Raw genomic sequence first — 144,179 nt, 5'->3', positions numbered from 1 at the left:
TCCAAAAATGAAAACACTTAAGCTCGATGTTCCAATGATGGTTCCCTGTTGTAACAATCCGTCTGTCGGTTAATTATCTAAGCTTGGTGTTGGACATTGGTACCATGACATGACTTTTCGTCAGTTGGTCAATTCAACACACAAGAAAAACCTAAGCTCAAACTCAGCACAAAATTACAACATCAAATCCTTGTTTTTTGCCTGAGAGAGACTCAAATTTATGGTTTAGAGATTTATGAGAAGAAGAAACGTGAGTTTGGATTAGGGAAAGAAGATAACTCAAAAAATACATATTTTTTTTACTATCAAAAGAAAAAAAATATATTTATTTTTATACATTAAAACGTTTTATGACTTGTTGACATCAACGTACATCAAAACTTCTAATCAAACAACTTACAAAATAAATGAACATTTTAACTCTAATGATTTGATCCATTGATAAATACTAACTCCGTTTCTAATTATAAGATCCTTTTGAGAATTATTTTTAGACTGGTGCTAGTCACACCCCAAAAAAAACAAGTTACACCTCAGAATGACTAATATACCCTTTAACTAAAATAAAAATTTCAAATTAACTAAATTTACATTAACGTAAATTGAAGTAAACTTAATTCACATTAACCTAAATTGAACATAAGTAAACTTAATTTACATTAACCTAGATTGAACGTAAGTAAACTGAAGTTACAAACTTAATTTACATTAACCTAGATTGAACGTAAGTAAATTGAATTTACATTAACCTAGATTGAACATAAGTAAACTTAATTTACATTAACCTAAATTGAACATAAGTAAACTTAATTTACATTAACCTAAATTGAACGTAAGTAAACTTAATTTACATTAACCTAGATTGAACGTAACTAAACTTAATTTACATTAACCTAGATTGAACGTAAGTAAACTTAATTTACATTAAGCTAGATTGAACGTAAGTAAACTGAATCTACACTAACCTCTTATATACATACGTAAACTAAATTTACATTAACCTAAATTGAACATAAGTAAACTTAATTTACATTAACCTAGATTGAACGTAAGTAAACTGAATTTACACTAACCTAAATTGAACATACGTAAACTTAAATTTACATTAACCTACATACGTAAACTACACTAACCCCTTTTATATACATACATGTAAACTTAATTTACACTAACCTCTCACTTAAAATCAAATTGACAGACATATCTCATACCAAAACAAATAATAAACAAATAGAAACTCATCGAAAATGAAATTCATGAAATTCACTAACCTTTATGAATATAGTACAGATCAATAACAAAAATGTTGATTCAGATATTTGTTGCACATCTATGGTGATTTGTGGATGAAAGGGGGTAAGGGTTCAGAATAATCATAAAAGATGGGTTTTTAAAAATTTACATGAAGAAGGCAATTTTGGTATTATTGTAAAATTTTAAATAAATTTGGGTGTAACTTATTTTTTTTTGTGTGACTAGCACCATTCATATTTTTATAAACGCTATTTGAAGTGAAATATTTTAACAAATTTGAAAAAATGAATTTGATATTTATTTAAGAGAAGAAGCGTGACGTGACGCAACGAGAAACTGGCATTTTTATGTAAGTAGTAGAAAGAAATAAGGAAGACGCAAAAAGCATTGATATTAATCAATCATGTCAACTTTGCTGTGGACGCCTTCTTTGTATTCTGTGAAACTCAATTTCAACGGTGGAAGACAATCATCTCAGAAGCTGCTTAACGCAAACTCCTCCTCCTCCTCCTCTGCTCATTTCCGACGCACGCACCGTCGCTTTACAATCTCTTGCAATTCTTCTTCTTCTAACGACGATGACTCAACAAAACCACAATCTCAATCCCAATCCCAATCCATTCAACTTTACTCCCAAATTGAAAGGTCCTTTCTCTTTTTACTTCCTTGTTTCATGTTTCATTCAATTTTCTTATTGCTTTGTTTCTTTCTTTGCAGATTAGTTACTACTTCTGCTAGTCAATCACAAGATGCATGGTGGGGTTCTTCTTCAGATTGGACTCAAGTCGAGGTTATTCACTTCTTTCACTTTATCTTCCTTCTAGCTTATCAAAACACCTTATAGCTTATACCTTATTTTATCTTGTTAAATAAATAGCTTATACATAACCACCTACAATAAGCGCTTCATTAATTTGTTTAGCTAACTAGTTAGTACTTATTCAATATGTGTCTATCATATGATATTCTATATCATAACCTATTTCAATTTCGATGTGGATGTCTTAGCTATTTGAATTATCAACATTTATTTTCAAAATAAATTTTCATGTTTTTTTCTCGAGTTATCTTGTACAACTTATTATTAAACCTAAGAGATATAATCATCAAATGTGCGATAATTCTCACTTTTATTTCTGAATCATGATAGACATAAATACAACACCAAAATTTGTATAAATATGCAGTTTCTGTAGTAGCCTAGGATTTCTATGCTGCTATTTGTTTTGATTGGCACCTCTTGAGTCTCGTGACATAAAATGGCATTATATATTCTGTAGTTTCTTTATTCTAAAACACCAAATGCAGCAATATGTATTATCTCCCTAGAAGTATTTAAAAAGTGAAATTTTTTATAATTTATAGTCTCTGAAAAAGTTATTCTTGAAAGTGCGATAATAGCAACGGACCCTTTTGGATACACTCTTCAGCACATTCATTATGATCAATCCCTTTTTAAAAAGTGAATATAGTAACCTCCTACATTGAACACTTTTTGTAAAATGTATTGCCGCCTTTAAAAATCAGACTAATCACAACGAGTGTGCTACTAGTTTTCATATTCACAAAAACTTGGTACATGCTTATTTCAGGGATCATGGATTCTCAAACCCAAAAGCTCCAAGCCCAATTTTGTTGTACATTTTGTGGGAGGTATATTTGTAGGAGCTGCCCCTCAGCTTACCTACCGTTGGTTTCTTGAGCGTCTATCAGAAAAGTAAGTCCCTGACTCCCTGTGTTCTTTTCCGCAATATCCCCAAATTACATTCTTGTCACACTATTTCATTGACGTAGGCTTATTACCTGTGTTCTTATTACTAGGGGTGTATTGATCATAGCAACTCCGTATGCTAGTGGGTTTGATCACTTCCTCATTGCAGATGAAGTGCAGTTCAAATTTGATCGGTGTTACCGCACACTAGATGAAACGGTAAGCCTCAACTCATTATCCAAGGGCTAGTTTCTTTGTGTTTCTAATTTTCAAGGAAATCATTGAAGGTACTCATTGTTTCAGGTCAAAGACCTTCCTATTTTTGGCGTTGGTCATTCTTTGGGATCGCTTGTCCACCTTCTGATTGGTATATTAAAAACCTTCTGCAAAACTTGATTGTAAAAAGTAACTTGATTTGTAGAGACTCAATTACTTTTGCTATTTAACCAGGGTCAAGATATGCAGTTCAAAGATCTGGAAATGTTCTCATGGCATTCAATAACAAGGTATTCATCCAGCAATTAACTTACATATAGGAAGAAGGATGAAATGTATACAACCGAAAATAAATTTTCCTATGTAAGAATCCTCTTTGTAATTTAATCATGATTGACTAAATTTCCTTTCATTTTTGCAGGAAGCAAGTTCGTCTATCCCCTTGTTCTCTCCGGTTCTTGTTCCAATGGCTCAAAACTTTGCTCCACTTCTATCAGATATTTTTTCTTCACCAACTCTACGAGCAGGGGTCAGTATTGCTACATAAAATACTGAAAATGGCAGAAGGCATCTATTATATTTTCTAGAAGAAATATGGGCAACCTCTCTTGAGGTATGCGAAATAGAATTTTGCTCCTTTTCTGTTTAATGTCATATTACAATAACCTTCCCTTCAGGTTAACTAAAATAAAATTAAGTAATATCCAGGTGTTCTTTTTTCTTTTCAAATATTTCTTGTATATTTGGATACACTTAGACATATCTCTTGCTTTGATTTTTCTTGCAAAATCCTGGGAAAGATAAATTATGAAAATTGCCGAATTGTACCATTAAATTGAAAGGTGAAAATAACTAGGATTTCATAAGGGAGGTTGTTGCTATATGACATTAAAGACTAAGGGAGGGAAGTGCTATGTCAAAAACATGAGTCTTTGTCATCTGACTATGTCTCAATAGAGCTGACTGTAATTTCCCTCAAGTGTAAATCAAGCAATGCAGAAATTGCATGAAATAAATTAAAAATGTTTCATGGCTGGGAAGGTTGTTGCAGTAAGATAGTCAATTACAGCATTGGAAACAATCTGGGAGGTCTGTTTCATTTGACCATATATAAGGAAAATACTTCAATTAGGAGAAAATCTGTTTTTGATTTAGATATTTTTTCCAGCACCGACAAGTACGAATACTACGTTACACGATACTTATTTTTACTTCTTTACATGACCAATCATAGACTCATGAAACACTTGCAGGCGGAGATGACTTTGAAACAGTTACAAAATGTTAGCCCTCCCATTATGAAACAGGTTCTTCCTTTAGTTGAGCAGCTGCCTCCCCTGTATATGGATTTGGCCAAGGGAAGAGAAGAATTTACTCCAAAGCCTGAAGAGACCCGTCGACTTGTATGTGACATCTCTGATTACTATTATTCCAGTAATTTTATCCTTGTAATCAGTGAAGGGTTTGTTTTATCATTCACATTGAATAATCTTATCAGCATTTCATTTCAATTCTATGTCAATGAGCATATTTATTTGTTTAGACTTAAGAATTACAGTATATCTTGTATATATTATATTCCTATATTCTAATCAACATGAATGTTGCAGCTAGTTTCTTTGATTGTATCAAATTTTTAGGATGGTTTGATGATGGCTAACATCTGTATCTAAACTTCATTTTAGTCTAGTTTCTTCAAAAAAAAATTATTCCTATGGTCAATCTATATACTTTATAATAAAAGGGGGTCGGGGTAGGAAGGGTGTTATATTTGCATGAAGGATTGGCAAAGGTGCATACAGAAAATACGGCCAATCATATCCAACTTGACTTTAACACTGTTGAGCTAAAAATATTACTTTGAATTTAGGGTCTATGTTATACTTAAAGCCTCTTATAAATCCGTGAAGCCATTTCTTTGCAAAAGGATTTGTAGACATGATTTGTATGCTCTAGCTTTAGGGAATGCTGGAAAGTATCTTCTATTCAGTGAAAGTATTTTCCATTTAGGGGCTGCAGATAACTATGATTTGACTTGTAATGTTTTTCTGTTCCTTATTTCTTTTATTTTCTTATACATCTAATTAATCATGATGATTTCCTAAAGCAATTCAGAAATCCTTTGATCTTCTCAACTCTATTTATTGAGTTTCATTCTTGATTTTGCGTACAACTTTCTCATTTATTGTTTTTGAATTCTTCAGATAAAATCATACTATGGCGTATCCAGAAATCTTCTCATAAAATTCAATGATGATTCAATAGACGACACCCCAACTCTAGCACAGGTGCTCAGTTCTGAATCAGCCATTAGCTCTGTACTAGACATGTCAATACGCAAGTTGCCAGGAGATCATGTTCTTCCATTGCAGCAGGTACTTTTAGTAAATTTAACTTCAATTCTAACGAGGCTGTTATTATCCATAATTTTTATCACACACCTTGCAGGCACTACCAGATGTTCCACCAGCAATGGCTGATGCGGTTAATCGTGGAAGCGAGCTTTTGTCGAATCTTACTGTAGGAACACCATGGGAGACTGTTGCCAAAGAAGTAGGGAACACACTAGGCATGGATTCAACAAATATCCTTCGTGCACAAGTATCAAAGGAGATGGATATCCTTGTGGATGTGATCTCGTCTTGGATAGCCTCCAATGTAGGGCCTAAAATTCTGAGGCCGTAAAGTCGTAATTCATATACATAAGCAAGCAGAAAGTGATGCTTTGTAGAAATATATAGAAGAAAAAAAATTGAAGTTGGCGTCAAAACTTTTTCATTCTCTCTTGTAGAATGTCATTGATGTTAATCCATACAAGTAAAGGCAAATAGATGTCATTGATGTTAATCCATACAAGTAAAGGCAAATAGAACTCTGTCAATCACCAGTTGCTGTAATTGTGACTTAGAAAATATTGGTTTCTGTATAAAGTCAAAAGACTCATATCAAAGGCACACTAGATGTTAATTTTTAATTGATTCTGTAATTTTTCAGCATCTACCGCTAACACAATTCCGAGCTAAGGGTGATGATGCCTCAGTTGATTTTGGAATCTTGATTATCTAATTGCACATAAAAATTGAGTTTTGTTAATTTACAACCAATCTTTTTTCAGTGAGCGTATGATTAATTTCTTTTTATAATATGCTTTCATCTACTAAACAATAAGTGGGTGAAGTTAGTTCCTAAAAGAATCACCTAGCCAAACTTTAAATTAGTAGGACCTCCTTTCTAACTGGAGAGTTAATGTATACTTGGTGAAGAGATAGTGAGACAGATACTGAATAATATTTATTATTAAAACAAGGGAAAAATATATATTTGGATCTGTATTTAAGATGTAAAAGTCTAAAATTTTATCATTTAATTATATATTTTTTTAAATAATTTGAATCCAAACACATCTTTAGAGATTTGATTACAATAGGCAGCCATCATTTGCATTATCACTTTTCAATTTTATTTGCAATAGGCTCAAATATGGTTTTGTTCCCTGCAAATATGCCTCGTTTTGATTTTAGTCCCTGTAAAAAAAAAATTGTTGTTTTTGGTCCCTGCAAATGTCTCATTTTGGTTTTGGTCCCTGACCCCACTTTTGTGATGATTTACACACGTGACACATGATGACTGAACCCATTTATTTAAAAAATAATCCCTGCAAAATCTTTTGATTTTTAAAAAGGTCCCTGCAAAATATTTAATTTTTGAAAATGGTCACTGTTTGTTTTTGAAAATAGTCCCTGGAGGGACTATTTTCAAAAACAATATTTTGTAAGGACCAAAAACAATAATTTTTTTTTACAGAGACTAAAACTAAAACGAGGCATATTTGCAGAGACCAAAACCATATTTTAACCTTTGCAATAAAAGAATAATAACATGGCCTTAACATAATAGTACTAGTTTATAGATCACTCTAGGATTCCATCTCACAATTTCCACATGATATAGTTATATTCCCTGAAGCCACGTTATTCGATTCGTATCAAGCAATTTTTTTTTTGGAGACTGAGATGTAATGCAAATATTCACCCAAAAATAGATGTAATGCTATCAAACAACTCCGGTAAAATACGTCCATAATATAAATATCATTTAATCAATAAATAATCACTCAGACCGATCCCTAAAAGTTTAAACTACAAGACATCTTGAAAACTCTTCTTTAACCTATATAGAGGAGTGTTATTTGAACAACCTTTAATTGACAACTTATGGGGACAACCAAAATTTGCAAAGAAAAAATAGGTATTGCACGAAAATCAAAGCAATAGAGAGATAAAGTAAAAAATGATGTGAGTATGAAAGAGAAAGTTGTAACAAAAGTTGTCACAAAATGGATGTTCAAATATCATTTCTCACCTATATAACTGAATTAACAGCCAGTAAAAATATTTTTGAAAAAAATGTCAGCCCAATATCTCAGAACCTTCTTGATTACAAAAGGGATTGTGCAGCATCATTCACTACTTCACAAAATTAACAAGATTTTATCTTAAAATTACATGAAGTTAAACTTATAGGGGTATCAAGGGCCAGATTCTCTTCAACATTTTCAAAGATTGTCTTTAGCAACACAATTTTCTGGCAGACATTTCATTTCTATCTTTTACCAAGATTCCCCCCTATGATGACAAAAAGCCAACTGTTCGAACTCTTACAAACCCGTCTGCAAACGGTTAAGGTTACAGATCTCTGGTGTGCATGTGAAATGCTATTTGGCGCGTCTTCTTCTGTCTCTGTCTCTGTCCCTGCCTCTATCCCTATCATGATCATCCCTCTCCCTGCTTCCACTCTTCTCCCTGAGCCTGTCTCTTCCTCTATCACTGTCAAAATCATAACTTTTATCTCTTTTTCTGTCTCGTTCTCTATCTCTGTCTTTGCTTGACGGTTTCTGTTGTGGACTACGACTTGGACTATGGCTGCGGTGCCGTTTCCTTGAGACATCATGCCTATCCCTCCTCTCTGAAGATGTTTTCCCTACAATTGTCAAATAACCAAAATCATTTGAAAGTTTCATCAAGAATAATAAGTTGTACCAAGTCATCAACACTAACAGAGATGTTCACATTTTAATGGTATTTTTGCAAGAAATTAAGTGCTAGGAAATGTAAGAAAACTTGCATCATATGCCATGACTTATCCTTAGATACATTTTGGATTTTCACCAGATGTCTCTCAATTCCTTCCAGTTTTACTCCTACCGAACACATTTTCAAGAATAGGTAGGTCATCCTCAGTTAAGATGCAAATAAGATTAGAATCACACAAGGTAAATTTGCCACAAAATTACATAGCAAAACAAAGTGAGAGTGAATAGACCAAAGAATATGGTGGCCGAAGAAAAACCACTATTGCATATTTTATTATCCGGTTCCAGTAACATATACCTTTCGAACCAAGGAAACCACCATGGTGCACAAGAAAAAGAATATTGCAGGTACCATGCAATGAAATAATCACCATCAAATCATATTTCAAGTGCAAATATCATCTCAATTTTTGTTACTCAAAATTTGCGGGAAGTCATCGAAGTCAAATAGACACTATTGAGTAAAAACCAGCCTTGGAATTGTAAATTTGTTTTTTAAGTTTCTAACAGGATTGCAGAATATGATGTGTAGCTTGAGATATATGACTGTAACATTTGTTTGAAAGAAAAAAAAAAAAAAAAGCAATATAAAATATAAACCAATGTGTGCAGGCCACTAGAGCTTTCATAATCGCCATCCTAATGTCAATTTAAAAAATGACTCTGTATGACTTTCAAGAGAGAAAGACAGGTGAAATAACTTACTACTGCCTTGACCATCTTCATTAGAATCTGATAACCCGTACTCCACTTGCAGCCGTTTCCGGTGCATCAGAACTTTCTTCTCAATTTCTTCCAAATTTTTAATCCCCCTTTCTTCAAGAGACTCGCGATATTCAATTAAAGCAACCTCCAAGCGTCTCAACTTTTGTCTGCATAACAGTTGATGCAAAACTCTATAAGTATAAGACAACGGATACAATATAAATAAAATCTTTTTGTTTAGTGTAACCAAAAAGACAAAGAAAGAATTTCCATTTGCATTTGAATTGCTTTTGTGGAAAGAAAGTTAAAAATACTGAACACTATTATCTAGAACAAAAGGGACAGCAATCAAGAAAGGAAATATAATGCAACCTCTGCTCTTCATTCATTCCACTGTCAGCATGAGCTGGAAAACTTGAATCAGCAGCAGCCTCTGATTCATCAGCTTTAATAAGGTCATCACCCACATTCTCACTACCAGAGGATGAGTAGCTTAACCCAAGATTTTTCCCACCTTTCCCTTGCTCATCATCACTCTCATCATCCTCCCGAGCCCATTTAGAGGCTGGCAGAACCAGATCATTCTTCTCTTTTTTTGCGAAGGCTTTAAGTTCAGGCTGTGGAATAGGAAGGGTTGGCGCTAAAGGTGCATAACCTTTGCCTTGCAACTGCAAATCTTCATCCCCATAATGATTCAATCCAGACAATCCCATTGGTTCAGGATCTGCACTTGTTTCTCGCTGACCACTTGAATTTTTCCCTGAACTTGTTTGGTTGCCGGGATATTTCAATCCATCATCTAGTTCATAACCTCTTTGCTTTTCTGCCTCTTCAAGACTTAGCAACCGTGCAACCATCATTTCTCTACCACCAACAAGTGACAATCCATTGTGTCGGCACCGCCTTTCCAGCTCAGCAAGAGGAAGACTCATTAGCTCTTTCGTTGCAGCTCCTCGACCCATTGCCAATGCAGCATCTTGGTCGGTCTTGCCACCAACAATAGCATCATCAGAAGTGATCTTCTGCTCAATATCAGGTGCGTCACCACATATGGAGTGGAATGGTATTACACCAGAGTTCCCAGGTCTAAGGAAAGTGGCTCTTAAGCCATTAACATAAGCATCTGAAAAGAGAAACCAATCGGCCCATACTTGCAAAACTTTCAGTACTCGCTCCTGCAACATTTCAGATAAAGATTGTAAACAGAATAAGAATAATAAGAAATTATAGCAAGGCAGTCTACTGGTTTTCAGCCTACCTTAAGGGCTTCAGCAGTAATACGCCCCATTACGCTACGATACAAGTCATTAAAACTCTCCATTACATCAGGTAATGTTGCTTCAAACTTGGTGCGATAAGCCGATGCATTTCTTACAGGAGCACTACTATTATGAAGAATATCAGAGACAAGCATAAGCCTTGCAATTTTAGTAGGAATAGGGGTTTCTTTAAGTGTCAAGGATTCCGTCAACACTTCAACTATCTGCAGTTAAGAAAAGATAGTGTATAATTAAGAAAGCCTCCTCCCAAAACACAATAAAAGATGATTCCAGAAGACCAATTAAATGATAGCACATGAGAGGAGCGGTAGGTGGTTTAGGAGAGGAACATAGGGGTTGGAGCGATAACGAAGTCATGGATTCAACTCCCTACACTAACAAAAATAACAGCTAACAACTAACATTTGTCATTTAAAAAAAAATGATAGCATGTAAGTAACATCAACACCAGACTATCGTCCTTTATATTTCTGAAGATAACCTATTTTTATGTTTAAGAGGTTTGCATAACTTGTAGGGTTAACAATGCATTCATAGCCTTCCGAAGTGATAATAATGGTATATAGTTATTTTGGCATATAAGCTAAAGCTTGTATGTACATTGTACAACAGCTGTGTATAGTACTTGTCCTTTTAGTAAACAACATATATATAGAATAAGAACGTATAGGGTAACCCTTACTTCTATGCTCCCCTAAGTCAATCTCTTATCTAGAAAATCTGTGCCAGAAAACTCAACTATCTAAGTGTCCATGATTTCAAATTTCTATATAAAATAGCATGTTATAGCCGAACTTGCTAATAACATGTTTGATAGGGAAATAAGCAGTACTTTCCTATTTATTCTAATATCTTCTCTCTGAATTAAATAGGTTATTGGCAGTTATTTCCTACTTATTTCCTGTTTATTATCCAGTATATTGAGAGCCGGCAACATAATATTCACAACAGAAAAGTGTTTTCATATACAATTTGAGCAGATAAATTCATCATTCACTCATTTACTTTTGTTCTGGTACAGAGTTGTGTCAATGGATTGATTATTTGGAAATGACAGGGATCAGGTTATTGGCCAGATATTGCCATAAGGTTTTCAAGTTCAATGCTTGGATTTCAGTTACAAAAAGCCGATTAACGATTCAACCCAAAGGTAAGACTAAGACCTAGCTTACTGGATGGAGCCATGGACCAATTAAACATGAACAGAGTTAACAGATGGGCTTAAATGGATAATCAAGCTTACGATAAGTTTTAACTATACTGAGGGGAATTGCAGTAATGGATGAGCATAGTGAGAGTACTACCTCGCCAGCTGCATCGGCGTTATCCAAAGAAAACCCCATAACCCCCTTTATCTGACTCCTCTCTAATGTTAAAGCACGCAGCATATCCTCAAACTCATCCCTCTGTGCATCAGTCAGGGTTCTTTCAGGTTCTGCACGCTGCAATACTCAATCAAAACAAGGAAAATTAAAAAATTGTGTTGGTCAAGAGACATTATTGAAGTTCAATACATCCTGATTAAAAAAACAATAGAAATTACCCTGCTCCTTCCAGCAGCATGTGTGGAGCCAGATTCTTTGTCATGTTCTGGACTTTTCGCTATCGGTAATGCAGGAGGAATCCATCTGTGAAAATATAAAAAAACTGTTTAGTACATACTTATTGCAACAGACTTATCCAGAGACAGCATAAAAAAACTCTACCAATACTCTTTTTCTTCCCCTTTTCTATCATAACTTTTGGCTATAAGCATTAATTAACAAGTCAAATACTCACTGAAAGGACAATTAGAGTACCTTCCACTACCCGTTATCATGATAAAAGGTTCAGTTCGCCATCTTTGAAGAGTATCACCCTGCATAGCAAGAAAAGTATATCAATCAACAAGTTACAAATATCTGTTACACCATTACATCAAAATTTTAGATATTTTCTTTCTTGGATACTTTAGTATTCTTAAAATATATAAAAATATCTTATAATATATTGATAGTTTGATAGTAACTTCTCTAATTTAGATTATCATAGATATAATCTATTAGTATTGGAATGCATACTTCTTTATATATCTTGATGTGTTTCCTTATTTAATCAAATTATGAGTCAAGCATTGTTATAAATAAGGATTAGTGCCTAGTCTTGTGAAATAAGATCACTCAACAAATTATTCATACAAATATCAACATAATTTATTATATTTCTTTTTCTGTCTATGCATAGAAAGACCTTATAAATTCAACATTGTATCAGAGTAGTATCATCCTCCATAAACTGTTCTCATCATTCCAATATCTAAAGCCCCAATCATGAACTCTCTTACACTTGTCTCAACCCAAATCTACACTTGTCTCTTTCTACTTCTTCACATTCTTCAATCATTCTACATTAAAAAAATGTGTAACTCTCTGTGATCCCAAAAAGTTTCAGAAAATTCAACTTCATCATGAATCAAAGAGAGTTGATACGTTTCAAGATTTGTGTAAGAGAGTTCACGATTGGGGTTTCAGAATTAACTGTAGTATCATCCCCCATAAGCTGTTCTCATCATTCCAATATCAAGTTCCCTAAAATTTGGAAAGCTATTGTCAAATTGTTAATATTTTTATAATTATTTTCTTCTTATTGGTCGTGCATATTCTGGTCACCTCTTCTCTCTCTCAAGTTAACTCACAGTTAGTGAGTTCTATCTACTTCTTGCCACTTCCAAAGCCTGTGTCAGGCTCGTATCCTTAGACCAGTTAGCTACTTAGCTTCACACTGCTGCCTCCAATTTTTAGTAGTCCCGGTAACCTTTTCAGGCAGTCTCACCTTGGCTTCTCAGAAGTCAGAAGCGATGTAGGCCTAGCTATCTCACAAAAGCAAAATTGCTCCAGGTTTTGTCGTAGCTGTAGTTTGTCCCAATGGAGTTGGGCCCCAACTTCTGTTCCAAATGCAATCTGTATCCCCATCTCCCGCTTCTTTTAGAATTTGGGTTTTGGACTAACTGAACCCCAAAGCTAGCACATGCGGTGAGGGTTACCTAGTGCCGACACTTCTAAATTTCTAATCGCTATTTAGGTCATATCACTATTGGAATATATCACTTCAACAGTCTCACGCACAAGATTGGAAGTATGGGGCATGAAACTTGTAGGACTAGACATCTGCAGGCGGCCCAACAGATTAGAATTTGGGTTTTGGCCAAACTCAACCCCAAAAGTTGGCTCATGTGGTGATGTTTTCCACTTTCCCCACACTTATAATCAGGGCCATAACACTATTCAATAAGGTAGTGTCAACAGTTCCTAATATGATCTTGCCCCATAAATCACAAATAGTATATATAATTAAAATCACGAGTCTCCAGTATTAGTATGAATAAGGATCGGTTCTTTGACTTTGGTCCTAAGATCATCCAACATTATTTTAACTAAAAGATATTCACATCAATATGAATATAATTTTATTCTGACCATTCCTTTTCTGCTCCGCTTAAAAAGACTAACCTTATAATTTCAAAAGATGTTACCAAATACCCACAGCACGTACACAATCTGTTGTAATCAATATATTCCTAGAAAGTAAATTTCATTTTCATAAAATTGATGTACCTGAGCAAATGAATAGAGCCTCCAAACATAATAGGTATGCTCCTTCGAGCCAAGAACAAACAAGAAATTGAAAAGAGGGTTGCCACGACCCCTCTCCATAATAGCCTGTTCAAAAGCACATCCTCCGTCCAATACATACAGAGCCATTGTATCAATTACATGCTTTAGATGTTCATCCTCAGGAGGTGTAACCATTATATCAGGAACATTAGGAGTAAGAACCTAGCAAAAGTTACAGCCGATAGATTAAGGGTAAGAACCACTATATAAGGAATGAGAGTAAGTATAAGCTTCACGTATTTTCACCCTCTGGTATTTTATGTAATTTTTTTATACTTATAAAAAAAATCTGCCATTAGGAAATTAGAGGATAGTTATCCATAAACAAACAACATTGCAAAAGACGAAAGTTTATATGAAAGATAAATAGATGTAAATTTAAGTATTTTAAAAAAAAACTAAGTGCATTGATACATATTAAATTTGTGTTTCACATAAATTTACCAGTTTAATGATTTCTGATCACGATATGACGATACAAGTAGGTATTAATTTAAACAAATTACGAGAAGCAAAAGCAAATAACTTACCAGTTCAGAGTTCTGACTAGGCACTGATGTTACTGGTGGACCTGATGGGCCAGACAAGATAACAGTGTTACCCTGCAAATAAAGTAAAACATTTTTATATGTAAATCAGAAAGGTAGGTCGATGACATAAAGCTCTTATTATGCATAGGTCCAAGGAAGAGTCGAACATCCTGTTTTGCAAGGTTTCCTTTATATTTAATATGTTGAAAAATACAATATGGAAATCATTTCTAGTAATCCTCATACTTGGGGGGAAATTCGGTAGATACGATGAACAATTTTTTTCCGTGTTTTTTTCTTTGGAGGGGGGTTATTGTTGTTTCAGAATATGAATTATTATAATGAGGGAAAAATAACTACTGAAGGGTAATTGTTCCCAAATTGTAATTATAATGCTCATAAGTTGTTTGGATCAACTCTTTAAAAATAAATAAAAAAATAATAATAATAGTAATAAACAATACCTCCTTACTCCTGATGGCCATATGCCCTGGTGGAGGTGCAGGTAATGCTTGTGATGGGAGGGCAACTGACTTTCCCCATCCAATTTTCAATTCGTACTCATAAACCACGACTCCTGCACAAAGCATAAACTCAGATTAATGTCCCACTTGGCTTAGATTCTTTGTATACAAATAGAGTGGATTAATGCACCTAAAGGAATAGAGTTATCACTTTGTAATTTTATCTAGAATTTATTGGCCTTGTAAACTTGATATATAAAATATGACATCTGAGTGATCAATCACTTCAGCATATTCAGAATCATTTCATCTTATACTTCTCAAAGATCTCAACTGATATCATTTGAAGATAAAAGTAATATTCATTTAAAATTAAAGTTTGAAGAAGTTAAGCATAGCATATTTCTGGTTTAAGATATAAAAGAAAACAGACCTTGCATTTCGTCTTTTGCAGCCTGTCCATCAGCTCTGTTCATGAATGCAACAAAACCACAGTTTCTTTGCCGCCTTCGCTCCTCCTCTGTTCGAGGCCACATTATCTTCACACTAGCAATAGGTCCAAATCTTCCAAAAGTGCGCAGAAGAAAGTTTTCATCAACCTAAAATTGTGATTATGGCAACATGAGATTACACGCCTTAATTCTCAAAGAACAACAAATCTTATTCATTGAGAAGACCGTCAAACCTGGGGTGAGAGATTTCCAACGTAAAGATTTGTAGTTTGTGGATCACCGTCATCAAATGATCCTGGAAGCTTTCCACTTGGATCAAAATCGTCAGGTAGTTCATCAAAACGACTGGACTGTTGATAAGAGGGAAAACTATCAGCAGAACTGCTTCATAAATTTATTGAATACAAAGGAATAAACCAAAATCAAGAATAGACATATACCAGTAATTATTTTTGCTATGTAGATTATAAAGTACGCCAAGTCATATTTGTAATGCACAAAATCAAAACAGGCAAAAGAGAGCAAATAAAAATGAAATTCTATGATACATTTACCACATAATAAAGTTTAGTCTTATCCAACAGCACTCTACATTGACTAAAAGAGAAACGTACAAGCAATAAACAAGTTTTGTGCATTTAAAGATAGAAGGACCAAAATCCAAAACCAAGCCACCTATAAGAAGCATGCAAACAAGTAAGAAAAGGTATCACTAACAATAGAATGCTCTCCAATACGCCCATCACGCCATTGTTCACGGTCTTGATTTCGTCTCTCCCTCATCTCTTGCTCTTGCTTTAGCTCCTCCATAAAATGATCAATGTTCCTTGACTTTCCTTTCTCTTTTTCCTTTGGCTTTTCTTCCTCTTTCTGAAATGTACAACGCACAAACATTAGATCTAGATACATCTCAACATTGAAAATAAAAACAGAGATCATAGCCTCAATTATGATACTGACTTTCTTTTCAGATTCTTTCCCCTTGGTTGCCAATGGAGGCGGTATAAAAGATGGTACATATCTGCAAATAAACATAAATGATGAACTTCCATACCAATTTACTAAAATACATTTGACTAACTAAAAGTACAAGAGTTATCTGTAGCATTTCCAAAGCAATCCCTTGACGTTTGTTCTTTATAGCTAATGTGTAACTTCAGGAATCACTACAGGATAATCCCAGAAAACTGCTTGACAAGATTCCAGTCTCAGCTAATAATCAGTCTATAAAACTTAACTACTTTACAAATTCACATTACTTAGTACTGACACCGAACATATATATGATTCACAGGAATAAGCTTTTGAAGGAGCACAACACAATACAGAAGGCCATTCGTAGAACCTTCAGACAAGGAACTATCCCCTTCTAACTCAGCAAAAAACTGCCACACCTTATTCCAACAATATGAATTATTCTTACAACTGGAAGAAGATTTATGAAAATACTAGTTTTTGATGGTTATGGTATAATGAAACAGAAATTTACATTATTCAATAGGACCAGAGATCACACACGACAAGATAGGATTAGGAATATTATTGCTAGCAAGAAAACTGAGTAGCTCACTGATAGAAACCCAATAACATATAGTATAAAATCGAAAACATTTTCTCCAATTAAACACACTCTGAATATGTCAATATGAAGTTGCTATGTATGTAACATATGTATTAGCTAATAATAACAACAAAACTATAAAAGAACACTTTTTTTATCAAGGAAGAAATGGAGTACAAAAGCATCACCGTGGGGTAGACAAATCACAACTATGACGGCACCACAAAAGAAAATGACATAAACTACTGGAAAGTCACTTTTATAGTTTTCAGGTATAATTGTTTTTCTATCAAACCAATTTCATCAGATGTCCCCCACAAGATGCAATGCAAGAATATTGATTTGTTATACCTAGATAAGGTATACCTTCAACGATTACAAATACATATGCCTAAACTATTTGAAGATTTACTCGAGCAATTGAAAATGTCTGTACAGCAAAATTCAAAAGATCATCTATATTTCACAGTTCTGACAATAAAATAAAAACTTTATTAAGTATTAACATCATCAGACAACCATCCAGAATAAGCTTTTTGTTTTGGATTTAAAAAAATGAGATGATCTTCAACAGAAGTAATTTCAAATGATCGCTCTAAACCAATGACTTCCCCTAAATAAACAGAACATGCTACATATTGAGGAGTTGAGAAACTATAGCTTATCTCTGAAAAACTACCAATGGCACAATTACACAAATATTTTTTCAAAGAGGTTAATCACACCACAGCATTAAATATTCTTATAGAAAAAATTACCATTAAATGAATCATAATTCATGAAAATTCAATTTTATTAAGGTTTAAGTACAAACCTACTAAAATAAAGCTATACCTGAAAGGCATGTGATTTTTCTACTTATGATGCCTGATTTAAAGAGAACATAAACATGGTCAATCAAAAGCATTTATTTACCTACTTCCCTTCTTTGGACCAGATACCCCCTCTTTGGACTTTTCACCTGTCATCCGCGAATGAATAAAAAAGGTCCATACTCTTATTAAACTTATTATAAAAAATAATAGCAAAAACTATGTATTTATCCACAACATGAAAAGCATATATAATCAAAACCTCCAAGAGATGAGGCAGAAACATTAAAATAAGGGCTGAGAAATATATAATTCATCACACTCATACTAACCCTCAGAATCGTCTTTCAATTTATCATTGGGATTAATTGTTCCTCCTCGAACAAAAGTCTTTGACCCGGGAGCATTATCCCCTTGAAATGACTCTACAAATTCAGCATACAGGCGAGCAGTCTCATCTTCCGCTCTCTGCAGGAAACAACTAAATCATGACAACCAGTATATGTCTTTTCAAAGTTCTAACAAGAACCAAATAAATCGGATACATCAACCCTACCTTCTTTTTTGCCTCCTCCTCTTCTCTATGCTTCTGAAATGGCGTCTTTTTCCTCGTAATGGAGAACGAACTCATCTTTGCATTAGCAAAGAAAGCCTGCCACAAATAAACAACACTCAACATATCGCTCGGCCTAAAATCGGAAAATTTCCAAGAAATTACACCTTCCAAAATGTCCCCTAATTTCACACGTCATCACTTCTCATTCTTTGAAACAAACTCTATTTTCAATTTTACACCATCTACAAATTCCACTCCTCGAAAAATTAAACTTTCTAGGCTATCAAAGATTGTATACGCTACCGATGGCTATGACTTGATTATGCGCCGCCGTGTGTGAGGGCGGCTATGTGCCGCCGTTATCAACAACATAGTTTCTAGCACAACAGGATTGAGGAATAACCTTGTCATCAATGTGAACTCTACCGTATCTAATATTCAAACCCATTCTCAAAGCATCAGAAGAAACAAAGACAAAAACATTTGACAAATGTCAGAAAATCCCTAAAATGCGGTGTTCCCATTCTCAATCTCAAGTGAGCCACAGAAACAAACATCAACCTAATAGATTATCCATCTAACCTAATCTTATAAAGTAAATCCAATAAAAAACTAAAAAACCCCAAGATTTGAAAAAAATCAATGAACACAAAATCTACACCAACATAGCCATAGTTATAGCAATCTAATAGCACCGAGACAGGGAAAAATGAAGAACAAAAGTAAGAAGGGAAATTCAAACCTCCTCAAAAAGTGAGCGAATGAGGAGAGGAGCAGCTAAGACTACAAGGAGTGAACGAAGAATATAATTGTGCAATGTGTACTAAAACGAAGGCAACAAAAAAATATGATTAATATGATAATAAAAATTAATTATAATAATAAAAAAAACACATTTATGCAAATAGAAAAGTCAGTAGGAATGCATTAATGAATTTGCGCCTTTCCTAATGTCCCCCCGAATTTCACACGTCATCGCTTCTCATTGGTTAAAACAATCTCTAAATGTCAATTGTAAGACACCTACAAACTCCACTCACTCCTCTACTGAATCAAATAATTAAAAACAGCCTCAAAACAACACAAAAAATAGACATTGAACAAATATTAAGTGATTTTGACATGTTTGGTTGGTCTCAAGTAGAATTGGTTTTGCCTCCAAAATGGATTTTTACACAAATTTATTGTTGAACTAACTTTTGGGCGGAAAGAATTCATTGCTGAACCAAACGCACACTAAGCAAATCATTGAAATGCAGTGTTCACATTCCCAATCTCAACTAAATCTAAAAACAATCTTAAAAAAACCCGAGAGAGTGAAAGGCACGAGAATCTAATGAGAAGTAAGAAAGGAAATCCAAACCTGTCTCTCCCGAAGAGTGGAGTAGCTTGAGGTACAAAAAATGCGATTGTGCAATGACTAATACTTGTCTGAAATCAAAAAATTAAAAAAAAAAATCATATAATTAGTATAATAATCGTGATTAAGTAATTAACGAAAATCGAAAGCTGTGTTTAAGGGTTTAATTAGTGAATGAAAGAAAGAGTGAAGGTAACCTCTAAATTGAGTAGTTCGTTAGTCGAACGGAACGGAAGAAGTCTCGTCGTCGGAAGGATGGGATGCGCAGTTGGTTGTGTCCAGTTCTGGTTTGGTTTCAATCAAGGGCAGGAAGAAGGAGAGGCTATTTCTTCAACTTTTTCTTTTCTTTTTTTTCTTATGAAAACAAAACAGGGTTTCTACATTTGACATATTGTTTACCACATCACTTTACTATTTCTATTTTTATTTTTCACAGAAATATTACTAAAATATAATAAATTATGTGTTGTTAATTTATTAAATGACGTATCAACACATCATATATAATAATATAAATCTTTCTCTCAAAAAATATATATAATATAAAACTTTGTTACATTTAAATTGGATTTCGAAAAGGCCTATGATTCGGTGAATTTAAAATATTTGGACACGGTTATGCAGAAGATGAATTTTCCGACTCCTTGGAAGAAGTAGATGTCTGAATGTGTCGGAATGACTACGGCTTCGGTGTTGGTCAATGGGTGCCCCATAGAGGAATTTCCTATGGAACATGGACTTCGTCAGGGTGATCATCTTTCTCCGTTCCTTTTCTTGTTTGATGCCTAGGGTTTTAATGTCCTCATGTTGTCGTTATTGGAGTCGGGGCTGTTTCGTGGCTATTGTGTGGGGTGTGACACTGACTTGTGTATGTCACATCTCCAATTGGTTGACGACACTTTGATAATTGGTGAAAAGAGTTGGTCGAATGTGCGCTCTATGCTGGTTATTTTGATGATTTTCGAACAAGTGTCTGGCTTGAAAGTTAATTTTCATAAAAGTATGATGACCTGGGTTAATGTCTCAGACTCTTGGTTGCAGGAGGCTGCTATGGTTTTGAATTGTCGCATGGGAGCCTTTCCCTTTGTGTATTTAGGGTTGCCTATAAGAGAGGATCCGCGGAGGCTAGACTTTTGGAGACCGATTTTGAACATTATTATTTCTAGATTGTCGAACTGGAAAAGCAAATTTCTTTCAATTGGTGGTCATCTGATTCTCCTGAAATATGTCATATCATCTCTTATGATTTACTTTCTTTTCTTCTTCAAGACACCCACATGTATAATTTCTTCTATTGAATCTTTATTTATTTTTTTAAAAGGGGGGGGGGGGGGGGGGGGGGGGATTTTAGAAAAATTGATTGGGTTGATTGGGATTGTGTTTGTTTATCGAAGGAGGGGATGGGTTAGGTGTTAAGAGGTTGAGGGAATTTAACGTAGCTTTGTTAGGGAAGTGGTGTTGTCGTATGCTGGTAGATAAGGAGGGTTTATGGTATCGTGTCTTAAAGACGAGATACAAAGAGGAGGGGGGACAGTTTGGTTTGGTGGAGGATGTTGTCTGGCATTCGTAATGGTGCTGGGTTGGGGGTGGGGAGTTGGTTTGAGGATAATGTTCGTAGGGTGGTTGGTGGAGGAAGTAACACATACTTTTGGTTGGATAATTGGGTGGGGGGAGTACCTTTACGGGTGCAATTTCCTCGCCTTTTTTATCTGGCTGAAAACAAAGGGGTGACGGTGCAGAAGATGGAGAGGAGAGGGTGGGTGGATGGAGGTGGTGCCTCGGTGTGGAGGAGGAGACTGTTGCAGAGTGTTCGACTTTGTTGCATAATATCGTTTTGCATGATCATGTTTTAGACAGGTGGTCGTGGGATAAAAAATGCTGACGAAAAAATTTAACATCGATTGAAATGCTGATGAAATTTTTTACAAAAACTAAAATCTTGATGGAAAATTTTACGAAGACTAAAATGTGTGATTTTATTTTTTAGAGATTAAAAACAAAATTCTGAATATTTTTTAGAGAAATAATTGATTATTTAATAGCAAGGAAAGCTTCATTCACAAGTTATTATATAAAGTTAAGTTGCATTCTTCTTGGTGGATAAAAGCTACTCATGTTGATATTGGTTTTCATGTTTGGTGTTCGAACTCGTTTGTTAGTTTGGGTATCGACTAAGTCATTTTTGTTTCACTCCTTTTGGTGACTTATTTCCATTTTAAATTTGAGGTCTTGTTTGACTCACCTTGTGCGAAAGGTTTTTAACATGAAAAAGATGAAAACATGAGAATATTGTGAAAAGAGTCTATGTTGAGAATATTGTGAAAGATAGTGTTTTATAATCATTTATTTTCAACGAGTCCTAAAAATTCATAAAATCTTGTGAAATCTTAAAAATCCATAAAATAATTTCAAATCCTTTAAAATCTTATGATGTAAATCTATTGAAATCCAAATTGTAAATCTTAACATTCTTTTAAAATAATGAAAGTCGTGCAAAATCTTTTAAAATTTTCAAGACTTTCTTATACAAAAATTGTTCTTTTTCTTTGTACAAATCAAAAAGAAAAAAAAAAATTACATTGCACAAATCACAACTTAGGCATTAAAATCTCATATCAACAAATCACAACCATAGACATTAAAATCTCATGAGCAATGATTCGAATCCTTGAACCCAAAATTGTGAGTGTTTCATCTCTAAGGTGGAGTGTGATGAATGGGCACATGAGCATCGTTCATCTAAAGTTGTTGAACACAAGTTGTGGTTTGCAAGATCATGAAATATAACATAAAAAACAACGGTGCAAGAGAAACATAATTTAAATGCTAATTGTGCAACAAAATGCAATATAAATGATCAATTCAAGGAAAAAAAAACTTCAATACCAACCCAAAATAAAGGCCAAACTTAAATAAAAAAACCGCGTGCATAATTTTGCCAAGAAAAAACTATATTTTAATATGATAGCGATTTTTTATGTAGGAAAAAAAAACTGACAAAACCTCGAGGCCTAACATAAGTAATGTCCAAAACATATTCTAAATTTAAGTGCCACATATCAGCAGGACAAATGTGCCAAACTTGCATTTGTTGATCCAAATGAGAACCTGTTTCAACGAGCCACAGTATAAAACTTTTCTTTCCCACAGTGCAGTGTTGATGAACAATAGACCAAGGTTCACTGGTTTAGCAAACCACTTGCAAATACAGTCAATGACTCAATGATAGGGGTATGAAGAGCATTAACAGTTAACTCTATAACAGACAAAGAATAAGATATAAGAATAACATATATATAGCCTATATTCCAATCAAGCTTATAGCTTTATAGTTAGATATAAGAAATATAGATAGATAAACTTATGGGAACTAGAGGGAGAGAGGAGAGAACAATAAAGAAGCCAATACAGATATAAGGTGGCATTTAACAGGTGAGTTTGACTGTATCTTCACTTCAACACTTGCTATTTACATCACGAATGATAATATTTCATATAAATAAAATTCAACGTGAAGCAACTTGTCCTTTATTACAAGTGAAAACTGGAATAGCCTTCTTGTTTTGGCTGAAGCACAATGCTACGGTCTCTATTAGCAGAAGATACAGCCAAAGACATTAAGATAGACATCATTCAGGCCTATGCATTTTCCTCATCCTCAAATTCATCAATTCCAACCCACCGTGTAAATGCGAAAAGAAACTCCTTAAAGTTCACCATTCCGTTTTTATCCCAGTCCATTTCTTCTGCATTTTCGCATAAAATATAAAAAATAACTGTTAATGAAAAAGTACAAAATTTGGAAGAAAACAATATAGACAAGATTGTTTCTGGTAGTTATATAGAAGTAGTTGCAATGGAGTTTTATGATGAGTGTGATGAAGGTTGGTAAATAGGACCCTGGGTTTGGGCCTTAGCCCAATAAGAGTTAGTTGGGAAATTCCCTTGATTTTAGGAAGCTTCTCTTATTAAAGAGAGCCAATGGTATTGTGTAACTCATTGATTAATATTGTTAAAAAGTTGTTAGGAGAGATTTCTCTTTGGAGCTATGGTCTGGATTAGGAGTCTGAGATTGGTTTATCTCTTCCATTTTCTACTATTCCACCATTGTAGAGCCTCTGAGCTCATCTTTCTCATTCAATAATGCACATATTTCACCGTTGATTTTATGGTTTCCACCGGTTGCTTATTCCTGTTTTACACCAAGTAAATAAAAAAAAACAATAAAACTTAGGCCCCAATATGTATATTATTGACCTTTTAATAGACAGTGAGCATCGTCAATACTAACATGTTTCTGTCTTAACCCTCCGTTTCTTAGAGAAAAGGGGCTTTGATAATCCAAAGTTTAGTCGGGTTGTAAGTAAATTCTGACTAGGAATTGTTCTAGACGGGGTTTAAACTCGGGTACCTCCTTTTGATTCGGCTTTAATTGAAGCTCATGAACCACTTGGTTAATTTCAACTGATGCTCGTTAACAGTAACAGATGATTGGACAACCTCTACGCAATATGAGGAATACACGATTCTCACCCTGCTATGTTCTGAGTTCCTTAAATGTTGCTTTTTGTTCGTTATTCAATTTAGTGGCAGTCAATTTTCTAGTGAAAACACATTAAAGCATATTTTTAAAACATTAGTATATAATGATGCACACTCCTAAGATGAGCACGTGTGTTCAAGCAAGCTTGAATGGCCACTTGAGTGCATATGTGTGGAATTTAAACAAGGGAGAGACAACTGACCAAATCTTTTCATGGCTATTCTTCCAGAAGAACGTTCCCCCGATGTAGTTTCGTTTATAGCTTGGACCATTTCATTTTTGCTGACATACCCGTCCTTATTCTTGTCTAAGAATACAAATGTATCAACCAATGTCTCAAATGTGGCCTCCAGATTTGGCATGCCAATTCGTGATTTCTAGACAAGTCATAGACAACAATTTGAAAGGATAGAGGAAATGGCTTATAAATTATCAACGAAAACAGGAAGACATGTATGAGATATGCTTTCCTTCCTACTACATTGCATTGCTTCAGAGTTCAAACTTCAAAGCTTGCATGACAACTTAAAATTTCAAAATTATAGGTTTTACTAAAAAAATGCATGATTAGAAAAGTAAAGCCATAACAGAAATACTTCTTAGAACAAATAAAACTGCAATGCTCATAATGTCCAAACATCTCCTGAATTAAATATGTAATTTTCTAAATAAAATGCAAAAGGACAAAAATAGTATGGATTTAAAGGATATGCATTGTCATCGCAAAATAATTTTACACTGACATCAATAAAAATCCACTATTTTCCCACATCATCCCACTTTTATAACTGCATTTTTAAATTGATGGTATGACATGAAAAAATGGAGGACTCTCATTGGATGTCAGTGTAAAACTAATTTACACCGACATTTTAGGCCCATTAAACTCAAATAATATTCCATTATCTGGAGTTAAATGTATAATAGCCCCAAATAATTCAAACATCAACCAGAGGTCAGAATGCACAAGACATGATATGCTTTTGAAAACAAATTATAGGATACTGCATGAAGTGCTGCAGGGTCATCTTTGAGAAGGTAGACAAGACAAAGAAGTACAATGAACTCACTGAACTTCATTCCCAAATCATCATTAATATCACATGCTTCAAAAAGATCATTGGTCTCTTCCTCAGAAAAAGAAATTTCCAGCTTACTGAAACACTTCTTCAACTCTTCTTGATCTATTGTCCCATTAGAATCTTCATCTGCAGCAAAAGAAATAAAAACACATCTCTTACCAATTACAACAAACATATATATGACAATTTGGCCATGCATGTGCCGCTGACAAACATAGGTTAATGACTTTTTTCCACTGCTGAAGCCTTTGAATGAGCTTGATAATTGCAGTTACAATCACATAAAAAAAAAGGAATAAAATGGAATAAAATCAAATTGAATTCTAATATATATATTTCAACTTCGAATAAACGCAGTGTTTCATGATCTAGGCATAATAAAAATGACTTATTTTAGCTTATTTACTGACATAAGCACTTGTTCGTGACATTGTTTGAGAGAGCTTATGGAAACAACTTACAACATGTCCAAAAGCTGGTTTTCAGTTTATTTCCATAAATTCTCAAGGATAGCTTGTGAAAACAACTTACGACATGTCCAAAAGCTGGTTTTCAGTTTATTTCCATAAACTCTCAAGGATAGCTTATGAAAACAACTTATAGCTTATGTGAAAATAGTTTGACTTTATTTTACCTTGTGTTAAAGAAATAGCTTATATATAAGCACTTACATCACATGGTAAGTGTTTATGCTATAAACACTCAATTAAGTTGTTTACTCAAACATGGCTAAATTCAGCCACTTCTTGCTTTTACTTTGGCATGACCCTAGTGTATAAATTCAGGCCAATAAACTATATTTATATCAGACTTCCGTTAGAAGATATATTAAAACAAAGTACCAATTTTACAGAACCATAAATTTGAAGTAGAAACCTACCAAACTGTTCAAAGATGGCCCTGCATTTTCTGAAGCTCTCATCAATTTTTGGGAATTTTAGGATTATGGTGTTGAATGATTTCATGGAACATCCTTGACATTCCCTCCGTTGCATTGCTTCAACCATTTTAGCCTCAAGCTTGGTTTCTGCTACCCAAAACTTTTTGGGTGAGTCACCCTTTCCCATTGCACCTCCCATCGCCAATCAATCAACCAAAGTGCGTCTCAGAAATGTTATCCTAGTAGTACTTCGTAAGCAACAATTGATTTTCAAATATTTTGCTAATCACACAGAGATATGGCAAAGCCTAATTGCCTAAGTTCATTTGCAAAAGTGAATAACAAAGACCTATGATCTATCTTGGATTCACGGTGAGTTTGACAGAATAAGATTTCGGCAAAAGCTAAACTTGTGAGCTTCAACAAAATCCACTGCCAGTGTAATTTTCTGAAACTCACAGTCTATCCAAACATGCACTAAGTGTAGCTTTTGCCAAAATAACGATGGTACAGAGCAATTTCTGCCAAATTCAAGGACAATCCAAAAATACATGCAAACAAATAAATCAAATTATATATAATGTTAATATTCAATAAAAAAAATTGAACACACTAATGATTGAGAATCTAAATCAACTTTATTCCACGAAAGATGACAAGAAATAGTATTAACAAAAAGAACATGTAAAATCCGTTGAGCAAAGAATGAATAATATAATTAAATTGGAAGTGAAAACATAAATAAATAAATAAAAATGAAATGGAAGAAAGAAAATAAAGAGAGTACAATACCAAAATATGTATGTATAAGTTGGTAGTGAAGAGTGGAGATCGTGGAAAGAAAGTAGAACTCAAAAGTGATTTGTGAGTGTTGAAGATTTCATAGTAATTAGGAGGTGGTGATGTGATGGTGTTTTAGTTTTGGAAGAAAGATGCAAAGAAAGGAAAAGTGACGTTTGTTTGTTTAGTTTAACTAAGTTTGGGTCTTGATCTCTGTCAGACTATGTTTGCGCTGCTCCCACCACGTATTCTCTTTATTCTCTATTTATGCGCATCTATGTTTCTTAATTAAAAATAATTTTCATTCATAAGGATCTTAATTCAGATCTTCGTAAATTTTGAATAAGTAAGATGCAATTGTAGAAAAGATAATTCTCATTTTAGAAACTACATCCAAGGCTCACAAGTGCGGGGAATGGTCACCGGTGCATAAGGCATGGCAATGAGTGGTTCCCGACAGTTTTTAGACGAACTGAATCACATCAGAATTGGAAGGATCCTGAGGCCGTGTAGGTATGAGACTACATGGTTGAAGGAAGATTTATAAGAATTGTTTGATACTATCTATATCAAATCATTCCATAAAAACTTCACAGTTAAACGTGTTTGACTTGGAATAGTCTTTGTATGGGTGACCTACTGAAATTTCTCAATAAACATGCAAGTGAGGACAAAACATGCTGAAAAAACTCGTGTTGGTCTATAAAGTCAGTCGACAAATGGTATCAGAGCAGTCTCTTAACGTCTCATATGTTTTAAACTAATCCATAACTTACTTTTTATTTTCTTAAATTTTGATGGAGTAGATGTAACCGTAGAAAAGATAATTGGTATATATGTTTCAAATTCCATCTTAATTGAGTCAAAAGAAAAATCCAACTTAATTTGAGATAGGAAGAAGTTTACCAATCGTAAAAGAGATAATTGCGATATGTTTTCAAAGATATACTCTATGTAAGGTCACTATATTAAAAACAAAAATGTATACCAAAAAAATTGACCAGACATTTCTTAATTCTTTTTTGATAATAGATATTAAACCTTGACATATGTGACCAAATTATTTTTAGCGTGTGTTTGGCTATGCGGTAGTAAAAATTGATTTTGATAGAATTGAATTTGTATAATTGATTTTAGTTAAAAGTGAGTTGAGTTTAAAGTGATTTATGTTTGGATACCTTTACAATAGAAATGATTTGTATGAAAAATGTTATTTGAATATTTTATGTTAAAATTGCTTTTGGGTGTGTTTAAGTAGATTTTAAACTAGATTTCATTTATTTTTTTTGCTACAAAATTGATTTCCAATTTTAGTTATTTAATTTTATGTTGCAATACTAACTTTTAATACAGTTGTGTAAAAATTATTTAAAAAAAGCATTTGGTAACTAAAATTCATTTTATTATCTTATAAAACATAAAAGTTAATTGGCCATTAATTAAGAAAGGCTTTGTGATGGGCCTGTACAGAGAAAGCGAAGAAAGAAAGAAAAAAATGTTACATGTCTTCTTCAACCTTCACATTTCTACAATAAGAACAAAATTCATAGCAACAAAAAATTACGCAACTTCAATCAAATCAACAGAAATATGGAGCAATGAATTTCTCAGTTACGTGAAGCGATTTTTCAAATATAAAATGGTATGTGAAAGGAACCGATGAGATATTAGGGCAAAATAGACAAATGTATGCTATATATTTCTGCGGTAAGGAGAATCGATTTCAAAAGGCTAGGAAGAGCAGCTTCATGAAAAATCGATTCTAAAGATTAAAAGCACGATGGCGGCATAGTCTTGATGGAGAACCAAACATGCCAAAATCACGTTTGATGATGCTGAACGTGCGTTTTACAACTCTCACCGCGTAACCAAATATGGGCTTAGTGAAAAATGTTAGTAGTTAGTTATTATATTAATATTTATGTTTATTCTTTTGTTAAAGTTTCAATTTAAGTTCTACAACTCCTTTAACCCTCAACTCAAGTTAGTTGAACTACCCAACTCTCCCACTTATGTGACCAACTAAAGGATGAGTATTATAATCATATATACAACTCTTTGACATATGTGACCACCTAAGATATAAATGATTAAAATAAATTATTTAAATGCACGATAATGATTGATTAAGATTTAAGAGATGAATATAAACAAAGTTATTAAATATAAATGATTCAAAGATAGACGGCTCTAATTTGTGACCACCTTGACCTAGAAAATACGTTTTCTAATTATTTTCGTCTTTTAGTTTGTAACACCATCCTATCTTGATTTAGAAAAATATGTTTGTTTCTTCTTTTACGTTTTTTAGTTGACAATGTCGGCCTATAAAAAAAATTACAACATCGGGGGTTGAAACTCTTAATTCGACAACATGGATTTCATTGATACAAGCTGTTAGGATAAAAAGTTTTCACATTGTCAATCAATCATAGCCGTCATGCTACTAGAAATATTTGATTTTTATCAAAATCACTTATGAAGTTAAAGACACAATTAATTGTGATGTATAAATAGGATAAAACTTTTTACATTATCAATGAAAAAAGTTAAAATCCTTTGAAAATCTTATTATTTAAAGATTTTATCAATTGCTCGTATATTTTATATTTGTTTTTCTTTTAGAGGTGTATATATACACACACAAAAAAAAATATTTAATTTTTCCTTCAAAATATAAAATAAACATAACAAAAATATTTTTATAATATATATCAAATAAATGATAAAATCATCAGATAATATTTGTTATAAACTATGAAGGTTGAGACCTACATTACCCCTTGATGAATTGTGGATAATTTACCCCTTAATGACAAGTAGAATTCGATTATGGAACGAAAGAGATGAATATCACATGTTGAATGAAGGGGAAGAAGAAGTTTGATGTTCTTGAAAAAAAATGGTAACTGATTGTAAGAAAAAAACTCTACAGGTGAAGTTTGATATGTGTTAATTTAATATGTATTTAGCCTTTGAATTAAATAAAATTGGTGGAATTTTAGTTTACTTTGGAGCTATTTTACTACAAAGTGTTAGTTTTTATTTTGAGGATCAAATAATAAAAAAGGAAGAATTTAGTTGAATTAAGAGTAATGATCAAAAGTGCAAGGACAGAAGAGCAAAAACAAGGTTTGTGCATGGGAAGCACGATCCAGTGCATGGCGAAGCACGATCCCTGTGCATAAGTAAATTTTTGACAAAAAGTAGCACACGACCCGTGCGTGGTGAAACATGATCGGTGCGTAGATGAGAGTTTTGGTCAGGCATAACTAGAAAGTAACACACGACCTATGCGCCCTGGGACCTGGGAGCTAGTCTGTGCACCATCATACAAAGAAGAATTTCAAAGGCCACCAACAAGCATGATTTGTGCGTTGAGGCACACGATCCGTGTGACTTGTGCAAAACCAAAATGACTCTTACACGCCTTTGCAATTATCTAGTTGATAGCTTGTAACTCGAATTTAATGTCTTGTTTATGATTCTAGGTTATAAATAGACATCATTTATGAGGCAAAAGATATCACTTCATACTTGTAATCTTACTCCAACGTTAAAATCAAGTTCCCATATTTTTCTTAAAGTTAAAGTGCACTTTTCCCCCTTAACTTTTAAAAACTTGCAATTTTGGCCCCCTAAGTACAAAAACTACAATTCTGGTCCCCTAAGATTTAGCCCCATTGCAACTTTAATCATTTTGGCCAATTTTGACCGGTCAATGCTGTAATTATTGAATTAAAAAAATTAAAAAAGCATATTATCATTTTTTAAATTAAATAAATGAAAATGAAATTAAAAAATAAAAAAAATCAGAAAAATTTGAAATTATAAGGTTTTTCTAAGATTATGACAAAATTAAGATTTCAATTGGACTTGCCATGTCATCACAAAGGCTCCACCTCATCAATTTTTCAACAATTTGTGAAAGGAAAAATGGCAAGTTGCATGCAGTTACAATTTTAGGAGTATTTGATTATTGAGTAAAAAACATATTATTTTTTTTTGTTGCAAAAAAATAAATAAATGTTGAATATTGCGAAATTGTGATGATGTAATATACTACGTTCCAATTGTATTGGGACAAATAGTGGCGGTGGCGGGTCAACTTTCACATTTTCTTTCCTAATTAACTTAACTCTATTTTGAGTTGAGCTGAGCTGAATAATTATGGCGATGCTATTGAGAAAACTATGCGATTCAGCATCATCATCGATTAAACGATCCACCAACACCACAAATTCTTCATCATCATCACGATCACACCAACATCATCATCATCATGCTCCGAGTCCTTTGGGTTTATTTGACTCACTCCCTCCTGACATACTCCTCAAAATCACAAGACTATTAGGCCCTAAACATGCTGCCAAACTCTGCCTCGTTTGCAAGTCATGGCGATCTCTCGTCTCCGATAACGAACTCTGGGCTCATTTTCTTCAGACTCACCAGCCTATACACTTTCACTCTATTCTCTTCTCAGAAACTAATTTAACCTCTGGTTACCCTCTTCCGTAAGTTATATATCATAAAGTAACGGTAACTAACTTGTGTTGTTTAATTGGAACTAATAATTTCATTTCATTTCAGAATCTTTGATACTCAGACGACACCACACGTTTCGTTTAAGCATGTTTTTGGTCACCGAGAGCAGCTTCCTCCCGCTATTATCATCGACGGTTAGTTAGTTGCTTACTTAGTTTATGTTTTTGGATTCACTCTGAGTTTGACGTGCTTCATAGGATAGGATGATGTTTTTTTAACTGCAGTTGGTTACTTACTTAGCTATATATGTTTGTTTTTGTATAGGTGGTTCTGGATATTGCAAATTTGGTTGGAGCAAAGAGGACCGTCCATTGGGACGAGTTGCTACCTTTTTGGTAAGATTATCTCCTTTGTCTAAAAGGTAGCTTTCTAATGATTTTAATAAAGGAGAGCTTTCTAAAAATATTTGATATTTGTTAAGAAGTGACAAGTTTATTTTATCTTGCTCAAACTATTTTTCTTCAACTTCAAAATAATACTATCTTTTTTCAAACAAATGTTATTTCTTTTGCTTTATTGGTTCCCTTTTAGTTATGTATTTGCTGGGGAATTTTATTTGCAGGAATTTGGTAATGTGGAAACGCCAATATATACTAGGCTTCGACATTTTTTTGCAACTGTCTATGGCAGGTGCGTGCGAGTCATTCTTGTTAATGAAACAATTTCTGATAATTTGTGCAAATATGAAAAGATGATCAATACTATACAGTAGCAATTGAGTTTTGGAAAGGGTCATTCTTTTCTACGATATGTTTGCGTATGTCGTGAGCAAATTCTATGTCTAATGGAAAGGATGAATTGATTGTTGTTTCTGCAGGATGAAGGTGAAACCAAGTTCTCAAGTGGTTGTTGTTTCATTGCCATTATGCCACTATGATGGTTAGTTAATGTTTTTTCCTCCATATTTGAAAATCACAATTACTTGCGTTAGTTGCGTATCAATACCGAGTTAAACCTTTCAGTCATACATAAGGACATATGTGGTACACTTGCGAAATTAGATCTTTAGGGACTAATTTGGTGACAAATTCTTTGGAGAAATAATGCCGTGACACTATTTTAGTTGATAAATATCCCAGTTGATAAATGAAAATGCTTGGCCTGTCTAAGGTCTACTTTCATAACAGTAAAATTGAAAATGTACCACGCAGTCACTGGCTTATAGTTGAAACTTATCAACCTATAACTGTATGCAATATGATTATCTGTGTAGATTGGTACACCAAGAAACCACATATCCATGTGCAAATTACACATTTCCATGCAGTTTTCTTCTTCAAGTAAAAGAAATATTAATGATTATATATGCTGTGCGCCTGCATATGTGGCACATATACATCGTTGAATTTAAAATTTGTATTAGGCAGATCAAGTCTACAAAATTTAATACAATTCAAGAGCTATTTGACATTTTAACTCACCATTTTGTTTTAAGTGTAATATGATACTTAGAATATTGGTAAATATTTAATATTAAATTACATCCATTGTCTAGACTCTAAAGTTTTGCATACATGATCATCAGGACTGTAGACAGTATAATATGATTCAGTGGTTGGTTAAATCTTCCATCTACAAAAAGTATTTGAAGGTGCTGCTGCCGATTTTGAGTTTTGACACATGGTGTCAACGAATCTTGATTTCGTGTGTCTGTATCTATGTTATTTCTATCCATTTAAAGATCTCTATCCTCCTTGCAGATACCGAATCAGCCAAAGCATCAAGACAGCAGCTTAAAGAAGCAATCTGTGCTGCTCTGTTTGACATGAATGTTCCTGCTGTTTGTGCTCTCAACCAGGTAGCATATTTTTGTGGGAACAAAGATATTACTTCCGCTTAACTTTTAACCTATGCTAAATAAGATTTCGATCTGAGTGTTGGACTTGGAGGGTCCATTCTTTTTGTTCTTTAATTTAGATAATTAGAAGAGACATAAATGGATTTAGGTCCTTGCACCTCTTTAAGGAGTATTCCCTGATCTTGATCCTTAACACAGTTCCGTATTCTCCTGAAATTGTTTAGTTCAAATCACTCTGCAAAGGTTAGTGAGCATATAATTTGTGAAGAATATCGTAGTTCAACAGTAAACAGAAAATAGCAAAGATAGAAAGGTAGATGAAGATGAAAATGTTGTAAATCAACGAGTAAATATCCAATTCTATTATTTTATTTAGTTTTGTGCTTCACTTGGTTTTACTATATTTACCTTAACTTATTTGTTTTCGATTTTGTGAAATTTTGTAAATGTAGGCAACTTTAGCTCTGTATGCTGCAAATCAAACTTCTGGAATAGCTGTTAATATAGGCTTTCAAGTTACATCTGTCGTTCCAAGTATGTTTTATGATTTTGCTGTCACATACAAATTCCTTATTATGCTTAATAATATATCTCTTGCATGAAATACTCCAATTGTTAGGAATGTGGAAACATTGAAAAGGACAATTGATATAAAGTATCGAAAGAAGAAAACAGTTCTGTTGAATACTGATATTAGGAGAGAGATCTCTCCTCGAAGGCTCAGAGCCATCGCTCTGGTCACTCAAATCATCAAAAGTTTACAAATCTTAATGACCCCCCTCTACCCGAACCCTCCTATTTATCATTTAACTAATTTCGCCTAACTAACAAGCTAACTACTCTAACTGTCCTGAACTAATTTCTCTTTTGAGAAAACAACCATTTTGTTCCTTGAAAGTGTGAGGTGATGTTGCGATAGTCTCTTAATATATCAAAATTAAAAAAAAATCCTCAATTGTGTATGTGGTCATCAAATGTGTCTTCTGTTAGTTGGTCTGGTCAGTTTGGTCTTTTTAAAAATAACAAATGAAAAACACACTCAATAATGATTTTGTAATTTTAATTCGTTTAGGGACTAGTGACATCTCATCACATGTTTTGGGACCAAAATAACTGTTTACTCTTTCTACTTTGTCCTAGACTCCTAGAAATACCCTATCATTAACATTCTGCATAATCGGGTTCAGAAGTTGTCAACACTAAAACACCGCCTCTTGTGTTATAATCAATGAGTTTATTGTTGATTTCTTCTGTTTCCTCCCCTGATTGAGCATATTTGCATTGTTGATTGACAGTTTTAAATGGTAAAGTGATGCGAAAGGTGGGTGTGGAGGTTGTTGGGCTTGGAGCACTAAAACTTACAGGATTTCTTAGAGAGAAAATGCAACAAAACAACCTATATTTTGAATCTTTATACACCGTTCGCACACTGAAAGAGGTATTTCTGTTGTCTTTTCTGTTTCGAAACACTTATCCGATGATTTTTTTTACTTATATTTTGATGCCACAAATGCACTTGGGAGCACAAAAGTGGACCCCTACACTGCTTATGAATTTAAGTCTAGCTGAAACATCTCTTAACCTAGTCACAATATTTGCCTTTTCCTAAGCTTTGTTAAGTTGAATGTGGTTGCCTGATACCTTGTTGGTTACATGAAAACAGAAGCTATGCTATGTTGCCTATGACTATGAAGCTGAGCTATCGAAGGATACACATGCATCATTTGAAGCCGCTGAAGGGAAGTTTACACTCTCAAAAGAGCGGTTTCAAACAGGAGAGATCTTATTCCAGCCACGTCTTGCTGGGGTGTAAGTTTTTGTACTTCTTTCAAACAACATATTAGTATTGCAGACTTGCTTCAGAGATTATATTCATGTCTGCTACTCTTTAGCAGCTTTGCTTGATAACTGACTGCACCTGTTACCTTTTCACTTCTGTTCTTTCTGATTTCAAACCATTTTCAATTATTAGTGGCATTTTTTTATATTTTGGAATAAGGTGATAATACCAATTTTAAACTCTATACAGTTTTTGTAATATTTTTCTGGAAGCATTTAACTAATTGGGAAACTAATGAACCTAAACCATACATTATTTATATGATATGGTGATATGTAATAATCGTCTATATCGTACAGTAGTAATTGACTCTGACCCCATTCCATCTTATTTGTTAATATTTTCCTAGCTTAACCATATTTATTACATTTTGTTATAGGCGAGCAATGAGTTTGCACCATGCCATAGCTCTCTGCATGGACCATTGTCATTCTGCAGAATTAGCAGGTGGCAGTGATTGGTTTAAGACCGTTGTCTTATCAGGAGGGTCTGCATGTTTACCAGGCTTAGCAGGTAAACTTCCCTTTTTATTTTGACAGTTTTCGTCTTTGCATCTGAGAGCATAAAGATAGAGTGGGAACCATGACACAGACTACCCATATATCATTGATTTTTAACTCTACTCTTGGGTTCATATACTTCAGAGAGGTTAGAGAAGGAACTTCATTCATTACTTCCACCGTATATGTCAAATGGAATCAGAGTCATCCCTCCTCCACACGGTGCAGATACTGCATGGTTTGGTGCAAAGCTTATCGGCAGTGTGAGCTATCCACTTAACTCTTAAACATTCACATTTTCCATGCTTTATAGGACTTCACTTTTATGTTGATCGAGTTCAAACATATTGAACCTTTGTATAAAACGGTTTGACTTGATTTGCATTAACGAATTTTGTGTCAGTTTATTTATGGTAGACATGATAAATAATTTGTGCCTCTGTAGAGCTGATTGTTTGTGAATTATGTTCAGTTGAGTACCTTTCCTGCCCCCTGGTGCATAACAAAGAAGCAATTCCGTCAGAAGTCTAAACTCAACCGGATATGGTGATTTGATCAAATCTTCTGTTCTTGATGATATAATTATTCTATAACAGCAATTCTGCTTAATACTTGTCCGTTAGTTACAAATGCTTTAAATACTTTATGCATAGCTTTGCTGATAAGAAGCCTTTATAGGCATCCAGTTTGTATAGAATGAAAAAGAGACAGATAATCTGTAATGTAAGTATTGTACCATGTTAATAATGTGTATTATTGGTTAATTGGTTATGTATGTCTAACCGTGAATATAAAAAAAAACAGGAAAAGATTGATGGAGAAACTAGGTAGTGTACCATGTTCCTGGCAAGGTTTGGGTGAATATGATCAGTGGTGCTGTGGGTATGGCCAATGGCAAGGAGTCACCACAGTGGTTATACTTCAACGGTGGAACCAGTGGCGAGGAAGGTTGCTGTGTGAAAAGGAGGAGATGCTTCGTAGAAAACGAGTGATAACCACATTTTTCAAAACTAGCAGCAATTTCAATGTAATACTTCAAAATTTAAAATTCTGAATCACATTAGTTATTTTAGACAGTTTAAAGACTAACTACATGTTTTTACTTCTCGTCTTGAACCAACAAAACGAAGATCAAAACAAGGACTTGAAAAAGAACACCCAAGAATTCTATAATGGTATGATAATAATACAAATAATCTTGGCTTATCCTCGAGCTAAACACATGAAATAGTCGGTAGAGTTGAAACTCGTCATGAAACATACGAAACTGTAGAGACTGATTGAGTTTGCGATGGCTAAAATTCCAAGAAACCAAACGAGTTCCAGAGAAAGGATGAAGATCAACTCATTGATGGACGATGATAATTGGCTCAGAATTTATTTTGGATCATAGGTTCACATTTTATGCAACTAAATGATATTAATAAACCATTTGTTAACCATGTCTTCACAGGATGGTTTAGGATGAGGTGCTGCATTAATTGTTTGTTGAGGAATCTGCTATTCTTGCCATATTTGTTGGAATCTGTTTTTCTTATTTTGGACAAATGTTGATCTGTTTTGTTGAGTTTTAGTGGCATGTACTTAAACATGTCAATCACATCTTAGATTAATTGCAAAACCCCACAGAAAGGACCATAATACACTTGTTCATGTAGCACACGAGGATGGCCAGACATGGTTCCATCACAATTTAGTTTCACCACACTACAAGGAGGAGGGGAAGACCCAACATGAGGCATATCAGTCAATTTAAATTCCTCCCCATAAGTTTCTTCAACTTTCAATTATATTCTAAATCCTCTGAATGTCAACAACCAAGAGCTGGACCCCTTCTAACCGTAATCAGGCACCTGTCAGTCTAACAATACATCCATTACATTCTCACTTGGACCACCTATTGATGAACACAAAAATTAATATGTTAAAATACCTATATCCATGGAGGCTTGTGCTGATTGAATGAATGAATATCTGTTGAATGAGGGTTGAGATCATAATACACGTCCTACACTCTACAGATACTAGTAGTAACTTAACATAGTTTTATGTTATAATATTATTTTTCTCTGTTAAATTCTAAATGTCTATAGATATATGTTATCCTCGTATGTTTATATCTATCTATATAAATACAAAAGGAGATGGATTCATGTGAACAAGTTAGTTATTCACACACATCTTCTCTTCTCAATTGTCTGTCATTCCTAGCTACTTCTAGTTGAAAAACTCCAATGAGACACTTACTTCCCCCAAGACTAGTTGTTAGAAACTGCTTTTGCCACCTAATCTTGCAATCCCTCAAAACATGCAACAAAGTTTCAAAATCGGCACAATAAAGTGGGACATCGACTGGGCTCAGTCATTCTTACATTATATCATAAAAAAAATCTATACAAATTTAATCAATAAATTCATTTGAAGTATTATTTCAGTCAAAATCATTAACCTAAATATCTAATTTCAATCAAAACCAAATAAAAAACAAAAATCAAAACTGTTCCCTTTTCACACTCTAATCTCATATTCTACAATTTTTCCAATTATATTAAATGTTTACTTCATTCAATTTCATAGTTTTTAAAAATATTTTATACATCCCAAATTTATAATAAATCCTCAAATATTTGAAATGAGCATCTAAAGATTTCAGATGAAAACTCCAGCGATACAATTAAATTGAAAATAACCAATGAATTGATACAAAAATGAGATATTTATATGACATATAATTTAAATTAAAAGAAAAATTCGGTTTTTTAAATAGTGTTTCTTCTTAGTCAAGGGATATAAGAACGACTTCACAGGTATAATATTTGTTTGGTCACAACCACAAATAAAAGTGATTTGAGCACATAGACATAAGTTAAAAAGAGAAAAAAAAATGAGGGTAGGTTCACCAACATTAAAAAAAAGTAAAAAGAAAAGGTAAAAGAAGAATATGAATTAAATGATATATATATGTGTGAAATTATTCTTTTAAAAAGAATATGAAATAATTAAATAATATGTATTTTTATGTGTATGTGTCCAAATCATTTTAATTTGGGGTTGCGACCATAATAGGTTATAGTTAGATTTTTCCATTCTCAACATAAACACTAACAATACTAATATCGAGATTTGCAGGGTTTCAAAGTTTCGGGATTGCGTCAGTCGTGCAAGAGAAGATGAGTCACACGTTGAAAGAGAAGGTTCAGTTTTGACATAATTTTGATCTTGTGTACTCTGTGGTTTTGTATCCTAGTCATCCTTCTGTTTGACATAGGACGGTGTGAACTCGAAAGAGTCGTTAATACTTGTTGTCGTACAAGGAGTTGATGGATCTTGAATTGTTTCTGTGTTGGCAGACGGCACATACGCCAGTTTAATAATATTGTCATTCACTTTGTTTAATTTGGATTGTGAGGCTCGAAAGGGTCGTTTATCTTGTTGCTATTGTTGCAGAAAGTTGATGGTACATGAACTGTCTCCGTATCGACCGAGGGTTCAATCACCGCAAGACATTGAGTTAGTTTTAGGATTAATTAGAGATTGATACACTTGTGTGTTGTTTTAATTTTTGTATCACCCGTTTGGGGCTGATTTACACTCCTGTGTGGTTTTACTGGGTTAGGTTTATGTCCCCCAATTTTTATGTATTTTTTTCCCTTTTTAAAAAAATATTTATGAGCATTTGACAAAAGATTAGAGTATGGTACCAACTTAATTGGGAGCCTATCTTTTTTATGTCATTTTGCTTTTGTCTTAAAAAAAACAATACTAATATTGATTATTTTAAAAAAGAGAGTTGTTTTTGTTTTTTAACAAAAAGAAAATAGTTTTTTTTTTAATTTTTTTTTTATGAAAAAAATAGTTTTATATAAAAAAATGGAAAAGTAATTTGTTCCTCCTCCTTTCTTTTCCCCCTTTCCACGGGTTAAAATTCCTCCCCCCTTGGTATGGTTGGTACCAAACATTGAGCTAAAATTAGGGTAGAAACTATGTTTTTTTATCCTTAACATGAGCATGGTGTTGTCCAAATATAGATCGTAAAACTAGTCATGTCAAATTCCTTGTACTCTCTTTCACGTGTGGGATCATTGAGAGTGAAATGTTATGTTTATCATGATGAAACCAAACATCAAGGCAAAACATTACACAAATTTGGATGAGTCACACGTGGTCTCTGTTTCACACGATAATAATACATGTTGACAGGCCTGTGATTGGTCGCTATTTCCCAAATGTCCGTTTTTTTTAACGTGGGAGTTCTCACAACCACACCATAATGTCTCCAAATTTAATTCACTTGTCATTTTTCAAAACTATTTAATTTCGATAGTGATATTTATCTTTCTCATTTACTTGACACGCCAAATATTTTCTAGCCTCACAATTTTGAATACCTTACCTCTTCCTTTCTTTTAACCATTTTCTCAATTCACTATTGTCAACTTTTTAACACCCTCTTGGTGGTCTCAATACTTTTTGTATTCAAGTTTTTATTGGTTCCATTTTAAGATTAGTTTTTATAGAAATATCTATTGAAAGATGTGGACATTTTAAATGGATAGTGAATAGTGCTTAGTATTTTCTTAAGTAATCGCATTTTGTTAATAATTGAATAAAATTAGCATTGAACTAAATTTCTTTGATAACAAACAAATATGAGAACTTGATTTAAACAAGTGACACTTGCATAACAATAGAGACAAACAAATTCCCCTAAAAAAATAGAGACAAAAATTTAGAGCCTCTTTAAAATAATTTTTGTTTTCAGTTTTTGAAATATACAAGTCATCTTATTACAATAGTTATCCTTTTACATGTTTTAGTTTTAATCCTCAAAACTAAAAAATTCAAAACAGTTTCCAAAATTGTAATTTTAAAAAATAGTTTAGCAAAATAGTTTTTAATTTTCAAGTTTTTAAAAACTAAAAAAGAGTTTTTGAGAAGTGTTTCAAAATAGTCTTTTTTGCTGGTATGTGTGGTCTTTCTTCTGATATAAAAACTAACAACATATTATTATTTTTTTACATATGATTTTGTCAAGACCCCTAATATTAAAGAAGATAAAATGATTCTAGAGGTGTATAATAGATTTTAATAATTTTGGATGTTCTCGAGTTAGATTGATTTTACTTCTTAGAATTAAACTTGAAGTTATAATATATGGTTTTTGTATTTACAATTGATTCAACCCACTTTTACAATAATGCATCCAAACATAATTAATAGTTTGCATCCCTATACTAGGGTTTTGGAAACGCGGTCTATGTTAGATATGTTGTGGAAATCTAGGATATATCTTCTCATAGCTTAACTTTTTTGTACACTTTATTTTTTTTTTTTTTATTTTCTAAAAATCTGTTACAACAAATTGGTTTTAAATAATAGGTACATATTCTTCAAAAAATATATATTTTTTTATCATAAATACTTTACATCCATAGATTTACTCATTTGTGCTAGTTTAATTTAGAGCAAAACTTACATGCATCTTCTTACGCATTTTTCGTATGATTTTTAACTATAAATTCACTTTTGGTTGCTAAAACAAACTTTAAGAAAAAATGAATTTGTGGTAATCATAAGTAGTTTAGTTAAGAATCTTAGAAAATGTATATAAGTTTTTTTTTTTAATTTATGGAAAGGAATTTATTTTAACATAAAAGAGAGAAAAGCATGATTGCTACATAAAAGGTATGTATATAAAAGGATAGAAAACATTTGATGTTGCCTCGTAAGAAGTAAATTTTTACCATATTAAGCGTCAAAGAAAGTACATAGACTTACACAGTGAGTTGTTGTAATGTATTTATGTGATCCTTGAACGTTATCCTTTTTGTCTAAAGCCTGTGCACTGAAATCAAAGCTAAAAGACATAATCACTAAAAGCTTACCTATCCAACTGCAGCCAAACACAGTACAGCCTTTGCTACATTCCTTATGAGTCTAACTCAGTTTTCAACTTCTATGAATTTTGGTTAATTTCATTTGTGTAAGATATTCTATTTTCAGTTAAAGATTTCTCATTTTTTGCAGATTTTATTGACTTTTTGTTAGTTTGATTCTTCATTTCATTAAATTTGCATGGCATGCCATTCCTTTACTTGGTTCACCATTCTCCAACATGTGATTTATTTCATAGGTTTATATTATAATATAATTATAATTAAATTAAATACATATACACACAGCTTTTATTTTTATTTTATTTTATTTTGTTGGTCACTCACCCTCCTCTCATGATAGTACTATCTACATTCATCTTTTGCATTTAATTATGTCTCTTTTGTGACTTGTCATGCTCAATGATCATTTCAATTTTCATCACTTAACATTCATATATAATTTTTTTTGATAGGTCATAGTTGATAGATATTAGACTAATTCATAGATGGAGAAAAAGGAATCATCAGCTAATTCTGGAACCAGTAAAGAATCTGTGAACAAATGGATGGCATTTGCTAACAAACCAGATGAAAACTCAACATCAACAAAGGCTCCTTCTGGTGATAATGATCAAATTCTAACCGAAGCAAGTATAGCCGAGAGAGCTGCGGAATGGGGACTAGTGGTAAACTCAGGCAATTTGGTAGCAGCAGTTGAGACAAGTTCTTCTTCATTGGATGGTGATAAGAGCAAAGGCATGTCAGATAGGTTTGCTGATTCGACAAGGACTTCAGGGGAATCGAATTATGGTTCGGAGGCTAAATTGTCGGGGCTGTTTCCAAGAGTTTCGCAAGAATTGAAGGACGCGTTGTCTACACTTCAACAAACATTTGTTGTCTCAGATGCAACTAAACCTGATTGTCCTATCTTGTATGCAAGCAGTGGTTTTTTTAGTATGACTGGTTACTCTTCTAAGGAGGTTATTGGAAGGAATTGGTGAGCATTTTTTCCCTTCGTTTTCATTCGTAGAAAGCAATGTTTTTAAATTGCAGTCGCAGATTCAATTCTCTCTGGTGCCAATTTGAGGGGGTTAGTTTAGCTTCTTCAAAAAAAAAAAAAATTGCAGTCGCAGATGCAGATGAGTCGGAGTCCATATATTGTGAGAAGTTATAGACCAATTCAGCTGATACGGTCGAAATTGCAGTTAACTTTGATAGCAAGATATATGCTGCTTTAGCATAGGAGAGTGAGTCTTTGTAGGTATAAATAGCTAGGAAATTATGTAGTGATTTAAATTGCGGTCAAGGATGTAGTTAGGTAAGAGTCCTTGATTTAGTGAAAAATTACAGAAATGTTCAGCTGATGCAGTCAAATTTGCAGTGAACCAAGAGAATTTCTAGGTATATAGGTAGAAAATGTGATTATTTTTTAATGAAAGAAGCCAATTTCTTGTTGCAGCCGATTTCTTCAAGGACCTGAAACTGACCAGAACGAAGTAGCAAAAATTCGGGATGCAACGAAGAATGGGAAAAGTTATTGTGGCAGGCTTTTAAACTACAAGAAAAATGGAACTCCGTTTTGGAATCTTCTCACTGTCACTCCAATTAAGGATGATCGTGGCAATACTATCAAATTCATTGGGTTAGTCCTGCTTTTCCTATCTGGGTTTTCTTGCCTTATCTTGTGTATAATGTGACTAGCGGAAAAGACATTATGTCTATGCCTCTATGGTGTAGTAGAAGTTTAGAACTGTAAGCATTATATCATTTGATCAAGATAATCATGCAGTCAAGGGTTCGTTGTATTTGGATGAAGATCACACGACCTGTAATCTGAGTTCACCTAATCTTCCTTGAAGTTAAAACTTGGAATATAAGCCGTTCGATTTTCATCCACTTGTCAAGTGTGACTGCAAAGAATCCAACTCCATCAGGGATATACCTTGAAAATTAGTTATGTATTAATGTAAACACGATGTAGATAAATATGTTAGCATACTATTAGTTAGTAATAGGTTTCATAGAATGTGATTAACAAAGCTGTTGCATATGACTACAGAATGCAGGTTGAGGTGAGCAAATACACAGAAGGTGTGAATGAGAAGGCACTAAGACCAAATGGATTACCAAAATCATTAATTCGCTATGACGGTAATACAAACAATTGAGCCATTTTTTGAGATATTGTGTGATGATGATTCCAACTTCACATGTAATCGTGTAATTTCTCATTTGCTAGCTCGTCAAAAGGAGGAAGCTATGGGTTCAATCACAGAGGTTGTTCAAACCGTTAGGAATCCAAAATCGATTATTCGCAGTAAGAACGATGACACTGCAACCATCATGCATGAAGAGCCGGAGAATCTCAATCATGATTTTGTTTTGCCAAAGTCTGTTGAACCTGTGAACGACACTACAACACCTGGTAGACAAACTCCACTGAAATTCCATGGCGATAATAATAATATGTCGCGCTTTAGTTCTTACGAGGAAAGGAACAACAAATCATCAAGAAAATCTGGAATTACTTCTTTGAAAGGGTACTTTGTTTATTATTTATTCTTTAAATTTGATCCATAATTCACTTCTAGTTTGTATAAAAAGGATTACTGTTTTGAAACTTTCAATAATACTTATATGTTTTCTATTTTGTTGCAGTGTTAAAGGGAAATCTATGAGTTCTGTAGGGAGAGATAAGGACAAGACTATTGTTGAACCTGAAGTTTTGATGACAAAGGAAATAGAGTGGTCCAAATATGAGCTAAGAGAGAGGGATATAAGACAAGGAATTGATCTAGCAACCACATTGGAGAGGATAGAAAAGAATTTTGTGATTTCTGATCCTAGACTTCCAGATTGTCCAATTGTAAGATTAATTAATGACATTTTTATTTTATTGAGAGCAATTGGTGCTTTCTTCCCTTGAAAATGAAAATTCTTTGTCTTAGAAGCATACTTTATTATATTTCACCTAATACATATTAAACTTCTAAGTTTAACATATATACATAAAAGATTATTATCATGTATATAGAGTATGAAACTTGTCAAGTGTGATGATATAATACCTCGAGTTATTATTCTTGGTTTCTTTGCAGATATTTGCATCAGACAGCTTTCTCGAGCTTACAGAATATACACGAGAAGAAATTTTGGGTCGAAACTGTCGGTATAAGTTATACTATATATTCATGCATTTTTTTTCCTTGTAGAATTTCTGATTATATACACTTGTGACTTGTAAATTGACCACTTTACAAAAAGTGTGTTCCCTTTCAAAAAAAAAAATCAGCAATCATAAAGAGTATATTCTAAAGAGTGTGTTGCAGTATTTCTCATTTTTAAAATTAATGTTGAAATTCTTTGGAGGATCAAAGTTATGATACTTGCATTATTGAGAAACAAAAGCAATGACTGGAATCTTTTGAGGACCAGTGATGATGCTTGTATCTTTGAGAACAAGCATAGTTGTTTTCTCATATTTTCTCTCTGTCTGTGGCTTTCTATTTTATGATGGATAGATAGTCTGTAAAGTTAAGCGTTTTTGGTTATTTATGGTAACGAATGGTAAATTTTTCATGGTTAAGATATAATGTCCTAAAAGTCCTGTCTCTTATTCACTTAGATTGACATCTACTTCACATAATTTATAGGTTTCTTCAAGGACCAGAAACAGACCAAGCAACTGTCAATAGGATTAGAGATGCTATCAAAGATCAGAGGGAAATCACAGTTCAGCTGATCAACTATACAAAAAGTGGTAAGTTATTGGTCAAACTAGAGTATCTACACTCGCAACTGCGATGTAAAACCGAGGATAAGTCAAACTATTGAGCATCAACACTTCTGACTCTATTTCCTCATTGGAGGATGAATTATCCTCTTCCAAAGTTTTAAATCGCGGTCGCAGAAAAATATTTTGTGACTAAATGTGGCCTCAATCACAGTTGTGTTTCAGTCGAAAAGACATTAAAAACCCTGATGTTGCAGCCCAAATCATGGTCGCTGTCCTTTTTCTTAAACACTGCTACCTTCTAATTATTCATCTCTTTTCTCCGATGTAAATTTCCAATTATCAAAATAAAGAAAAAATGTTGTACTTTCGACTAAGACTAAAAGGATGTAATAATGTGGCAACTATGGCTCTATCTGGATATTGTGTTTTTGGCTTTCAAATTGAGCATCATTTTGTTATTGATAAGATGAGCCCTTCTGATTTATAATTTGTAGGAAAGAAATTCTGGAATTTGTTTCACTTGCAACCTATGCGTGACCAAAAGGTGATTAAAATACTCTATTATTCTCCTAGAACAGAATTAACTTGAACCATTAAAAGTTAATATCTATTTATTTATTAATATAGAGTGTTAATTTTAATGATTTTATGCTTAGGGTGAACTTCAATACTTCATTGGTGTACAATTAGATGGAAGTGATCATTTAGAACCTTTAAGAAACCGCCTGTCCGAGGGTTCTGAGATACAAAGTGCTAAATTGGTAAGTGTTATGAATCTCTTTCTTATAAGTATTTATCTTTGAATTCACCTTGAGTTAGATATGTTGACTAATTTGAACTTATGTACGAACGTAAAAGCTTGGGAGAACTTATGAAAACAATGTATAACATGTTTAGAATACAATAATGTATCATGGCACTATTCACATAATTTATGTTACCAGGTGAAAGCCACTGCAGAAAATGTTGATGGAGCTGTTAGAGAACTTCCTGATGCCAATTTGGTAAGGTATTCCTTTTGGGTTATAAATAAAATAGTATATATTGTTTCATATTTTTATGTAAAAAAATAGATTATGATTGATTTTGTACTTATTTGGTTACAGAGACCAGAAGATTTGTGGGCAATTCATTCTCAAGCAGTTTCCCCAAGACCACACAAAAGGGACAATCCTTCTTGGGTAGCTATTCAAAAGGTACCAATTTATTTGTTTCACTTCCTTTGTGGTGAAGTTTATACAAATAATATATACTTCCTTTTTCTATATCTAGATTAAAAAAGTCATATATATTTTGTAATTAATATTCTTATACGTATGTTGCATACAATTTGTCAAAAAAAAAAAAGGTAAGTTATTTACATCAACATTGTGTGGAATAAATGTGCAAAATACTTTTCATCTACATAATTGTTATGTAAAATGTGTAAATAATCAATTTAATTAATTTGTTTAATGACATTCGTTTAGATAACTGCAAGAGGAGAGAAAATTGGGCTTCATCATTTTTCTCCCATAAGGCCCTTGGGTTGTGGAGATACTGGCAGGTAATTAATTAACTTGCCCATATGATTGTATTCAGAATCAAATTTCCTTCACTACTGTAATACATTTTTGTTCATAATATTTTCCTTTTCATTCAATGTGTTTGTTTAATCTTGAATCACAAACGTTTAACATGGTAATAGAAGATAGATTATTCAGTGGATCAAGGCAGTTTACGATGTACTTGCAAAATCGTTTGAAACCTTAATGATGATACAAGTCACTCCCTCATAAGTAGAACTTCACGGTGGTACTACTTGTTTTTATGGCTGAGATGGTGACTTGGTCGACAAGCGAAACAAATATAAGTTGAGTTTTGAAGCACACATTCGTTTTCCATGGTTTTTCTTGAACATACACTTATCAGATCATTGTATCAATCATGACGACGAAGAGTACCGTCAGCTTATATTTCTAGAGGGTGAAGTCAGTCATCGTTGGAGTTTCAGACGATTTTCAAGTACCTGTCTATGGTTGGCCACCTATCAAAATGTGTCTAACTTAGAAAATGCTTACGATGGAAAGTGTTGTTTATTGAGAGACTGTTAAGTTGGATAAAAAAACCACAAAGCGAGATGTTGTTCTGTTTTGTGTTGCAGTGTTCATTTAGTGGAACTCCAAGGTACTGGCGAACTATATGCAATGAAGGCAATGGAAAAGTCTGTAATGCTAAATCGTAATAAGGTATGATGAGCATTTCTAAGAAAGTTATTAGTTTTCATATTATTGTAATTCAAATATCTATTTATGAACAATTAGTGATCCCTGTTAGCAATTTGAGATATGATTACAGGTTTCGAAACACATGACTCTAGTGATATGATTTTACTAATATTCTCTGCTATGCCACTAGACAGTTCAACTATAATTTTTCAATTGGGATGAAGAGACATAGTTATTTTATCTCATTATTTTATTTACCTAAAATTTACTTGTCTGTTTTTTATTACAGGTTCATCGAGCGTGCATTGAAAGAGAGATTATATCATTACTGGATCATCCTTTTCTTCCAACACTATACACCTCATTTCAAGTAAGTCTCACTTGTGTAGTAGTATCTTGTGAATTATTACTCTTATCTTATTAAGACTAAATAAAATGCATGAAAATTTCAGTTTTGATTATTACTTAGCTGTATTATTGATTCAAGGAAGTCTTGAAAACTAATAATAGCAGTGCCTATTGAGTATTGGCTGCTAACCGTCTGTTCTGATATTTCCTTTGTTTTAACAGACAGACACACATGTATGTTTGATTACTGACTTCTGCCCTGGGGGCGAGTTGTTTGCATTACTCGACAGGCAACCCATGAAGATTTTAAAAGAAGATTCAGCAAGGTATTTTGGTTTTCCATTTTTCCTTACCTTAGGCCGTATATGATTGCTTGAAATTTTCTGCGTCGATAATATTGATGATTCTTGTATGCAATGTCATACTAGATGTTCGATAAGATATATGTGAAGTCATCACTTAATTACTATCATTGGAATCCATCATCTGATTTCCTTTATAAATTGATGTCTAGTAGATAAATCTATTTGTTAAGAGAGGGATATATAACCTTAACTAAGGTCCTAACCTGGTTTCTGGTTTTATGAATGAAAAGAAGTTAGGCATTGGGAGAGGTTTTTCCCTTTAACTGGACTCGGATTAGTCATGGACTAATGTGGTTTTTTTATACCGAGGACTAAGACAAAATGATTAATTTTCTGCATGTTTCCCTTATGTATAATTTGAAACCACACTTTCAATTTTGTTCTTTCACGTATTCATCCCCATTCACATGCATACCACCTTTCTAGCACAGCCTTTAGACTTCCAACCATAAATTTCATCTGAATCATTCCCTTGAAATATGTCAAGTAGCTGACAGCTTAATATGAGTGTAGAGCTGACATGGTTTATGAATGTTATAAGAAATTGAAAATACAGTAAAACTTGTTGGTGAATACATATTTAGTGTGAAGTTTATAATTAGTTTATAACAAGGTTTATGAAGGTTATAAGAAATTGAAAATGCAGTAGAATTAGATTTAGGGTTCTAATTATATGCTTTAAAGATGTTTGTATTATAAATTTATATTACAGGCCCTTACAGTTTATGTTAACTTTTACTGTTTCCAGGTTCTATGCAGCAGAGGTTGTTATTGGTTTGGAATATCTCCATTGTTTGGGTAAGCTGCTCATTCCCTATTAACATAATATGATACAATATGATATGCCTACACAATAATCCTAAACAATAAATACAAAGACTATAATATGTTTTCTTTTGCATAATTCAGTTGAACTTAGCTTTGAAGAATCACATTGTCCTTTACTATGTAATCTGAATATTGTTGTTGAATCTGTCTAGGTATAATTTATCGTGACTTAAAGCCTGAAAATCTCTTACTTCAGAAGGATGGCCATATTGTATTAACTGATTTTGATCTATCGTTTATAACATCCTGTAAACCCCAGGTACTTACCCTTGTTCTAGATAACCGTAGCTCATATAAATATATTCTTGACGCACAAGAAATTCCCCAGCATTCTCACCTTTTTATATTTATTGGTGCAGGTTGTGAAGCAGTCATTACCTGGTAATAGAAGAAGATCTCGAAGTCAGCCACCACCTATATTTGTTTCCGAGCCAGTAACACAATCAAACTCATTTGTTGGAACTGAAGAATACATTGCCCCGGTATGGTGAATTTCTTAGTCTCCTGTGTTTGCTTCTTATCTTACTCTAAACTGCATGGTCTATATTCCGGCTTGCAGTACAACATTTCACTTCAGCTATATACTAATAAATGAAGTACTCCCTCCGTCCCAAATTGTATGACGTTTTGGGCATTTCACACATATTAAGAAATGTAATTAATATTGTGTGGGAAAGAGATATTATGAGTTGTTTTACAAAATTGTCCTCAATAAATTGATATGGGAAAGATAAATGAAGGAATTGAAAGAAGAGAGAGTAATAAATAGTTAAGGATATAATAGGAAAAGTAACATTAATTTTTCACTGGTATTGTAAAACGACATACAATTTGGGACAAATATTTTTTCTAAAGTGATATACAATTTGGGACGGAGGGAGTATATAAATACTGTGCACACAGCTTATTGTGAATTGTATTTAAGATAGTCAACCAAATCGTGTAGTTTTGTAATTTAGATAATTTCAACAAAAGGTAGGCAGGCTTACGCATAATAGTCCATGCATTATGTACAAAAAGTAGTGTGTTAAAGATGTAATAACAGAGAAAATAGGGCAGATATTTGTAAGTTTGGAAAAAAAATGGTGATTGATTTCATATTATATTTTTCAAAATGAGGTATGTGAGTATGTCAGTACAGTTTCATCTAACCTAAGGTTTATTACTGTGATCTATTGAAAGTCATGATGAGCATAAATTATTTTATTGTTTATTTGTTATCATTATCATCATTCAAGGGTTTTAGGTTACTTGATATCAGGAAATCATAACCGGAGCGAGGCATACAAGTGCTATAGATTGGTGGACCCTTGGTGAGCATTTCCATCTTTTTGTCTGCATACTGAAAATGGAGCATGCCATTTTTCCTCTTATGTAAATAAACCAACTTGTTTGCATACAAAATATTCACAATCTTGTTTATGATGTCCTGAATATAGGAATCTTGTTGTATGAGATGCTATATGGTCGCACACCATTTAGAGGAAAGAATAGACAGAAGACATTTTCCAACATCTTACACAAGGATCTTACCTTTCCAAGCAGCATCCCGGTATATTAAAGATCTTACCGAGAGATATGTAAATGTATCACCTAAAAAGATTCGTAAAGTCATTACTTAGAACATGTATCAACAACTGCAATAAATTACCTGATATATGAATTGTGTATATAGATTGTTACCGTTTTCGGAGATATTGTCCTGATCATGCATCAACCGATACAATTTGACATATTTTGCAGGCTAGTCTTGCAGCCAGGCAGTTGATTAATGCACTATTGCAAAGAGACCCTGCCAGTCGTCTAGGTTCAGCAACAGGAAGCAATGAAATCAAACAACATCCTTTTTTCCGTGGAATCAATTGGCCTTTAATCCGCAACATGGTAGTATCCTTGTGATTTCCTTTAAATTTAGTGATTAGAAATAATATCTTCATCATAGCAAATGGTTTAGGTCTGGTTCAACTGGTGTTTAAAAGTAATTTTATCATTTAGAAAAGTTAGAAGCGATATTATTGCAATAACCACCACCACCTGTAATTATCTATTTCATGCAGAGTCCACCCCCATTAGATGTTCCTCTTCAATTCATAGGAAAAGATCCAACGGCCAAGGACAAGAAGTGGGAAGATGATGGTGTTCTCAATACCTCCATTGATATGGATATTTTTTGAAGTTCAACAGAAGATTCGTCAGTATGGGATGTTTTGTTATAGTGATTCATGTTTCAAAACAATCACTATAACTGAGATATTCAAGTGCAAGAACTTCGTCTATCGATCTGGTTGGTGTCCATTGCCATATTGCGTAGGGTCAGCATAAAAGTATCATGTACATTGAATAAAGCCAGAAGATGTTTTACTGTTTGAGACATGCTTCATAGTTTACGCTCATGGACGATACATCAATATTGTATTTTTGTAAATGGCTTAAAATCGTAACTGAGAGTAGCACGAAGAGAATTAAACATAGCATGTAAAATCATATGTTGTATCATTATCAAAGGTTGTTTGTGCATTTGTCAACCTAAACCAATGCAGATAGAGAAAAACTCGTCATTGATGTAAGTTTTTGTTTATATTGTATTTTTGTTGTTTGTTTTTCTTATGTAGTTTTAGGTATTTTGCTTAGCAATGTAGTCTAGGAATAAAACAAATTATTCTTCCTATAGCAAAGTGACACTAGAGTTATTAAAATAAGTCCAATCCGATGAATTACTTTTATTTTTTTGAGAAATCCGATGAACTACTTGTTGACTCGATATAATAAATTGGTTGAGCTATCAAAATAAAATATTGTTTTAGCGCCCCATCGAGTTGTTCAATCTATCGAAACATATCCTTCGATACGGTTTTTTCTTCTCACAGAACAGATTGGAAGCTATCTTCGAATGTGTTTTCACTAAATTTTAAGCAATCGGGGGCCTATGAAGCAAAGCTCATCAAAATATGAGACAGATTAGATCCAACTTTACACACCCACATACCTTAAGCATCATATGATTCTGGAAATACACTTTCATTTCATATGGGATTTTTTTTTTTATTTTTGTTTGAAAATACTCGTCCTGACAGAAAAATCAATTCTAGTTATGTATTTCTGAAAGAGAATTGCTTTATCAACCCCTCAAGTTGCTCAAAAGCCCCTTAGGATCATAACTTCCGAACACATCAATTTATCGAGAATGACGACACGGTCATTTTTTTTTTGGGTCATAACTTTCGATTGGCTTATTTTTAGGGGCCTATAGTGCAACTTCCCTTCTGAAATGCTAGGGGGCGAAAAAAGGTTGGCCCCCGTAATAAACTTCAGTACTCCATTACAAGTCGGCCTATAATAGACTTAGACGGGATCAACTCATTGTACAGTTTCTCAATCCGCCTCAATATATGCTCAAATCTACCAAAATACACAACCGAAAAACGTACTTCCGGTGGTATATTACATGTCAAAATACACGACTGAATTGGTAAGCCCCTGCGTTTTTGGAGATCGGATTGAGAAATTATCTAAATTTAATTGTGTATGTTTCATATTCCAAAGCATGTGTCCATATCTCGCAACTTGGGATCTGTTGTATTCTTGGATTACAGTTTGATTGATGTCAGGTGAATAGGTGATACATTACATATCCTTTTGAAGTTTAAACCATGGGGTACATCAGAAGTGGTTGATGCACGGGGTGTGAGTGTTGTGAACTTGAAAGTACTGAGTTCGATTCCTACTAATAAATTATATATCCTTTTACAAAAATGGATGGGTTTATAAACCAATTTAGTTCGCGAGTCAACGGAATCTGATTCGTTTACTTGCAGAGAAAGAATCAGATCTTTAAAATGAACATGGAAAAAAATAGTAGAGAAATTTTCTATAGACATAACCAGATCTTGGCAAAACCAAAGGAAGTACTATTGCACTAAAACATGAAGAGTTCCAAACTCAGAAACACTTAAAAAACTTAGTTAAAAGAGCTAGCCCCATTAAAAAGGCCGGGATCAATGCTCATCATCTCTGTCTGTATCATCCTTAAAACTCTATTCCTACCAACTTTCAGTTTTTGACTGTACAAACAACTTCTCTTAAGAAAGCCCTCAAACACCATATTTAACCAATTAACCTTGAAATTTCTAACACATCAAGTAAACACTAGTAGTAGTAGTTATATCATTTAGTAATGAAATCCATTTCCATTGATATTGCCATTTCCATTTCCATTGATATTGCCATTGCCATATACATGTTCTGGCCAATAAGCATGTGGCTTTGTTGCTGATCCATTCTGATATGTTTTGACTGCTCGGATATCACTTCCTACTCCTCTTGAAGAGTGTTGTAAGACAGCATCAAGTTTTCCGCATGCTGCTGCAATAAACCCTGTTGTGTTTTGACATTAACCAATCCAAAAGTTAACATCTCAATTCTAAAATTGTTTTACTAACTGACGAAAAGGTTTTACTAACTAATTGATCACAAGCAACTAACTTAGATCAGAAAAAGCCTTTGTTGTTCATTAGGGTATAAACTTGAAAATGGTTCCTCTACATGCACCCTATTTTTAGATGTCTTGTTTCTTGAAAATGCATGCAGTTCAATACGCAGATAACCAACACATAGAAGAGTTCGCATTTTTACAAAGGTTTATTACTTTGGAACGCTTAAGTTATGATTGAAGACACGCCAATGGTATTATATTATATTTCTATGAGCAAATATGTTGCCATTGAAAAATAAAAATAAGGAAATGCAATGAATTTTCTAATGAAGTCTAGCTAGAATCTAACCTATAAAAGTTGAAGATCATATATTGCAAAGATGATCAATTAAAGTTAACATGGAATTAAAACGTAGACATGTAGAATATAAATACCTAAGAACAAAGGAGAAGGTCTCGCTGGTCTTGATTTAAATTCAGGATGGAATTGGACACCAATAAAATAAGGATGATTAGGTATCTCAACAATCTGTCAAATGAAACAACAAAAATTTCAGCTACATATGTTAATACAAATTGAAAAAGCTACATGAGAATGTCTATAGTACCTCCATGCGTTGACCAGTTTCATCCTTTCCAGTAAATGAAAGACCGGAATTTTCAAGGCTAGTAACCAAATCAGGGTTCACCTGCATAATACTAGAGATCATTCTCTGTTTTATAGAAACATACAAGATAATTTTATGCATGACAATGCAAATGCAATACCTCATATCTATGCCGATGTCTCTCATCAATGAAGCTTTTGCAGCCATATCTAAGAGACAGGGTCTACGTGTTAGAAACCTAATAAATCTCATTCATTGAAAGCACATATTTATCTCTTTCATGCCACATAAAATATTGAGTCATCGGCATACTCACAATTTTGCAGATTTGCATTCCTTGGTCTGGAAATATGTCCTCCTTGATCCAAGACGCATGGTACCACCCATATGTGTTTTTGATCCCTACACAAAACAGTTCAAACAAGTTACAAAATAGGGAATAAAAAGATGCATGTTTGTAATCAATATTTTTGGCATTAGCATGAAATTAATAAACCAATGTACACACCTCAGGCATGAATATGACACATGGACTTTTAGTATTCGGATCAAATTCAGTACTATTAGCATCTTTTAAACCAAGCACAGATCGTGCAAACTCTATGACAGCAATTTGCATTCCAAGACAAATGCCAAGGTATGGAATTCTGTTTTCGCGTGCATATTTAGCTGCAATAATTTTCCCTTGCACTCCTCTATCACCAAAGCCTCCCGGAACAAGAACACCATCAGCACCCTTTAATAACTTCCACGCTGCCTTATAAGCATCAGGATTCTGCAACATTGAATAAGAATATATATATATAAGAAGTTGCTAGTGTGAAGAATAATTAATAAAAAAAAATTATATAATGATTCAAAATTCATGTAACCTCTTTTGCAGTTGCATCTTCGAGGTTGGTAGCTGAAATCCAATCCACGGTAAGTTTCTTTTGGCAACTAACAGAAGCATGAACCAAGGCCTGATATCAAATATTAAATGTATCAACATATGTAAGTAACAAAAAAACAAGCACATGTACTTCAGGAAGGAGACCGACATATGCAAGTAAGCATGTTAGGAAGTTAGGCTCAGAGAAAAGCCTAAAATATATATTTCACTCTTTAAAAAAAACTCAGGAAGCTATAAGATTAATGCAGCCATAAAGTTTAAGCTAACGTCACCTTTGTAACTGAGAGGTAGGAATCAGAAAGACATGTATATTTCCCGACTAACGCTATACGAACCTGCCATTTTCAAGGAATAAAAATATAAATATTTACAATAATCAAGTATAATAATAAAATTAAAATTGGATTTTGATCACTCACTGGTTCATGAAGCAAATCACAAGATTCAGCTCTACAAGTCCATTCCTCTAAATTAGGCTCTTGTGTCATACTGTAGATACAATAAAAAACCAGCCTTTCAGAAAAATAAGAGATAAAAAATTGTTGATATTCATCGAGTCCATGAAATAGAAAAAATTCAGGGAGTTAGTGAGACTAACCCTTTAATGTTCAGCACTTTAAATATAGCTTCATGAGCCTTCTGATCCTATAGACCAGAGGAAAATAATTTGTAAGAAAAGGTACCTACAGATAAGATGATTTTATAGTTCAGCAGTTTTGTAGGAAAACTTACTCTTAAAAGCAAAGGAATGTGCCATATGTTGGGAACATCATAAAGAGTAATTATATTTTCCCCCTGAAAACATAATGCAACTTTAGTAGAGAAAACTCTTGCAAATCACAAATCATTTGAACTTGTACATATATATCATTACGAAAACATACCGGAAGCAGGCAAAATTGAGAAAGTTTCGCCTTTGCATTCTCATCCAGTACCTGAGAAACAACTAAGTTTTAGAATCCTATACTAAAAAGTTCCAGTCAAGAATAGTATGATTGCATTGCAGCATGCATTTGTGTTCCTTTTGTGCATATACTATAATGCTATGAAGCACTGACAGAGACATGATACTGACACGTATACACTGATAATAATTGGAGAAAATAAAAGTGTATAAATGTAATCAAATGTGTCAGCGTTGTAATGGACACACGAACATTTTTCAATATGAAGTGTATGTGGTGCCTTGTGTGTTATATTCTGCACATTTGTTGACATATATATAATATATATATATATATATATATATATATATATATATATATATATAGAGAGAGAGAGAGAGTAACCATTGTGCTGCGGCAAGCCAAGATTTGTGGAGTCAGTCCTTGGCTTCTAAGTCCTCTCACACTATGCTGTGTTGGTTTTGTTTTCTGAACATGAAAAGGTTATTTTATATGTTAGATGAAATAAAAATCATTTTTTACATAGATCTCAAAGGCCATTTAGAGTTGTAAAACATTACTTGTTCACCAACAACATTTAAAACAGGAACAAGGCTGACATGAACCAAGCAAAAGTTGTTAGCACCTGCAAATGAACATATATCATGTAACAACTAGAAAAACAGCCTCTCCATAAAAAAAAAATAAAAAACTATAAAAAGGACATGTAAGTTTTTAATTGTGGTCCACAACTAAAATTGCAGCCACAATAACAGTTTTAGAAGTCTCTGCAAGGCCATCGCAATAAAAAGGCTTCCGTTGCAAACGCTGTTGCGGCTACAACAATTTAAAACCAAAGGGCAAACTTTGTAAATAAAAAAAGTATTCTCACCTACTCTATATGAGAAATGTCCTAATGCTTGAATAAAAGGCATGGACTCAATATCACCTGCATCCAGAAGAATTTAAATTCAAATTATAAAACAATAGAAACTAACAATCCATCTAATTCTAACCATGAAGAAGCCTGAGGAATGTTTTCAAGATTGTACCTATGGTTCCACCCAATTCTATGACACATACATCAGCTGGACCTTCTTTTCCATCCACTGGTATGTGGGCCACCCTTTCTATCCAATCTTGAATAGCATCAGTAATATGAGGGACAACCTAAAGTAGAAAATAACACCATAACATCAAAACCAAATACCATGAAGATCTTTGTTTATCACAACAAAAAATGAAAACATGTTTATTACTTCTTTATACTAAAGGTGAGTTTGACAAAATTACGGTAATTTTGACTAAAAAGCTTCAACAAAATTACAGTGTCAACGTGATTTTACGAAACTCGTGCCGATCTAAACATGCACTAAATTAATTAGGCAGTACCTGGACAGTTTTTCCTAAATAGTCTCCTCTTCTCTCCTTATCAATGACAGACTGTAAAATTATGTAAAAATCAAAGTTAGAGTCCTTAAGAGATGAAGGAGTTTGTTGTAAATTCCAAATTCCAAATAATGATCTTGAGAATCTGTCACAGGTGGGAAAAAAAGGACCATAATTCCATGAACATGACAAGGGAAACTTGCCTGGTAAATCTTTCCTGTAGTTATGTTATTATCACGGGTCAACTTGACATCCATAAAGCGCTCATAGTTTCCAAGATCCAGGTCCACCTTTCAACCAAAATAAAGAGTCAAGATTCTTCTTTTTTTGTTCTTACACAAAAACACAGCTTTTTAACAATTTATTACTGAGAAATTTTTTTTGCATAAAGTTGGTACAATATTTTTCTTTCATTTTTTTTCCTTGAAACAAGGTTCATTTGTTTGTTATGATTATTTTATAATTTATTTTTGGCCTTTTTAGGCATGTCCTTGAAATCAGAAAACATGTAATGTTTATTTGTACCTCACCACCATCATCTAACACATAAACTTCTCCATGTTCAATAGGTGACATTGTTCCAGCATCTGTGTTCAAGTAAGGATCTGAAAAAGTGTACCAAAATAACCAACTAGTAAGAAAAATGCAACATAACCCTTCAAAGGATTTGAATTAAAAATATTAAAAACCCTTCAAAGTTTCAAACTTTGAACAAAAACAATGGGTAGGGGTTATTTTTGTCAAATGAACAAGAAAAGACAAGAAGAGAAGAAAACTGCAAAAAAATAAAGAAAACAAAATGCATGTTTTTTTCTTTGCTGCAAAAGGTGGTGATAAAAATTGAAGAGAGAAAGATAAGATATACCAATTTTGATGGCAGTGACACGAAGTCCACAAGCTTTGAGAAGCAAACCAATACTACTAGCAGTAACTCCTTTGCCAAGTCCACTAACAACTCCACCAGTTACAAGAACATACTTCATTTTTTTCTTCAAAATTTGTTAACTTTTTCAAATTTTCAATGTCTTTGTCTTTGTTGTTATTGAGAATAAGAACACCCTTTTAGACACAGAACACAAACAAACACTAAAAAGTGTTTTTTTTTTTTGGTTAACAACTTTTGAGTTTGTGCAACAGACACAAGCAACAGAAAGAGGGTAGCTTAGGAAACAGAACAAAACAGAACAGAGCAGAGGAGTGAAATGAAATGAATATGAAGAAGAAGAATAGTTAGTTAGTATGAAGGGTGAAATATGAATATGAAGAAGAAGATGGCAATAGGTGGTTTATATAACATACACCATGCTGCTTCCATTTTCAGGGAATAGAGAGAGAGAAATTGACGGGTAAACTTTAAAGATATAATTAAATATAAAAATCATTAAATACTATGAATTTTATTTGCTATTATGTATTTATTACGTGTCAATTAGTCAGTTTTCATTCAAAGAAGTTAATTGAAAATATTTAATATTTGTTGCACAACATGTTAGAGACCTTAAAAAAAAAAGTTATAGACCTTGCCTAGAGCTGTCAAAACGGGTCGGGTCGTATGGGCCGGTCCGTTTAGCCCGATTAATTATAGAGATTGGGCCTTAAATATTGAGCCCGAATTTTAATAGGGCTTTTTAGCCCAGCCCTAAAAAGCCCGCTACCCGTTAGGGCTAGCCCGAGCGGGCCGAGGGTAGCCCGCTAGCCCGCATAATAAAAAAAATCCTATAAATTATATATATTTTGCAAATAATTCTTTACTTAGTTGATTATCAAAGTAATAAATATAAGTGAAAATTCAATGAATTAACACAAATATACATGTAATATAAAATTATATTTACTCGTTTCGTTATTTATAATTTTAAAGATCGAAAATATAAATATCTATAACCATAACGTATCGAATTTATTCAAAATTGTTTTCCTTGCCGTTTTAGTTTACGACGTTTGTACAAAAATGTTTACAATTTATTTTTGTTCTAGGCATTATTTAAATATATTAAAAATATTATTTATAAAAAGAAATATAATTTTTAATACGGGCCGGCCCGTGTAGGGCCGGGCTCGGGTAGTATATTTCAAGCCCGTTTTTCAACCGGGCTTTTTGGCCCGGGCCGCCTGTTTTGACAGCTCTAACCTTGCCTAAGAAAAAATATGTTTTTTTTTTTTTTTTTTTTTTACAAAAACAAAACATATTCATTTATTCAAATCGATATAGTACATCAGATACAATCATCGTTAAAAAACATAAAAGATGAATCTACGAACGAAGTCACAACATCTAAGTTAATATCATACAACGGCAAAATGACTACAAATAATATGATAAAACCTAAGTCACTGAAATACTCATGCTTATGGATATGCAACGTTAACGCCCAAATCATTGGTTGAATTAGTAATTGACTGAGATCGATCTTTCAATATAAATTAAACAAATATCGTTCAAAAACGTGAAATAAAACACCACACTTATAAGACGAAATCACAGAAAACACAAAAGGAAAAAGGCCCTGTTTTGATAAACAACTTATATAGATGCTTATAACATTAGGGCTTATAACATTAGAGCTTACATCATAAGCTCTTATACTTGATAAGCTATTTATGTTTTGATATGTACACTAAAAAGTACTTACATAAATTGAAGTGTTTGGATGTGACATTACATAAGCAATTATCGAAATTTTAAATATTTTTAATTTAACAAAAAAATCAGAGAATCGAATCACAATTATCAAGATTTTTTTTGATAAAATTAATCAAGATGTACAAAACAATGTTATAATATATTAATTATAATTATATATATATATATATATATATATATATATATATATATATATAGTATAATCAATATTCGTCCTTAAAAAAAATATCAAAGTACCTAATTGTATGCTGCGTAAACACTCTGCAAAAATAAATCTGAGAAATTATGATTGTAAACTTACCATATATATAGATATTAGTGTACAGTTTGTTACCAAAAAATGACAAGTTAAGTTTGTTTATTTTATTCAATTTCATTTTGTTACGTAACAAAAAAATAATAAAAATCTTCCTTAAAAAAAAAAATAATCTTAGTTACGTGTTACTTTAGTAAGATAAGTATATATCAATTTTGTTACTCATGCACCGCCAAAGATAACTAACATTATAATTAAAATATATGTTTTTTTTTTCTAAAAACAAAAAAAATATATACTCCCTCCGTCCCAAATTGTATGACGTTTTGGGCATTTCACACATATTAAGAAATGTAATTAATATTGTGTGGGAAAGAGATATTATGGGTTGTTTTACAAAATTGTCCTCAATAAATAATATAGGAAAGATAAATGAAGGAATTGAAAGAAGAGAGAGTAATAAATAGTTAAGGATATAATAGGAAAAGTAACATTAATTTTTCATTGGTATTGTAAAACGACATACAATTTGGGACAAATATTTTTTCTAAAGTGACATACAATTTGGGACGGAGGGAGTATATGTTTTGAAAAAGTGGATCCAGAGAGAATCGAAGGAGGTTACATAAATTCATAAGCTCCTTGTTAAACCGGAGGGTAAGCTGAAAATTTAGGCTTATTAAAATATGGCATAAGCAGCTTATGAAACTATGATAAGCTATTTTTACTTATTTACCCAAACACCTTTAAAAAGGCTTATGGGAGTATATAAGCCCACATAAGCTCAAAATAAGCCAATCCAAACGGGGCCAAACTTGATATATATGAAAACCACTTATTTAGGTTGAAAGAAAAGGCGAAAAAAGATGTAGAGGGGTGATTCTAGGTCAAAAATGATCTAAAACCACCCATCCTCAATGAACGAAGTAGAAAGAAAGTTTAAAGAGAAATTGGAGTTTCTCTCACATAAAACTAAGGTCGACTATTTTTTTTTTAAAATGTTACTGTATTTTCCTTTAAAAAAAAGAGTTAAATAATATTTTTTTAAACAAATTAAAATGAAATATATTAAACACCAAGAAAAGCCACCTCCCCATCAGAAGGTGTGTCGAAAAAAAAAACTAAGGATGTGTTTGGATGGAGGGTTTAAGAGTGGAGGGAAGGGAAGAACATACTTTTCTTTTTAAAATTATGGACATTATAAAATGATTTTTAGAAAATTGAATTAACAACATGATAAATGATCATATAATACTTAATCTATTTTAGAAAAACATTTGACATTGTTCATAAATTTAAAAAATAAAAATGATCTCTCCTCCATCTTTCCATCTTAAACCCTCAATTCAAACACACCCTAAGATTTCAAATAAAAAAAAAATTGACCAACACACATTAAAGAATAGGGCATTGATTAGAAAAGAAAATAAAACAATACAATCAACCAACACTCAAAGAATCAAAGAGACACCGCCACCAACCAGCAAAACTCAAGAGAAACATTTACAGTCTTATGCTTCAGCACACACAAAATCAATTTATTTATTTTTTTGGTCAGGTAGCCTAGTGGCTAGAATTCTCGAATAAGTGGGGTGTCTGAGGTTCGAACTCCGGCCCCTGCATATAACAATACATGTCCCTACCAACTGAGCTATGCTCACGGGGACATCAAATATTTAATTTTATCAAGTAAATAAGGCATCAATTTCTCCTTATAATTAAATAATATTTTTATCCCTCTATATATAGTAAATTTTGATTTTATTTTATTTTTTAAAAAAAATATCTTATCGTTCTCATAAAACTTTTGGTCTCTTTTCTTATCTCTAACAAACATAATATTGACATGTTTTTGATGTTTTTAATGTGGGGTTCGACACCTCTTGAATATAAAAGAGTTATAATATTGACATTAATACAAAAAAATAAACTGGTCATTAGATATCAAAAAACAAAACTGAAAATTTTAGAGTGCGGAAATATCCCATTTTATTTTTTAAAGACTAAAATTAAAATTCGATAAATAACTTATATAACCCAAAAAAAAAAAAACATGTTGTAGAAGTAACACAAAAAAATACAGCATATGTTTTGATTTTATTATGTTTGGACGATTTAAAGGAAAATTAATTTTCTTTGTAAAAATGATTTTACTTAATTTTATTTTAAAATTTATTGTTAAATTCACTTTTACAGAAATACATAAAAAAAAAATATTGACATTATAAATGGATCTAAATGTAAATCATTTTTATATTCAACTCTTTTTTATCAAAAATCAATTTTACATAATTGATTCACTCAAAATTGATTTAACTTTTAGAGAGCTTTTAATATTTCTTTATTGGGGAAGTGGTGTTGGATGATGTTGACTGATAAGGGGGGTTGTGGTATAGAGTTTTGAAAGCTAGATATGGTGAGGTAGGGGGCGGTTGCAGGAGGTGGGGAGGGGTGGGTGTTCGGTTTGGTAGCAGACGTTATGCAGGGTCCGTGAGGGTGTTGGCAACTGGTTTGAGGAGAATGTGAGGCGAGTGGTGGGTGATGGTCGGGATACGTTATTCTGGCATGACAATTGGGTGGGGGGTAGTCCTTTGAGACTTAAATTTCCTCGCTTATTTGACTTAACTGTGAATAAAGATTGCTCGGTGGAGGAGATGGGAAGGTTAGATTGGAAAGTTGGGGGGAGGGGGTGGGAGTGGAGACGTCGTCTGCTGGCGTGGGAGGAGGAGTGTGTGGGGAGTGTTCTGCCATGTTACATAATGTTGTTTTTCAAGTCACAATTCATGATACTTGGCGGTGGTTACTTGATCATGTACATGGTTACTCGGTCCGTGGAGCATACCACTTTATTACTACTCCAGGGGGCGGCTATTGACAGACATTCTGTCGATGACGTTTGGCACAAGGTTATTCCTTCAAAGGTGTCCTTGTTCGTGTGGCGTCTTCTTTGTGACAGATTGCCTACTAAAGACAATTTGCCAAGGCGGCAGGTCATTCAAGCAACTGACACGTCATGTTCGACAACGTGTGGTAATTTGGAAACAACAAAACATCTGTTTTTGAGTTGTGACATATTCTTAGTTCTATCTGGTCACTTGTGTTACAATGAATAGGTATTTCAGTGGTTATGCCTGGTGATATTAGACATCATTTTTTGCAGTTCATTCATATGACTCGTGTGCCTAGATTTACTCATCTTTACTTAAGGGTAATTTGGTTTTCTTCAGTTTGGTGGTTTGGAAGGAACGAAAGAACCGCGTATTCAACAATGCGGTTTCTAGCCCTTTTACTCTTCTAGAAAGAGTTAAGCTAAACTCATTCTTATGGTTAAAGTCAAAACAAGCAGCTTTCAGTTACAGTTATCATGACTGGTGGAAACAACCTCTGTTGTGTATGAGTGTTCACTAGCTTTTGTTTTTTGTTAGTGCTTATGTTGTTTTGGCACTTTCTCTTGTAAATATTTTTGGCTGATTCACCATCTGCACACCTTATGCGGGGTGTTTTATTGTTGATTAATATATATCATTTTAACTTGTTCAAACAAAATAAAACTTTTAGAGGGGTCAAAATTAATTCTAAAAGTGTAGAATTGATTTCAATATATTTTGTTCTTCTTATAATGATTTCACCTTAAGTTTAAAAAAAAATATGTTAACCCCAAGTTTTCATAAGATTGTGGTCTTGATAATCCGGTGTACAATGTGGTATGAGCCTTAGTAATCTGAAACTCAATTGTGACGTATGTATAGTCTGATCAATAATTATTTCACCTAAGAATCAAACTAGGGTTATGTCGAACAATTTATCTTTTGATGAAGTTCATTAACTACTTGTGCTCAAATGTTTGGTTGATGATAATAAACTTTCATATCAATAAGCTTTTTTTTTTTTTTTTGAAAGAATATCAATAAGCTTTTAGCCATGTGATTTATTCTATAACAAAGATGTATTTCTAGCAACCAGATCATAACTATTTCTTATGAGTTCAATTCCACCGTTCACTCGCGGGGTCTAATTTAAAGTTAGAGTAAAATTTTATATGGATTAAAACATTAAATTGACATTGGAAAAAATCGAATCAAATTTTATTTTTTTTGAACAAATCAAAATGGAATATATTGCTCAAAAGAGAGGTGATTCACCCCGCACAAGGTGTGCTAACGTGATGAATCGCCCAAGGTCTTATACAAACAACAGGCACCTATCAAGGATATCCGCTCCCAAGGAGAGAAAAAACTATAAAAAAAAATTACATGATACCCATACAAGGTAGTGGGTATCTCCACCAATCGTGGAAGCCAAACGAAAGAGGCACAACATTTGACGAAAGCCATAAAAAAGAATTCAACTTCACCTTTTCTACAATACTAAGAGGATCAATAACCTTATTGTTAAAGACACAATTATTTCTCTCCTTCCATATTGCCCAAATACACGCCTACCAAATAACTTTCAAATAAAAATGAGTAGATCGCGGCAAACCCGCCAAATGAATAAACTGAGAGAAATGTTCCTTAACCGAGCCTGGAAAAACACAAGGAACCCCAAGCCACTTACAAACAAGATACCAAGTTCTCCCAAAAAGATCACACGTAATGAAGAGATGGTCCACCGTTTCAGGGTCACCGCACCCGCCAACACAAACGTTGTCAGCTGGTTGAATAACATGACGACGCACCAAATTTGATCTCGTCGGAATTCTATCTTAAAGAAGACGCCAAGTTAACAAAGAAACTTTAGAATGAACCAATTTGTACCACACATCAAGACCTACTACATATATTTTAAAGTCTCATTCGAATATAAACCCAAGTGTGTGCATCCATGTCTACGGTAAATTAATATTGTTGTGAAAACACCCGTTATTCAAAAGTAAATGAGTGTGCTTGAAAAAAAAAAAAGGTAAATAAAACTGATCACACAATAAAATTCAAAATAATCGACCGCTTAATATAATGGGGCAGTTAATTTTTTTTATTTTTTTTAGCCTTTGTACCGGTTCCGACTCATCAAAGGGGTGCGACTAATCCGGCTCATACGTAGAGGCATGTACACTGGTCAAGTGTTGTTCTCCCTGGGAATCGAACCCGTATTCTCCGGATACATTCTTAGAAGGAGCTCCTTGCCACTGGAGTCCAAACAACTTGGTTATTCTAAAAGATATATATTTATAGCAATCATTGTTAGAGCTAGTCTTACTTACATATAATCATAAATAAAATTATTTGAGCATACACATCATAATGAAACAAATTAAAAGATAAAATAAATTAGTCATATTATTCATTAAACTATTTTTTTTTCTTTCAAAAATTAACATTTTTGCGAGTGTTCCTAAATTATTTTGATTTAGGAATTTCTCCCCTTGTTAATATGGTCCTGGTCCATACATGGGCCAAAGAATTTACTGATTACATGGGATTTTAATATTAATTAGTGGACCTCCAAATCAACTTATCTTAAATTGGCTCCGTGGCATGAAGGACGTGGAAGGTCTAGCATATAGAGTTGAGAGGAGCTATGAATAGATCATGACCATACACAAAGTTAGGGGAACTACATTGGTAGTTTGGTTGGTCTAGAAGAAGAAGATGGTGAGCCAACGTGGTGTAGTTTAGTGTTAAGAACGTAACTTTGTCATTTTAAGAAATATGTTGTTATGGTTTCATTTAATATGAGTATTATTTGAACAATTATTTGATTCACAACTTATGGGACAACCATAATTTATAAAGAAAATATAGATATTTGCACGATGCTATGAAACACGTAGATTTATATACCGGTGAAGTTTAATTGGAGGCCTCATTTGTCTGGGTATAAGAGGAAGATTTTTTATTTTTTTAAGAAAGTACACGAGGAAGATAGAAAGGGTTCAAGAAAAATTAAACAAAATAAAGAGAACTTTTCGAATGAAGCTTTTAAAGGAAGCGATGACCTAACGATTAGGAAGATAAATCAGTTAATTAGTCGAGGGAATTAAGGTTATCGTTGGAATAAGTGACTCAACAAGAAATAATTATACGGGCTTATCGTAAGTGGAATAAAAGGTTCTAACGACTAAATTTTTGTCTTTACAGTGCTATGATGACATTGTTCATGCACATCTCTGATAATTGTGTCCCAGCGTCTCATTTATCGAATGGAAACTAATGATATAACACAAGGGGCATTATTTACACCTAAAAATAATCATCATGTTAGCAGATCTCGATCGATAGGCAATTAGACCATTAGGAGATGAAGCCTTCCAGCCGATTGAAAGTTTGACGAGATTAAAGCAAACGGGAGAGGAAAACTAATTATTTCTTAAGGCTACTAACTTAGTATATGGGGTGTAAGAGCTTTAAGATTGAGTTGAAATATTGCGGAACTGGACAATGAAGCGAGATACCCATGTTCCATATTTGTAGCAATACTGACTACTTTGAGGAATGATGGAAGTGACACAATTGTCATGAAGTTGTACTCTTAAGAACATTATTGACGGACCACATCGTGTAGGAGGAGACTAAAGCCGAACGTGAGGTGCCATAGTCCCATTAGGAAGGGGTTTACCACACATAACCTGCGAAATTAGCCAAACAGAGATTTAACATTGTAGGTCACATCGTGTGGCTGGTAGATAATAATTTCACTGCAAACACTTTGTTCATACGCTGTAATCAAACTATTTTCATATCTTTATTCCTCTATTGTTTTGCGTTCATCTTTATTTTTATTACATTTCTTAGTGTAAATCTAAAACCAAAAAGAACTACACCAAACATTCTATCGGAGAAATTAGAGAATTCACAAGTGAAGGAAAGAGTTGTTCCCTTCTCTCAACACCAATTACTTGAAAAAAGAGAATCATATATTAGAAAAAATTCAGTTAAACCTCGATTAATTTTGCGCTTCCATCAACTGTTTGTTATCTTAAAAATTATGTTGTGTTTATGTGTTTTTTAATTTTAACCATTATATTTTTTCATTGTAGATTATGTACATTTTCTTTAAGGAAAGATTATGTGCATTTTTAATAGCATACAACTTGTAGATTTTATAAAATAAGTGTCTTGTCTTGTAAATACACAACAGTATATAAACTATATCAACATTTGATATGTTTGAAAACAAATTAGATGACCTCAATTCTTCACTTTTGTGCACGTGGTTTGTGTAAGTTTTGCCACCTGTGATTATTTGAAGGGTTGGTTGAGTCACATTGTCGTGTCAGCGTCGTGTTGGAAATTAGAAACAACAGGAAAGAAAATTGAACTTTTGAATCCTCCGACAAACTGACTGACCCGGTTGGCATGGGAGCGGCAGCAAGCAAACCAGCAAGGTTGGTTCGTAGGGCCAAATATACTATATATGCATTTTCTTTAACCAAATTATTAAACTAGAAACTTCATATTGGTATTTATTTTTAGAGTTTTGTTATCATTTATAAATTTATACTCTCTCAGTTTCAAAATGAGTGTCACTTTAGCAAAAAAAATTGTTTTAAAATAAATATCACTTTACATTTCCAATACAACTTTAATTTTTTTCTTCTAACTTTACTCTCTCAAACTTTTCTCTCACATAATTTTCAATGCAACTTTAATTTTTTCTTTCTCTTATAAAATAAAGGCAGTTTAATAAAAGTGTTATATTCAATGTTAAGAATTTATACTAACAAGTGCTCTTAGGGTACTTACTAAGGATTCAAAACAAGAAATAATTTAAGAATTTTATGTACAAAAAGTTTTTTTTTTTAAGTTTCAATGCATTGAATACACAATTTTCAAAAAAAAAAAAAAACTACATTTAACTTCTAAAGAAGTACCTCAAGGGCATTTGTTAGCATTTCTCAATTTAAAATAGTAAATTTGTTTTGCAACTTATGTTAGACAAACCTTATTTATATAATAGTTGAATTAAGGATTTATTGGATTAGGATTTTAAGGGATTTTAATAGGCTTTTTTTACATGAATATTTTTTGTGGTATTCAATCAAGATTATTTGTCATTTATAAAAAAATCTTGTATTATTCAATCAAAACTTTGTATGACTTAAGAAAAACTCATGATATTCAAATTTAAAATGAATGTTTAATAAAATCTTTAAAATGAATGTTTAATAAATTAGATTTTATGGGATTGTTAAATGAAATTTTAGCATGAATTTTTTTTCCATAAGATTTCTAAGAATTATTTTTTTTTAAAAGATTTTTCTATCCCTTTTCCCATCTCTTCCTTTCTCTCTCCGCTTTATCTCTCTCTCTTTCTATTCCTCCCTCTCTTCTCTCTTGTAAAAAAAAAAGAATTTGTATTAAAAATATTGTAAAAAAGTCTGTGTTATAATAATTTCTTTTCTCTGAGTCATTATAATTCATAAGATCTTTTGAAATCTTATAAATTCGTAAAATCTTTGAAAATCATTTAAAATCTTATGATGTAAATCCATTGAAATCCAAATAGTAAATCTTGATAGTCTTTTAAAATTACTAAAGTCGTTAAAATCCTACAAAATCTTTTAAAATCCAAATGACTTTTTTAAACAAAAATTATCCTTTAAAATCCTAATCCAGTACATCATCCACATGTGCCTATCAATGAGTTTAGCTTAGTTGTTAGGGACTATGCATAATATATGCAGAAGTTAGGGTTCGAATCCCGGATATTCCACTTATTCATCTAAAAGATTAATTTTTAGTCACTAGACTATTGATAAAAGATTATAATTCTCTTTTAAATTATAGGTATATCAGGCATAACATAGCTTGTATGAAGTAACTTTAACTATTCTTACAAATATTTAATTTTTGGTACTATATATTTATATTAGTTATTTAATATTGTAATATTGATCAAATCGGTAGCACAAGTCATTCCATTGTATTGCATGGATGCACTCCTTCTCCTCTCTTTGTGAGGAAATTAACGTATCATGAACTCCTTCTACCGGGGTTCTAATAAGAATGGTTGTCGTAGAATTAACTCGATGCAGTGGAATAAATTGACTTTATACAAAAGTCTTGGAGGCATAGGCTTTCGTGATATGGAATCTCTCAATATATCTATGCTAAGTAAGCAACGTTGGAAACTCTTGACAATCTCATCCTCACTTTTTACTCGTGTTCTCAAAGATAAATACTTCCCACGACGGGATTTCTTGGACGACCCTCTTGGTCATAATCCAAGCAACACTTGCAGGAGTCTTTGGAGTATCTAACACTTGCTTACTTTGGGTCATAGATGGAAGATAGGTAATGGTACCAAAATTAATGGGTGGAATATGTTGTGGGAGCGCAACCTCCCATCTCTTAAATCGTCGACTGCCCATCCACTTTCATATGAGGACCTAACAGTTAGTAACTTTATAAGTCTGGATCCATCTCATGGGACCACATTCTTGTACGCTCATTATTTAATCACTCAGATGCTACTATAATCCTTGCCACCCATGTGTATTCTCAGCCTACAGAGGATTCCCGTGTATGGAAGGCCACAATTGACGATTACTATACGGTTAAATCCGCATATAGAATATGTATTGATCTTCTCCATGAATTTGCGCCTTCAAATAATTCACATTGGAAGCTCCTTTGGAATCGCAAAATGCCCCCTCGTTTCGTGCTTTTATATGGTGAACAGTGCATCAATGCTTGCGCACGAGGGTTAATCTCTCCAGTCGTGGTATACCATGCAACGAATCTTGTAACTTTTGTGAACTCTGAGCGGAATCTCATATTCACATCTTCTTTGCTTCTTCAAAAACTATTGAGTGCTCAAACTGAATTGGAATTGGAAACATTATTTGAGACCTGCTCCTTAGGGCAAATAATTTCTTTGTTACGTTGTTTGACTTATTTCACATGTTAAAGGATCAAGATCGGCCTTCGGCTGCCATGATTCTTTGAAGTTTATGGAAGTGTCGTAACACGAAGCTTTGGAAAGCTAGTGACACTTCACCCACCTTCATTGTCTCTCATGCTCATGATGTGTTACATGAATGGATTTGCATGCAACAAGCTAAACATCTGACAAGCCCCCAAGATCAACAACCGGTGTAGATCAAAATGTTTGCGGCCAATTTCAATAATAACTTTATTATGGCTTACAATTTATGCTTTAGAGACTCAACATGATCTCTGTTATTTGATAAATGTGACTACTTGCACTTATCTTTATCTATCTTAGAAGCATAATTTATCGGTATTCTCCACTCTCTCTAAATGTCTATTTCAATAATAACTTTTTTTTATTTGTACCAGTATTACTAAAGAGCATGTGCCAAAATTCATCTTCAATAGATATACAAAAAATACAAGATGAATATTTATCACTAAAGAGCATTAATTAAGTTCAAATGCACCATTTTTATTCTTGTTTGTGTTATTTTAATCAATCACAGTATGCCATCAATATTTCATAAACCCAATATGGGTTGCAAAAATCGGTAGTCGATATGACGATATTGATATGAATCTAGAAGGGGTGAATACATTTCCTCTAAAAAAAACTTTGTGCGGAAACGTGGTTTGATTTTTTTCCGTATTCGATTGACTATTAGAAACGATACAATTGTAATAAGGATAAACTAAGTAAACAATATGAAAATATACTAATTCAATGTTGAGCAAGAGATTCACAATTAAATTATCATAGATCAATCAAACTTAATACACAAAACAATTACAAAACCAAAGTCAGACTCAAATCAAACCTAAACTTAAACAAATAATATACTAATAAATAAAACACAATCTTATCTAAGATGAAATTATAGACAAAGAAGTGATTGAATTACAGTTGTTCACTAATTAACCTAATCAATAAATATCATATATCAAACGGTAAATTGCAAAAATTAAAGAGAAAAGGAGAAGGAAACACTTGTGTTTATAGTGGTTTCCCCAATCGTCCTCGCTATGGGGTACCTTCACTCTTCGTAAAAAAAGTTGAATGGTCTTCCACTGTTATGTCAATGAAATTTCGTAGTCAATTACAAAGATTCCTTCAATTTACGAATCCAACCAATCCTAAATCTTATATGCTCAATAATCACTCCAAACCTCATATCTTTAAATCCACTTGAAATTGGATCTTCCAAGGTTTTAGAATCTCAAGCTTTCATGTAATCTTCTTGTCCAAGAAATTTCTTTGCTATGGATATTTGCTTCAATTCCCTTCAACCTTGATGTCTTGAGAAACAATGACCACAACTATCTTTGGAGGTGAAAAACACCCACTTTTGCTTTAGATCCTTGATTTCCTATCAAGATCCTTGAGAAAAACTAACTCTTATAAAATCCTATAGCACCCTATTAACCTAAATCTCAAATCCTACAAATGTTCCTTGAAAAAGTGTTTGATCAAGTGAGAGAGAGATTAGCCTTGAGAGAGTGTTTTTAAAATAATTATGTAGTGAGAAAGTGAGTAGAGGCAAGTAAATATAGCTGAGAGGGATAGAAACAAGTTTCGCCTAAAATAAATTTAAAAATGTGCATTTGATTTAAATGATGGTTTTAATGATACCCATGAACTCCGATTCAAATCATTGATCCCACATATATATATATATATATATATATATATATATATATATATATATATATATATATTGATTCGAATCACCATTATTTTAATTTGAATCATCAACGTCAGAGAAAATTTGGATCTAAATTATTCGAATCATTTTTCTCTTTGTGTAGATTGATTTGATCCATTTTCCTTTTTTAAAAAAATGATTCGATTCATGCATAACAAAGATATTTAGAAGGAAATTGATTTGAATCAGAATTTACATCGTAAATGTTGATTCGAATCAAACGAGTGAAAAATGATATTTTAAGGAGCATTTTTACATAATAGTAAGAACAAGTTCTTAAATTTACATGTGTTTCCAAATAGACTTTAACTATTAGTCATTCTCTCTAAGAACAAGTTTTAAACCTTAAGAAGGTCAACAACACACTTTTCAATACATTACTCCGTTTCTCAAATTAAGTGTCCTCTTTGCTGTATTTCTTTGTCTTGAATTATTTGTGTCTTTAATGATATCAATGCAAATATTTATTATTTTTTACCACCAACATATATTTATTTATTGTATTCCAAATTTCTAACTATTCAAATATCTATAATTAATAAGTGTAATTTAGTAAATGAAACATATTAGTATATCATTAAAATGAACATTACTTCTCAAAAAGTAAACCTAATTTAAAACGGATGTAATATTTTTTATTAATCAAAACTCACGCACAAGTCCCACAATTTTATATGAATGATACACGATTTGATGAGACTCATATAAATTTTAATAAATAAAAAAAATGTCGAAAAAGTGTGTCATACACCCTTCTTAAAATTAATGAGATGTAGATTTACAAAGTAGTTTTAGGAGGAGAAGTTCGTTAGTTTGGATAACTAGCTCTGATTGGTTTATAACTAACTCTCGTTGAGAGTAATTATAAACTTAACTGATTGTACAAAAAAAATAGTGGCACTAACCAAAGAAATCAAAGAGTAAGACAACTAGAGACCCGTGAGGTAGGAATTATTTCCTTATTTTCTAAAGTATTTAAGGTGATGTCACTTAGCTTGATGTAAACTTGTTCTCATCAAAGAATCTTATCTATATTTCGAAAGAAAGAAAGAAAAAACATTATCTTGCCAAAAATAAAATAACATTATCTAAAGAAATAATAAGCGACCCAAAAAAGAACTATGTTTCATGAATTGGTCAAAAGCCTTATATAATATAAGCTTGCTAGCAAATCTTCTATTTTCACAACTTCAAATAAAAGATATTTAGGTACATTTACATTAAATAAAAAAATAAAAATAAAAATAATTTAATCACATCAATAATTTTTTTTTTCTTTCTATTTCATATGAGTACACTCAAACAACCATTTACCCTTATTTTATGTTATTTTATTTTTGGGTCAAAAACAACACTTGTTTAAAAATATACCAGTATTATTTCTTTTGTTATTATCACACTCAATAGTATTAATTTTATATTTATTTTATCAAGAATCGCATGCTAATGAACAAAAAAAATAAATTAAGAAATGACTTTAGGTCTAGGTTTGAACAAAACAAACAACGGAAAAAAACAAAAATGCAGAGACAAAATAATGTAGAGTTGTGGCAAAAGGAAGTGAATCTCTCTCTTATGTGGCAAATGTGGTGTGGAGGAAAATGATATTCTATGTTCAAGCAAATGGATTCACAAAAAAAGAGGTGTGATTCATTTGGCTTCTTTTCGAAAAGTCATAGAAATATTTTTAAATAATGAAAAGGGTAAAATAAATAAATTATTGGGCAAAATGAATAGTGTAAAGTTTGGTCAAAACCTTTGAAAAGAAAAGGACCTTAGATTAGATATCGTTAAGTCAAGCAACCGACGAAACAAAGAATCCTTCAACCGAAAGCAAACCACCTAACGACCAACCAACTGCCTACAACATAAAATATATACAAACATCATGTTTTTCTATTTTTTTAATGTTTCATATAAAATTCTTTTTTTTTTTTGAAAGAATATAAAAATCATTTCAAAGACCTATAAAAAAATCATTTTAAAGATTATCCGCGTCCTTCCCGTGTCACTCTTATACTATTAATATCATAAAAAATTAAAAATTATCAAGTCGTTTTCATAATCCCTAAAAAATCTTTCAAAAAAATAATCCCTAAAAAAAAGTCGTTTTCTTAAATAAATTAATATACTTGCATAAACTATTTTGTTACACAAGCACTTTTTTTTATGGATAATTATATAACAATTTATTGGATAATATCATATTTAACTTCTTACATATGCAAATCATATCAACTTATCGATATATATTTCTTTTGTAATATCACACACAGTATATGATTAATTACTTCTTCTTTGTCCTCGTGAACTTAACTTAGTTGTTAAGAACAATGCATAATATATGCAAGGTTCGGGGTTTAAACCCCAGACACCACCAAAAAGGAATTACTTATTCTCTTTTTTTTTCTTTCATTTTTCTGTTAATAATTTTCTCATGTTCAGTTTTCTTGGTGTATTAAGATATCATCGCGCAATTATGAAGATTAGTCTTTGAATATGGTTGAGATTTATTTTTCCATATGCAACGTTAAAAATCAAATTTCTAACCAAATAATTAGAGGTCAAAGTCCTTAAAAAAAAATTAGAGGTCAAAGCATCTACCACTTTTATCATACTATATGATTTTTTTATCTTCTTTTTAATTATGCCTTTTGACTCTTTTGTAACTGTTTTTTTTTATTGTTGACTCTTTTACCATCTCGTTAGAAACTAAAGAAGCCAATTGTCATGACTACGTTTTTTACATAAAAATTATAATATATTTTATTAAAAATCAAGATATCAATGCACGTCGTCATAAAATGAAAAGGATCGATACATGCTAAAATATACAATAATATTGTCTTGTTACTGATCAATTTTATAATTGTCATGTATGTATAACTTAAATGATAAAAAAAATAACAGATACGTTGATTTGTTGGTTCTTTATAGTTAGTTTTAATGAGTTTTATCCATGGATTCTTTGAAATCAAAATAATTAATTGAACCTTGTAATTTAATTTGCACCAAAAGAATAAAAAAAAAATAACTTCATAATTGTGATATAATCGTGGTCACGTCAAATTATTTTCGGATAAACCTGTTACAATCGAGAAAATCAACTCACGCAAAGTGCCCCTGGCCTTTTGAGTTTAGATTGTTCTTTTGTGGTGTATATGAGTTATATGTATTCATATATTGTCTTTCAGAAGCTTTTAGAAAAACCATTGGGACGACTAGCCAACATATAGGGACAACTACCCTAATTTTAGGGCCACTATGTCTCATACAAAAACTGTAGAATTATTGTAAGGAACCCTTATTGTAAATTCATAAACTTATACACTTTCTCAACTACAATTGATAACTGGTTAAAAAAAAAAAAAAAACTACAATTGATAAGTATATACTGATACATGTACTCCCTCTATTTTCATTATAAGATTTATGTTCTATTTTGCAAGTCCCTTGGCATAAGGTCAATTTCAAAAAAAAAAATATCATAATCTAGATATACATTTGTTAATTTATATAAACATATAGGTCGACATTTCTTTATGATATTTGTTATAAGAATAATAAAGTCTCTATAATAGATGATTCAAGTAATGCAATATTATCCTTCAAAAAAAAAGTAATGCAATATTAAGTGTGACTTAATTGTAAGATTATGTTAATACATAGAACGTTATTCTTAAAGTATCATGACAATGATGGTGAGGTGATGTGTCATGTTGATGTGGTGTGTGTCAACCACGACGCAAGTGTATATTTATGTGGTGTGTCAACCCACATCACTTAAGTGATGTGCCACGTGTTATTTATATATTTTTTAAATATTTATTTTCAAGTTGGATTTAATAAACGGAAAAAAATATAAAAGAAAAAAGAGAAATTAGAAAGTCAGTCACGTGACTTTGATTCAGATGGTAAAATTAGGGTTATGCAGTTTTGGCCCCATTTCTTTCATCTTCTCACCATCTCTCTTCTCACAAATCGCTCTTCTCTCCATTATTCTCTCTTCACAAAATCGTTGAAATCAAATCTCTGTTGCTGTTGTTCGATTGTTTGAGTTACTAATTTTGGTGAAGATTGTTCGATTGTTTGAGTATTATGATTCTAGGGTTTCCGTTACTAATTTCGGAGAAGATGAAGTGGGTGGATAAAGGAGCAAACGGAAAGGAGGCCGATGAAAGTTCTGTTGCTCGACAAGACAAGAATGCCTCAGAGTAAGATTCTATTTTGTCTTCTTTTACTTTGTTTGTATATAACTTGCATATAATATTGTAACTTGCATATAGTTGGGTTAGATTGAACTTTGTTTGTTATTTGTCTTGTATAATAATGTAACTTGCATATAGTTGGTTTGTATTGTTTTACTTTGTAGAAACAATGTAACTTGCATATACCTTTGTAAAATATTAGACTTTGCATATGGTCGGTGAGGGTATTGAATACAATAATAATGTCCTTTAGGGGGTTATTTTAATTTAGTTAATATTATATTAGTTTTAGGGTTTTTGAGGAGCAATAGCTGAAGATAAGGTTCCACTACAATGGTTACTTTATTTGTGATCCTCATGTTGACTATAAAAGGGGTGAGACTTATGAGTATGGGGGCATGTGGGACATATATGAAGTTAACCTAATTGACTTGGACAAACTGGTGAGAGAATTAGGTGTAAAGGGGGACTATAAGATTTGGTATGTTGTGCCTGGAAGACAATTGAAAGATGTTCTTAGACTCCTTAAAACTGACAGAGATGTGGTAAGGTTCCAAAATGAGTATAAGGCTGAGGAAAGTGTTACTTTTTACTTAGAACATCTAGATATAACTGAACTTGACAACATATGTGAGGATGAGGTCCATAAATGGGTAGGTGATGAAAGTGAAAGTGGAACAGATTCTGAGTATGAAGGTGATGAATCTGAAAGTGAAAGTGTTGATGGGGTTTCTCTCAATGATAGTAACTATAATGAGGATTTTGACTGGACAACTGTGTTGCTTGACCAGCTGATCAATCCTAAACATGCAGAGACTTCAAGTGTTCAAACTTTTGTTGCTGGTGAAACTTCAAAGAATCTTGATGCAACAACTCTTTCAAATTTTGATGATGAGAATGGAGATTCAGATAATTTAGAAAGCATATGCTCCTCTGAAAAGGATACTGGTACTGGTAAGCAAAAAATTTCAAAGTTCAAGTTGTCTGATGTAATTACATATGTGGTAGGACAAATATTCACAAGTGTTGAATTACTTAGGACATCTGTAAGAGAGTTTGCCTTGCAAAAAAGGAAAAATGAGAGGAAGAGAATTGTGGTTAAGGGTCTGGATAATTGTCCATTCCACATGAGGTTTAGCAAATCTGAGCCCAAAACATACTTTGTTCTTGCTAGATATAACCCTGATCATAAGTGTCACAACACTGGAAAATCAGATTGATTAAAACTTCTTTGGTGTCTAAGTTGGTACCAATAATGAAACACACACTTCATATGAAACTTAAGGGATTGCAAGCATCTTGTAAAGATAAGTGGGGAGTGATGTTGAGAAGCTATCAGATATATAGGGCTAAGAAGAAGGCTTTAAAACTTATCCATGGTGCAATAGATGAGCAATATGCTCATCTCAGAAATTATGCTGAAGAATTGATGAGGAGTAATCCTAGTGTGAAGATAAAGTGTCCACTTGGTGTTGGTGGGCCAATATTTGAAAGGATGTATGCATGCAAGATGACATTTGCAACAACTTGTAGGCCATTAATTGGTCTAGATGGATGTTTTTTTTTTTAAGGGTACGTATGGAAGATACCTATTAGCAACAATTGGGAAAGATGAGAATAATCAAACGCTGCCAAATGCATTTGCAGTAGTAGAAGTTGAAACAAAGGAAGCATGAGACTGGTTTCTTGATCTTCTATTGACTAATTTGAATGGCATTCAAGCAAAAAAGTGGTCTTTCATATCAGACCAGCAAAAGGTATCTGAATGTTATTACCTTACATATTTTAAAAGTATATTAATTAATAATGTCTTGTTATTTAATTGTCTAATAATGATATGTTATTTAATTAAAGGGACTGGTAACACAACTATACATCAATTCCAGATGTTGTTGAGCACAAATTGTCTGTTAAACTGTTATGTGTTAAACTGTTCATACAAATAAAGTTGTTCGACAACCTCAAGGTGGAAAAGGGAAACAAGCTGCTAGCAAGAAGAATGGGTCAAACAAGAAGAATAGGTCAAATGCTGCTAACTCAAATGGACCATCATCTGCTGTCAACACTGGGCCACCAACTTCTAGCAACAAATATGCCAACTTCTGTTGTCACTAGGCCACCAGTTACTAGTTTGAACATTGTGAGCAATACACCAGATGCAAGCAACAATGTGCCAGTTACTATCAACATTGTGAATGTCACAAGGACTGTCACCAAAAATGTTACCAAAAAACTGTGACAAACATTGTGAATGTACCAAATGTTGGGCAAAGCAACTTTGTGCCAATTTCTGCTATTAAAGTTAGAATATGTATTGTGAGAGAAGACACAATATTGGAGCGTAAGAAGAGCATGACCACGAGTTTGAAAAGAAAGAGTGATGGGATGGAACACAACAATCAGTTAACAAGAACTAGTGGCAACAATGGAATATGACTTGAGACTTATTTTCTATTTTGAGCTGTAATGAAATTTAAGTACTCTTTTGGTGGCATTTATTTTGGGTTGTACTCCCACCGTTCCAAAATGTAAGCAAAAAATTCATTTTCTTTGTCCCTAAATATAAGCAAAAAACACAAACTTTTATCCTATTTAATCTTATTTTTTTAAAAAAATACATCTTTTCCAAGAAAACCTTTTGCTTATTCTCATGAAATTAAATACCAATTACATTCAATTTTCCCTCTCTTCTATTTTGTCCATAATCAATAGCCAATGAAAATTGTTTTTACATCTTCCCATGAAACTTATTCCAAAGATAACACAAAAAATTGTACTTCAAATTCTTATGTTTTAGTTTTCTTAATAAGTGTGATTTAATTTTTTTCTGCTTACAGTTTGGGACAAAGGAAGTAATGTTTAAGTCTTCAAACTTGATGTCATATTTTGGAACCTCTTAGTTTGAAATGGTTGGTTGTAACTTAAGTTCTCTTTTGGATGTAATGTTTTGGTACTTAATATCAAGTTTATGTTATGTGTTATATTATGGCTCCATATCTTGTTTTTATATCGGTAGCTTGCATATCTTCATAAACACAAACATTTTCATTAAATTGCCAAAAGCAAGGGTTACAACATAGTTCAACATCATTCAAATGCTTACAACAAAACATAACTTAACAACTTAAAAACATCATTCAACCTTATTTCATAGCTAACCCTAGAGCTAAAAGGACACACATGAACAACATAATTCCTAACAAACCTATGACAATTACAAGACTCCTTTCCTTCTTCTTCAATTCATCATTCTTCCTCAATAGTCCTCGAATTATTTTATTTTGCCTATCAGGCACCTCAGGATCATACCACCTAAAAAAATTGCATTTTCTTCTCACAAAATCTTTCCCACAATCGTGAAACCTCCTCCCTGGATTTTCATCGGTCCAAGCAGTCACCAATGGTGAATCAACACCATAATGACAAACCATTTTAAAATTATGCTTCAAGGATGACCCACTAACTGATGAAGATGAATACTCAACCATTTTTCGTTTACTGCAAAACTGAGCTTCTTCTATGTATGTATGCGAGAAAGATGAAGATGCAGAGGGAATTTTGATTAAGGAGAGGTAACCAAAAAATCAAATTCTAATTGAGATTCAGAAGGAAATCGAATTGATTGAAGGTTCAAGGTGAAGAATTGGTTGAAGAAGAAGGTGGATTGAGTTGATTTTGCATATTTGGAAAATTGAGGGTTTTTAAACCCTAACATTATGATTGTTGAAGAAGAAGCTCGCGTGAACTATTCTCCTAAGTTCTCTTCTTTTTTTTGTTCGTTTAGTAAATCCAGCTTGGAAATAAAATTTTAAAAAATATAAATATCATGTGGCACCTCACTTAAGTGATGTGGGTGCCACGTCTGCGTTGAATTGGTCAAAATTGGTATGGGGGAAAAATTGCAAAAGGGGCAATACTTAAAGGGTTATGTTGTAATTTATTTTGTTAGGGGCCAAAATCGCAAGATCGTGATACTTAGGGGGTCAAAACTGCTATTAAGTCTAAAAAAATTATATTCATATTTACTTATATATTCTTATAAATCAACACATATAACTACTTCGCTCCCTACAATTATTATAAGTGTTTTAGTAAATAAAAACCATTTTCAAATTAAAATTAATATAATTAATCATTTTTAAGAGTCGAATACCACTGAAATAATAATTTTATAATAAGAGAGACAAGGAGGAAAAAAATTCTCAAATAATACTAAGACACTTTCAGTGACATGCGTAGTGAAGTCTTGTGGTATTAAAAAGGAGAGAGAGGCAAAAGAATGTGTCGTGGTTAGGCATGACAACAATACCTATATCTATAAGTATTCGCCCGAACCAAATTCAAACTGACGAGTTTTTCCTGCTTTGACTGGTTTTGGGTATGAGTTTGAGTTTTTCCCGATTTCAAAACACATGTACAGAACGGGTAACAAAGATATATGTACCCACCCCGAAACCATACACAAACCCGTCCCAAATGTAAAAAATCAATTTATTACCTCTTTTATATAAATAGAAACTCAAACCCTAAATCATTTCACTCACACAGTTAGAGTCTCAATCTTTCAGATGACACTTAGTTATCATAGTTCTATCTTTTCGCCTTCCATATCTTACACTCTCGACCTCTCTTTTGTCCATCACCATATCTATTGTTCGCGACCATATCTTTGCTGAAAAATGCATTACAACATTGCACTTAGGACTGACAAATACTTTTATTTTTATTAAAAAACAAATATCGCCTGTAGGGACGGGATGAGATTTGATTTATCATCCCAGTTAGGTATGAGTAGGGTAACATGTAAATGTACGAGAGTAGGGTATGGGGACGAGGAAAGTAAAACCCGTCCCCACCCCCACTCAATTGCCATGCCTAGTGGTGGTAAGTTTTTTTCACCCGTTAGCGAGTGCTATAACACTTTTTAAGAATTTTAAATTAAAAAGTATCTTTTAAAAAATATCAATGTTTTAATTTTTAGTATATATGAGTTAAGATTCATCTAATAATGATAAATTAATGATATGATGTAATAAAATTTAAAAATAATTTATGATAATAAAATTTATTTAATGATAAAATTTCAACTACTTCATCCGTCCTGCAATAGATGATCCATTTAAAATGTGTAATTTTGACCTAACTTATTTTGACCATATTTTTCTACTAATATACAAAGATAAATAATATCATATAAGATATTGTTAGATTTATTTCAATGAGTATTTTCAAAATATCAAATTTTCATAATTTTTTCTAATATATTATTCAAGATATTTAAGATCAAAATTATGCACTCGCATGCGTAATAAGGTCGATTGTGTCAAGTATTAAGGGACGGAGAGAGTATTATGTATTATCTATATCAATTGAATTAAACTCACAAAAACTCTCAAAACAAATGTACAATCATTAATGAATAATTGTTTTTGAATATTTTTAAAAATAGGGTTAAATATGTTTTTGGTCCCTACATTTTGCACGATTTTGAGAATAGTCCTTACATTTCAATAAATGTTTTTAAAATCCCTACATTTTTTCTCCGTTAGCGTAAATAGTCCTTGCTGTCAAATTATTAACTTGATGCTGATGTTGGCGGTTCAATCTCGGCGGAGAACTTCTCTATGAGCTTCACCACGATCTTTCTCCTCAGCGTCGTAGACACGGATCGCTGGTGTTCGTCACGCTTCCGGTGAAAAATGTTGGTTTAGAGGGGAAGATTTGGAGGCCGAAAGCGATGATGTTGTCGTTGAAAGCGCTTGTTGTTGCGGGTGTGGAAGGTGTTGTGGTGGAGATTTGGTGGGGTGGGGTTGAACTTGTTATGATGGTTTGTGTTTCATCAACATGGCACTGATGGCAGGGACCAATTGCACTAACGGAGAAAAAATGTAGGGATTTTAAAAACATTTATTGAAATGTAGGGACTATTCTCAAAATCGCGCAAAACGTAGGGATCAAAAACATATTTAACCCTTAAAAATATACCCTTAAAAAAACTGTGAAGCATTAAATACACTCACTAATATTAAAAAAAGAAGTATTAAATGAGAGATAGAAATGTTTTTTAAGTAATAATTACATTTTAAAAGTTGTAACATTTTTTTATAAATAGGATCAATTATTTTCAAAAATTTCTTATAATAAGAACCGGAGGGAGTATATGATAAGTGTGGGGTTCAAAGGTTCAAACACTTGTTGGAAAAAATAATGAATGAGATGAGAGCAGAGGAAGCAACACGGAACTCAACAAACATAAGGAAGGAAAGTGAAAGACAAGGTCACGGTTATTGTCGGTTATGGTAGTTTGCTAAGTTTGCTATCCATGTGCCATTCTTTTCCTTTGTGGGTCCCCTTTTCCTCATTTTGACCTTCCACCGTTCTCTTTCTTTTCTATTTTTAGTACTCCCTCTAGTCTTATTTATAAGAGAAGATTGACTTTTTATATACATTGAATATTGTAGTATTTAGTCAAGAACTTAAACCAAATACATAAATTATTTAATGTATCTAAAAAAGTAAATTGTTTCTTGTAAATAGGACTAGAGGGAGTAGTTTTTAAGCTACCTCATATATCCGAGTCGAGATCTTCTCCATTTATAAAAATAAATAAAGATTGATATTAGGAAAGAAATAGACAAAAAAATAGATGGTAAGTTTTATTATTAAATGAGTCTCACCACATTAATTATTTTAATTTTTTTTTTTGTGTTTTTATCTCTCTGAATGAAAGAAATGAAGAAGAGTTTAAATGAAGATGGTCTTGACTCTTCTACCCTTACATCATATTAATGTTGTAAAAATGATCACTCGGTTGTTAATCATAGGTTAATTTTGATTTTTTAGATTCATTCAATTGATGATGTATATGATCTATATTATAGACTACATACATCATTAATTGAATATAGCTAAAAAGTCAAAATCTGCTTATAATTGACAATGAAGGAAGTAATTATTGTTTTGGTCTGTACAAAAAATGGTTATTATGCTTAAACTTACAAATGATATTAAAGTTACTTTTTTTTCCCATAAGTCTTGATATAACATTGAGAAATGTTAATTAATATCCTTAAAACATTATATCCATTTAGGTTGGCCTAGTTGTATAGATTTGGGATCTGGGAGTACGCTCCTCCTCAAGGTCTCATATTCGATTTTCTCTAGTGCCAATTTAAGGTGTTTAGTTTAGCTTCTTCAAAAAAAATATCCTTAAAACACAAGTTTTAAAACTTAATATATAAACTTTTTATTAGAAATTGTGTAAATATCATTAATCTTATTTTTTTTTTAATCTGTTTCGCTGGTAAAATAGTTCGGAGTATTTATTTTTATAATTATTAGTTTGACATTGCCGTAAAATTTTGACACTAGAAGAAATGAAGTCAAATATGAGTATAACTAAGAAATATAGTCACCATATATTCTTCTTATTCACCTATTCTAATTAATTACATTCCGATCTATCCACTTTGTTCCTTCAATTAATTAATTTCAAACCAATACAGATATAGATATTGTAAATTAAATTCGTACGCATAAAGTACCTATATTAGTGCTTCCTTTTGAGAAGTTTATTTCTTTTTTATTTATATTATATATATCTAAAATTTGACCAATAAACACCTGCATACGCATGCATAAAGATTTAGGGGAAATAACTGAATATAAGAAAAGTACATTGTAGTTGAAGAATAGCCCCATATATTTGAAGAAAGAATAAGAAATATATTGATATGATGGGTGGTTTGCCTAGTCAGATACAACACAGCATATTAGATGTAGTTTTCATTCCAACGTAGTGCCACGTGTTTACTGAGAAATTTTCAAAATTTGTATGAATGAATGAACGTGTTTTTTTTTCTTTCCTTCCTCATTTATTTTCTAGCACGTTACCCTGCCGGCAACCAAATCCAAACCCTACAACGACCCACTTCAAACAAATCTCACCATCATTCCTTTTTACTACTTTCTCATATTAGTCAATCTTTTTATGTAAGAAAATGGAGAGTGAGATTTGAATAATTATTCATTCAAAAGCATAATGGTGTATTATGAAGATTATTTAGTACGTACCATGATAATATACAATATACATGGCGGTATTATGATAAACTATGATTATTGTACAATTTAAGTATACTATTTGTGCATGATTATTAGGTTTTATTATGAGATGTTACTTTAAAAGAAAGAATGTACAAATATATTTTATACATTGGTTCATTGGAGTATGCAGTATAAAAAGACTAACACAATATAAGCAACTCAATTATATATAATATTATTTATTACTCTCTCTAAACAAAAGTATTTTACGGCCTTCAAAAAATTCATGAATTTTATTAAAGTTGGGGTATTTGTAGTGCAGTTTGGTTCGGTTTTGATGTTAAAAATCATCCAAACCACAAGATAAAAAAAATTCGGTTTGGTTGGTTTATTTGACTTTTAAAATGAAAACCAAATCAAATCAATGCAGTTTAGGGTGGTTCGATTGTTGCGATTTTTTGTGAGACAATACAATTTTTTGTTTCTAACATTAAGATCAAGTTAAAAGCTAAAAACAACTTATTTTCAACGTCTCAAATTTGATCTAACATTACAATTTTATTTCATCCATCAATGTTTCCATCAACATATACCAAATTAAAAACATGGATCAAAAAACAATTATCTTTGGTAAGAAATACAAATGACTAAAATTTTATCATTCTCTAAAAGTTCTTATTGGGTTTCTATGATTCAAGATATATCTAACATAAATATATATGCAAAAATGAAGTAGAATTAAATCAAAACACATAAATACATTTTTAAAATCAAAAGCATAGAAGAAACTTAATAAAAGCAAAAACATGTCTAAGTCAATAAAAACAAAGAGAAAGAAAAAACATGTTATTCTATAAAATTTCTAATTGAATTTCTTTTAGTATTAGGTTGATTGACAATTATTTAGTGTCTTTTTTATCTTACGGTTTGGTTCAATTGCAAAAATAAAAACCGCAAACCAAACTGAATTATACGATTGAGTCAAAAAATGATTTGAATACATCTAAATCAAATGAGATTTTTGATTTAAATTGGTTCAGTCTTAAACACCCTTAACCAACACAGTGAAAAAAAGTAAATGTATTTCCTAAACCGTGACTCATGCAAACTTGTTACACGAGGATAAAAATGCTATCGAAAAAAATGGATAATTATGTTATAAAAAAATGAAATATAAATTAATTGAAGTGTAAATTTAAGAACAACAACATTAAATATGATAGAAGTAGTCGATATTTTCTTATATCATAGAGCATTGAACATAATTTTTGGTTGCTTATATTTAAGATGAGAAGAGAGTAATGATATTTATACAATTATTTGATAAAAATCTCATTTTTCTCTCTTCTTATTAATAAAAAATAATAGAGAAAGAAAATGAAAAGAGATGATAACAACATCATATAAATATAAGAGAAAAAATTGTTTAAAAATTATCATAAAATAGTTGTACAAATATCATTTCTCGATATTAATTATTACTCCATATCCAGTCGACATAAGAAAGTAGATGACAAAATTAAGACTAGAGGATATCCGAGATAAGGAAAAAAAAATTGGATATCCTTTTCACTTTTTGACTATGTTTGTTGGAAAAAAGATTATAGCACAGGAGCAGATTTTAAAATTAGTTTGTTTTATTATTCGACAATAATTTCGTAAATAAATCATGAAATTTATGTATTTCAATTTTCACACCAAATGTATGAATCTCCTATTTTTCTTTTTTTATGGTATTTGTACCTTTGTATATATCACTTCCTTTTGACCACATTAAGTAGCTTTCTAATAAAAATATTCCATCCAACAAAACCTTGATTAGGATAATGTTTTGTTGTTGACAACATGAGGACATTTGTTAAACTCGATAAGAGCCACATGCTAATTGTCTTTTAGAGGATTCTAAATTTCTTAGATCCCCATGTGATTTGTAACGTGAAAATTTTACCAAACAAAAGAAATATTTTATAAACAGCTTATATAGATACTTAAAATAACACGGCTTATCCTATTATTTTAACTTAAAATAACAAAAATTCCAAAATAAGGAGAGTGAAGTAATTAATTCAAAGGAACTAGAAAATGAAAAGTGTGTTTTGAGAAGAAGTTGCAAAAGTAGTGTTGCTTTTGCTAATTTATTCCCTTTTATCCCGGATCTATAAAATAAAATAAAAAAGTAAAAGAAATATCATATTGTTTTTATGATATGGTCCCATTGAGTGATATTGGACTTTCTAACTACCATACCTAACCCTTATATCTTCACAGTTGAAGATCTTATACCCTATAAGCAAAACCATGTGGTTTTGTGGTCTATGCTACCCTACCTCGTGATTTCTGGTCTTATTCATTATATCTCTCTTGATAATCTTTGTCATCCACACGTAGGCATGGGGAGAGAACATAGGAAAATGTATTGAATATTTTGAGACTAGAAATTGATTTGTTCGTTTCTTGTTTTTTCATTACAACCTACCTCTTAATACCCCATATGCTATGCTATGGCCTACCAACATTTTGTTGGTCTTATGTGAAATAGAACTCTCGGGTCATTTATATTAGGTTTTAGATTCAAATCTTATGGATGAAAATGTGGGTAAGAAGATAATTCTATTGAGTGTATGTTTAGTTTTGTATCGACATAAATTTATTATGTTTAAAAATGAGTTTAAGAAAAAGTGGTTTATATTTATATACATTTACGTAGAAGTGAATATTGAATTAAAAAAAGTGAATGTTAAAATTAAGGATCTTGCTAACAAATGCCTTTAGGACACTTTAAGAATAAAAAAAATAGAAATAAATGATAACTTCCATGTAGATAAAGTTGCTTTTTGATGTTTCAATGAGTTGAATACACAAATTTTAAGATAAAATTTCTACTTTAAACTTCTTATCAAGTGCCCAGGGCACTTGTTAACATTTTCCTAAAATTAATTATTGAATCAAAAGTTCTAATTTTTAGTTTCAAATATGGAGACAAAATCAATTATCTTGAAAAACAACCAAACATGTTAAAATCAATTATACATGTATATAATCAATTTTAGACCCTCAGAAGTGAAATCACACATACATGTGGTACAAAAAAAGTGAAACCAAAATACATATAGTCGGTTAGGTTCTTTGATGAAGATTTGTTTTCAGCAAAATTCGTGTGTGTGTGTTTGGTTTTGAGGTGTCAAAAATCATTTTTGGAATAAATGATTTGTAAAATTGATTCTAGATAGTTTGTGGTTGATATGTGACGACTAAAGGGTGTCACTGTAGTTGTGATGTCTTGGTTTGTTGTTTATGCACACTTTTTTAGATTAAAAAAATAATTAAATGTAAGGTGATTTGTAGGATAAATAGTCATTTTCATCTCTGAATGTGTAACGAGTGGCCACAATAGTTGTTTAATGTATCAAAATTTTAAAATAGTTCATAAGTGTCCACTTCGTTAGTCAAAATAGTCTCTAACGTTAAAATAATTCCTCAATACTAGCAGTAACTTGTTTCCTGTTGGGATTAATATAACGGTAAGTAAATATTTATAGAGATTGACATGACAAAAAAATAAGTATACTGAGAGACTGTTATGAGAGCATTAAGATGTAATTTTAACAGCAGAGATTATTTTAACAAATATAATGTACAATCTGATACTATTTTTAAATTTTGATACATTGATAGATTATTATGGTTGCTCGTTACACATTCAAGGATGAAAGCACGTGAGTTATGTTTAGATATTTTCATATAAAAATGTGTTGCACAATAATTTCAAAGGCAAATGCTCCAAAATATAGCTTCAAGATAGAATTAATTTTCAAAACAAAATTAAGTTTAATGAACTGTATCAAAACACGTCAAAATCAACATTTCTACACTTTTGGAGTTAATTTTACCTCTTTTAAAATGGAATCAAACATACAGGAGTGTATGATGTATTAAAAATGAAAATGTCATTTTAACTAAACAATTGAACTTGTCAAAAAAAAAACTAAATAATTGAACTCAAGTGGTTAATAACTCTATCAAAAGATAATTGTTAAGAAAAACTTAAATTCGATTCTTAAATAAAATAATTCTTGATCATTTTTACTTACCTTCCGGCAAAATTCGAATCATCGGGGCTCATTCCTTTAGAAATGGAAGATTAAAAAAAAAATGCTACTTTTTTAATAAGCTAAAATGAAAATGGTATGGTATGACCTAGGGTTGATATGTTTGCTACAATATTCAAAATGCTTTTGCAAGCACATGGAGATGCAGATGGAGATATACCAAACAAAGTTCTAATAAATGCCACTTTTGTCTGCACTATTAAGCACAAGCTCTAATGGTCAAACATTGTAATAAATTTTATGTACTGAAGGTAACAAACTATACTATAATGTTACTTTTTCTCTTTTGCAATTTGTTGGTCCAAATTTTAATTTGAGTGTAGTTATTTTTGTCACCCCAATGTAAGGAAAGAGTTTAGGAAAAATAGAAAAGAATAAGGGTACTAAATGGTGGGGAGGAAAGTTTTGGTCAGGTTGTTCACGTGATGGCAGTGATGTTTATTCAGAGCACACACATGGAAGCATATCTTCAAAGGACAAAATGAAATATGTCTAGTCTAGCTTTATCAAATTTTACCAGAATTCAATTTCTATACGAACAACTAATTATAACTATATATTCCTTCAAAAAAAAAAAAAAACTAATTATAACTATATATGTTGACATATGTTGTAAGTTGTGAACAACGTTTTAAAAGAGAAATGATATTTGCACAACCACTTTATTATAATTTTTTGACAACTTTCTCTTTCATACTCACATTATATTCTTATTCTTTCTCTTCCTTTCTCTCTCTCTATTGTTTTGAACCAATGAGAAGAGAGAAAATAAAAGTTGTCAACAAAGTTGTCAAAAATGGTTGTCAATATATCACTACTCTTTTATAAAGGTGTGATAACTATTTTGTAAGGTGGGAATGAGTTAGGTCGAGCCGGGCTTTGCTTAAATAGGTCAGATCTGGTTGATAAAATTAAAGCTTAAGCCTTGGCCTTTTATCTCTTCAAGGTTTTGTTTTAAGCTTCGTCTGGCCTTTTTTAAAGTCTGGTCTGACCTATTAGCCGGTCTAAAAGCCTAGTTTAGGTTATAAATATCAAATAGAGTTCATTCATCCATTTTTCTTTCTTTTCAATTTGTGGAACATACTTAATGTAGAACTAAACATTAATTAGATACACATTAAACTAATAAAACACAATCGTAAAATTTATAGATGGATAGAAACTCAAGAATAATGTCTGATAACAAAAAGGATTTCAAATTTAATCTGATAATCATACTCAACCTTAGACGTATTAGTACCAAGCCTCAAAAGTTCACACAAATCAAATAACAATATGAGTATTTAATGATAACTTAACAAGCTTTTAAACAATAAGAAACTGAAAACAAAATCAGCACTTAAGCAGGAAAAAAATGCATGAAATCTTCAATGTGATAAAAAAAAATCACCAACTTAATATGAGAATTTGAAGGAACTGTTGTTTTTTTTTTTTTCTTCGTATTACTATATAAATAATAATGTGGGAAAATGTAATATACTTGTATAGGGCCGGCATGATAGGTTTTTTTATAAGCCTAAGCCTAGCCCATTTAAATTAATAGGATTTTTAAAAAGCTCATGCTTGACCTATTTATTAAACGAGTTAGGCCGAGTCAGACTTTTAGTAGGCCGGATCATAGACCCCTGACGAGCGGCCTGGCCTATTCACACCCCTACTATTTTGGTTTCCAAAAGTGTAATAAGTAGTTATAATTAGTTTATGAATGTATTTTAATATAATTTTTTATCGTGCACTTCATTAGTTAAAATAGTTTTTGAAATTAAAACAATTCTTTAATATTGAGAATAACTATTTTACTATAGAGACTAATACGATAATAAGTAAGCACATATATTGATTAATATGATACTAAGTAAGTATATTTAGAGACTGGTATGATTGTATTAATTAACAGAACTTTTTAAAACGATGAACTATTTTGACTAACCAAATGCACAATCAATAACTATTTTAAAATTTCAATACATTTAAAAATAGTTGTGATTACTCGTTACAATGATGAAACCTCCAAATCAATAGTATAATTGTTTTTCCATTAAGTTATAGTTAAACTGATAATTATTAAATATATAAATAAAATAAATTGAATAGGTAAACAAAAAATCAAACCCACTTGAACCAAATATTGTTCAACCACGATTCAATTTAGTTTTAACCGACTAAAATTAAATTGTGGTTGGACCAACTGATAGACTAGTTGTTTCCCGATTAAACTAACCGGTCCACTTTTGACAACAATAGTTTTGTGATTAGGGTCTTTGTAGGATTTCTCTATCCACTGTATTCTCTCCCGTCAATATTTAATTTTTTTGTTAAAAAAATGTATTTTACTTAACTAGTGATCAATATTTATGAAATTCAAACTTGATTTGGAGTAAAGTAATGTCTTTAAAGGTGTCACTCTTTGTGTGAAGAACAATTAATTAGAGAATTTTCACGAAGGACAACTTAATTTAAAGAGGAGTAATTCCATCAGATTTGATTTTGTGTTCAGACGGGTGCGGGGAAAAAGGAAACGATCAATCATATATTTTTGGAGTGTGACTTCTTTGGTAGCATTTGGCATCTCGTTCAACGCTGGTTGGTTATAACTATCGTTGTTCCATCAGATATTGGTTGTCATGCAAGACAACTTTTTGGCGAACATGCTTTCAGGAAGGACATTCGCTCTTGTTCTTAGGTGGTGTGACTGGCATGTCTTTGGATCATTTGGAAGGAGAGGAATATTAGAGATATAGGTTAGTTACAAGTAGTATTAGTCCTATAGTAGTGTATATAGTTGTAACCACTTCATTAGTGGGACAATTAACTCATTTGCAGTATCATTATTTTTTGGTGGTGGTCAGATTTTAAACTCTGGACCTTGCATATATTATGCATTGTCCCTACCAACTGAGCTATCACTATTTACTATCAATACAATAGTTTTATAGTTTTTCTCTCCTTCATCCATGGATACCATGTTTCATAACATGGCATCAGAGGCTCTCTAAGACTCGTTGGGCCACCTGCTATCAGGTTTTCGTTATCGGTCCACCCACCATTTATGTCCAGTACTGGGTATGAGGGTGTGTGTTAAAGAGTCCCACATCGGATAAGAGATAGTCTGACAATGTGTTTATAAGTGGGGTCAATCCTCACCTCACAAGTCGGTTTTTGTGGATTGCTTTTGGTAGTATTAGGGAGCAAAATGCTATATTAAACCTTATCAAGAGGTCTCATGGCAACGAGGTAATCATATCACATGGATCCTTAATGTAGACGGGAGTGCACTAACAAATCTAAGTTTGGCTGGCTTTTGTGGTCTCATTAGAAGACATGATGGGAGCTTCATATTTAGGTTCCATATGAGTGTTGGTCTGTTTAATATCCTTCATGCTGAGATTCAGGCGTTGTGTGTGGGTATCAAACTATATTCGGAAGCATGATTCATATCTCTTATCTGTTACTCCGACTCTTTGCACCAAGTTTAGTTAGTGAAAAATGAAACTCTCACTTTTATCATTATTCTAATTTGTTAGAGCTTATAAAAGTTTATATGTGTATGGATTGGAGGATTTCATTTCATCATGTTCTTAAAGAAGGAAATGTTTGTGCAGATTTCTTTGCAAAATTTGGCACCAATATTACCGAGCCACTTGTTCAAATTTATAATCCTCCTCCAAAACTTTTTTCTGGCTGATGCTTTACGTGTCTCCTTTATCAAGTATAACATTTTCTTTTTCCTTTCCTTTTCTCATGTAATAAAAAAAGACCCATGTGATTAATTAATTTTTTACTTTCTTTAATAAGTTTTTCATTTCAATATCTTACTACACAAATAAAGAACATAGTATTAAAAAATTGTCTGAAACATGCACATTTTTATTAAAAATATCCAACCGCAATAAGCGCATTCGTTTCCTGTTTTTCCATTTTTTAACAGACAGAAGCACATTGCTCTTATAACATTCATACAGCAACAAAGGTACAAAAATGTCATTAAAACTTATCACAGCAAATTGGGAATTCTACTCTACAAGGCTTAAGAATTCTTAATTGTAAAGTATATAGGCATATAGATATAGCATAACGACTCATTGTGTCAAAGGTGGTGGGTCCAACACAAATATATCTTACATTGTTTCACATACCCTTTAATAGTTAATATTACCCTTTAATAGATGAACCTACTTATTAAATTATGTAACACATGTTCTTCAACGAACTTGTGAATATGAATTGATTCTTATGCATTAATTGCATTAGTTGTTAAATATTACAAATTGTTTTATCTATATTGATTTTATTTGAATGGTAATACATGTGCTACTTGAATTCAAACTTTTGAATTTAAGCTTAGAAAAAAATTTGTTGTTCATAGATACGTGATGCACATCTTGAAAAGTACCCTAGAGTCTAGAGAGAATCACATGATGATGCAATAAAATTCAGTCTCAAAAAATTCATACCACAAGTTGAATAGAAGCCCCACGCCACATTTGTTGTAGTCCCCTCCATATGTTTAATTAGTAACGACAAAACATAGATTGAATGGTCAAACAAACATTTATAATACCCGTCAAGATATTTTATAGAATTTGGAAGAGATGCCCTTAATTTAATGATGTCATAAGAAAATATGAAATTTATCACTCAAGTCATGGCTTCATTCATGCAGCTAATTAGTCAAGTCTCTTTAACAGTTAAACATCTAGCATGCATGGTTCCATAGTATGAAACATATTCTAGAGACTGTTATAGCCAAGTGGATGATTTATCACCCATCACTAGTACATAGTGCACTGTTACACATGTTTTGCTACCCGTGATTTTCAAAAACACTATCACTGCTTTCCAATCTTTTTATTGCGGTAATGCATATAAATATAAATGGATATATCGTGTTTGTTATATTTTTATACTCGTGTAGATTGTTACATTTTTTATGAGATAAAGAAAAAAATTTGAACATGTATATACTCATATCATATTTGAATTTACACTTATCTATATGTTATATGTTCTATTGGTATTGAAAGTTGAGGTTAATTTTGGAAAGAGAAAAAATCAGTTTAAAAACGTGTTATTTTCTTTATATATAATATGAATATTGATAATATTGTTCATATTGTAGTGAGATATTTTATATTTTTATGGGAGTTAATATTTTTAATTAAAATTTAAAATAATATTATTAAAATATAAAATAAATAAAATAGTTTAAATAAAGAGTTAAATAGGTAATAAAAAAGACAACACAAACTCATGTATTATAAGCATATTTTCAATGCTTCTACCAAAGTTTTTGGATCTTCTACTAAAATTATTTTGTGTTTTCTAACCCAAAATCCAGTAGAAGCATTAAAAAACACAGCATAAACATTTCAAGTGGTGCCAAAAGTTTAAAACATACATTTAACATATAATATACTGCATTCCTCTAATATATACACAAAGATAAACACCACATAAATCTCAAAACAATGGACCTTAAAGATAAACACCACATATATATAATTTAATAATTAATTTATATATACATCAATGAATACAAAAAATCACACACATATATATATATATATATATATATATAAATTAAATATTAAATTATATATAATATATTTAATTTATATATACATCAAACAATACAAAAAATCACACACACACACACACATATATATATATATATATATATATATATATATATATATCAATTTGTGAAAATATATTAGAAATTATCATAAATTAATATTATAGTGTTTTTTAGAGGAATTAATAAAAGTGTTATAAGATATATTAGGGTGTTTTTTAAGTAGTTAAGTTAACTCACTTAAATTGACATCAAATAGAATCAAATTACAATCTTGAGGAAAATCACACTAAAAAATCACACTCTAAGCCAACAGCAGCATACCTTCAACCCAAGTGGGTTAAGAAGTTACACTATTAACTAATCTCATATTATAAATTAAGAAGGTCGGGTATGTCGGCACCCTGAATTAAACTATTCATCACTATAACATATGACTTGCACTATATTCAATAAACCATTATTTTTTTCTGCATTGTACTCTATCTTACATTTATTAAGTTCTTTCACCTAAATATCTCAAAATATTTCTTTTTAGTCTAAACCTTCTACATTATAAAATCAAATTGAACCTCGACTAATCCAAATCAAATCAGATACCACTTTTTAAATTTATAAAACTCAAACTTTTCCTAAGAAAAAAACCAGTTTGTTTGTGAACTGAACCTACCGACGTGGGAACAATGGGTCCAATTTGTGCTTTAGAGTCCCCACATGTGGCTAAGTCCTTGTTTTATTGCATCTTTATTCTAATTTACCTACCCAACAACTGTTGGGCGCACTATGGTTAGGATTGATTTGCTTAACTTGAAGATACGATGGAAAAAAACTGAAACAACTGAACTTGATTAAATAAACAAATAAAATCCAATTATAATTAGATTGGATTGTTTTGTTTTATTTAATTACAAGAACCTTAACAATAATATCTCACACAAGCACATGACCTCATATGATAGATAATTTAATGGATGTTAGACTTGTCAAACACTAAGATAAGATGTATGCCCCCCTTCCAAAGAAAACTAAAAAACAAAGCTGCTTTTATGTCTCTTGATGCATTCTGATAAGCTATAATTAGGTTTAGAAATATATTTTTATTTAAGATATTGAAGCAAACAATTTTATATTTTAATAATAGTAATAATAATAATAAATGGGAGAAACCATGGGTACTATGGATGGTCATATAAAAAACTTTAAGTATGCTATCTTTGAATCTTGATATAGATAATATCAAACTAATCAACATGAAATGAACACAAGCAAGGGAATGGATGCAATTAATACAGCATGCTAACCAAACCAAGAATGAGCCTAAGAAACTAAATTATGGATTTTAATCACTATGATAATCATATGGGAACTTCTTTTCCCACCCTCACATGTGCTTTAGATTGGTAAATTAAAGAAAAAATAAGATTTTTTTCATCCTCCAAATGGAAAGATATAACGATTTTTTTTCCGTTTGAAAGTGTACGTAGTACTTCTGGACATGTGTGGTGTTTAAGAAAACATGGCGGATAAAAGTAGCTCCCCGGTCATATATATATTACAGAAATGAAGAAAAGTTGGTATATATATTATATACCAGCAGTGATTTACATTGTCTAACTCAATTTTTTTTTTGGCTTCTGGCACTGCTACCACACTCGCGCGCCCTACAACATTTCGAATTTTATAATATGAAAGGTGTAAAAACACATTAGAAACACTCTCTAACATATTATATTTTTTCGGATTTCATAATCCGAACCGGGTGTGAAAGAAAAGAAATTAACAAACTATTGTGAGGTTACATATGATTTACGTTTTCTACCCACACTCTTCCCCCTTAAATTTTTTTACTTCTCAAAACATCCCTTTTCCACACAATACACACACATCTCTTTCCCCTTCACTTCCTCCATCAGAGACATTTAACCTCCCGTTCGACCACCCTATTTTGACGGATACCGTCTCTTCAATCTTTAATGCCAGATTTCTTCACCATAGAACCATGCAAGTTCACGCCTTTTTTTCTCTCTATTTTGCAAGCTTTAGAAAAGAAAACTTAAACTTAGTTTTCGTAGAGTAAATTGTTTGTTTTAGAACCATGCAAGTTCACACCTTTTTTTCTATCTATTTTGCAAGTTTCAGAAAAGAAAACTTAAACTTAGTTTTCGTAGAGTAAATTTGTTGTTTCTATGGCCTGCAGAAACCTAGTTTCAAAATGTTATGATAGGGCTTTTAACTCAGCTTTCGAATATTAGGAAACGCAACATAACATCTAAAAATTAAGTTTCCATAAACTAAACAAACAAGACAAATTTACGTTATCAATAATTAATTTTTAGATGTTATTATACAAATGCATACATTTGAAACCTAGATTTTCGAAAACCTACAAAATACAGAGGAAAAAATATGTACAACTCTTATTCAACTTAGAAGAAGGCGCCATAGAACTAAGAAGAAATCTTATGGTCAGAGATGGGAGCACATGTGCCGGAGAAAGTAGTGGCATCAGGGTGAGAGTGGTATCCCACCAGAAAACGGATGAAAGTGGAGGTGTGAGCAAGGGTTTTGTGCACAAAGAAAATGGAAGAGATATGCATGCTGGGAAAAGTGAAACATGATAAAAGTCAAGGAGAGGGATATGGTAGAAAAAATTGGGGATGTAGAAAGCACTGACTTGATCTTTATGTTTCAATCAAGTACTGTCTTGGTCTTTAGTTAGCAAACTTGTTAAGTACACTTTGATCCTCAACAACTGGTTCTTAAGAATTTTAGACTTGCATTTAGGAGTTTTATTGTTCTGCCTAAAGATATCTTCAGTATGCAAGGGTTGCATTCCTAAGATTACTCCAAAAAAATGCATCTGAATTAACTTATTTTGAACTGAAAAAAAAAACGTGTAAAAGCATTGTGAGAGGCTGGTAATTAGACAAGATTTATAATAAGACATTATGACATCATTTTATTTATGTAACTCATCCTACAGAAAATATTTGTGGCTATTGTACTAGTTAATTCAATATCATCATTAATAATTCAAACATTAGATCAATAAAAATCATATTCTATTGAAAGTCACCTGAAATTCACTATAGGAAGTTGATTCCTTCAGAGGATTGAACCAAAATTCTGAACATTCAGGTTTTGTCCACGGAGTTGACTTAAACTCATTTCAAATTACAAGAAAGGGTGATATCAAAAATAACTAAAGGAGTAAACGGAAAAGGCCAATAATAGAAACAAGTAACCCACAAAGAAGACATAGTCTAAGAACCTTATTCCTCTTCCTTGGACTTAACGAAGTATAGTGAGATAAAGTTGCATCTAAAATAGATTCACCATCCAGAAAATACACCTGACAATAGCATCATAATCAAAGGAAAATTAACAATGGAAACAAAAACATTCTTCTGGTCTCAGAATTAATGCATCAAAACATTCCTATGGTCTTAGAAGTAATGCATCAAAAACATTCTTATGCTCTCAGAAGTAATGCATCAAAAGGCTTGTACACACATTATCCTTCTCTTTCAATCTTTGTTGCACCATCAACAAAAGCAGTTTGTTTGAATGTCAATTTGCAAGAAAAATTAAACAAACTGAATCATAGTTTCTTAAAGTGTAAATGTGTAAATTAAGGAGATAAATACAATGCACAAATTGCACTTGATCCCTTCTACTAGCCTTCTTCTACTAAGTTTCCCATATGCAGGAATTATGTAATGTAGAGCGACCTAGGTATACATGAGTGATGCCATCTTAGTCTTGTTACTACTAGCAACATGAAAAGGAACTAACTGACATTGGTAATTCTCAGAAGTCAGATCTATTTATCTAGTAAGTTTTTCTCACTAAAACACTCCAACCTCTTTTGACTCAACCTTCAAAATAACAACAAAAAAATAACATTTTTAACATTTTCCTAGCATTATAGTAACAATTTTTTCTTGAAGGCCTGTTGTTTTCCTTAACTAAAACCCAACTTATATCTATAGACTTATTTTTAACCTACAAACCCAAAATCTTTCACAATACCATCCCACTTAACCCCACCATGCAGCAGGCTAACTGTATTATCATAATCTATTGAACATAATTAAGGTTTGAAGTGGTAAGGAGGGAAAGGTTTCTGTCTCCACCTCCAACATAATACAAATTATACTAACATTCACTATTCCAGAAGAAAAAAAAAGGTCTGAAGTTATCGAATAATTAAGCTGGTCAAACAAGTGTAATTTCAAGTAATTACTCCATTATCTTAATTTTTCTATATTTCTTTTATAATATTTTTATCTTCATCAAACAGATTTCTGTTTGTGGTAAAGCTATCTATTAGCTACTATGTTAGATGTCAGTAAATCACAATAAATCATTCTATGAAACATCAAATAAGGTTGCATATAAGGCAAAGACTAAAATAAGCAAGAAGTTCATCACTTACTGGTAAACCATTGAGAAGAGCCAGAGCTAGAGAGATGTGGAACGTCCATATTAAAAACCTTTCCAGAAAATTTGGAAAATATGCAACAATCTTTGGTCCCCAGCGAGGCTGATATGATGTGAGGTGAATTGAATGTGCCATTGAGATAACATCACCAACAAAAATAAAAGTAGCACCACAATTTCTTTCTTTAAGGCTGGAAGTTGTCGAAACTGGAAAACTGTTTTCTTCACGCAGACATTCTTGAGGTCTTGAATATGTGATCTCAACCCATACCATTCCAGGCTCCTGAACTGGAGCTAAACAAAACTCATCCTGTGAAAAATATCAAGTGAATATTCAGTATACATTGTATCTTAGAGTAGAGACAAACTACAAAGGTTATTAATATTCCGATAATTATCTACCAGAGAGCATGTACAGCTACTTCCATTTGATTTAGCTAGCCCCCATCCATCACCACACTTATCAAGTTTGACAACGTCTTTAGCGTTTAAGCAGTACATATTCCGTCTCCCATTTGAAAGATCAGTTTCACTCTGACCATCATCTAGTGTAATATTGCCAGAGCATGAAATTTTCACGAAGGCATTAAGTTCACTGGAACAAACAAGTTGATTTTCCAGTAATCCAGTAATTTTGCTTGCTTCCATTACAAGACTAGGGACACAGTAACCCTTCCCATTATTGAGAGCAGCCAGGTCTCCAGTGTGCTGGGAAATATTTACATTTTTAAGCTGGATGCCATATGTCAATGTATTAAGCTTCAACCACTCTTGTGCATTTCTGATGCGTACATTATCCACAGATAGAATAACATCACCAGGAGCCAAATAACCATACAAAGGTGACGTTGAGGGTACATCCATAACCTGTTTCACATATAGCCACCATACATGCAATAAGATGATATGTACACAAAGAAAAAGGTCAATCGAAAATGATCTAGAAGTAGTACCATTGGACCATGACCGCTGCTGTAAAAGGGAAACAAGAGCAAGGGCAGGAGGAATAATGTCAATCCGCAAGCTGCACAGCACTAGAAAAAGGTTCAAGTTGTATAAATGCAATAAGCAATCTTGACCATATAAAAGCCTAAACTAATATACAAGCATTCATATACACATCCAGATTGTTAAAAGTGTTAACTAGTGTAGTCATATCATTCTAGGTAGCCATAACGAGCTGAAATGAATGTGGAAATGCTTCTGCACTGATTCAGGTGAAATAGTGTTTAAAATTTGCATGAAGTCGTGAATTTGGGCTGATTTTATGAATTTGAGTTCGCTTTTTAATCTAGCCTAGACTCACAAGAAACCCCTATTTCATCCTTCACGTTATTTGTTCTTCCTTTACATTTGAAACAGAGACAGAACACAGCTCCAAAACACAACATATGAAGTGAACAGCTCCTCTCCAGCAACGCACGTAGACGTACTCTATCTGGCAGCCATCACTGAAACACGACCTTCACAGGGAATGTGTACAACACTAAAACATGGACCTTTCTCTCCGACGATCTTCATTGCAACATGCACAGCACTGAAAACACGGCCTCCATAGACACAAGGAACACCACTTGCCCTTTAGTATTTTTAAGTTGTTGTCTTATTGTCAGAAGCTTGCGTTGTGTGATATTAGATGCCTTAATAATACACAGAGTGATGGTTTTTGCACTTCATAGAGCATCCTTTTCTTGAGTTTTTGTAACTCGGCATTTAAAATTTAATGTTGCACAGGTTCAGTGTTTGTAACAATTTGATTATTGCATTTGTGTTGTGTTGCAAGTGACCATAATTCGGAACTTATATGTGATATGATCATTCATATAGTTTGATAATATTTAGTCGGCCAAATGCATCTTGGGATCGTTTAAGTTTTACGTTTGACCACATTGGTCCTTTATGTTTTTTTAATTTCAGATTAGTTCTTTAAGTCATAAAATGTTTGCACTGTAACCTAAAAAAGGTGCATATGTGGCCGTTTTCTGCTGACGTAGCATATCCAAATACACGAATTTTATTTTTTAATACTTTCTATTGAAATTAAAAAAGATAAAATACTGTTCATCAACTTCATCATATTCTTCAACATCTTCACCAAATTAAAAAACAAAACTCATCAACCTAAAAAAAATCATCTTCAACATCTTCATTTGTATCCATCTTTTAAAAAGAAATTAAAAAAATTCAAATTAAAACTGTTAGGTTTTATATTGTTGAATCTAAAGGAAATCAAGGTTAAATGCCATCATCTTTATCCCATCATCATCTTCATCTTTAACCTAGGAAATATAAAATCAAATGCCGATGCAATCTAGCCACTTCGGTGTATTATTTTCATCCCTTCGTCAACATTTTCCGAACAGTCACCAACACAACCTCAGCACTCTCGCTCCAAATCTCCAACACCACCCAACATCACACGCAAACCCTCTTCATCTTCACCTGCATTCAAAAACATCTCCTTCACCAAGAACAGCAAGAAACCACCTAATCCAACACTACCCGTTGACACCCACACATCTCGCAGCTCCTTTCCAAACCCAATGCCGTTTGGACCATCTTACTCAACCAGCAAATCCGTTCAAACAAGTTACTCCTCACAACCCCTTCGTTCTCAACCATCTTCCAGGCCATCCAAAACTGGTTACACTCCATCAAATTTTACACATTTTCTCATTCAAATCCAAACCTAAAAATTAAGATTTGGGATTTAAATGAACAAAAGAAATCTCATTCAAATCCAAACCTAAAAATTAAGATTTGGGATTTAAATGAACAAAAGAAAAAATGAGATCTGATTTAGTAAGTTACTAAGAATGAAATGCAATGCAAATCCAGAAACAGGAAACAAAGAGAAAACTTTGGGTGTTGTTGGAAGCTTGGGTGAATTGATTTGGTTTGTTAAAGAATATGATGATGAACACTGACATTTTTTATTTTTCTAATAACAAGTAATAAAAACATGAAATTTGCTTAATTGGATATGCCACATCAGCACAAAACAACCACACAGACACCTTCTAACGGACTTGGATGGAAAAAGACTAATCTTTTACAAAGGCCAAATTTAAAGGACTAATTTGAAATTAAAAAAATGTAAAGGACCGATGTGGTACAAACGTAAAACTTCAAGGACCCCAATGTAAACAAGGGTGAAACAGCCTTCTCAAAGAGAGACATGAAATACGCGGATGGAAGTAGTTGTAAATTACTAAATTGTAATTGATAGGACACCTGTACAATTTACTAAATTGTGGTCAGACATTCAAGGTCAAATGATAGCTAGTTCCAAGACAGGATTACTGAAAATCACTGTGTGCGTGTGTGAAGGACTAAACACTAAAGGTTGTTGAGTAACATTAATGTATATATTCCACAGCAGTAGTGTCAATGGATTCTATTTCAATTCAACTTACAACTGCATTGTGCCAAATGCCTGCAGAATATATGCGGAGGGCAGTCAAATGTTCTGAAGCTTGCAGCAAATCATCATTGAAGGCAACCAGGGCACCAGGAAACAGAACTGCGATGAAGATGGCGATGTACTCTATTTGTATTCCCTCACTGCTTTCCATTGAAAAGGTGCAATAGCATAAGGCATGAGAATCTAGCTTTTGACATTTCAAGCAAAACTAAATTTGATATTCTTGGTATCTGCATAATCACAGAGTAAATAAAAGAACAATAAAAAGTCTACTGCTGAAATGATCATTGGAAATACACCCCTGTTGTTTTTAAATAACATGCTGCAATATTGATGTTGAAATATGTTTAAAAATGCTATGAGCCTGGGGCACCTAGAATCTACTCATAAAAGGAGAGAATAAAGGGATTCTATTTGTATTGATCCCTTATTTTTATCAAGGTACATATATGGGAGTATTTAATGCAACTCACTCAAATCCATGAAACTTGTTTCTCATAAGTTATGCTTATTTTCTCTATTAAGGTTTCTAATAGAGTTAGGAATGAGTCTCAGTTCGTTTAAACCCTATCCTCGACAGCTTCTGCGCAAGGAGCACATAAAAACAGCGGAGAGGAACAACTGCAGCAGTCATTCGAGTCTTCAGAAGTACCAACAGTAGCAAAAGAGGGGTCAGAGGAGGGTCGTGTGCTACTCAGGCACGAGATGGAAAAGGATGTGTCACGTGGGTGCCGGTGGGCTCACGTGCAGTCGAAAGAAACGGTGAAGAATGAAAAGTAAGACTTTTAGCAAACCAGGTCGTGAAATCTGACCTGGAACAGGTCTGACAAGTATTGCCATGGATCACCCAATCCCACGTTTTTACCATCATACTCACTTTCCCACCCTGGTGATCCCGACGACAACATTACTTGGTGAAAGAATATATAAATAGACATGCTTGGTGAGAGAACATGTCTTTCTTAGTGAATCTTACTTTTCAAACTCATGAAACTCTCCCCTAAACCTATGTTGAGTTCACCAATTTATTAGTAGTTTAGTAAATGTTAAAATTAAATGAATTTATTCCCACTTGTTCATCTACAACATGAATCTGCTTCAACTACAGATTAAATTATGGAAAAGGAATCCTATTGATGCGACATTCGGTAGGAAATTTATCAACAAAGAATGCATTCAGTATGAAGCATGTCTACTCACACATTCTCTCATAAAAAATAACCAATTCATCTGAATGGTTCTTCCAACAATAGTCTGTGATATCACTCAATTTTAATAAATGCAACCTACATAGCACCAACACTTCATGTCGAATGTGTGTCCAGTGTCCAACGCATGTGATTACATTCAATTACTTCCATTTTTTTTTTAAATTATTATCAGTATTAAAGTGTCAGTGTCGTGTTCAGTGTCAGTGCTGCATAGAACGCAACAAAGAATAAAAAAATAGACCTAGTAGCGGCGAGTGCATGACCAAATTCATGCACAAAAACAGACACAATAGTAGAAACACAAATACATCCAGCATCAGCAAGTGATAAGCTCAAACCCGACAACAAATTCGGAAACCCAAACAGCATTTCACTAGCAATACTTCGAACTTTATTACTTTCTCCACATATATTCAAAGCCGTTGCAACCTCCCAAACCAAAATCTAAAACAAAAAACAACAAATCAAATCAAATTGAATAAAAACAAAATAAATTACCAATTACAAACTGATAAAAATTGTTACCAGCGTAACAGCGAGCATAGCAGAAAGTGCGAAACCAAGGCCAATAGAAAACCAGAGTTTAAAAAAGTTGGCATGTTTGCGACCGAATGTGTAGAGAGGTTTATTGAAAGAGATGAATTTGTAATCGCAATAGAAGAAGGAAATAGTGTTGGAGAGATGAGAGGAGGAAGAAGAAGGAGCGTGAAGAGGGAGAAGAGTTCTGCTGTTGGGTTTTTGATGGCTCACGAATCTTCGCATTCGTCTCGTTTCCATCAGGTACAAAATTGTTGTTCCTCCACCACTACGGCGGCACTTTTATCGGTCAAGGGCAAAGTAGTCATTTCTTTTCAATAATTAAATTTATCAAAGCCTAACTGACGAATTATCTAAGATGCAAATTGCCTAAACGAAGTGATGGTGTTTTATTGATGTTGGTGATGTGAATATTAAGATGATGTTAAATTATTTATGGGAGTAAATGTTGATGATGAAATGATTTGTTTGTGTATGGATCATGCATTGTCGAGTTTACATTATCATCATTGTCATTCCTATTTAATGATGGATATTTGATGACGGGTGGATTAATTTGTAATATACCTCCAATTATTTAATGATGGTGGATCGCTCGGTGACATAACTCCGACCTCCAAAACTTGGTACCACATGCATGTAGAGTCAAACTAGAACATTGCATACATATGAACCTATGTGAGACGTGAATTGATTATGAGAATCTATGTGAAGATGTGTACATGACTATGTGTGTTCATGTGGCGTTTGATAAAAGTTCTTTAGATGTTAATTTTGATGCAACTTGTTAGCATATTAAATGATACTTTACTAATGTCAAGTTTTGTAAACATGATCTATATGATAATAATTAATAACTTTCAATACAACGATGAATCTTCTGATAATTATGCGTAAAAAAAATTCAAAAGTGTTGTATATTAAGTTTGACATCAAGAAGCCAATTATCCATATATGTAAATCAAAGATTTGTCATCTGCAAGTAAAATTGGTCTTCTTATATCAAATTAAAATTGAGAGGAAGTTTGTACCAAAAGAAAGTAAATAAGAGAGCTTATATCATTACTATGAAGTATCTTTAGCCTAGTATTTGATCTTCGTGCGCTGGTGACGAAAAAAACGTCGTGCTCTTTAGAGCTATCAAAATGGGTCGGGTCGAATGGGCCGGCCCAAAAGCCCGAATAAAACGTAGGACTTGGACCTAAAAATTGCAGCCCGAATAAATTCAGGATTTTTTAGCCCGGTCCGAAAAAGCTGGTTGCCCATTTAGGCTACGGGCAGCCTGGGAAAAAGAAAAAGTTAAACTATATGGGAGACTACAGAAGTTGCCATAGTGGACGTTAGAGCTTCAAATCCTGTTGTTTTGAAAATATCATTCAAAGATCAAGAAGTTAGAAATCATATTTATCATTCGCAGTGGAAAAAAGGCTTGCTTTTTCTTTCTTAAATTTATTCATGGTATTGATATTTATTGTTTTCTATTTTTATAGACATTAAATATTTAGTGTTAAGTCGTCAAAATATAAGATTTATCCTCTAAAAAAAAAATACAAGTTTTATTTTTCTTCTGTTATATGCTTTATTATTTCAACTCAACATCGCCAATTATGAGTTGTGAAAACAACTGCTGATCATAATACGATGAATATCTTCATCTGATATCTAAGTTTTTTTTGAGTGATTGAGTTTCATTAATTATATAGCTATGTTAATATGCTATGTGTGATTATAAACTGTGTAATTATGTGCATATAGCTATGCAATCTGATCATGTTTTTTTAACTTGTGCAAGTTCGGTTAGTAATTAGGATCATTAAAAGATTTTTTTTTTAAAAAATGTGCGTGCGGGCTGACCCGAGAACCCGTATAGGGCCGGGCTCGGGCTCTATTATTACAACCTGTATTTAAACCAGGATTTTTAACCCGACCCTAAAAATCCTGCAGTCCGTTCGGCCCGAAACGGCCGGGTAGCCCATTTTGACTCGTTGCTTAGTCATAAATTTGAATGGATGTCTTATAGTAGTTTATAATTAAAAAATATCTTTTGATAATTGTTATTTCTATTCAAGTTTATAGCGGTTTGTGATAAGTTAATTCAAATGACTTATAACTTAATAATAAACTACTATAGTTACCTCAATAATATGAAAAAACCAATAATTAACCACAATAATTAACCACTTGTTATCCAATAACTAATAACTATCAATGATTTCAATTTGTTACTAACAAAAATAACACAAATTTGATTTCAATTTGTTTCTAACAAAAATAACACAAATTTATATATATATATATATATATATATATATATATGTAGTAGATTACATATTTTACCCTTAAGCACTTGTAAAAAACAACTGTAAAATTTTAGTGGGTTATGGGCAGTTTAAACTTTTAGCAAGACATTTGTTTTTATATATAGATTTATAGAGTAGATTAAGTGTTAAAAATAATAAAATTTTAAATCATAAAAATTATATTAAATCTATCTAGTTATATAAAAAATAAAAGATAAGTCTTTGTTCACGACAAAATAAATCTATCTAGTTATATAAAAAATAAATTACGAAAATAAAAATACAAAAGCACTGCAAAAACAAACAAAAACAGGTAAATAATAGCACACTAAGTTTTTCTTCACTTTTAAAGGATTTTACTCGGATCAAAATCTATGACCGTTAAATTTTTTATCGACTGTTGTCATTACTGTTTACATTTGGACGTGGATCGCAATCTTATACTATCCAAATTGCTTGTTATCGACGACTGAGAAGACTTCTCATTTTACGCACGCGCGAGTATCAATTATTTCACACAAAAACATAACTAACATTGAAGCCACATGCTCTTCAACCGGAATAGCATGCCAGACAATTGAAAACAATAACAAGAAGAATTTCAACGATGTGAGTTGTTCATTTATGTTATAAAACCTTTTTTAAATATTTATCATATTGTTTTATTTGATATTATTTACATTTACGACGCAACTTCAAACCTGCAAATGACTTGCAAGGTTATTCAAAAATACTAATTGAGTGATGACTTTTCTATTATAAGATTGATGCAAGAGTTGAATTACACCAAATACTTGAAAAATGTGGCTCTACCGTTTATCGGTTTTCTACTCCTCAATTATGAATGTTCAAGGATGTGGCTGGAACTGTTGTGCTAATAATTTTGAAGGTAAAGTTTGAACAAAAGTTGGGTATGTTTTGTAACATGTCAAACTTGCAGCAAGTCCATAAACATTCCACTAGCATGTATGTTTGTGATTTTTTTTATAAACATTTATCTTATTATCTTGTTTGATATTATTTACTAATGGTGCTGCTTCAAACCTGGAAAGGTTATACAAAAATACCACTTGAGTGATTTCATTTCTATTATAAGAATCATGTGTAAAGAGTTGAACTAGATCGTAATTTTTGACGAGGGACAGATTTATTATGAATTTTTATTTCCTTATGAATTTTTTATAATTAATTCGTATCTCGTTTAAAAACTCTAAAAATTCACGAGGAAAGTTCTTATGATGTTATATACATGCTTAGAAAATTAGAGAAAGAAATTTGACCCGTGAGTATACATTTACTCATAACAAAATTGCAATTTCGCACGTTTTGGTTGAAAAATAAAAAAATTAAACATCTTTGAAATGCTACAAAATTTTGCAAATTCTTTTTATGTATTTCTTTAGATGTCTCTGCAAACAATCAATTTAAAATTCAATTTTTAGGTCGGAGTTTTCATCATTTTGTTCTTTGAGTTTTTGACGCTTTATAAATTCATAATTAATTTGTCATTAGTTGAAAAATTCTAAATTTTTGTGTAATGCATATTTCTTTGTTGTAAACATGCCTACAAAAATTATGAAAAAATTCAACCTCTGAGTAGCATTTTTGGACTTCACATATAGTACGTGGTGAATTTCAATAATTAATCTTATTAATAATAAATATAATAATAAAAAATAGAATGAAAAGAAACAAAATATGGTGATGTGATTATTATGATTGAGAAAAATGAATGAATGAAAATCTGTAAGTGGAAGAAAAGAATCGGTCTGGATCTGAGTGAGTGTAATAATACACATAATCATAATCATCATCATCATCAAAAACTGTTGAAACGAAACACGAGAAGAGAAGAGAAGAGAAGAAAGCGGAAAGGGTCAGGATCATCGATGATACTCCTCCAGTCCCATTCTAGATTTCTGCTTCAGACTCTTTTGAATCGCCTTCAAAAGTTAGTTACTAAAACGCATGCGTTTTCATTTCGCTACTCCTTCATTTCAACTGCGTTAATATCTTCTGTTTCTGTTTCTGTTTCTGTTTCAGTATCGAAAAAGGTGTTGAACTCGATCACCACTGGGTTGAATTTGACGATGTCAGATATCACATTCAGGTACTAACAATGTTTGTTAACACGATTATTATTACTATTATCATAAACGCCGTATAGTCAATGTTGTTGAACACCTGCTACACTTATCATGATAAGCGCTTATTTATGTTTATGATATGAACTTGTTTCCATAAACAATTTATTTTGAAGCTTATATAACAAACACTTATAAGCTCTTTCTATAATAGAAGATAAAATTAAGTTAGTTATATTGTTTTAGTATAAACTGTAAGTTGTTTTCATAAGCTATCTTGGAGACAACAGCTTATGAACATGTCACGAGTTTGTTTCCCTTAGTTCTCCTAAATGCATATACTAGTAGATAAACTCAAACAAGTCGATTCAAACATATCATAAATAGTCTATCTCATTAAATAGCGATTTGTTCAAATCCCATTAAGCTCCCTTTTTGAAATGAAAACAGCTTATGGACTTGTCAAAAATTGTTTCCATAAACTCTACCAAACAGTCTCACAATTGAAACATGCCCAAAATGTTGTCAAATAGAGGCGCTATAGAGGAATTTGAATAAACCCCTATTTTATGCGATCCACGATTGACAAACACTGAGTAATGTAGATAATTTGAGTTTGACACTTTTGGGTTGCATATTTGATCAAGCTAAAAAATAATTGTAGGTGTCAATGAAGAATCCTAATATTTTCTTGCTATCTGTATCGTTGCCTACTCCATCTTCGGAAACTATTTTTGTATGTGGACTTCCTTTTGGAGCCATTGAAGCAATCAAAGCTGCATATGGCAGTCTTGTGCAAATTCTTGATCCTCCAAGGGATGGCTTTAACCTCACATTGAAGATAAATCTCTCAAAGGTTCCTGCAAATCAAGGTATATCAGGGTTTTTAGTATAGGATGTTACCGTAACTTTGAATTTCCCTTGCTATGAAAAGTTTTTTCGTCTTTAGCTGAACTTATAGCTTCTGTATTTTCTAATGCATTAAAACTACCGATTAGTAATGCATTTTCATTGCTACAGTATATTCTTTCCACTGTTTTGGTTTCAGGGATTTACATTTGCTATAGATATTAGATAGTATTTCAATATAAATTGATAATTGAAGCACTAAGTTGATATTCTCAATTTTGCATATATGATTTACATGTGCTTTGGATTGTCAATATCTGAGCTTTTTTCTGTTTTAGTTCATAGTAATATTATTTGATGTGTAACCCAGAGATGGATAATGGTTCTTAATTGAAATTGCAGTAGAGATTAATAACTATGTTCAAGTTTCTGTAGTTTCGTTTACATGAAATAAAAGATAGCATTTTTATTCTCAATCAATTTAACTTTTTATCTCTCCAGAGTTTTCTTAACGTTTCTCAGTAAGTAGACCATTTTCCACTTGGTTTGCCTCTTAGTCCCATGGTTCTGCATCTGGTCCAGTAGAACTTCTATTTGAACCAACCACCATTAAAGGAGTCATTGGTCAGTTGAGAAATTGAAAGTCAGCAAATTTCTCATGCCCTACAATGCACCAATTCCTCTGTTGGCATTTGGTGTTCTTGCGTCGCTTGCCTTGAACCCATTCACCGTGAAACCAGTATCATTCTACATGATGGATTGTCCTGCTTTCGTTCCAGCAGTCATCTGTCTCCATCTCCCATTCCTTTTAAGGCATTTGTTCTCTCAGTGAATGCCCTGGTTTATTAAGATGGATTTTGAACCTACTTCCCAAAATTCTTTGAGAAGTCAGAAACCTACATACGGTTTTTCTTTCTCTATTTGTGGAACCCTAACTACTGTAGAAAAGCCAAATGGAAATAACTATTTAGCTTGCTCTTCTTCCCTGTAACTCTGGTTTCTTGGCCAAGGTTTCTATGATTACTCGGAGAGAAAAATCTTAATGAGACTTTTGTTGAAAATCATAGTTTGTGGGATAAACTTGTTTATGAACTCTGTGCTTTGTGTGATGATCTCTTGAACCAAATATTTTTGGCAAATTTCAAAACTTTTAATACTTATCATACTTTTTTTCAAGAAGACTCGACATGTTTTGCTAATAAATCTAAATGCCCAAATTTTTCTTTTCTTCTGGAAACTGTGTTTTTTCATTCTGGTTCGTCACTCCATCTTTGGTTTTATTTAAGAAAGAGAAATTTATAAGTTAAATTATTTTGTTGTTGATGCTGTTCTTTGACAATTGGCGATGTTGATCTTGTGCAGAGCAAAGACAAGCACTTTTGGTAAAAGTAGCATCAGTAAGGGAGGTCGTCCTTGGTGCACCACTAAGGGTAATTTTAAAACACCTTGCTTCTAGAAATGTTGCTCCGGATATGGATCCACTTGTTGCTCTTGTTCATCGACCAAAGGAGTCTTTTTTTGTTTTTCCTCAGGTATGATAGTTGAATATGCAACTTTCTGTTACTGAAACCTTCATCCTTGCTTGGGGTATTTTATTCATATTGTTTTTTGTACTCAAAGAAGTAGTTCAGTAATCCATAACAATCCTAGATGCATGGGTGACTTCCTTTTAGCTTTAATATTGTTCCTTGTCAACTTTTATTTATACAAAATATAAGGGAACTTTAATAACAGAGAGGAGGTTCTATAGAAAAAACAGAATCTAAGAAAGAAAGAGATACCGGAGAGAGAAGTTAATGGAGTTTACAGAAAACCCTGCTGGACAGACCGGTTATGAACATTAACATCGTAACTGAATGGGAAAAACACATTTTTATTACAAAAAATGTTCCCAGGCCTTTAGTACCAAAAGCTCAAACCGTGGGCGTACCGGTTATGGGTGTAAGGATAGGAGAGCTGGAAAAATGGCTGAGAACAGTTAGGTAGTTTGTTTGCTAGATATCCTTCATCTATTGTATTATTCTTTGTTCTCCTGGAAGTTGCATATAAGGATTACTTTAGCCATATCTCTTGATGTGAGATCTCAACACACCCACCTTATGCCCAACATTGGACATTTGGAGTGAAGCTTGTAGGATTATACATTTGCAGGTGACCAATAATAGATTTGGAGGTGCAATTGTTCATAGTTTGGAAAATTAGGAATAATACAGTGGAATCTTATTTCTGGGTATTTTATAAAAAATGTGTTTGGTTTAAATCTTACATTACTTGGAATTTTTGTAAGAGTTGGATATGTTGACATCAAGTTTACTCCCATCTTCATGGGAACTTTGGGAATAGAAGCATAGGAAAGTGTGGTAGTCATTTTATTCCTCAGAATGTTTTATAGCTGGGAATAAGTATTATAACTTTGTAACAAACAGTGGAATCTATATTTCTAACTTCCACATTTCCAGGAATAAATTTCACAACCATGAAACAAACACCCCCACGATAGATTGTCCACTATCTAGGATTTGGGCTAGGTCTAACTCAATTTCAAAAAAGCTAGCCTCTGTTTTTTTGTCCTAGTCATGCTCTTATTGTGCTTCCCAAATCCTGGTAAGTGACGTGGCAAACTTTTCTCAAAGTTTGCAGGACATAACCAACTTATAGAACTTAAATTAATGAAACATTTCAGCCTATAACCTTATAATAAGTAACAAAAGATTTTGCAATGGACATGTGCTTTACATCAAATAGAATAAAATGCCTAATCTTACCCCACATGGGCTGTTATGCCAAAGAAACCTCAATCAACTAAGCATGTAGTATACAAATTAAGAAAGACAGGTCTATTTATGTAGTCTCTAAACCTGCGACAATAGATGCTTTTCGTTGGGAAATAAAGAGAAGTGGAAAATAACAAAACAAAGAATTCTTTTAATTGAAATTGTACAAATTTTGTTCGCTTGTTTTGATTCTATTGCGTTTCAAAGTTTATGTTTTGTCACACTGCCTGAGAAGATCGACGTTTGAGACGTTAGTTGGCCCATTTAAGTTATTTGATACCAAAGCATCCCTTAGGGTTAGTTGATGAAATAGTTTTGTTTTTGACAGGCTGATAAGGTGACTGTGATGTATCCTATGAGATTCAATGATTCGATAGACATTGTTCTTGCAACTTCATTCTTGCAGGTATGATTTCTTAAGTAATTTGTTTCTGCGAAGGTCACAGGATTTAAAAAGAGCATGGAGAGAGAGTTGTACATTTTTGTTACATCTTTCATACCATTCTTTTGTCGTGCTTTGGTCCTTGTTTGGGTGTTTTGATGGTTTTAACTTTCAAGCTTTATTATGATTTAGGAATTTGTCGAAGCCAGGCGTACAGCTGGACTTAATAATACCCCTCCTTGTTCATGGTCTCATACTCCACCACCGGAACTGAAAGGAGTATCTACTGATGCATTATCTGCAAATGCAGGATTTGTATCATTTGGTTAGTGTCCGGATAAGTTGTCACAATGTTTGTTTCGTTCATAGTAATGTTATGTATCACTGAAATGTAATATATTCAACTTCGCAGTTATCTTCCCTCGTCATGTTGAAGGCCCAAAACTGGATCGGACAGTATGGAGTCTATCAACTTTTCATGCCTATGTTAGTTATCACGTTAAGGTTGGGGTTTTCTTTGTCCTAATATTCTTCAGTTGCATGCATAAAAATGATATCACTTCATGTGTTAAAAGTATTGAGTCATGACAATGCTCTTACGAAGGTTGATTTGGTGTCAATGACATACATTACCATCTTTTAGACTCTTACATGTTATTTATGATTATGAATTTATGAATATTACTATAGCATTGACAACGTAAGAAAGTTTTATACACACATGTTGTATCATAATGAATCATAACTCACAATGACGGCACATAATATGTTATTTTCTTAAATATCTTTTTACAATTTTTTACATAAAAAGATATGGTTGGATGTCGTGTATAATTCTTTTACATTGTCAGTGCATAGTAACTAATTTTATATATATAAATTAATACGTAAATCTTAAAATATACTAAAAATAATGAAAAAATAATTCAAAGCATTAAATATCTTATCCATAAGTTATAAAATAACTAATGCAAGTAAAACTCTTCAAATCTATACTAGAAAATGAGAATCATTCAATTTCATAATTTTAGTCATGATACAACTGAAATGAATACTATGGATATCTTGCATTTGAATATACTCTTAAACGAAATATTTACAAAATGTCTTTATTCAATATATATATATATATATATATAAATTATTGTAGTATGGTAAATTCGGAAACCAAAAGTTTTTTTTTTTTTTTTATCTATAAAATGTTCAGATATAAAGAATTTATTCAAGTCTGAAGCTAATATTTTGTCTTTTTACAAAACATTTTATGGATAATTTAAATCATTTTGATTGATAAACCAATGAAGCACTCGGGGGAAAGAGGGTATGTTAATATGGATCTTTGCTGATATATATTTGGATGCCAAAAGTTGTCTGTAAAACAGATGGAAGGAAGAGTAATGCTAAAGGGAGGGAATAGGGATTATATAGTGGAAAGGAATTGGATGTTTCTCAGTATAGCTTTATATGTTTGTCTGGCCAATGATGAATTTATTTTTACAATAGACCTGCCTAAGAGATGTTGCTTAGTATACCATTTTGCTTATTTGTAACAGTGCTCCGAAGGATTTATGCATACTAGGATGCGTCGTCGTGTGGAGTCTTTGATTCAGGTAATCTTGCATGTTATTTTATACTTGTTCAAGCAAACTTTTGTGGTAGCTCATAGCGGTATTTTTTGCAGTACCTCACCCTAATTCGACGTTACCAAATATGCTTGATTATAAATAGAACAGTTTATACTTGATATTACATGAATGGTTAAACACTTACTTGAAATTGATTAAAACTGATCTTATTGTTATTTGACAATACAAGTTGTACATAAAAAGGCATTTCCTGTAAACTTAGGGGTGAAAGAGATCATAATTGTGAATCTACCAAGGAAAATAACAGCATCAAGAAATAATAGGATATAATGAAAGAATAAAAGAAAAAACAGAGATAATAAAACACAACTAACATTCCCTCTCCAACTAGTTGGAGCATATTTGTCATGCATGCAACTCGGCCAGCTCATGAGCGCCCCATCAGGTGGAGCACATATGCCATCAGCTTCCAGCCTGTTACATATACATGCTATCCTAAAATACTGCAAGAATTTGGTGAATATGTCTACTGGGTGATCATTGGAACAGACAGAACTATTATTTATGATGCCTCCAAGAATCATTTCTCAAATAAAATGACAACAAACCTCAAGTTCACGTTTTCCATGAGTCATAACATGATAGTCAACATCTATACTTGACTTTACCACAACCGATTGTGTCTTACTTCTCCACGAGATTAAAGTCCCTCCAATTAGAATATAGTAGCCAGAAGTTCTCAATCTCAATTTGTATTTGAATATCCAACAATATCAGTGTGACCTTTTTCTGGATAAACCATCCCTATTTCCAGGTGATCCCTAGATATAGCTCATGATTTTAACTACATTCCAATGACTATCACAAGAAGAATTGATGAAATGAGTTGCTACATTTATAGGCAAATGTTTATCTGGCATGGTTATTGTGAGAGATGACTTAATATTCCCACCAATCTTTAGTATCTGCTTGAATTTGAATGTGTCTCTTCATGGTTAAAAGAAGCTCGACAATGGGGGTCTGTATGTAGGAGTCTTAACCAGTTGCAATCTAGCACCCTTATCTCTTCTAATATATCAGGTGCATACTTTCTCTGAGAAATGACAATACCTATCAGCGCTAAGTCTTTAGGTCATTGATACCTTGTTGATAATCTCCCGTAGTACATCACCAAATAACTACATTTCTACAATGGTGCGTCTAAAGAATTTTAATATGCTTCATGAATCATCCAGACAGTTGAAAGACCATACTAAGCTTTCCAAAGCAAGCATGAGATGACTATTTCAAACCCGTATAAGGATTTCTTAAGTTTACAAACAAAACCTCACTCACCCTAAGCAACAAACCGTAGTGGTTGCACCATATCTAGTGGGTACAAGGGATAATGTTTACGGCATTAATAATTATTTGTGGGATCACTTGATGCCGACATTCATACCAAGTAATACTAAACAACACAGTGGATGAATATTTTTTTGGTTCAAAAGAGTTATCTGAAGATTGTGGGGTAGCAAGAACTGTGAGCCGTGGAGGTGGACATTGGTTCTACTAGGGAGACAGTATGGTGAACCCTCAAAGAACACGATCTTCACAGACATGTAAAAACCATGTATAGTAGAGGAATACCAACTGTATCCATTACGAACTCTTAAATAACCTAGGAAAACATGTTCAATAGTGCAAGCTAACAACTTTCACAATCAGTAGAGAGATCATGAACAAAGCAAGGAAAGCCAAAAATACGTGGAGGAACAACATACCCTTTTGATGCAAATGCGAGTGAGGAATCATGATGTTGCCTATAACCAAACATAACATCCAATTTATCAAGTATTCAGCACTAAGAATAACATCTAAGTAACTTTAAAGGAGCACTTAGTCAGGAAAATTTCTTAACTTTTTATTTTTATTTTTATATATGGTCCTATTATTGGCTTTTAGTTGTTTACAAAGGAATGCATCTGATTTGATTTTACTGGCAACCAAGAGCCCAACTACAATGCCACACAAATTATATTTCATTCATTGAAGAGTTGGTATGATAGAAGTGAGTTTATCGTGTTGCATGTGCCAATGACAATCTCCATGTTTCTGATCAATTGCTTTTTGTCTGACATAAGTGGTCATTACTCATTTTCCCTGCAATGATTTGTTGACTCACGCAGTATAAGTTGTAATGAAACATGTGCTTATTTTTTAGGCTTTGGGTCGTGCTAAACCAGATCCTGAGAGTTCAAAGAAAACTTCACACAGCAGATCCTTCCAACGAATGGTTCGTTATGTGCATGTTTAATGAGTTTTGTGATGGTTTTTAAATAGTAATCTCTTTTTATTTCTGTTTTATGATAATATACTAAGTCTGAAAAACTTATACTGGATTATAGAGCCTCAAGGAGTCAAGAACCAACTCGTTTTCATAAAAGGTGAAGCTTGATGAGAAAGTAAAGATGTTCAGCTTCTTTGGACTATACAGTCACCGACCAAGGAATTACTGGTGCATGTTTACAGAATGTTCCATGTGCTTTTAACTTGAAGATGTGATTGTTCCTTTGATCTCTACAAGCTCAGCATCCAATGAATTGCTGACCTACTCTTGCAGACTGCCCCAGGTGCCTGTAATTTATTCGTAGGAAAAAAAGGATACTAATGCAAGATAAGCGTCCGATCACATTAGTTATTAAAGTGTACAATTGTTTATCATCCGAGGAATCCCCTTTTAGTGTAAATTTGTTTATTCAAGTTTCAACTTGTGAATGAGGTGGTATGGATAGGCTGCTTTAGCATTTTGAGGGTTATTCAATTTAAATTTTAAACAAATGCAAAAGCATGTAGGCTCTTGCGGGTTGCAGTTCAAATTCATTGTTTACTAGTAAATTACCATGATTTTTCAATCTCAAATGAATCTTCCTCTATGTATGTATGTGTTATCAGAACTGCAACATTTGTGCTGATCAGTCCTGAAAAGATATACCATAGGTGCGTGGTAATGTTGTTGGTAGAACTTGCAATATGCCACATATGTGTCTATCTCTCTCAAATGGACAATAAATGAAGCAAGCTAAATGACGCAAAACTAAATTCAAATATGCTTGGAAGATTCTTTCAAAAAAAAAAAAAAAAGCTTGGAAGTGTACTCTTTTTTGTTAGTTTTCTTTTAGAATGAACTCTCATTTCCTGTTCAAAAAAGAATAAACTCACATTTTAGTCTTTGAAGCATAATTTTTTTTCTTCACTTATTTACTTCCTGAAGCATATGAAAATAACAACATTTAGAACATATGAAAATCTGTCTACTTAGTTCTTGAAATATATATATAAAAGCATATGAAAATAATTTTTTCTCTTATTTGGTTTCTATTTTTATTTGTTAGGAGTAAGAAGAGTAACTAATAATTTGCATTTCTATATGTTTCACTAATTTATTATTATTTTCATATTTCACTAATATGTGAAATGAGAGTGACTTTTTTGGGAGTAAATTGACGGTTTATTTTTCTATTCAAGACACAACTCATAAGGCTGTAACATAAACAATTTTTTTCGATTTCCCAAATGCAGCATGAACATCTTTAAACATTTTTTTTTTCAATTCTCAAAAGTCCAACCAACTTGGTTTGCTTGAACATCTTTTTCCCTTTGTTAAACGGGCAAGGTTTTATTAGTTTGAACATTTTAAAGCCACATGTCATCATCATCATTAAACAACACTCTATATAATGGAACCACGTGTTAGATACATTTTAGTGTCAAACTGGTGAAAATTGATTTTAAATCTTTTGAAAAAAATATATAAAGTTTTTGTCCTCTAAATTTAACAAAAATAGTGTCCTTCAAAAAAAAAAATATTGTTGGAGACTAAAAGCGTGAGTTTTTGCATTTACTTTTTAAAATGAATAAAAAAAAATGTAGAGACTTTAATAAAATTGAAAGGAGTAGAATAGTTTTAACTCTAACCATCTTAGGTTTATGTTCCAAGTTCATTAAATGAAACAAGTAGCAACCCGTGATAGTTTGCTAGTTTAAACAAAAGAAATCTATCTATCCATTTTCAAATCTAAGAACTAAAGTTACCCTTCATGTGTACTTTTTAGACACTCTCAAACAACATGGTCCCACATGCACATACATATGAATGATGGTCTTAAAAGAGCAACCATGTACCATTCAAAAATAAGTTGTCCAACACTCCCTCTCATACTACATACAACTTAACTCCAAAGATAATAAAGATAATCAAAATAAAATAATATAATGTAACCCCTATACAATATGATAATACCATTTGTAATGAAGGGAAGGGGGTCCAATTAACACTACTTTTAGGTAATGTCATACCAACGGCTCTAAAGACTTTATAAAAAAAAAAGGCTATTTTTTTCTTTCTTTCATGAGATTAAATTTCTCACCAACCCCTAAGCTTTGATTGGAAAATTAAGTTATGTGCTTGTTTGTTACTCTGAATCACTTTCCAAGCTTTCCATTCCTTTCAAGCCTCTACAACGCTTTTGCTGCATATCCAAGACAAACCCAACAACATTTCAGTCTTCCATAATGCATATTAAATAATGGATGGTTTTACTATATAAAAAAATATAATTAATTAAATGTTGTATATTCTTAATAAAAACAAGAATACAGAAGGTATGTAAATAGATTAGTAAAAAAAAGTAAAGAGATTAATAAGTCTTTTTTTTTAAGAAGAAGATTAAGAATTCTTTTAACACTAAAATTAAGCAAATGTCCACTTTAGCCCATACTATACTATAATAATAGTAATAATTATTATAATTATTAATTTTTCTTTTTATGTGGGAGTGGGAGGGACCAAATTTTACCTTCTTGACAGATTTCTTCTCCCTAACCTCATATCTACTCTTTGATAGATCTGATAGCCACATCCCAGGAAAGCAATACTGTAATATTAAACAAAAAATAATCATATTATACCATCATAAGAAACCAATTTATATAATAACATGTTTTACTTTATAAATAAAAAAAAAACATATAATAGAAATTTGATGCAAAAGATTGAGAGTTTTTTCTAGTGATAATATATATACCTGAAGAGTTTTATCAATGTTTTTTGCTCTCTTCTTTGGTCTTTGTGGAATTTTAGTCCCTTTCATTGCAAGAAAATCATCTTCTTTCTCCTTTCTTGAAAGAGCAATGTATATCTTTGGCCATTCAATTACTTCTACACTAACTTTTTCTCCATTAGTATCACCATGATTATTATTCAATTTCTCAGTGGCTTGTTTTGTTGAAGACCCATTTGGTTTCTTGCACTTTGCTGATCCAGAAGAACAAGGCATTCTTTTGTTACTTTTTTCCATACAAGAAGGAGTAGAATTTTTTTGTGCTATAGATCTAGAAACATTTTGATTCATTCTTGAAGGTTCTGAAGGATCTTCCAAATTCCTATTCATGTGAAAAGAAGATGATTACAATGCAAAGTAACTTAAGCTAATGTTTTCAACACATCAAGTTCTACTAAAGTTTTACAAGATAAATATGAAAGGACATAGCTTAATTCTATAAATGCTTTTAGCATAAAATAACTATAGCAAGTTAAGTCAATCACATTACATATTCTATATAACAGAAACAAGTAGTTATAAATAGAAAGAATTTGCCATAAGCATGAAAATGCAATATCTAGGACAAGATAAAGGTTAAAATCAGTAAAGACCTAAAGGATATCAAAGAGATCCAGAGAAAAGTTAGAAAGAATTTTTGGAATGATAAAAAATGGTTAACTTATCACTCTACTATTGACACTTTAAACTAAAGCTAGATGCAAATTCAAATGTGATTGAACCAAAATGTTTTTCATTAACAACAATTCATATAAGAATATTTTGAAACAATATAAGCAAAAGTAAATCTATATTCTATACTATTTATCACAAACTTTTATATATAAAACCAAGACTATATAAGAAAGTAAGATTAGAATGAAAATTTTGATTAATAATACCTAGGGATATTATGCTTTCTGCCTCTACCATTAGAGGCAGAAACAAGTGGAGGTGGAGGGGGCATAGATGCAGAAGAAAACTTAGTAGGAAATTTTTTCCTTTGATTGGTATGAACAGAAGATGATGAATCTTCAATGAGAGTTCGAGAGACTCTTGATCTCTTTCTTTGACCCCATTTCAACAGCACATCACCACCACCACCACTTGGACTTGTGCTGTTGTTGCTGTTGCTATGACTTGTCTGAGGAGAGGAATCAAAAGGGGACATGTTTTTTTTTTTGGAAAAAATGTTGTTATGTTTCTCTAGAGAGAGAACTATGTGATATGTGATTTTAATATATCTAAAAGCTTTGCTTTCAAATCCAACAGAACATAGATAAAAAGAGAGATGCAAATGCTACTAATCTTTGCAGCATCTGTATAGTTGCCACTGTTGTTATTATTAATATTGGGTTATAGTACTTTTATATTATATTCCCCACACTATCTAAGAATGTTAGGATTAGATCATTCGTATCTCTTTTAGCTTAACCAAAGATTCTATCGGATCCAAAAGTATTTAGATGAGTTGTCATAGATTTGTTTTGGCTTAACCGGTGTTTTGGATTCAATCTCGAGTTTGGATATGCAGTAGAGTTAAAACTCTTAAAGAGAGTTTGTCGTCTATTTGAGTCCCACAAATTTTGAGAGATTAATTTTCGCAGTCGCACGTTAATTTTCATCTATTTGATTTACACAAAAATTAAAATAAGACTATGGATTCAAATTCAGCCATCATATGGTCTTAATGACTCGATGGATTAGTTTTTGCAATTACCCAGAAGATATAAGATTTAGAAAAAAATATTCCCACTATGCTTCCATGTGCAACCCCCATCATATGCCCTTTTATTCCATTTTTTTGATTCCTTAAACACATACCATGAAAAAATCAAATAAATAAAGAACAAAGATCAATTCAATCTATGTATGATCAGTAACATGCTAACAAACAGTCACACCACTACTCAGAAGTCAATTTCAGATAATGATTACATAAATAAATGTCTACATAGATAACATAATACTAGGTTCTTGTTTTCCATACAATTGATTTAACAAAAATGTGTAGCAACAAATGTACAAGCAAAGAATGAAACATAGCCTAAGGTAAACAAAAAAATTGGAAGTGAAAAGGAATAACCTCATAATTATGTTTGTTCAAACAATTGTTGTAGTTGTAATGATTGAAATTGGGATTTTCTTGTATGCAGAAAATTGGTCGCGTCGTGTGTACAAAAGAAGGGTATAGTGTTGTGTGACTTGTGTGGTTAATGTGAGAATCGTTTTAGTTATTTGATTTTTAATGTAAACATAACAGGCTTAAATAATTATCTCCAACTTTAATCCTTTTTTTTTTTTTTATAATAACTTTAATCCTTGTTATTTTCTCTAAAAAAAACTTCTGTGTACTAATGGATTCATTTTAGATTTTGTAACAATTTGTTTTCACAATCGTTTTTTATTTTTGTTGATAATGTGTTATCAATTCTTTTATTAAATGACTTATTTTTGGATGAAATGTGTGATTTCATATGAAAACAATGTTTTTCTAGTAAGACATCAAGAAATTTATTTTCTGTACATAAGATCGAAATAGAAACCACACAAAATAAACCAACATTTTTTTTTTGAGAGGGTCACTAAACCAACATCATTAGGTTTTTTTTTTTTTTTTGAAAGAACATCTAGGTTATTTAGTGACTAACTTTCGATTAAAAAAATGTAACTTATTAAACAACTTCAACATAGAAGGTTTAGTTACTTGTTACTTGAAATATGGAACTTTCAAGATTTCATTTCAAGAAGATAAGATATGTTGCTATCATATAAGCCCGGCATCCTGATTTGATAACTTCATGACAAGGACAAATTTGGTCCCTCACATACCCACATTTGCTGTAAATCCAAATGTTGAAAATGAACATTTGGATTTAATTTGTTTAAAAAAAGGATAATGTCACCCAATACATTCATATAATCAACCATCATTTGTACATACAACACTATGTACCCATAAAATGTAAAAAAAGAAATCCCCTTCACTTGGTGTGGTGTGCACCTCCACCAGGTTACTTCTGTAAGCTATGCTTCTGCTCATTTAAGTTATTGGCTTCATAAACATAGTTGTGAATATCTTACTATAGATAAATGGAGTTATAAGTTGGCCTTACAACAACATCATCCTACACTGAAAGTTTACAACTTTAGGGCAATCAAGCAAAACCAATGCTGCCTTCTATGATGTGCTGTTCAGGAAGTCGATAGTTTTCTACTCTTTGATGGGTTTTTGGCATGATCATCAGAAAATTCTCGCCTTTTTCTAGAGCTGTATCTCTTCTCCTCGGTATCATTATTAACAGCTGTGCCTTGTTGACCTTCTAGAGCACCTTTCACAAAATGGTACAACCTCCAGACTGTGTAGTCACTCTGTCAATAATGATAAAAACATGAGTACAAGAAACATGCTAAACAAATAAACTACTTGAATAGGAAATAGTATAGGGCAGCCTGGTGCACTAACGCTCCCGCATACGCAGGGTCCGGGAAGGGGTCCCACCATTTGGTGTATTGTACGCAGCCTTACCCTGTTTTTTACACAAGAGGCTGTTTCCAGGACAACAACTTTAGTGTTGTGCTAAGGCTCCCTCTCTAAATAGGAAATAGTATACGATACACAATTTGATAATGGATGACACTGATAGTAAACATTATTAACATTACAGACCTGAGCATTAATGTCAAGCACCACCTCGTCTGCAGTAGATTCAAAGCTTGGGTTGATCTCAGCAACTAAATCCAATGCCCTCTGGAGATTTTCAGGAGACAATTTGGCGATAGCCTTCCCAAGTGCTTTCTTCTCTCCGGTAGATAGTTTCCTACAGTATAATTAGCAACAGGCATTGTAAAATATTCATAATCAACACAATATCATGGCCATGACCCCAAAAATAACAGAATACCATCACAAAACAAGTCTTGCATTTAGAACGCCAAAGTGTGAAGTAAAGCATTTCTGGACCAAATATTGTCATTTTCACATTTCTTTGCAACTTTAGTTTTAAGCAGTACCATACTAAATCCTCCTATCAGGAGACCCTAGGATATAACATACTGACTGATACAGGGGACAAGGTCAATTACAATTAAACATCAGATTGCTATTTGGGCAACTGTACATAGTAAAGTAATTAGTGTTGACATAACTTCAGCAGTTTATTGCAGCAATGCTTCTGTTGGTTTACATTATGTCTTTTAGTTTGTTTTGCACATAGCAACTTAAAACAGCAGCAAGGTTTATAAATATTTTACGGCCTATGATTTCATTCAAGTCATGGTCTGTAGCCTACATGAAGAGCATTTGAAGATTGCAACCTTATTAATTCCTAATTCATTAACAAACGCTCCATTTCAATTTCCCTAGTTGTAGACCAGAAGATTAGCCCTCTACTGACTGCGAACTAGATTTCTAAGCCTCTTCACTCTTGAAATATCCTGAATATTAACTATCGACATTTTCATCCTATATGTCCCCAATTTTCCAATTTCAGGATGTAAGACATCCATGAGTTGTAAAATATAATATAGACTGTTAGTCTGTTACATTATCACCCTTCGTCCAAATTAATCTTTTAAAGTGCATAAAAACTAAGAAGCATCCAACTTTATAGACCGATTGTATTGATTGTAAGAAAATGTCCATTCCCTACGCTAAATGACAATATGGAAGGACATAACTGCACAATCCATGCCCTCCCAAAGAACTACTTCATCTATCAATAAATCAACATATGTGAAAGATAAGTCATGGGACCCGCATAAAAATGTTTCTTCAAAAGAAACTCCAAATGCAAGTGCTTTTATAACGTGCAATTTACAAAAGTAAAATTTTAATCTAAAAGGCTATGTTTGGAAAGGGATGATAAGAGTGACGACTTGAGGGAATAAAATTTCAGAAGACATACCTAGCTAATTGCTAACATTGAGGCTAAAAACTTCTGGAGGTTAAATACTCCCTCATTTAGGGGGTAAAACATTAACCCCAGCATGTCAAAGTAAAAATAAAAATCACCCCCAGCACACACATGTAATATTTCAGAACTCCGACTTGTTCCCTCTCTCACCGTGAAGAAAAACTCTTTCGACCGCAACTTGACGCCAACATCAATGGCTTCGCCCAGATTCTGACTAAACTAGATCTTGGTCTGCAATTTGTCCTCACCAGAGATCTCAGTCTCCAAAAGATTCAATTTTTATTGAAGTCTCCGCTCGTGACAATATGACTGATATTAACTTCAAAAGTCATGTAGTAAGTTTGTTACAACTCTTCCTATTACACATCAAGGTAGCACTGTTCAGTCACCATATTTTGGCATGCGATTTGAACTTCAAACCACAGCGGTGGAACTTGACGATGTTTTTGAGCTTCCTCGGGCTCATGAAGAACATTATCAGATCCAAATATTTATTTATCAGATCCAAATATTTATTGAATATACAAATTCAATAACAAGTTTACACTACAATTTGACCTCCGGGACTAGGAAAAATGATTAACTGTTTTTTGACAAACCTGCAATTCTGAATGACCTTTTCTCTGAATTCCATCAAGCGTATACCAACCTCATTAAGCTGAAAAAACAGGTAATTGACATCATAAACCATCTGGTATGCTCCTAAATGACATCAAACAAATGATTTGCACAGAAAACCACAATGCTAGCAAAAAACAATAAACAACCTCATTGCTTAAATCCTTAGCCATATCGGCATAGGTCGTCTCCTGAGCAAGATGAATGTCCATCTGCACTTGAGCTTCTTCCTCTATTTGTCTCTTTTCCTACCAAAATTAAACAGAGAAAGGTAATGAGTAACGATATATTGGATGACAATATCACAGCTGTCACTACAAGTGCAGCCACCAAAATTGTATAGATTGTTTTTATGGTATAAAAGAATAAATTAATTCAGATAAATGGAAGATGAATAGAATGAAATATGAAACAACTACAACCACCAAAGCCTTTTCTCATTAGGTATGATCGACTACATGGATCAAACAATGTCTAATCTTCTGTCCTTAGGAGCAAATATGAGGGCTGTGTAAGGCTTAGCCAGTCAACAACAACCCACATAAAACTTCATTGAATCTTTCTTGCAAGGATAAGAGAATAAGAGATACTCCTTGACATGAGTACAAACAAACTCAATGAAGTAAAGCTGCATGGTCCCTTAACATATCTATAAGAAAATGCATGTGTCGATGTGTGTACTAATGAGACTTTCAATATGATTTTGGTCAATCCGACCATTGAATTATAGCTATTCATTACCTTGATTATTTGTATTAAATTTAGTAAAAATTGAAAAATGATCAGAAGAATATAATCAAATTGTTTTTATATTCATAATTTGTAAAGCATATGTAGCATTATTCTTGACTTGTGACACATAACGATGATGCACCATCAAATAATGTGAGACTCATGTAATATTTTATGCATATAATTAATTTATATGGTAGTCAATTTTAACCCAAAGATGAATTATGAGATAAAGTTATATTATTAAAGTTATTAAACATAGCAAGTGTGCTAAGGGGTTACGACTTGCAACCAACATATGTTGAATTCTCCTCTCTCTACATACATATATATATAAGGATAGATAGAATACATTGACACAATGTGTAAAATTGATACTCAGACAACCTAATAACTCTCTATAAAAGGCAAAATAATATGTTGTTAAAATATAAAAAAATGGTAATTATCCAATACCATACCTATGAATGTGTAAATTATCTAAAATTTGATATACACTAATAGCTCTCTATAAAAGGCAAAATAATATGTTATTAAAATATAAAAAAATGGTAATTATCCAATACCATACCTATGAATGTGTAAATTATCTAAAATTTGATATACATCTTCATAAAAATAATATGACACCATTCAATGGTTGGATAATGCCACATTCTATAGGAAACAATTAAGTGATGTAAGTGTAGAAGTATGACACTTAATGTCTATTGATCCTATCCCAGAACTTTTAGTAAAATGTGAAACTAACCAATCCAACTATTTCATTATTTGATATTATCTCAATGATCATATATATCAGATGGATAATTTGTCCCTTAAAATGTATGTAATATAAATCTAAATACTATTAGATATTTATTTTTTCAATATAGCACATTATATTTTAAATAAAATGGTGCTAAAAAGTACCAAATAATCAATCCTACCAAGTGAGAAAAAGAGCATGTCTGTTGCAAGGTTTGTGGTCCATTGTCTACTATGTTGAAAATGGAAATATAAAAATTGAAAAACATGAAAGTTCACAGCTGTGCAGTTTAGTAAGTGGGGTTTATCTCAAGTCTTCTGTTTTGTACGCCCACACCAATAGATCAACAAGTAGCACGGCAGCAAAGAAACAAGGACATCACAGCATTTACAACAAGATCGGGCATCACCATGTCGCATTTGACCATCCACAGCCAGTTACATATCAGATTTTAATAGCATATTTCAGTTACAAAAAGGTCGCAGCAACGAGTGGGAAGATGTTTGTTTTAGGATAGTTTCCGGTTGGTTCTTCTGACTTTGGGATGGGTAATTACTGAAATTTAGCCATCCAAGAGCATTTTGAGGCTAAGGTGAATTTGGCTGGATCCTAAGAACTTTCTGATCCTACATGCCAGCAAAATCCAAGCAGAGATAAGTTTTCCCTGGGATTGGGGTTGCTCCAAACCTCCACACTCATACAATCACAATTTTGAAAACCATGTCCATTCTAACCCCTCCAAATCGACAATTAGCTTTACGCCTACTCATTAAGATCCATCTAATAAAGCTTCATTTTCCAAAATAAAGAAAACTATTTTGAAAAACAATTTACCTCTTCAGCAACTTTGGGTAACAGTAGCAGCCATTTATCTTCAAATTTTTCCATCAAGGTCTTTGCCATTACATGGACATCATGTTTTTCATTGTTGTACTTCATGGCATTCTTAAATATCAATCTCACATCCGCATAAATCTCCCGGACATTCTTGTATCCAGTGCCATCCTTAGCTTCCATTTTATTTTTTATTGTACCGAAGTCCATGGGCTTATCAATAATCTAGGGATAGAAAATCAAACAAATTACTTTTGAGATACAATCAAAGCAAAACAGTAAACAAATAACTCTGCTATAAAAGATAGATGGTTAACCAAATACCATCATTTGTAGAAACAGATATCAAACCGGCATTTAAACCTTTTTACAAGTAAGTGTGTTTGAGCATATTTGGTCATAGGTAGAAAAAAATATTTAAAGTTTAGGCAAAATTACACTAGGAGTCCTTTATCTTATTTATTTGTAACACTTTGATCCTTTATCTTTTTTATATCCCGTTTAGGTCCTTTATCTCATAATAGTCGTGAGAGAATAAAAATATATTTTAAAAAAAATATATTTTTTTCATTATATATTTTGAAAATATATAATGTTCATCTTATTTCAAGATTTTTTTATTTTTAATAAAAATATATTTTAAAAAATAAAATTATCCATCTTTTTAATAAAAAATGAGAAAAAGGATTTATATGTTCTTTTATGAGAGATAAAGGACCTAAACAAAAAATAAAAAAGATAAAGGACCAAAGTGTTACAAATAAATAAGATAAAGGACCCCTAATGTAATTTTGCCTAAAGTTTATATTATGATAAATGGCAACTATAGTCTATGTCAAGACAAAAGTTTCAAAATGAAGAAAAGGCATTACCTCATAATAGTCGTGAAGCCCGAGACCTTCTACATCTACAGGTTCCAGAAAGGGCCAGGCCCACTTGTGCTGAGTGATCTGAAAAGCTTCAAATGCATTACTATTGGTTTTTCACAGGATACATAATAGGGTCAATGAAAAGACCACTTATTTTAACAACGGGAAAAAGATTGATCTTAAGAATTTAAGGATGACTCCTGAAGGAAGAAAAATTCTCACTGGATAGGGTCTGCTACATGGATCATGGAATAAAAAATAGACACGGTAGATGATTATAAAAATTAAATTGCATTAAAAGAAAATTATGACATGCCTACAAAAAGGTAAGTAAAGGACAAAGCTAAGTGATTATTTTGTTTTAAAGCAAAAATTTGGGTGCAAAAGCATCACATGGCAGCTTTGACATCTCAACGATGATAGCACCCCAAAACTACCAAATATCATTTGCAGCACCCTAAAAAATTCATTGAAATAAAAGAAAATGATGAAACAAACACTTGGGGGGGACTAGTACAAAACCCAAGATAACAATCAAGAGATTATACAGCAACTCCCTTGTTAAAAACCTTATCACAAAAACCCTGTGGGATAAAACCATGGTAAAGGGAAAAAGAGAGATATTGATAACCATTCAAAGTGCTAGCTTCTGTTCGTTTCAAAGAGAAATAATCTATGATTAAATAAAAACTAACCAAGGCTTCTAGTAATATCCTTGCAATTCAAAATTGAGTATATTGATTTACATGTATGTAGTCAATGACGGGTAGTAGAGCAAATCGGCTGACCAGGAAAACGCTAAACCAGTACAGCAGATAGCGGTATGGCCACTACATCAAAGTTTATGGGGGGAGGGAAATGAGGGTTGAAGTGATTAGGAGCAGTATGATATGATTGAGATGTGATTAGGTATGATTGTATTTTCATTTAAAGTCTTGTACAATGACTATATATGCTGTACCCTTAACATTCTGAAACACAAGAATTATTCCAGCAACTACTCCTAAAACCCTAGCCTCCTTTTTCTGCGAAAAGTATATCATTAAATAAAAACAAAGTTGCAAAGTATTCACACTTGCCTGACGTAATATTGTGGAAAACTGACGCATCAGCTCCTGCATCCTCTTTCCAGCAGCGGTTTCCGTACGCAATGCATCTTGCAGCGGTGTTTTAGTGCCAGCAAGAGTTTTCTCCCGACCCTTCTCTTTTACAACTGAACCACCTCTAGAACTGTTGCCTTGAAAAATACCAGAGGATTCGTAGTAGTGCTCAACTTCAATCACTTGTTTCTGAAGCTGTAAAAGATTTCACAGGTGTTAAATTTCCACAGTTCAAAACATACTACAATACAAGCTTATGCTTTCAGATGTTTTACAAGATAATTTATATGTTAGTTATGTCACATGTTGTGCCTGCACACACAGCCTATCTTATTTATACCATGTATTCAATCGTAGCATATCTAAGCACCGAGTAATGATTGCACTTAACCAACTATAGTAAACTAACATTTTAACATTCGAAAACAAATCTTGACCAGCACTCTAACAAGAATAATTTTGAAACCCTAAAAATCTCTACAGAGAATGAAATAAGCTTAAACCATAATTGCTTTTCCATCAATCACGAATCCATACTCGCTAAAAGGAAAAAAAAAGTGATGCAGCCAGTATAGCAAGCAAATCAAAGCTAATGAATGAAAATCAACCACAATATATGTTAAAAGTCATACATTGACCAGAGATACAGTCTAAATAGTGTTACCAATTCTCATCTTACAAAACAGTTATGTTATGCCCTAAACCTGAACTCAAATTCTTTGAAGAGTAGGAATATTACTATATATTTATTATGCAATCCATCAACTCTATTTTGCTTACTATAGTGACTTCAACATTACCCAAGCATAGATTTTTTTTGGACAAAACTTAGGTGCATTTCATATGGTTCTTTACATAAAATTCAGCTTTTATGGTTATAAGTTATAACAAACTTTGAGAAAATTGTGGATTTGAGAAATCATTGGTAGTTATGAGTATTTTATGTCAAGAACCATACGAAAAGCACCTAGGTTTTTCCATTATTTTGTCTTTGAAAAAATTTCGGTCAAATCAAATGCCTTAATTGATTTTTTTTGTTTGACAAAACATGCCCTAACTGATAAAACAACTAAATGCAGAAAATCCAGTAATAAAACTCTAATATGCTAAATTGATTAAATTTGGGGTTAAGTTTGTGAGGCAAAATCATCATAAAAAAAAAAAAAAAATCCAAAACCTAATTGATAAAACAAAAGACCTAAATAAATGCAGAAAATCAACCACAATATATGTTGTAAGTAACAAATCAACCAGATAAATGATCTATAGATAGTGTTACAATTCTCACCTTACAAGACAATTATGCTATGCCATAAACCCAATTTCTTGTAAGATTATGAATATTATTATATATTAATTATGCAATCCAACAACCCAATTTTGCTTAAAAAAACTACCCAAGCATGAATTTTTATAGATTTTCATAAATAACCTAATTGATAAAACAGAAAAAAACATAAAATGAAGTAAAAAAATCTGAATTTTGCAAAATTATGATAATAAAAATGAATTGATAAAAAAAAGGTGAAAGGTGAGTGGTGACTAACATTGTCAACTTGGGTACGAAATTCGTCAACAGAATTCCTGAAACCCTCCAACCGATCAGCATTGGCAGATGGTCGTTGTGGGTATGGTTCCATTGTTATCAAATTCGAATATTCTTCAGCGCCGCGGAATACCTTCTTCAGCTACTGTATTGCATAGTTTTAAAACTCAACTCGGACCGGCCGGTCGAACCGGACCGACCTAGAACCGGTGATATGACCGGTTCGGTTTGTTTCTTGGATCGGTTGTGCAATTGAACCAGTCAGAATCGGCGTAACTCGCTACGAACCGGTAAAAACCGGTGACTCGGCCGGTTTGGTGAGCCGGACCGGGTCAATACACAGTGCTACTTCAATTGATACAAAAATCAGAAAAACTCAGAAAGATTATCGTCCGGCAGAGGAACGAAATGGAAGAGGATGTAAGAAGGCACGAATGATGATTGAAACTAATCAACTCGCGATTAACATGTAAGGAGATGAAGAAATTTTAGATCTGATATGGTGTTTTTTTTATTTGAGATCTACTTGTTTGGATGAGATGCATGTTTTTGGTTCAGAGAGAAAGACAAGAGTATGGTAGGAGGCGGCACTGCAACACCAAAAGTAGGTTTAAGTTTTCAGCTTCAATTGTCAATGATATTGTATGGTCGGATTTTTTTCGGTCTAATAGCTACTTTAAAATAAAGTTAAAATAAAACCCTTTAAAAGCATAATAAATATATAGATAATAAACTTAAATGGACCGTCATTAAAAATAATTAAATGGATCGGTTCAAAAAATAAAATGGAAGGAAAAAACATATTGAAAAAAATAAAAAAAAAAGGTTGTCAACGTGAGTTGAAGAGAGGTGCTTGTGAAATAAATTGGGGAGAAGTAGTTTTTTGAAGTAGCATTCAACAACTTTTGGTTAAAGCTCATTTCATTCAATTTTATGCATTAGGTACTTTTTATCGAAGATACTTTATTGATATTGTGTTTGACCTAACTTATTCTTAAAAACGTAGAGAAGTTGGAAAAAAACCGGATCAAACGGTACCTTATGGATCCACGATAGTAAAGTTTCTGTTTTGACAGGAGCGTTAGTAAAGTTCCTTTTCTTTATACAATTTTTATTGTTTTTAAGTTAGAATTATTATTGTTACTTTATTTTCTATAAAAATAAATATTACTTTTTTTTTTGGTAATTAAAAGTTTCTTACTTTATTAGTTATGCATAAAATATATTAAACTAAAATATAAAAAAAGATTGGAAATATTTTAGCTACTTGTCTTATTGTAAATGAGTTTATTATATTTGAAAAATGAGTTTGTGAAATTGTATTAATTTGTGTAATGATATTTTTATATTTGTATAAGTTTAATGAGTTTTTTTTAGATTTTTTACTGAACGAGCCATCCAGTTTAATCTAATTTAATATACATATAATTTTCTTTTTATAAAGACCGAATTATACGACCGAGTCATCCGATTTAATCCGGTTCAGTCATGCGGTTCAACCAGTGACTCACTGGTTCAACCAATGACCCAATGACCCAGTAACCTCACCGTGTCAATGTCCGGGCCGAGTTTTAAAACTATGTTGTGTTGTGTTGTGTTGTTTCTTACAACATGGCTTATGTTTCGGGTTTTGTAATAATGATCCATTTTAAAATGAAAAATGATATTTGAACATTTATTTTATTTGTTCATCAGTGACAACTTTCTTTCTCATATCCACATGATTTTTTACTTTACCTCTTTACTGCTATAATTTCCGTGTCAATACTATTCCCTCTGTTCCAAATTGTACGACGTTTTGGACATTTCACACATATTAAGAAATGCAATTAATATTGTGTGGAAAAGAGATATTATGAGGTATTTTACAAAATTGTCCTTAATAAATAATATGGGAAAGATAAATGAAAGAATTGAAAGAAGAGAGAGTAATAAATAATTAAGGTTATAATAGGAAAAGTAACATTAATGTTGCATTGGTATTTAAAAGCAACATATAATTTGGGACAATTTTTTTCCCTAAAGCGACATACAATTTGGGATGGAGGGAGTACTTTTTTCTTTATAAATTATGATTGTCAAATAAGTTGTTACCAAATTAGTTGTTCATATAACACTCTTATTTTAAAATAATGATTAAATGCACTTTTTAACCCTATCTTTTCTAAACTTACGATTTTAACCCTCTATAAAAATAACAATTTCCCTCTTTATTTGATTTTCAGTCAATAAACATGTGCACCTCACTTAAGTAGGTTGCCACGTGTGTTAAGCTATACTTAAAATTAATTTAAAAGACACATGTGTATTTAATTAGTTGAAGAAAAATAAAATGAGAAGGAAAACATATGACCTAATGCCTTTCAATTATGATAATTGTTTTTCTCCTCTTTAGAATTGCTCATCCCACAAAAAAGTCGAACGTGAGTTAACTCACGCAAGTGTGTTTTAACGTGAGTTAACTCACTGTAGGTGCATTTTTATCCTGATTTAACTCACGTTAGACGGAAATGAGCAAAAGTAAATGGGAGAAGAACAATTCTCTTCGGCTATTGTGTTATATTGTGTTATTTTTATCCTTTTCCCTATTTTTTTTAATAATAGATATAACACAAAATAATAAGTTAGTAAATGAGTAAACTATCTTTTTTACAATTTATTTTATGTTTGAGTTTCGCAAAGTTATTTGCAGTTTTTGATGTGAACAACTTATCGAAGATGATTGGGGTTTATCCAAATGATTTTATAGATGTGTCGGAAGTGACATTACACCATCAACTTAAGAATTATATTACAAATGTTCGTTCTGACCGAAAATTTGCTAAGTTGAAAGGGTTTTCAGATCTTTGTGCAAAACTTGTGGAAACAAATAAACGCAACACATTTGCTATGATTTCTAAACTTTTGAACTTGACCTTGTTCTTGCCGGTAGCAACTGCAAGTGTTTAACGTATTTTTTCAGCTATGAAAGTTGTGAAGAGTAACCTATGTAACAAAATGGGTGATCAATGGCTAAATGACCGTCTTGTAACATATACAGAAAAAAGATGTTCTTTTAAAAATTAATAATGATGTCATTTTAGCTCATTTTCAACAAATGGATCGGAGATGAAATTTTCATTGTAATGTATTGTATCAAACAATATTATTTCTTATTTATAATATAGTTTGCATTATTTTTTCTTTAAAAGTTTAGCCCCACATATACCAAAAGTCTGGATCCGCCTGTATGTTGTGTTGTTTCTTCCTTACTACATGAGTTTGTGTTTCGGGTCTTCTCTTTACTCGACCACAATTGTAATGATCCATTTTAAAATAATGGCTTAAATGCACTTTTTCCAAACTTGTGATCCTGACCCTCTATAAAAAAAAAAAAAAAAATAATAACAATTTTGTGTCTTATGTTTAGCCCATTTTACACTTTTGATCCCTTTCTCTTATTTTGATATAATCAAAGAACATGTGGCACCTCCCTTGAATAGGATGTCATGTGTGTTGATTTCGATTTAAAATTAATTTAAAAGCTACGTGTGTGTTTAATTAGTTGCTATTGTGTTCAGTTTGACGGTTTTGGTTGTTAGTAACATCGTGGTTTGTTCTGCTCCAACATTGCATCTGATTTACTTTGAGATGTTGTTGTTAACTGCAGCATGGCATTAATGATAAATGCGTGCATTTTTCATGTGCATTTGGATACTCACAAGTTATTGTGTTGGTTCTGGTATGATTCTAGTTTTTTCCCTGATTATTGATGATTGATGCTACAACTGTCAAGTTTCATGATTTCGTTGCTGAGTTTGTCATATATATTGAATTTTTCTACACACACTTGATTTCTCCATAAGATTAAAGACAATTTTGGGTTAGGTTTCATCGATGGTTGTATTGATTCAAGTTCTTTGATTGTTTGGTTTTGTGCCTTATGCGCACAAACTTGGTTAATGTTCTGTTGAAGCCAAATATGTTGTTTTTGTTGAAGCCGTTGGTTTCCAACATGTTGGTTTCTTTGTTGAGCTCTAGCACGGTAGAGCTCTCTTATTTTTAAACACCAAATTTTGGTGTTTTGCCACATATTTTATTCCTGGATCGTTGATGAAGTTTGCTCTGCTACTTATTGGATTATTGTGTTTTTTATTGGTTTGTTTGCCTATGGTTTGAAGGCACATCAACATGGATATTTTTCTTATGGTTTGAAGACACATCACATGGCTATGCCTCTCCATAAACTTATTGATTTTTGTTATTGACATGCCCAATAGTTCACAAGTTGCACTTGGTTATGGTTTCAGCATTGGAGGTCACCTTGTTATAAATATCTTGGAACTTTGGTATTGGTGCTACATGGAACCTTAGGTGTGAAGTTTGTCTAACATATGATCTCCTTCCATTGTAGATTGGTCCATTCATTTGCGATTTTTGATGCTTTTGGATATCATTGTTGCTTTTGGATACCCTTGTTCTCATTTGTTGCTCGGATGTGGTTGTTGGTCCTCTGATGTGCCACTGCCATGTCATTTTCTAGCCATTAGACCTTCTAACATTCAGTGGCATCTCTTATTGTATTTTTCTTTGGTGTTTGTTGTACCTTTTGTATTAGTCATCTCAAGCTGGAAGTGTTGTGAACATCTTTCAGCTTGCATAGGACTATTAGAGATATAGATTAGTGGGCATATTAGTTCTTGTAGATAGAAGTATGAATAGTTTGTTACCACTCAATTAGTGGGTTGCTTTCACTCATTTGCAGCACTCCATTCTTCATCAATAGAAAGAGTTTGTTAATTTTCTCTATTTTCTTCTATGGATGCCATGTTTTATAAGAGAAAACTTTTAAAAATCCTAGGTTTAATAAACTCATTGAAATTTTTATTTGATCTGGTTTGCTTGTACAATTTTCACTCTTAAACTAAAATTTAAACTGATTATTAATTTTTTGTTGAAAATTTGAATTGTTGAAACTATTAAATATATTTATATTATTATGATAATAGTAATAATAAATTTTGGAAAAAAACTTTTACTATTGTAATTTTTGTAGCATAAGATACACGATTGGGAAAAAGCGTAAGTTCTTTTTTCTCTTTCTTTTGTTTATGATACATTATATATTAACTAGCATTTAGACGTCACTCTATGCTTATCTGTCCTATCTTTTCATTGCGTTATGCGTATAAATTACAAAGAGTATTTTTTTTGAAAATTTGATTAAAATTATAAGTATTTATACTATAATAGATATTTTGCATTTTCATATTGTAACAAATTATATTTATCTTTTTTGAAGTAAAATAATATCACAAGAAATGGGGGTTTGAATTGTGATCTAATAAAAATTACCAAATAAAAATTCTCAAGTGTGAAGTGTGTGATATTGTTTAAAATAAAAGAGATAGGGAAAGAGAAAATCACACGCAAGAAGTTATCCTGGTTCCCCCAATGTGGGTTAGTCAAGTCCCCACAATACTGTGAGATTATCCACTAGGTAGTTGAGCTATAACTTAACCTCGGCTCCTCCTTTTCTTTTAGATCACTTACTTGATCTATACAATATCTTTCTTTTCACCCCTTGGGCTTTGCACTAGTTTCACTTACTAGATTTTTACAAATAACAATCACTAAACACTTTTAGTGATTCTTTTCAATATCTTTGCTTTTGTTGCCTTTGTAAAGAACTCAAGTAAAAGAGTTGCTGCTGGATTTTTGCTATTGCTTGTGATGAAAGAGCCTTTGAAATATTCTTGATGATTTGAGAATCAAGTATGATTATATTTGCTTAATGACTCAATGCCTTTCCTCTTTGCAAGCCCTTGTATTTATAGATGAATGGAGTCCCTTGCTGTTGTAAAAAACACACACTCCTAAGGGTAAAATGGGGAGAGGAAGTTTGCCAACCCATCAAGGTGAGAAACTCCTGTGAAAATTTGCTTGGCAGATTGTTCTCGAAATTCTGAGAACATTCTTAAAAATCTGTTTGGACAACTTGCAATAAAGTAAATAGTACTCTGCAGAAATGTGTTTGCTAGTTGACCCACAAGCTAGCTTTTTGTTTACTGTAATCACTTCACACGCCTTGGAGAGAAAGAAAGTGTAACACCCCGTTTTGCGTTACAGAAAGCAAGTACAAAGAGATTTGATATTATCTCATACTTTTAGCTTGATGTGTTTCTCTTTCTTATTGGTTTGGAACTTCATTCTTGATGTGTTGTCTAATTCTTATGGGTTCCTTTTTGTTTTCTCATAGCATATATATTTATTTATTTCTCTTCATTCATTTGAAGATATATCATAATAATATGTTCCTTTTGTAGCATAGAACCTTTGATCCCTTTGTTCCATTTTTCCACAAAGATTTTTAACACATTACTTCTTAAAAGCCAAGATCTTCTCTTTTGTCTTTGCTTGAGCTGACTTTGGCGTGGCACCAAGAGTATTGTGATGAGCTTTGTTCTGAGAATGTTCTTGAAAAATATTGCTTGTTTAAAACCTGTCTTTAATAACACTCAAGAATACATGTTAAATAACAAATAATCTCAGAGTTCTTTTAATATAATTTAAATGTTTTGTTATCATTAAAACAATTAAAAAGAGATTCTTGGAATTTATGTCAACATTTTTTAATGATACCAATAATATAACAAATATAATAACTTTCAAAAAAATATAACAAATTCTTAACTTTTAAATGACATCAACAAAATATCATTTTTATAGTCAAATTTGCTTAAGGGTATAATTGAAAGGAGGAAAAGGTAGTCTAAAACGATCAATTTTCTTTATATACAGTATAGATACAGATGAATGATGCAAAATATATACGTTTTTTTTTTTACAAATACAAAATATATGCGTTATTGGGAAGACATACACCAATATAATATTTTATAGAATAAATTTAAGATACAGAGATGTTGTCATAGTCCAAGACAAAAAAGATATTTCTTCAAAGGCAATACTATGACTAGAACCCTAAAAACTTTCAAATTTAATTAATTTTAAGGTAAAAAATATTCTTAATTTTTTCCTAAAAAAATCATTTTCATTTTCTTCCTTCAATAGTTGAAACATTTTTATTTTTGTTTTTTATTCTATCTAAATTTATAAATCAAATAAAAAACAAAAATAAACGAAATTGTGAAGAGAGAGTTAAAGAAAGAAAGATGATAGGATAGAAAAAGCAGCTACGTTGTTCAGCAATGGCCGTGGCATCATTATCACAACCGTTGCCATTAACACTTCCTTCAATTTCATCTTCACAATCACATTCTCTTCCTTCAACCTTTCGCTATTCTCACTCTCTCTTTACCAACGGAACATCATTCACAAAGCTCAGCACCACTCATCGCCGAATTCTTTCCTTCGTTCCTTCTGCTGGAAATGAAGATGCTGACTTGAGTGTTTCCTCCACACAGCAACTTGATGATGATGATGTTGTTGATGATGATGAAGAAGAAGAAGAACCAACCCCTCAGGACCTTGAAAATGTTGCTGAAATCAAAAGGGTATCTTTACTTTTTCTTATTTTTTTTCTTCATATAAAATGGTTTTTTTCCCACCATTTTCTAATGCATTTTGATGCCCTTTTACAGGTTTTGGAGCTTCTTAAGAGAAACAGAGACATGCTCTTTGGGGAGGTATACCCTTTTCATTTTTTTCATTCTCCTAATACTTTATCCAATTTTGCTATACTAATTAGCTCTATTTGGTGAATTGCTGGTAAGTTAGTTTATAGTGAACGAGCTTGTAGAAGTTAACTAATAAGCTAGTTGATTGAATTTGTAGTGTTTGGTAAAATTACCTGTAGAATTAGCTTTTAAATATCAAATGATGTAAAAAAAAATATATTTAATTAATATTTAATTTTTTTCAATTAAGATTACAAGGGTAAAATTGAGAGAAAAATGATAAGCTATAAGCTAATTCAATTAGCTTATCAAAATACGCTATGAACTAGTAAAAATAAGCTATACGAGCATGAGGAAATGACGGTTACCAAACGTTTTTTTTAGTCATATGAGCTTATACTCTATAAGCTCAAAAATGTATCTTGTCAAACAGTCCTTTTATGAAAAAAAAATTGTTGTTCTTGAGAGATTCATGATCCAAGGTATCAAAATTAACATAGTTATACCATTAATAATTCTTATGTAGAATGTGAATTTTATGAATCTAGTCAGTGAATTGGAAGTTATCATTTAATAGTTTAAGTGTAGAGAATTAATTGATAAAACATTAAAATTATTTTATACTTCATCATATCAGTTTATTTTAACAAATATTATGTTATTTAAATAAGTAAATATATACTTCTATTTACGACAACGATCGAGTTTTATCCCACAAGGTGGGGTCAACTATATGGATCATACGATACAATGATATATTGTTCTATCATAAACCATGTCTATAGTCAAACCACTGACCTCTAAATCTTTTTAACAGTTTCGTCTATGGTTTTTCTTGGCCTTTCTCTATCTTTAGCAATTGAATTTCCCTCCATTTAATCTACTCTAGTTTCCATGGAATTTATAGGTCACCTCCACACATGTGCAAACCACTAAGTTGAGATTTAACCATCATTTCTGCAATAGACGTTACCCCAACTCTCTCCAGTGCGAGCAGTCCTAATCCTATTTTGTCTGGTGTTTCCACTCATTCGGCGCAACATACTCATCTCTGGTTTTGCTGCATTGTCTTTATTCTTGTGTTGGGCTTTTACCTCCCAGCGCCCCATCCTATACAACATTGGTGATCTTATAGATGTACGATAGCAAATTTCCCTTTAGCTTGAGCAATACCTTTTTATCACATAAAACACCCAAGACCCTCCTCCACTTTAGCCACCCCGCTTGAATATGATGGTTTACATCTCCCCGCAAATCTCTGTTGTTTTGAACTATTCACCTAAGGTATTTAAATCATGTGACTTGTGGTGTACTTTTCTTTTGCAAAACTTACATTCCACATCATTCGTCTTACTTCTACTCAATGGAGGTCACATGCTTCTAAAACTTGTTTCCAAGCCTCTAACCTCATTTATTTCCTCTCTCGGCTCACCAACCAATAATAATATATCCTCAACAAAAAGTATGTTTAGCAGTTTTCGTTCTTGAATGTGCTTTGTAAGTTCATTCAATAGTGATGTAAAAAGTTAGTGGGCTTAAAATTGACCCTGGAAGCAAATCCTATTGTTATTTATTATTACCGCAAATTACATACATACAAAAGTCTAATTGGTTTAGAACTTTTTACATATAATTTTTAAAATAGAATAATTCAAAGGTTGGATTGATTAAATTCATATTCTACAGAACATTATTGAAGGTGTAATTATGGTAATTATATATTTCCATCAAGATTTGAAAAGCTCCAGGTTTTACTGTGCATCTCTTCTTGCCCATGATGATCTAAATTCTAACGATTCTTTCTTTATCCTATTTCCAGGTCAAACTAACCATAATGATTGAGGATCCCAGAGATGTTGAGAGAAAAAGATTACTTGGTATTGAAGATCTTGATGCCCCAACAAGAGAGGACCTAGTTGCTGCTTTGGAAGAAGTAAGTTTTTTCTTCTATATCCCTGATTATCTAAATTATGCTTAAATTTGTAGAAGCATCGACAGACACTTTGACTTATACCAGAAGCTTTAGAGTTTATTTAAAATCTTGTTTGGGATGAACATTTGGTCATTTTTTAAGGTACAGACCTTTGGCTTATTGTCCAAATCTATTTTTCAGGGTACATTTTTTAGGGTAAATATTGTTGCACTATTGTCCAAACCTTCAATGTTTCTAATATTTTGTGATAATCTAACTAATGCTTTGTTTCACAATCCATTTTTGTGTGCTCGAACCAAACACAATGAGTTGGATCTATTTTTTCGTTTGAGAAAACATTCTAAATAAATCTCACCAAGTGCAGCACATTCCAGTCCACTTTCAGGTTGCAAAAGTACCTCTGTTAGTTTTATTGACTTCTACTTCTAGCTGCCCTTCTACACGTTTCTAAAGCGAAAATGATAGCAATCATAGAGCAATCAGCAATATGTTGTCTGAAAATCTGTCTTGTATATATGTGTTGGCTTTTAAACTCAATATAATGTCAAAAGCTGATTTCAGATTGAAAATAAATGACTTGGCATTTACTAGGTGAATGAGGGGAAAATTCCAAAGGATAAAGCTGTTCTCCAAATGCTTGCTGAGGAAATGACTGCATGGCCTAATTTAGAGGTATGATTGAATTTGGGCTTGTTTCAGTCTATAGTTTGATGTGCATGATGTCTTGAATATGTGAGTGAGGTAGTTGATTGCGTTGTGTCCACACAATTTGGCCTTCACTATATCAGGTTTCTTGTGTTGTTTTAAGGAGGTACTATTTTCTCAATATACTTTTTTTTTGAGGAAATTTTCTCAATATACTTTGAAGTGCGTAAAAACAGTAATAGTATTTTAAGTTTGAACTTGTACTCTAACCAAACAAATTTTTTTTTGATACTACTCCGTCTCTTTATATTGCTTCATATATTAATTGTAACCTAGATACCAATTTTATTAAGAGTTGTGTTATTTTGACACACAAGTTTGACGTCAAATTTCAACATTAACATAGATGGTTAACACAGTTCAAATATATTATATTCAGTAATGGTTAATGAATATATGGTGTCACAAGTCATTATAATCCACTGAATACAATTAGCAATGATTTTGAACATCATTTACCACAATTTCAAGTGTGTATTTGTACACAATCTGGATGTTTAACTAATGGATATCTGTCAATTTGAAGACCTACAAATTGTGGTTAATGATGTTCTAAATCATGGTTAATTGTGTTCAGTAGATGGTTAATGAGTTGCGCACCTTGTTATATTCATTTAACTATCAACGGAACTTAACAAACCACATATTTGAATTATGTTAACCTTCTAAATTGACGTCGAAATTTGATGTCAAATTTTTGTTTCAAAAAATCATTTCTCTTTTAACTACCTTACTTGAGAGTATTAGTTGTAATACGAAAATTTTAGTCATACTCTTCTTTTTGTGACGAGAAAACTACATAAATATTGAAGTTTGGGTAGTCATACAAATTCTCAGGGAAAGGGGAGAATTCATAAATTTCAATTGAAAATGTAGTTACTGAGGGTTTATACTTGAAGCTGTTTGTCTGTAATATGAACACCACACCACCCACTTGGATTGGCCTGGTGGTATTGGCTTGGGACCAGGGAGTGTGCTCCTCCTCGAGGTCTCAGGTTCGATTCCCCTCGGTGCCAATTTAGGTGGGCTAATTTAGCTTTTTCAAAAAAAAAAAAAGCATGAACACCACGCCTCAACCTCACTCATGTAAAAACAAATATTTTTTCTCACTTCTGCCTTGTGTTGTTCTTGTATCTCCATTTAAGTTGCTTAAGTTTTCTGCTGCCAAGAAATTTTATTATTCAAATTCAACTATCTTCTCAACAACTAAACGTTAATCTTCTTCCCAATGAATGAACCACACTCTCAAATTAAATTCATTTCTTCAGGCCGAAAATTTGAAAATTTGTAGACATCTAAATCCTTGCACAAAGATTTACTACTGATTTTGATCACGTGCTTTTTTAAATTTTGTTTATTTTTTTATCCATTGTCAATTTTAAAATTTGATTTATGTTAGACTTCTAATATGGCAGTTATCTTATGGGCAGTTACGAGCATTTATTATGTTAGTTATGTCTAAATTTAGGAATAAGTAGAGAAGTGAAAGGAGAAAGTGATTATGGGATAGTTTTTGAATGGTTTTGAGAGAGAGAGACCAAGCTCTCTAATTCTTGGAGGGAGAGACCAAAACTCTCGAATTTCTTGGATGGGAATTGTCTTGTAATAGTACACTATCACTTTCCTTAAATTATGTGTGAATTATCCATTCTCTATTGTAAGTGTAATTCTGTTTCTATTGTAAATGTATCATGCCATCAATAAAGGTCAATTTCAACAATTAAATTGTATTTTGGTACTAGTTTCTATCAATTTACTACTGCTAACGTACTGCTTCTCTATTATATGTTTGACAAATTTAATTGTCATGGTGGAAATACAGCCAGGGTTCTTTTACACTATAATTTCTAATTAAAACTTCAAATTTTGCCACTTTGTTCAGAACTAATCGTTTATTACCTTTCATTCATTACCACTGATATAATGAATTGTATTTGTACACTCACATATTTGCATTTCCTCATTATCAATGTATTTTTCTTTCAAAATGAAAAGCTCAATCAGTTTGCTGCTATTTTATTTTTCCTAATGGATAGGCTGAATTATCACCAAAGAAAAAGCCCAAAAAATCTCTATACGCAAAAACCACTGACACTGGAATCGATCCTCAAGTGGCTGCAAAGAGACTAAACATTGACTGGGATTCTGCTGCTGAAATCGAAGAAGCGAAAACTGACGATGAAACAGAAGTGCCTTCAGTGTTGGTCAGTTCCGTACCTGCCTTGTAGATTATTTTTGTGATTTAGCTTTTTTTGGTTAGCCACCATGATTATTGTTGTGCAGACCATGATACTGTAATTTTACATTATAATCAAGGAATTTGATGTGGCCGTAAACTTATATAGAATCCCTAGATTATGTTTTTAATATAATCATGAGCCATTGTTTGTGTTAGAATTAAATTATTTAAAAGACTTGTATAAGAATTTAGGTTTAAAGCATTATAACTAATAGTAGTAGGCTATTAACTTTCACTCATTATAAATTTTCTGATTAGCTCCTCTTTATTAACAATGTACTTGGTATAAATATTGAGCTGTGATAAATCCTCCTCATATTCTATATGGTTTTAGTGGTTTAATGCTCCTTCACACCATTGTGCTTCATAAGTGATTTTGATGTCTTATTCTTGTCCCGATGAACTCTCAGCCCTGTCATTCAAATGTGTCTTTTTATCTTAAACCAGTCTCAGAAGGGTTACAGATTTTACATCTTTAAGCAACTTCACTCCCAGTTCTATTAAATATAATTTTTAATACGGTCCGGCCCGTGTAGTATATTTCAAGCCCGTTTTTCAACCGAGTTTTTTGGCCCGTTAAAGCCCGAAGCCCCCGTTTGGCCCGGCCCTAAACGGGCCGGGCCGGCCCGCCCGTTTTGACAGCTCTATCAGCATTGTCCAAGATCTAGATCCTAAGAATCAATTCAACTATTTCAATGGTTGGACCTCAGATTTATAAATGTAAACTGGTTCCTAACTGATTCTACAATAGATACATGATATCCTATACCATAAATTCCCATTATTCTCAGTCTCTAGCCTGTCTCTAGTACTTTTCCCACTGTTCTTTTACTTTGATTCCTCTTTGGCCTAAATTCATCTCCTCATACTTCATTTGAAAGATTCAATTCTGTCATTCAACTATACATCACAACAGAATGTAGATACACTGCACATACTTCTTTTACTTTCAATTCTGTCTCTCAACTGTTAAACATCTATAGTTTGACTTTGTGATACATTAGCTCTCATTGCTATTCTTTAGATAAATTCTCTTTTTCTTAACGTATAGTTTTTTTAGTTTTTCTGGGTCACCCTTTAAGCTTTGCATTAAGGAAGTTCTTTTTCTTGCAGGGCTATGGAGCACTATACTTGGTTTCAGCTTTCCCTGTTATTATAGGTATTTCAGTAGTTTTGATTTTGTTTTACAACTCCCTCCAGTAGGAACTGGTATGGCACTCAAATTCAGTGTATAAATAATATTACTATATTGAAATGAGTTAGTATATCATAATGTTCAACTAACATCATCCAGGGTTGTTTGAGCTAGTTCGAATAAATTTCTATACAAGATCTTATGAAAAATAAATACTAGGACCTTGTAGTGTGCTCCTCTTAAGGTCTCAGGTTCGATTCTCGCCAATGCCAATTACGGTAGGTTAGTTTGGCTTCTTAAAAAAAATAAAATTGTAATAACTATAAATTTTCTAAAAATAATAACCTCTCTTATGTTGGAATCAGTTTCAGTATCTCAATTATTTCATAAAATCTCTCATTTATCATATGGAGCACCAACATTTCAGATCAAATGTGTGTGTCAAGGTGTGACACCAAGATGACACTGACACATGTGATTACATTCAATGTTGTGTCCGGTGTCGATATATATGTCAGTACTTTGGGGGGTCTTTGTCCAAATTTGTTACAAATTTCATCTCTTCAAGGAAAATTGTTCAATAAAGAAAAGTAATTGTTTGTTGTTCTTAATATTTTATTTCCTTAAATTAATATTAACAATAATTTTTCATTATATTTGGCTTTAGATTCTCTGTCTTCAACCATGACATCACCTATTGTTTTTCCTTTTTATTTCTTTAAAGAGAGAGAAGAGGGGTATATGCCAGCACGTTTGGAGTTCAATTTGTAATTAACTCTGATACATGACTTTTGTTTTATCAGGTGCTCGTGCATACAATAATAATTATTACTATTATATAATAAAATGGGTAATCAACCTTATTTTATAACTCTCCTTAATGATAAAATCAACATTTTCTTAACGGAAAAATATA

General features: G+C 32.4%; 11 protein-coding genes across 18 annotated transcripts; 5 read left to right on the top strand and 6 right to left on the bottom strand.

The window, feature by feature from the left end:
* Positions 1-1,589: 1,589 nt before the first annotated feature.
* LOC11418543 (uncharacterized) lies at positions 1,590-6,177 on the top strand. Its single transcript, XM_003628902.4, is given in 11 exon segments — positions 1,590-1,899; positions 1,972-2,044; positions 2,847-2,971; positions 3,076-3,184; positions 3,269-3,332; positions 3,416-3,471; positions 3,603-3,710; positions 4,435-4,584; positions 5,386-5,556; positions 5,630-5,804; positions 5,807-6,177. Coding segments are annotated over 11 exon segments (1,317 nt in total). The 5' UTR covers positions 1,590-1,657; the 3' UTR covers positions 5,851-6,177.
* Positions 6,178-7,507: 1,330 nt separating this feature from the next.
* On the bottom strand, positions 7,508-20,032 carry LOC11440509 (protein RRC1-like). The gene is given in 19 exon segments (XM_024772044.2): positions 7,508-8,161; positions 8,979-9,145; positions 9,351-10,231; positions 10,234-10,461; positions 11,563-11,700; positions 11,802-11,886; positions 12,058-12,116; positions 13,852-14,073; positions 14,442-14,513; positions 14,906-15,018; positions 15,339-15,504; positions 15,591-15,707; positions 16,075-16,227; positions 16,318-16,378; positions 17,834-17,879; positions 18,063-18,198; positions 18,287-18,382; positions 19,650-19,717; positions 19,844-20,032. Coding segments are annotated over 17 exon segments (2,985 nt in total). The 5' UTR covers positions 18,362-18,382; positions 19,650-19,717; positions 19,844-20,032; the 3' UTR covers positions 7,508-7,895.
* A 2,894-nt stretch (positions 20,033-22,926) lies between these two features.
* Positions 22,927-27,149, bottom strand: LOC11445311 (probable calcium-binding protein CML21). 3 transcript variants are annotated; one of them, XM_024773496.2, is made up of 5 exons: positions 26,944-27,149; positions 26,152-26,399; positions 25,195-25,397; positions 24,392-24,566; positions 22,927-23,392 (listed from the first exon to the last, which is right to left on the bottom strand). In XM_024773496.2, the coding sequence occupies exons 2-5, from the start codon at positions 26,348-26,350 to the stop codon at positions 23,286-23,288; spliced, it is 684 nt and encodes a 227-aa protein (XP_024629264.1). In that variant the 5' UTR covers positions 26,351-26,399; positions 26,944-27,149; the 3' UTR covers positions 22,927-23,285. The 3 variants fall into 3 exon arrangements, with proteins under 3 accessions (XP_024629264.1, XP_024629265.1, XP_003628953.2); XM_024773497.2 differs by having other exon boundaries at positions 26,152-26,390; XM_003628905.4 differs by having other exon boundaries at positions 26,152-26,343; positions 26,944-27,148.
* A 3,890-nt stretch (positions 27,150-31,039) lies between these two features.
* Positions 31,040-36,807, top strand: LOC11444286 (actin-related protein 8). Of its 4 annotated transcripts, XR_005643602.1 has the most exons (14): positions 31,040-31,445; positions 31,522-31,610; positions 31,741-31,811; positions 32,039-32,106; positions 32,294-32,355; positions 33,177-33,274; positions 33,727-33,808; positions 34,570-34,712; positions 34,938-35,083; positions 35,494-35,627; positions 35,759-35,877; positions 36,087-36,337; positions 36,419-36,641; positions 36,745-36,807. XR_005643602.1 is itself a non-coding variant. In XM_003628906.4 (12 exons), the coding sequence occupies exons 1-12, from the start codon at positions 31,102-31,104 to the stop codon at positions 36,162-36,164; spliced, it is 1,434 nt and encodes a 477-aa protein (XP_003628954.1). In that variant the 5' UTR covers positions 31,040-31,101; the 3' UTR covers positions 36,165-36,389. The 4 variants fall into 4 exon arrangements, 1 of the variants encoding a protein (XP_003628954.1); XR_003008010.2 differs by having other exon boundaries at positions 36,419-36,807; XR_005643603.1 differs by having other exon boundaries at positions 36,060-36,337; positions 36,419-36,787.
* A 4,544-nt stretch (positions 36,808-41,351) lies between these two features.
* Positions 41,352-51,559, top strand: LOC11445312 (phototropin-2). 3 transcript variants are annotated; one of them, XM_003628907.4, is made up of 23 exons: positions 41,354-41,597; positions 41,964-42,487; positions 42,950-43,132; positions 43,550-43,641; positions 43,730-44,030; positions 44,149-44,356; positions 44,589-44,659; positions 45,144-45,250; positions 45,721-45,770; positions 45,883-45,987; positions 46,171-46,230; positions 46,333-46,422; positions 46,696-46,772; positions 47,370-47,454; positions 47,723-47,803; positions 48,004-48,107; positions 48,895-48,944; positions 49,127-49,233; positions 49,334-49,456; positions 50,236-50,287; positions 50,414-50,526; positions 50,718-50,858; positions 51,032-51,559. In XM_003628907.4, the coding sequence occupies exons 2-23, from the start codon at positions 41,997-41,999 to the stop codon at positions 51,146-51,148; spliced, it is 2,808 nt and encodes a 935-aa protein (XP_003628955.2). In that variant the 5' UTR covers positions 41,354-41,597; positions 41,964-41,996; the 3' UTR covers positions 51,149-51,559. The 3 variants fall into 3 exon arrangements, 1 of the variants encoding a protein (XP_003628955.2); XR_005643600.1 differs by lacking the exons at positions 50,718-50,858; positions 51,032-51,559 and having other exon boundaries at positions 41,352-41,597; positions 50,221-50,287; positions 50,414-50,466; XR_005643601.1 differs by lacking the exons at positions 50,236-50,287; positions 50,414-50,526; positions 50,718-50,858; positions 51,032-51,559 and adding an exon at positions 49,854-50,139 and having other exon boundaries at positions 41,352-41,597; positions 49,334-49,569.
* Positions 51,560-52,819: 1,260 nt separating this feature from the next.
* Positions 52,820-58,515, bottom strand: LOC11444287 (CTP synthase). Its single transcript, XM_003628908.4, has 20 exons — positions 58,045-58,515; positions 57,705-57,784; positions 57,383-57,469; positions 57,183-57,233; positions 56,843-56,960; positions 56,683-56,739; positions 56,372-56,436; positions 56,196-56,279; positions 55,791-55,841; positions 55,639-55,701; positions 55,505-55,551; positions 55,326-55,395; positions 55,179-55,241; positions 54,887-54,976; positions 54,523-54,789; positions 54,331-54,416; positions 54,175-54,223; positions 54,015-54,095; positions 53,842-53,935; positions 52,820-53,348 (listed from the first exon to the last, which is right to left on the bottom strand). Exons 1-20 carry the CDS (start codon positions 58,160-58,162, stop codon positions 53,143-53,145), a joined length of 1,827 nt encoding a protein of 608 aa, XP_003628956.1. The 5' UTR covers positions 58,163-58,515; the 3' UTR covers positions 52,820-53,142.
* Positions 58,516-96,623: 38,108 nt separating this feature from the next.
* On the bottom strand, positions 96,624-103,575 carry LOC11421731 (membrane-bound transcription factor site-2 protease homolog). The gene is made up of 7 exons (XM_003628916.4): positions 103,202-103,575; positions 102,918-103,120; positions 101,458-101,605; positions 98,995-99,075; positions 98,444-98,908; positions 98,037-98,351; positions 96,624-96,950 (listed from the first exon to the last, which is right to left on the bottom strand). Exons 1-7 carry the CDS (start codon positions 103,451-103,453, stop codon positions 96,801-96,803), a joined length of 1,614 nt encoding a protein of 537 aa, XP_003628964.2. The 5' UTR covers positions 103,454-103,575; the 3' UTR covers positions 96,624-96,800.
* Positions 103,576-107,228: 3,653 nt separating this feature from the next.
* Positions 107,229-116,107, top strand: LOC11418544 (actin-related protein 2/3 complex subunit 2A). Its single transcript, XM_003628917.4, has 10 exons — positions 107,229-107,464; positions 107,557-107,623; positions 108,262-108,469; positions 109,809-109,978; positions 111,549-111,626; positions 111,795-111,927; positions 112,015-112,106; positions 113,156-113,212; positions 115,392-115,463; positions 115,576-116,107. The coding sequence occupies exons 1-10, from the start codon at positions 107,250-107,252 to the stop codon at positions 115,609-115,611; spliced, it is 1,128 nt and encodes a 375-aa protein (XP_003628965.3). The 5' UTR covers positions 107,229-107,249; the 3' UTR covers positions 115,612-116,107.
* A 1,157-nt stretch (positions 116,108-117,264) lies between these two features.
* LOC11440510 (uncharacterized) lies at positions 117,265-119,595 on the bottom strand. Its single transcript, XM_003628918.4, has 4 exons — positions 119,172-119,595; positions 118,255-118,612; positions 118,027-118,104; positions 117,265-117,699 (listed from the first exon to the last, which is right to left on the bottom strand). The coding sequence occupies exons 1-4, from the start codon at positions 119,438-119,440 to the stop codon at positions 117,643-117,645; spliced, it is 762 nt and encodes a 253-aa protein (XP_003628966.1). The 5' UTR covers positions 119,441-119,595; the 3' UTR covers positions 117,265-117,642.
* A 1,564-nt stretch (positions 119,596-121,159) lies between these two features.
* On the bottom strand, positions 121,160-130,266 carry LOC11418545 (transcription factor GTE1). Its single transcript, XM_003628919.4, has 8 exons — positions 129,634-130,266; positions 128,066-128,281; positions 126,990-127,067; positions 126,118-126,342; positions 123,953-124,051; positions 123,785-123,843; positions 121,940-122,090; positions 121,160-121,641 (listed from the first exon to the last, which is right to left on the bottom strand). The coding sequence occupies exons 1-8, from the start codon at positions 129,724-129,726 to the stop codon at positions 121,465-121,467; spliced, it is 1,098 nt and encodes a 365-aa protein (XP_003628967.1). The 5' UTR covers positions 129,727-130,266; the 3' UTR covers positions 121,160-121,464.
* A 6,483-nt stretch (positions 130,267-136,749) lies between these two features.
* Positions 136,750-143,417, top strand: LOC11445313 (ycf3-interacting protein 1, chloroplastic). The gene is made up of 6 exons (XM_003628921.4): positions 136,750-137,128; positions 137,216-137,260; positions 139,071-139,184; positions 139,776-139,856; positions 141,926-142,093; positions 143,242-143,417. Exons 1-6 carry the CDS (start codon positions 136,823-136,825, stop codon positions 143,329-143,331), a joined length of 804 nt encoding a protein of 267 aa, XP_003628969.1. The 5' UTR covers positions 136,750-136,822; the 3' UTR covers positions 143,332-143,417.
* The last annotated feature ends 762 nt before the right edge of the window (positions 143,418-144,179 follow it).

The sequence above is a fragment of the Medicago truncatula genome, chromosome 8 (assembly GCF_003473485.1).
Source record: "Medicago truncatula cultivar Jemalong A17 chromosome 8, MtrunA17r5.0-ANR, whole genome shotgun sequence".
In the NCBI taxonomy this organism is placed as follows: domain Eukaryota; kingdom Viridiplantae; phylum Streptophyta; class Magnoliopsida; order Fabales; family Fabaceae; genus Medicago; species Medicago truncatula.
Note: the sequence above shows the minus strand (reverse complement) of the source record. Positions and strands in the feature narration are given on the sequence as shown.

What these genes read in the sequence shown, in the direction of transcription:
- LOC11445311 (XM_024773496.2), bottom strand. Translation starts at nt 26,350, where the DNA reads ATGGGAGGTGCAATGGGAAAGGGTGACTCACCCAAAAAGTTTTGGGTA. An exon ending in GGCCATCTTTGAACAGTTTG is followed by an intron (nt 25,398 to 26,151) that starts GTAGGTTTCTAC and finishes CTTTTGCTGCAG; the next exon opens with ATGAAGATTCTAATGGGACA. An exon ending in AATAGCCATGAAAAGATTTG is followed by an intron (nt 23,393 to 24,391) that starts GTCAGTTGTCTC and finishes GCGAAAATGCAG; the next exon opens with AAGAAATGGACTGGGATAAA.
- LOC11444286 (XM_003628906.4), top strand. Translation starts at nt 31,102, where the DNA reads ATGGCGATGCTATTGAGAAAACTATGCGATTCAGCATCATCATCGATT. An exon ending in ACCTCTGGTTACCCTCTTCC is followed by an intron (nt 31,446 to 31,521) that starts GTAAGTTATATA and finishes ATTTCATTTCAG; the next exon opens with AATCTTTGATACTCAGACGA. An exon ending in TCCCGCTATTATCATCGACG is followed by an intron (nt 31,611 to 31,740) that starts GTTAGTTAGTTG and finishes GTTTTTGTATAG; the next exon opens with GTGGTTCTGGATATTGCAAA.
- LOC11445312 (XM_003628907.4), top strand. Translation starts at nt 41,997, where the DNA reads ATGGAGAAAAAGGAATCATCAGCTAATTCTGGAACCAGTAAAGAATCT. An exon ending in GGAATATCTCCATTGTTTGG is followed by an intron (nt 48,945 to 49,126) that starts GTAAGCTGCTCA and finishes GAATCTGTCTAG; the next exon opens with GTATAATTTATCGTGACTTA. An exon ending in TATAGATTGGTGGACCCTTG is followed by an intron (nt 50,288 to 50,413) that starts GTGAGCATTTCC and finishes TCCTGAATATAG; the next exon opens with GAATCTTGTTGTATGAGATG.
- LOC11444287 (XM_003628908.4), bottom strand. Translation starts at nt 58,162, where the DNA reads ATGAAGTATGTTCTTGTAACTGGTGGAGTTGTTAGTGGACTTGGCAAA. An exon ending in TGGCTTGCCGCAGCACAATG is followed by an intron (nt 55,842 to 56,195) that starts GTTACTCTCTCT and finishes GTTGTTTCTCAG; the next exon opens with GTACTGGATGAGAATGCAAA. An exon ending in ACCTTCTCCTTTGTTCTTAG is followed by an intron (nt 53,349 to 53,841) that starts GTATTTATATTC and finishes AAAACACAACAG; the next exon opens with GGTTTATTGCAGCAGCATGC.
- LOC11421731 (XM_003628916.4), bottom strand. Translation starts at nt 103,453, where the DNA reads ATGGAAACGAGACGAATGCGAAGATTCGTGAGCCATCAAAAACCCAAC. An exon ending in CTATGCTCGCTGTTACGCTG is followed by an intron (nt 103,121 to 103,201) that starts GTAACAATTTTT and finishes TTTTTGTTTTAG; the next exon opens with ATTTTGGTTTGGGAGGTTGC. An exon ending in GCATTTGGCACAATGCAGTT is followed by an intron (nt 99,076 to 101,457) that starts GTAAGTTGAATT and finishes ACCTTTTTCTAG; the next exon opens with TGCTGTGCAGCTTGCGGATT.
- LOC11418544 (XM_003628917.4), top strand. Translation starts at nt 107,250, where the DNA reads ATGAAAATCTGTAAGTGGAAGAAAAGAATCGGTCTGGATCTGAGTGAG. An exon ending in CTTTTGAATCGCCTTCAAAA is followed by an intron (nt 107,465 to 107,556) that starts GTTAGTTACTAA and finishes TTTCTGTTTCAG; the next exon opens with TATCGAAAAAGGTGTTGAAC. An exon ending in ATGTTAGTTATCACGTTAAG is followed by an intron (nt 112,107 to 113,155) that starts GTTGGGGTTTTC and finishes TATTTGTAACAG; the next exon opens with TGCTCCGAAGGATTTATGCA.
- LOC11440510 (XM_003628918.4), bottom strand. Translation starts at nt 119,440, where the DNA reads ATGTCCCCTTTTGATTCCTCTCCTCAGACAAGTCATAGCAACAGCAAC. An exon ending in AGAAAGCATAATATCCCTAG is followed by an intron (nt 118,613 to 119,171) that starts GTATTATTAATC and finishes TCACATGAATAG; the next exon opens with GAATTTGGAAGATCCTTCAG. An exon ending in ACATTGATAAAACTCTTCAG is followed by an intron (nt 118,105 to 118,254) that starts GTATATATATTA and finishes TTAATATTACAG; the next exon opens with TATTGCTTTCCTGGGATGTG.
- LOC11418545 (XM_003628919.4), bottom strand. Translation starts at nt 129,726, where the DNA reads ATGGAACCATACCCACAACGACCATCTGCCAATGCTGATCGGTTGGAG. An exon ending in TTCGTACCCAAGTTGACAAT is followed by an intron (nt 128,282 to 129,633) that starts GTTAGTCACCAC and finishes AATCTTTTACAG; the next exon opens with CTTCAGAAACAAGTGATTGA. An exon ending in GGCTTCACGACTATTATGAG is followed by an intron (nt 126,343 to 126,989) that starts GTAATGCCTTTT and finishes TTCTATCCCTAG; the next exon opens with ATTATTGATAAGCCCATGGA.
- LOC11445313 (XM_003628921.4), top strand. Translation starts at nt 136,823, where the DNA reads ATGGCCGTGGCATCATTATCACAACCGTTGCCATTAACACTTCCTTCA. An exon ending in GAGACATGCTCTTTGGGGAG is followed by an intron (nt 137,261 to 139,070) that starts GTATACCCTTTT and finishes TCCTATTTCCAG; the next exon opens with GTCAAACTAACCATAATGAT. An exon ending in CAGAAGTGCCTTCAGTGTTG is followed by an intron (nt 142,094 to 143,241) that starts GTCAGTTCCGTA and finishes TTTTTCTTGCAG; the next exon opens with GGCTATGGAGCACTATACTT.